The 130,549-nt window shown below is 42.3% G+C and overlaps 3 protein-coding genes across 6 annotated transcripts; 2 read left to right on the forward strand and 1 right to left on the reverse strand.

The window, feature by feature from the left end:
• Positions 1–11,248: 11,248 nt before the first annotated feature.
• On the forward strand, positions 11,249–40,046 carry fam162b (family with sequence similarity 162 member B). Its single transcript, XM_033021108.1, has 4 exons — positions 11,249–11,488; positions 17,491–17,602; positions 34,663–34,771; positions 35,548–40,046. Exons 1-4 carry the CDS (start codon positions 11,323–11,325, stop codon positions 35,662–35,664), a joined length of 504 nt encoding a protein of 167 aa, XP_032876999.1. The 5' UTR covers positions 11,249–11,322; the 3' UTR covers positions 35,665–40,046.
• On the reverse strand, positions 36,714–80,227 carry kpna5 (karyopherin subunit alpha 5). The gene is made up of 14 exons (XM_033021107.1): positions 80,113–80,227; positions 67,906–68,036; positions 67,710–67,814; positions 67,531–67,630; positions 64,498–64,592; positions 63,258–63,389; positions 62,588–62,676; positions 61,161–61,260; positions 57,662–57,825; positions 55,259–55,337; positions 50,976–51,101; positions 49,688–49,815; positions 45,010–45,188; positions 36,714–40,340 (listed from the first exon to the last, which is right to left on the reverse strand). Exons 2-14 carry the CDS (start codon positions 68,032–68,034, stop codon positions 40,153–40,155), a joined length of 1,614 nt encoding a protein of 537 aa, XP_032876998.1. The 5' UTR covers positions 68,035–68,036; positions 80,113–80,227; the 3' UTR covers positions 36,714–40,152.
• A 475-nt stretch (positions 80,228–80,702) lies between these two features.
• zup1 (zinc finger containing ubiquitin peptidase 1) lies at positions 80,703–110,786 on the forward strand. Of its 4 annotated transcripts, none has more exons than XM_033021109.1 (11): positions 80,703–80,943; positions 81,643–81,718; positions 83,900–84,561; positions 85,938–86,048; positions 86,991–87,100; positions 90,583–90,751; positions 92,637–92,825; positions 95,928–96,093; positions 99,619–99,782; positions 106,536–106,750; positions 110,138–110,786. In XM_033021109.1, exons 1-11 carry the CDS (start codon positions 80,868–80,870, stop codon positions 110,183–110,185), a joined length of 1,986 nt encoding a protein of 661 aa, XP_032877000.1. In that variant the 5' UTR covers positions 80,703–80,867; the 3' UTR covers positions 110,186–110,786. The 4 variants fall into 4 exon arrangements, with proteins under 4 accessions (XP_032877000.1, XP_032877002.1, XP_032877003.1 ...); XM_033021111.1 differs by having other exon boundaries at positions 83,909–84,561; XM_033021112.1 differs by having other exon boundaries at positions 80,703–80,863.
• Positions 110,787–130,549: the final 19,763 nt, after the last annotated feature.

A 130,549-nucleotide genomic window follows, 5' to 3' on the forward strand; every position in this document is an offset into this window, starting at 1 on the left:
TCCTAAAGGATTTCCCCCTTATCCTTAAGCTGTGACCCCTTGTCCTGGACTTCCCCAACATCGGGAACAATCTTCCTGCATCTAGCCTGTCCAACCCCATAAGAATTTTGTACGTTTCTATAAGATCCCCTCTCAATCTCCTAAATTCTAGCGAGTATAAGCCAAGTCTATCCAGTCTTTCTTCATATGAAAGTCCTGACATCCCAGGAATCAGTCTGGTGAACCTTCTCTGCACTCCCTCTATGGCTATAATGTCCTTCCTCAGATTTGGAGACCAAAACTGTACGCAATACTCCAGGTGTGGTCTCACCAAGACCCTGTACAACTGCAGTAGAACCTCCCTGCTCCTATACTCAAATCCTTTTGCTATGAAAGCTAACATACCATTCGCTTTCTTCGCTGCCTGCTGCACCTGCATGCCTACTTTCAATGACTGGTGTACCATGACACCCAGGTCTCGCTGCATCTCCCCTTTTCCTAATCGGCCACCATTTAGATAATAGTCTTGGTCTGGTTCATCTGCTAGGAGGAATCGCATTTCTTCAAGATGTGCTGTGTCCAACATATTTATAATCCACATTTTAAGCGTTGGTATGGGTGTATTTTTCCAAAAATTGAGTATGAGTTTTTTTGCTATTATTAACCTATAATTAAAAAATGAATTTTGAAATGTGTTTAATTTATTCCAGTCTCCCGTTACTCCAAGTATAATCATTTCAGTGTTAGGCTCCATTTTTATCTTGAATAATTTTGTAAATATATCAAAAATATCACACCAGAATTTATGGAGTTTTATGCAGGAAACAAAATAATGTGTTATAGTGGCATTTTGAGATAGACATTTGTCGCAAATGGGAGAAGTATTTGGATAAAATTTATTCAGTCTAGTTTTTGAATAATATAATCTATGTAGAATTTTGAATTGAATTAAATTGTGTCTTACATTAATCAAACATTTATGTATATATATCAAATACTTTTCCCATGTTTCTTTCGTAATTTTTATCATTAGTTCTCGTTCCCAATCTTCTCTAAGTGCCTCTGTCGATGGTAGTTCTATATTTAAAATACTATTATATAGATATGATATTAATTTCTTCGAGTCAGCCTTAATAGTAAGATTAAATGAGAACTTACCAGTTTGAAGTTTGATCGTTATTTTATGAGGAGTAACGCTGAGGGATTACGTGAAGAACCCCGGCAGGACGCATGCGTGTCATTCTTCAAAGCAGCGGTGTGAAATCACAGATAACGACAATGACTAAACATAGTAGGATTAGAGAAGAGATACCAGTTGAGTATATGATCAAGGGTGGGAGCAGAGGGCACGTAATCCCTCAACGTTACTCCTCATAAAATAACGATCAAACTTCAAACTAGTAAGTTCTCGTTTAATCTTACTATTTTACTTCGGAGTCACGTGAGTGACTACGTGAAGATTTTAAAGCTCTGTGAATTCATGCCGTGGAAACGAGTCCATGCATCACATCTGCCTTGATTATGGGGAGAATAGTGTTAACATCATTAGACATCAATACGATATTGAAAACCCAACAATAAATATATTAACACCAAATTATAGTCCCTATTTATGAGGTAAATTATATTACAGAACTTAAAATTGTTTCTGCAAATGTTCCAGGTTTAATGACTGGTTTGTTATAAAATCATTGGAAAGTTTTCTCCGTTGACCATCCTGCTGTCTTGAGGATTTGGTCCATAGGAACATCCAACTTCATAGCTGGTGGAGTGAGATTTAAAATGCTAGTGTCTACTCCAGCCTTATTAGGACCTGTTTTAGTCATCTAGAGATGGTCTGGACTGTCACTGTTTTGAGTGGCTGTTTGTAGCTGATTAAAAGTGACATTTCTTTCCCTCTGACGATCTTAGTATACTGCATATATAATAGTAAGTGTGTTACAATACAGAGACGATCATCTGTCGGGTATGCCCTGAATTCTGTTTTTAGGCCTGCTGACCCCTGTCTGTTCTGTTTGACTAATTTATTGATGTGAAAAGCTAAATTTCCAGATGAAATAGTCATGTTGTCCAGCCTTAGGTTCTGTAGTGACTGGACCCTTTGTGCCGTGACCAAGGCCATCAGCATGACTGTTTCTGTAGGGACAGAGCTGTAGCTGGAGACCAGTTTCTTAACATGGTCAGTACAATGCTCATATCCCATATTTGGGAGTACCTGGTTCTTGGGGGATTAACATTAAAATGCCCCTCATGAGTTTGGTTACCAGGATGTGTCCCAACAGAATGCCGCTCTGTTCCTTGCCACAGGTATGTTGACAGAGCACTTCTGGCGCAGTTGATGGCACTATGACTGAGCCTCTCATCGTAATGGAGGCTTGCCAGGAATTCCAGAACAGACGGGATGTTCATAGATCTGTGGGTGATCTTTCCTTTGTTACCGGATGGACCAGTAAATTAGGTCTATGATGGATGGTGATGCATGGTTCTAATACCATGTCCAGTATCACCGGGAACCATGGTTGAGTAGGCCAATCGGGTACTATCAGAATACCAGACGCAGAGTCTTGCTGTATTTTCCTTAATACCCGACTGATGAGGCAGAAAGGAGGGAATGCATAAATAAACAATTTCCCCCAATGCAGCGAACATGCATCTGTTGCCGCTGCCCCAGGTCTGGTTCGCATGAAACATAATTTGATAACTGGTGATTGAGCCTGGATGCGAAAAGATCGATATCTGGTGTTCCATACTATGCTGTAATTTCAGCAAATACATTTTTATCCAACATCCATTCAGTGTTTTCATTGAATTTGCGTGACCTGGTGCCTGCCACTAAATTTAGTTTACCTGGTAAGTAGGTAGCTGATATCCAAATATCTCTCTGGATACACCATTGCCAAATTGTATTGGCCAGATTGTCACATGATGTCGATTTGTTTCCACCCATATGGTTGATATATGCTACCACGGTGGTGTTGTCAATTTGTAGTCTAACATGCTGGTGATTTAACCCAGAACAATATGACTTAAGGCCATGGAATGCATTTAACATAGCCAGGTAGTTTATGCCCAGTGTTTGTAATAATGATGCCTCCTGTGCATTCCATCTCCCTCCACAGGTGGAGATGGAATTGGTAGCACCCCAACCAAGTGCACTGGCATCAGTTTGTAGTACCATAGACGGGTTGCTGATAATTATTGGATTGGAACAATACCTGATGCTATGTTCCCACCATTTTAGTTCCATTATGGCCTCTGTTGGTAGCTTCATTGGTCTGTCAAAATGGCCACCATTAATTTTGAGTGCTCTTATTTTTGCTCTCTGTAAATTTCGATAGTGTAAAGGTCTGAATTGTGTGGCTGGAAATGCAGCCACTATCTTCCCAATTATTCTAGCTACCAGTCTAATGGATGGTTTGGTGATGTCAATGATTTCGCTACAAGCCTCTATTAAGGCTGTAACCTTTTCTTTCGGCAAAGTCACTGACATGAGAACTGAGTTAATGGTGAACCCCACATAATCCATTTTTGTTGAAGGCGTTAATTTAGACTTAACTGGATGGATGATAAACCCCAGTTTTTCAAACAATTGTTTTGTGGCTGTTACCGCTTGTTTTGCCAATTCCAAAGTTAGGTAGTGCCCTGTATTGCCAAAGCTGACCCATCCAGTTGAATTTTAAATAACATCTGTGGTCACCTCTTGTGGGTACTGTATAGTAAGCATCTTTTAAATCGATGTCATGTCATGTCATGTAGTAGCCTTTGGAAATCAATTGCTTAGCAGTAACAAAGGTTTCCATCTTGAAATGAATATATTGTACAAGGTATTCAAAGTAGTCAAATCGATGATGATGCGGCAACCACCATCTTTCTTGTTTTTTATAAAGATGTTGGACACGAATTCCTGTGATCCGTGTTGGGTTTTCGCAATTACTCCTTTTTTATATAGCCACTGTAATTCAGCATGTGCTTTAGATTTTTCTATGCCTGTGAGCACGAACATTCGGTTCGGTACATGCTGAACTGGAGGGTTATGTTTTTGTATAAATTCTATGGTATAACCCTGGATACTGCTTAGAATATAAGTGTCGGTAGTTAACTTATTCCATGCATCCAAATAATATCGTAATCTCCCACCAACTTCCATGCTCCCTTTAATTCTTAAGGAACCAGACCCACCTACCTGCATGGTTACCAGTGGTAGGTGTGTTACTACTTCGGCATCCTCCGTGGACGTTGAGGCGCCGTTGTCTGGGTCTGTAGTTGGGTTGGTGTTGAGGGCTTGCGCATTTTCCAGGAAGGTCAGTCTGGGCCATGGCCTAAAAAAGACCGATGTTGGGTGTTCCTGGTTTTTGCGCTTTTTTGCGTTTGTCTTGGCCGACTGGTGGGTGCGTAGGGGTGATGTTTTTGGCCGTAGTAGTGCAAATTTGGGTTCTAAAGCCGGTTGGATAGCACTTTCCCTAATATTGTTTAACTCGTATTGTGAGTTGCAGAGTAAAGCCAGTGCATCTTGGTGGTCGTGGGTCATGTTTTGCTCATTCAATGTGCGGGCAAAAGCCGTAATTCCTGCTGTTAGGACTTTTAGGACTTTCTGTATTTTTAAGTCCCTGGTTCTAATTGATGCCCCGACATGTTTCCAGATGCACTGGTTGACACTGGGAACATTTAACGACTTGCAGTTCCCTGGTGGTAAGTGTCATGCTGTGGTGTCCGATAATGCCTGTCCCTGTAGTTGGTTAAAAGACATATAGTCAATGCTTGCCGCTATTTTCGGCTCCAGGTTTAAGCCAGTTTGGTCGGGTTGGATAAACTGGGACACCATATCCAACATGTTTTCTTTCACCCTAGGCATACTAGGGGTATGTTGATCACTCTCCTCTTCAGGGTCAGCCCAGAATTGACCCTCCGTGCTCCCCTCTGATGAGGGAGAAACACTGTGCAGCCCCACAAGAGGTACTGCTGTGGGGCTTACTAACTGCCCACTGTGGCTAGCCTCCATCTCCCGGAGCCCGCCACTTTGGAGTATTTCCTCCAGCAGCCGCTCCAACCGGCTCCAATGCTCACGGGCACTGGCCGCTCGCGGCTGCTCCTGTTTCCCCAGCCGCTCCAACCGGCCCCAATGCTCACGGGCACTGGCCGCTCGCGGCTGTTCCTGATCCTGCAGCCACTCCAACAGGCTCCAATGCTCAAGGGCACTGGCCGCTCGCGGCTGCTCCTGTTCCCCCAGCCGCTCCAACCGGCCCCAATGTTCACGGGCACTGGCCGTCGCGGCTGCTCCTGATCCTGCAGCCACTCCAACCGGCTCCAATGCTCACGGGCACTGGCCGCTCGCGGCTATTCAGAGTCGGACTCATCGGAGTCAACGACTCTGTTAGTTTTTTGCTTCGCTCTACAGCCCGGCCGTGGCCGGTGCGGGAGCGAAGTCGGGCACAGCTGTTCCCATTTCGGGAGATTGGCGTGCCGTTGGCTGCTGCTGCCAGCTGCCTCACAACGCCGCGGTTCTCCCCCGCCAGCTTTTTCGCAGCCTTCGTGGATCTGGTCCATGTCTCCACCTGTAAGGTAAGTGGAAGGAACGCAGAGTCTCCTAACCTGCTGTTCCCGGCTTTCAAATTCTGCCGCTAAGGGAACGTCGTTCCCCCTGCTGTGACTCGTTGCAATGTGTGTAGCGATATGACACGCATGCGTCCTGGCGGGGTTCTTCACGTAGTCACTCACGTGACTCCGAAGCAAAATATTCATTGCTTCTTCCAGTGGGTCTAAAATTATAGTTTGATGTCTTTGTATATATTTCATCATAAAATCGCAGATCTGAAGATATTTAAAATATTGGTTGTCATTCAACTTAAATTTTATTTGTAATTGTTGGAATGATAACAGATTTCCCATTTCATACATATCGATCCTTTTAATTCCCATTCTTTCCCATTGGTTGTATGTTTTATCAATAAGAGATGGTTTAAATGAAAGATTATTCACTATTGGCGTTAACACAGATAGGTTACTTAATTTTAAAGTTAATTTTATTTGTTTCCAAATTCTTATTATATTATGGATAATTGGGTTATTCTTATATATTGTGTTATTCAGTTTTATCGGGGAGAAGAGGACCGCTCCTATATCGCAGGGAGAACAATCCTTTTTCTCCATTCTTATCCATTCTGTCTGTTGGGAAAAACTGTCCAACCAATAAATTATATTCTTAATATGCACTGCCCAATAATAATACAAAAAGTTCGGAAGTGAAAGTCCCCCAACATCTTTGGGTTTACACAGGTGTTTTCTTTGAATTCTATGTGATCTATAGTCCCAAATAAAGTTGGTAATATTAGTCTAGTTTTTTTTAATATTTTGGTATATATATTGGTATAGATGGAAATAGGTATAATATTTGTGGTAAAGAAAATCATTTTTATAGCGTTTATTCTGCCTATTAATGACAACGGGAGCGTTTTCCAGAATTTAATCAACGCGTTCAATTTATTTAATAACGGCATAAAATTAACATTAAATAATGATTTGTATCTTCTAGTAATTTGAATACCCAAATACTGAAACTTTTCTGTTGCAATTTTAAAGGGGAATTTTAATAAATGAGTCGCTTCTTGAGGCTTTAATGACATAATTTCATTTTTATTCCAATTTATTCTGTATCCTGAAAAAGAACCAAATTCCTCCATTAAATTTAATAAGGTTTGTGAGTTTGTAATATATAAAAGTTTATCGTCTGCGTATAATGAGATTTTATTATTTGAGCCCTTAGTATTATATCCCTGAATATTCGGATGAATTCTTATACTTTCAGCCAAAGGCTCTCTCATAAGGGCAAATAGCATGGGGTGATAACACACATCCCTGCCTATTGCCCCTCGATAATTGGAATTTTGGAGATAACATATTATTAGTTAATATTCTTGCCGTCGGTTTATCATATAATAATTTTACCCATACAATAAAATTCTCTCCCATATTAAATTTTTGGAGTACTTTGTATAAATACTGCCACTCTACCTGATCAATTGCCTTCTCTGCATCCAGAGAGACAATTGATATATCTTCTTTTTCGTTTTATGTGAGTACATTATATTAAACAGGCGTCTCAAATTATTAAATGATTGTCTTTTAGGTATAAACCCCGTTTGGTCTGGATTTATCAATTTATTAATATATTTACTCAACCTTCTTGCTAAGGTCTTTGCTAAGATTTTCTGATCTGTATTTAAAAGTGATATAGCACTGTATGAGCCCGGTTCTTCTAAATCTTTATCTTTTTTTGGAATAAGCGTAATAGTTGATTCAGCTAATATTTCTGGTAGTTTATTTTCCTTAAAAGCGTGAGTATATAATTTAAGTAAGCGTGGAGCCGTTGTGTGCAGGAGAATGGTCTCCTCCTGCACCTATTTTCTATGTTTCTATGTAAACTATGCCCCTTTCACCTTAAACCTATGCCCTCTAGTATTTGATTTTTCCATCCTAGGAAAAAAGTTCTGACTGCCTACCCTATTAATGCCTCCCATAGTTTTATATACTGAACTACTATCGGTATATAAAGTAGTATTAGTAGTATTTGTAGTACTGATTGTGGATGATCAGCCATGATCACATTGAATGGCGGTGCTGGCTCAAAGGGCCAAATAGCCTACTGCTGCACCTATTGTCTATTGTCGATTGCTTATTTTTATACTACTATACACTACTGTACTCCAGCCCACACAGCCTCCAGTGTTCCAAAGAAAACAATCCAAGTTTGTCTATCCTCTCCCTGTAGCTAATACCCTTTAATTTAGGCGTCAATCTTGTAAACCTCCTCTGCACCCTTTCCAAAGCCTCCACATCCTCTTGTAATAGGATGACCAAAACTGCACACAATTCTCCAAATGTGGCCTAATCAAAGACCTTCAGCTGTTCGGTTGAATGATAACAGCGGGTAACAAGCTTTTTTTCTAACTCTGGCGATGCATCAAGCTTTTGTATCTTCTACCTCACAGGAGAGGGGAGAAAGGGAATGACCAGTGTGTAAGTGATTTTTGATTATGTTGGCTGCTTTCCAGAGGCAGCGTGAAGCATAAATGGAGTGGGGTGGCTGGTTTGTGAGATGGACAGGGTAGCATCCTTTTGCAATTTCTTGTGATCTGGGACACACCTTTTACCAAACCAAGTTGTGATGCATTCCGAAGTATACTTTCTACAGTGTATATATCGAAACTGGTAGAAGTCATGGTAGTCTTGCCAAATGTCCTTAATAATCTGAGGAAGTAGAGGTATTGTTCGGCTTTCTTAGCCATAGCGGCAATATGATCAACAGGACAAATTACACTCAGGAACTTGAAGATCTCAACCATCTCCACCTCGGCACCATTGATGCTGGGACATGTACACCACCTCATTTTCTTAAGTCAATGACTCACTCCTTTGTCTTGCTGACATTGATGGAGGGGTCTTGGCCTGGGTTAAGATGAGAGAATGTACTGTACGTTTAAAGGACAAGTGCAAGACATTTTGTTCCACACAAAGATTCACAAGCTGCATTGTCATAGCAGACTCATGGAACTAGGCTGAGTTGAAATGTGCCTGCGCTGTAGTGCCTGCCGTTCAAGACCAAAGTTTTTTATTCTGCCCAAATGAAAGCCTCCTCAAAAATGCAATTTTTCACACAGAAGAAGCCAGTTTTTATCTTTTTTGTTCTGTTCATATGAGCAGCCTTACTCGAATGTGGCACCACAGTGAAAGTACAGTAGGTGCCAGGAACACCTGGACAGTGGAAGTGGTAAAAGCAGATACAATAGCAACATTTAAGAGTAATTTACATGGACACATGATCTGGTTGGGAAGAGAGAGGTATGGACAATGGGCAGGCAGATGGGATGAGCTAGTTTGGCATCTTGGCACATGTTGTATGTCAGGCTGAATGATCTGTTCGTGTGATGCACTGTTCCATGCTCTACCTTAGGATGATATTGATAACATGTTCAGTACAAAAAAAAGCGAAATCCTGCTAATCTTTGAACTTTGAGTAGATGATGAAAGATTACAGATCTGAAAGGTTAGCTCAATTCTCTTTGAGATACTATTTGCTAAATGTTTCTGCTTAGTTATTTATGTATATTGTATGCAGCCATTTTCTATACCATAGAAAACATTTTATCAGGATGCATCACAGCTTGGTTTGGGAACAGCTCCATCCAGGACAGTAGAAGTGTGGAAACGCACACTACCAGATTCTGGGACAGTTTCTTCCCAGCTGTTATCAGGCAACTGAATCATCCTACAACAACCGGAGAGCAGTGCTGAACTACTATCTACTTCATTGATGTCCCTCAGACTATCCTTGATCGGACTTTCCTGGCTTTACCTTGCACTAAACGTTATTCCCTTATCATCTATATTACTAAAAGTCTGATCTTGACCACTTCCTGTTGTTCTGTATATTGATTTTAGAAAATATGCTGTCACTTACGGCTGTGATTTTTGGCCATCTTACTCGGAGTCCGCCTCCGCTGCGCAGGACAAGAGGATTTATCCCATTGATTAAAAATAAAAGAGTTATTAGTGTTTAAAAAATGTTGAGATTCTCTCTCATGAAGGCCACGCCCCTTCTGGAGGGACCATAAAACCCGGAAGTGTTGAGTGCCTCAGTCAGTCTCTGCAAGATGGGGAGCAAGAGGGTCACGTCTCTCAGTCTGAGCTGTGAATAACACTGAACACATGTCTACTAAACTGTGAGTGTGGTTTTACTGACCTTGAGAGCCCTTAATGTGGTTTGAAAATGAAAATGAAAATGAAAATGTGGTTGGTTTGAAATAAAGCACAGCAAATGGTTGGTGGTGGTTGGTTTGAAATAAAGCACAGCAAATGGTGGTTGGTTTGAAATAAAGCACAGCAAATGGTTGGTGGTGGTTGGTTTGAAATAAAGCACAGCAAATGGTGGTTGGTGGTGGTTGGTTTGAAATGGCAAATGATTAAAAGTCTAAACTTGACAACTTCCTGTTTACATTGTATATTGATTTTAGATAAAATGCTACCACTTACGGCTGTGATTTTTGGCCATCTTACTCAGTCCCCCACCACTCATCAGGTACAGAGGATTCTTCCCATCAATGAAAAGTGTTATTGGTGTTTAAAAAATGTTGAAAATCTCTCTCCTGTCAATCATACCATGAAGGCCACACCCCTTCCGGTGAGAGGGGGAGGGATTATAAAAGCCGGAAGTGTGGGTGTGGCTCAGTGTCTGCAAGATGTGGGAGGGAGAGGTCACGACTGTCTGAACTGTGAATCAACTGAACACACTGAATGTTTACTGAACAGTTAGTGTGGTGTTTATGTGGTGTTTAGTGTGGTTTTATGGTGGTTTCACCCTGCTTGAAATGGTATGAAACTGCATTTGAATGTGGTGGCCTTGCACCCTGCTTGAAATGGTATGAAACTGCATTTGAATGTGGTGGCCTTGCACCCTGCTTGAAGTGCTATGAAACTGCACTTGAATTTGGTGGCCTTGCACCCTGCTTGAAGTGATACGGAACTGCACTTGAGTTTGGTGGACTTGGACCCTGCTTGAAGTGGTATGAAACTGCACTTGAATTTGGTGGCCTTGCACCCGGCTTGAAATTGAATTTCAAGGAATAGCCGTGAGTTAACTGCCAGCCCACCATCTGTAAGGCTTGAGTGACTGAGCTGCCACCCCAAGAATCCATTTGGGCCACAATGTCCATACTAGCCCTCTGGAAACCAGTCCCTTCAGCCCACCACCCATACTAGCGCTCCACCCCCCCCCCCCCCCCCCCCCCCCCCACTGGCCACCAATATTGGAATTGGTGGAGAGGTGGAATATTGCGTTGGGGGACCAGCCTTCCCGTGTGAACATGGGACCCAACGGGTCCCACTCAGTCTAGTGTATCTATACACAGTAAATAGCTCGTTTGTAATCAGATATTTTCTTTCTACTGACTGGTAGCACGCAACAAAAGCTTTTCCCTGTACCTCGGTACATGAGACATTAAACTAAATTGATCTGTACTGTTCAGTACATCTACTACTTCTATAACATGATTACTGATTGAGTGTAATTCTGCATAATATACTCGGAAACGATCTTAGGAAAAATATTTATCATTGCACATCCTTTGACCGGTTCTAAATTTGATTTGCACTGATAAACAGTGATTGATTACTTACTATCAGTACACGTTTTCCACTGAGTATAATCAGCAGCGGTGACATCTTGCAGATCTATTCTGGAGAGTAATAGTTTGAGAGCGGGCTGCGTGATTGGCAGTTTAAGATCTGTTTATATAAGTGAGTCCAATTGATCGGCGAAGGGAATATTGTACGAGCTGAGGAACAGTGAGGATGATTCTCGCCGCGTTAGGTCAGATGAAAACAAGTTTGGTACCGCGCAGGCTGTACGGGACTAAACCGATAGATAGGCGGTCTCCGCTCGCCAAAGCTACAGGCAGTCTAGTGAAGGCTTTCACTTCTGATTTACGGATCATGACCGAGAGAGGAGTTCGCACAGGTAAATATAGTTTCATTTCTACCCCTCTGAGAGTCTGCACACGATCCAATCTGTTTCACTCGCTTGAACCATTTCTTAAGGTTCGTTTGTTGCATAAATTTTCCACTTCGGTTCAAATGGTGCAACACTCCCCTCGACCACCCGAACAAATTTCAAACGTTTCAGGAAATTTCACTTGATATCTCCGATGTTCTCTTGTTTGTCAACTAATACAACCTGTTTTTATATGCATTCTTCCAATTTCCCCTGATTTGAAATTGGGTAAAAATTCAATTTTGGCGGAGATTTTACGCAGAGCAGTGAAGTTCGGAGTATGTGATATATATCTTGAATAAAGTACATAGAGAGTCATTTAAATACACACCCGAGACTTTTATAGACCGATCTGCAGTTAATTCAAAGATGTGGTTCCTTGGACGGTCCTAATTGCTTTTTTTTCTAAACATTAAATATTCACTGACAAATGAGCTTTTTCGTCCACTAACCACAAATAAACGCAGTACAATCATTTGTTTTAGATTTTCTCATCTTGCTTCCCTTCATAGTTACACAGTATGAAATAACTTTAACTAATTAAGGCATTTTATAACATAAATTGCAGCTTTAACTTTAAAATACTTAACAATAGACAATGCTGCATTTGGCAAATTACAACGTTACAACATCTATTCCAAGATGAGGCTTTTCACTCTCGGACATCCAATATATCCTCTTTATAACCATATAACAATTACAGCACGGAAACAGGCCACCTCGGCCCTTCTAGTCCGTGCCGAACACTTACTCTCACCTAGTCCCATCTACCTGCACTCAGACCATAACCCTCCATTCCTTTCCCGTCCATATACCTATGCAATTTATTTTTAAATGGATAAAATCGAACCTGCCTCCACCACTTCCACTGGGAGCTCATTCCACACAGCTACCACTCTCTGAGTAAAGAAGTTCTCCCTCATGTTACCCCTAAACTTCTGTCCCTTAATTCTCAAATCATGTCCTCTTGTTTGAATCTTCCCTACTCTCAATGGAAAAGCTTATCCACCTCAACTCTGTCTATCCCTCTCATAATTTTAAAGACCTCTATCAAGTCCCTCCTTAACCTTCTACGCTCCAAAGAATAAAGACCTATCTTGCTCAACCTTTCTCTGTAACTTAGGTGCTGAAACCCAGACAACATTCTAGTAAATCTCCTCTGTACTCTCTTTATTTTGTTGACATCTTTCCTATAATTTGGCGACCAAAATTGTACACCATATTCCAGAATTGGCCTCACCTCATTCTCCACCATTTCCTCCACCATCAACGTGATTCCACAACCAGTCACATCTTCCTGTTCCCACCACTTTCTGTAGAGACCGCTCCCTCCACAACAAAACTAAAGCAATTGGTACAAACAAATGAACATTCCAACTGCAAGTAATAACCCCACCAACCTCTTTCTTTCTTTTCTGGGCCCTCCGCCCTGGTGCGTTACCATTTCTCCCACCATCTCCCAAACTCCCCGTCCACCCACAGTCGTACTGTTCATTTTCTCTCCTTTATACAGCCATCTCCCATCCCCCATTTCAATTTTATTCCCCTCTTTCTCCTCCCTGTCCCTTCCACCCACATCCCCCTTTCATTCCTTCTCCAATACCCTTTGTCTCCTTTTAACCACATCTTTATTGCTTATTCCACTCATCTGTCAATCAAATACCCCTTCATCTCTATCCACCTCTATCCTTGCCTGGCTTTGTCCTGCCCCCATCTCTTTTCTAACATCTCCCCTTACTCCAATCAGTCTGAAGAACGGACCCTACCTGAAACGTTGTTTGTCCATTCCCTCTCCAGATGCTGGCTGACCCCTTAAACTCCTTGAGCACTTTGTGCTTTGCTCAAGATTCCAGCCATTTGCAGTTTCTTATGTCACCAAAATTACTACATTCTCTTATTCATTCATTCATCATCGTTGAAAACATTAGCGATGCAATGGTGTTGGTTTCCAACGGGAATGGTGACAGACGCACCACACATCTCTGTCCTCCAGTTCCTGCAGATTTCTGCTGCTGGAAGTATAGGATTTTGATGTGTGTGCTTTATCATTATTCATTACAATGCCATGTATGACAGTGATCGCAACTTGTACTGAAGTGTGGATGGCCGTTGGCTCGCTAGAAGCTCATCCGCCCTTTGACAGGTCTTGTTTTTGGTCCTGCTGGGGGTCCACAGCCCCCTCCTCACCTGGCAAACCAGGTGGGGGAGATGGTTTAGTCGCCGACTATCTGACCATGGAGCAGATAGCACAGGATTACATGGTACCTGTGGTGGGGGGAATCTCTCCCACCTGACTCTTATAGAGTGCTGTCAACAGTGAAATATTCCAAAGTGCATCACAAGACTTAATCAGAGTAACTGGTGCTGGGTCTAACAAGAATACATTAGCACAGTGAGTAAAACCATGGACAAAAGATGGGCATAAGAAATGGTAAATGGTAGAAAAGATGGGGAAGCTCAAGGAGAGAATTCCTGAGCTTCTTTTCAGAGCTTTTGTGGGTGGCACAGTGGCACAGCAGAGTTGCTGCTTTACAACGGCAGAGACCCGGGTTAGATCCTGACTACGGGTGCTGTCTGTACGGAGCTTGTATGTTCTCCCTGTGACCGCATGGGTTTTCTCCGGGTGCTCCGGTTTGTAGGTTAATTGACTTTGGTAAACATTGTAAATCATCCCTAGTGTGTAGGGTAATGCTAGTGTATGGGGTGATCGCTGGTCGGTGCAGACTCAGTGGGCCGAAGGGCCTGTTTCTACACTGTATCTCTAAAGTCTAAAGCTTAAGGACTAAAAACTATTAAGAATCATTTGTAATTCTCAGAAAACAAACAAAGAACAAAAAACAAAAATAAATTACAAAGAACATTACAGTACAGAAACAGGCCCTTCTGCCCACCATGTCAGTCAACCATGATGACAATTTAAACTACTCCCATCTGCCTGCATCCCTCTATCCCTTTCAGTTCAACTGCCTGTTTAAATGGCTCTTAAGCATTGTTGTCACATCTGCTTCTACCACGTCCCCTGCGCGTTCCAAGTACCTACCACACATATCTTTGTTTAACATTTTTCCTCTGACTTCAAACCTACACCACCTAGTATTTGACATTTCCACCTTTGAAGAAAGATTCTGAGCATCAACCCTACCTATAATTTTATAAACTTCTATCAGGTCTTTGCCTTGAAGTGGGGGGCATTGGCAGACTCGGGCTTATCTTGACGGCTCAGTCTTTACCATGAAGAAAAGGCACTGGCTGTCTCGGCCTTGCCCTAGCAGCTCAGTCTTGACTTTGAAGAGGAGCCACTGGTAATTTTGGGTTTGTCCCGAAGACTCAGTCTTTGCCTCTATGTGTGGGCACAGTCCCTTGTTGTCTGTGGGCAGGTGTGGAGGCCTTGGGCATGCCCTGGCCTTGGCCTCAAGGGAGGAGCTGGCTGATCAGGGCTTGTCCCAGCAACTTAGTCTTCCTCCAAGACTGCTAAGAGGTACACAGCTAGTAGGGAGACATCCCAATTTCTCAGGAAGCAAAGAGGAGTAAACGGGTCCTTTTCACAATGGCAGGCAGTGACTAGTGGGGTACCGCAAGGCTCAGTGCTTGACCCCAGCTATTTACGATATATATTAATGATTTGGACGAGGGAATTGAATGCAACATCTCCAAGTTTGCGGATGACATGAAGCTGGGGGGCAGTGTTAGCTGTGAGGAGTTGCTAGGAGGCTGCAAGGTGACTTGGATAGGCTGGGTGAGTGGGCAAATGCATGGCAGATGCAGTATAATGTGGATAAATGTGAGGTTATCCACTTTGGTGGCAAAAACAGGAAAGTAGACTATTATCTAAATGGTGGCCGATTAGTGAAAGGGGAGATGCAACGAGACCTGGGTGTCATGGTACACCAGTCATTGAAAGTAGGCATGCAGGTGCAGCAGGCAGTGAAGAAAGCGAATGGTATGTTAGCATTCATAGCAAAAGGATTTGAGTATAGGAGCAGGGAGGTTCTACTGCAGTTGTACAGGGTCTTGGTGAGACCACACCTGGAGTATTGCGTACAGTTTTGGTCTCCTAATCTGAGGAAAGACATTCTTGTCATAGAGGGAGTACTGAGAAGGTTCACCAGACTGATTCCTGGGATGTCAGGACTTTCATATGAAGAAAGACTGGATAGACTCGGATTATACTCGCTAGAATTTAGAAGATTCAGGGGGATCTTATAGAAACTTACAAAATTCTTAAGGGGTTGGACAGGCTAGATGCAGGAAGATTGTTCCCGATGTTGGGGAAGTCCAGAACAAGGGGTCACAGTTTAAGGATAAGGGGAAAATCTTTTAGGACTGAGATGAGAAAAACATTTTTCACACAGAGAGTGGTGAATCTCTGGAATTCTCTGCCACAGAAGGTAGTTGAGGCCAGTTCATTGGCTATATTTAAGAGGGAGTTAGATGTGGCCCTTGTGGCTAAATGGATCAGAGGGTATGGAGCGAAGGCAGGTACAGGATACTGAGTTGGATGATCAGCCATGATCATATTGAATGGCGGTGCAGGCTCAAAGGGCCGAATGGCCTACTCTTGAACCTATTTTCTATGTTTCTCGCCCTTCCTTCTTTTCCTTTATCTTCCTTTCTCCCCTTCTCTTTCTCTCTTGCTTTCTTGCCCTTTTGTTCCCCCTTCTCCTCCTCTGGCTGGAATTGCCTTGGTTTTAAGCAGGAGTCTGTTGAGGTGCTGCTGGGCCAATCTAATGACAGCTAATGGCAGCCAGATGTGCTTCCTTTCCCTGTGGCCTCAGCTCACTTCAGGACGCAGGGTGCTGATGCTTTCCGCCAACCAAGGTCCTATAAAGTAGCTTCCTGACCCTTATATTCAATGCCCCGACCAATGAAGGCAAGTATACCATATGCCTTCTTTACCACTCTAACTACTTCTATTGTCACTTTCAGGGAAGTCATATTGACTACATGACTTCAAATCTTTCCTTTGCAGGATAGAATTTTACATTTACCATTTAAAAACCCTGAGATGCTTGGATGGTGCCCCGAAGCTTACATTTCACGGCATTAAATAGTTGGTTCCATAGTTTTCCTTTAACTTAGATCTTACCTCAGATTGTGAGTCTACAGCAACAGATGTGACTGTTAATATTGCCCCCTGTAAATACTGTAACCTGCTGCGAGAACTCCAGACCAGAGGGTCAATAACTTTTCATCGAGACAGTCGTCAAGTTGAGTTTATTTTTATGTGCACAAGCATAGAGAGGTACAGATACAATGAAAACTTGCAGCAGCAACACAGGAACATTGACTCAGCTAATTCACAGAACATAAAATATACAACAGTGAATAGAAAAACTATGCAAAGCAAGACATACATGTAACAACTGCATTTGAAATGAGCCCAAGCAGTGCAAGAGTGTTCCCTTGCTGAGGCAGGATTAGGATTTTCAAGTGTCTGATGGCTGTAGGAAAGTATATTTTCCTGAACTTGGCAGTGTAGCAGGTTTCTATACCTACTGCCCGGCAATAGCAGCAATAAGAGGGCATAGGTGGGATGATGAGGATCCTTGATGAAAAATGCCACCTCCTTGAAGTACTTCCATAGATACTTTTGATGGTGGGGAGTACTGTGTCTATGATGGGTTGGGTCCACCAAAGTCTGCAGTCTTTAGCATTCTTGTGCATTGGAATTGCCATGCTGGGCCATGATGCAACTAGTCAGGAATTTTCTACAGTGCATTGTAGAAAGGCAGGAAGAAAATATACAGCTGTCCACAATGGAGGTGCAGTAAGGACCACAAGCCTACACAAGTCTAACAAACCTTTACAGAGGCATTGAAGTGACATACAATACATTTTGATTATGCCACACATATAAGGACAGTCTCTATTGTATACATCGTATAATGCAATTGTATTTATTGCTTGAGTTATTTTATTTTCACAATGCAAAATATCACATTTATAACTTTTTTTCTGTTCTAATCCAGAAGTTCGTGGAACCCAGAAAGTTCCAGGATACAAACCCACAAAATTTGACAGAACGATTTTTCTGTGGTCTGGGCGTTTCAAGAATGAGAAAGACATTCCTGCTATAGTTTCGTATGTTCTATTTCAATGGTTATTCAATGGTTATAGTTTTGAATGTTGAAACTGAATTGCTACCAATATTTTTTAACAATTAACAATGCCACAAAAGAAACATAACTGAAATATGGTAGACACAAATGCTGGAGTAACTCAGCAGGACAGGCAGCATCTCTGGAGAGAAGGAATGGGTGATGTTTCGGGTCGAGACCCTTCTTCAGACTAGTCAGGGGAAAGATAAATGAGAGATATAGACAGTGATGCAGAGAGATATAGAACAAATGAATGAAGGAAACAGGACATTGTTAGTTGTGGGCTAGGTCACTGAGGGGGTGTTGTGAAATTCTCGTCGGAGAAAGGAGGAGATCTTCTTCAAAGCAAGCATATCTTGAGACGATTTCGCAGTGAAACAGGCGAAATGTGTAGGAAGGAACTGCAGATGCCTACTTTGAAGAAGTTCTCCTCTCCCTCCAACGAGTTCTGGAAAACTCCTCATGGAATGCCTAATTTGAAGAAGTTCTCTTCTTGCCGACGAGAAAGCAGCACGGTGGCGAAGTGGTAGAACTACTGCTTTACAGCATCAGAGACCCAGGTTCGATCTTGACTATGGGTGCTTGTCTGTACAGAGTTTGTACATTCTCCTTGTGACCTGCCTGTGTTTTCTCCAAGATCTTCAGCTCCAAAGGCGTACAGGTTTGTAGATTAAATGGCTTGGTATAAATGTAATAAATGTGTAAATAATGATCCCAGTGTGTAGGACAGTGTAAGTGCGTGGATTGCTGGTCGGTGTGGTCTCTGTGAGGGCTTGTTTCCACACTGTAGCTCTAAACTAAACTTTATTTGGTAAGTGACCATTTAAGTGATCATGGGTTGTTGTGGGACAGAGAGGGCAGTCATTGGCTCTCAGTACATCCATCTTTTTATATAAAATGTTCTTAATGAATTTATAATTTAAATGTGTATGTAACTGACCAATGTAATCGCAATCTTCTGGGCTGACTGAGCAGGAAAGATATGTTACCAATTACAGTCCAAAGTGTGGTATTTCTGCCATTTGGTGAAGTGCTGCAACAAAATATTTTCCCCTTCCATTAGAGTTCTGCTTAGTTATTAAGTTGCACACATCTGTACCCAAGGAGCCACAACCAGTCTAAACCCAGCCTGAACCCTGCGGCTTATGTTTTTAATCCTTTGAGACCCAACCAATTTGGTATCTGAAGCTCATCCCAGCAAGACATAGCGCACACCCACTTAGTGGTGTATGGGGGTCCCTGATAGATAGATTCAACTACAATATAGTAGTGCATTTACCTTTTAAGTGGTGCATTAAAAAAAAAAACGTTTAAAGCTTTAGCACATTTATTTATAAAGACCCTGAACAAAACACAAAGTGCTGGAGGAAGTTAGCGGAACAGTCTGAATGGACAGTCTGATGCTGCCTCACCCACTGACCCTCCAGCACTTTGTGTTTTGCTCAAAATTCCAGCATCTTGAATTTTATGTGTTACCTCTGTATAAAGACTCCTTGTCTGGCTTGATCTGACCCAATGTTAAGGTAATTATTTTCAAAGGTCATCTGTCCTGAAAACCATTTGACTCCAGTCGGGCACTCGGCTCCTCACTGCACCCACCTGGGGTCAATAGTCTATAAGTAAGAAGGATTCTCTTCTGGAGTATGGTAATACTATCAATCTAAGAATACACAAATTATTAAGGTGCATCTGTCAGGAGGGCAGAAATGTTACTCAAATCCGATATGTTCCATCCAATTTCTGAGCCAATAACATTTTGTACTGTGAGATCACTATCCAAATAGACCAGACAATTTTATTATTTCACATCAGCGGTATCTTACATCAAAATTATTTTTTATTTATGTTTTTAGTAAATAAGTAAAATGACTGGAACATTGAACTTTGTGGCTGGCAAGTAAACCAAATGTTTAGATTGGAATGGAAGTAGATATATTAGTTACACTGGGTTAAAAGTTTACTCAAATCACAGTAGTACATGGTTGTGGTCTTGATTTGTTGGCTGCATGACCCTGTACAGAAATTGTATTTATGCAACAGATGTTGCAATGGTATCACGCTGTACTTTCTATCAGTGTACCACTGTTGATATTTTCCACTGGACATGAGCTGTCAGTGCCAAAACTAAGAACTTTTAATTGTATAATGCATGTTTCCATTTCCCAGGGCAATGATGAGAGTGAGCAGAGCAGTGGGATTAGTTTTTGATTGCTTTATCGAAGATCCGGCTGAGACACAATGAATCCCATGTCCTCTTTCTGCTGTTTAGAAGTCCACAACTCTAGATTTTAAACCATTTGTTTGGGTATTACCAATGTCTTTTAAAAATACTTCAAAGCTTTTCTCACGCTTTAGTTTGTATGCTGCAACGAGCCGCAACGAGCATGGATGTTATTATAGGCTGTGGGCCGAGCATCAAAAATGTGTCTAGAAATGGGATTTTGTGACCCAAGTCACCAAACTACATGAAATTTTCACATATTGTGTAAAAAAAAATTATATAAATCACCCCTGAAACTCGATATGAAGAAGACTTGCACATTTTTATTAAATTAGAGAAAAACCGGAAAAACTTCGGGTAATTTTTAATCCAATCAAAGCACGTTTAACATTGAGTTGTCTGCCAGTTGGCCAATCACGCGCTTTGTTTCAGGCTAGCACACAAAATGGCTGAGGGGGCTTCACAGATGCCTGTTTTACTGGAGATTCCGATTTGTTGTTCTGTGGAATAAATGTCGTGGAAACTTGCAGCAGGTAATTGTATTTAGTGGGAAAAGCATTAAAAATGCTGAAGAAAGTGCTGCGAAGTGGATTAAAGTGCAAGAAAGCCTTGAAAGCAAAGTCCCTGCTGAGGTCCTGGAACACAAAGATTTAGACAGCCAGCGACCAAAAAAACGGTGGGATATCGATCGCTATTTATAGGCTTCCATTGCAGTGAGAAATGGTCAGATATCCCTCCATTTTTTCCCCGTTGTCGGGGTCTGATAACGGCCGCTATAGACGGCACTATGTACAGCCTCCCCCCTGCCCGCCCGCGGAGATGGTCCGCGGCTCCGCGTTCGCGAATCGGCCGCTTATTAATTGAGACCGCGGCTTCACTTTACCGCAAGTACCTATGTCCCACAATCGGAGCACTTTTTCCCGGTAAGTTTTCGCAGGCAGCTCCGAGATTAGCTGTTAAAGACTTATTACTCTACAACAGGCTGGCATTAGTGACAACGTTTAATTGACTGTCTTATGGATACATATAGTTTAGGCCCTCAACTTCATGAATGAATGAATGAAGTAAGTGAATGAATGAAGTAAGTGAATGAATGAATGAATTTATTCACATTATAAAAGGGTGCAATTAAATTAATTAAACTCCATACAGATAGATTTTCATAAATTCAGACTTTAGATCTTACCTTTTAGTTAGAGTTGGTCCCTGGCTGTCTAAATCTTTGTGTTCCAGGACCTCAGCAGGGACTTTGCTTTCAAGGCTTTCTTGCACTTTAATCCACTTCGCAGCACTTTCTCCAGCCTTTTTAATGCTTTTCCCACTAAATACAATTAACCTGCTGCAAGTTTCCACAACATTTATTCCACAGAACAACAAATCGGAATCTCCAGTGAAACAGGCATCTGTGAAGCCCCCTCAGCCATTTTGTGTGCTAGCCTGAAACAAAGCGCGTGATTGGCCAACTGGCAGACAACTCAATGTTAAACGTGCTTTGATTGGACTAAAAAATTCCCAATTTTTTTCCAGTTTTTCTCTAATTTAATAAAAATGTGCAAGTCTTCTTCATATCGAGTTTCAGGGGTGATTTATATAATTTTTTTTACACAATATGTGAAAATTTCATGTAGTTTGGTGACTTGGGTCACGAAACTGCAGAATAAAGCTCCTCGGCCCACAGCCTATTAACTAGCCACTCGTTTCTTTCAGTAGCTGAGAAAAAAATGAGATTCAGAATAGATTTTCTTCAATCCATATATTCAGTAGGAATTGGAAATGTTTTAAATGTTAATTATTTATGTTTACTTCACAATTTGTAACATGATAAACCTACTCTAACATTTAAAAAAATGAAATCCATTGCAACACAAAATGCCCTAAAAAGGCATAATTTTATTTTTATGTACTGTACCTCCCATGATAAAATCTTTTATTTTAAGATATTTTAGTGTGGATATTCAAAATGTTGTTTAGATGTGGATTTGATTCATATTTGTAAAGATTTGTGAATGGATTCAGATGAGCTGTCTGAACTGTAAATTAGTAAGGGCATTCAATTCTAAATATCTAAAGTCTAAAGTAAAGTCTAGAGTAAAATTGAAGATTCACACATCGAGATGGGTTGATTTCAGTACACAGTGAGACTAGATTCCAGAAATTTTCAATGAGATTTAAAACTTGGAATCAGAATGAACAAGTGGGGAAAATACATTCTGTACAAAATTCTGTAGTGTCCAACAAAGATTATGGAAAGACAGACACAAAATGCTGTAGTAACTCAGCGGGACAGGCAGCATCTCTGGAGAGAAGGAATGCGTGACGTTTCGGGCCGAGACCCTTCTTCAGACTCCACTTCAGGCTCTGAAGAAAGGTCTCGACCTGAAACATCACCCAGAAGCTGACTTCTGACTTGTCTGCCAATGACCGGGATCAGTGTGGCACATGACGGATGAAGCGTTGTCACAAGGGATACACCTTGAATGTTTGGTCAGGTGGGTCAAGGGATCAAGAGAGAGCAATATAGGGTGTTAGTAGAACGGTGCCTTGGTGATCAGTGAATTCACAGAAGAGCAATGGTTGTTGATACACTGGGGGACTTGGAGAAGAAATGGCGAGCTGAACAAACAGGATGGAAAACAGCTTGGAGACCCTATTCCCAAGTGATCTACTGGGTGAGAGGATTGGTGGAAAAAGAGAATAAGTCTGTTTAGGTTGCTGCTCACAAGGAGATGGAAAGCTGTCTTGATGTCTCCTCTGGAGCCTACAGGATATGGGCAGTTCATTGCGAGATACGCTAAAAGGATTGATTTAGTACCCTCATGGATGTATTATTCTTGTCCAGGTGTATTGTGGAGTCTCTCTTTAGGGTCTTCATAAATCTTGTGCCAACTCTCCTCTGGAAGCAAAATAAGAAGAGCTTTTAGAGTAACTTGGGTGATTTCCAAGTCTTGTTTTCAAGACATAGGAGAGGAATGTGTCTCTTCTGTTGCATCAGAAAATGGAAAATGTGAAAAAATGGCATAGGATCCTGACAGGACTAAGTCTTCCTATTTTCTACTTTCCTTATCACAAATCTTCTGGTTTCAGTTGATATTTCAGTTTCCCCGCGTCCTTTTCTGCGGCGGTTAGATAGAGCTCTAGGGGCTAGTGGAGTCAAGGGATATGGGGAGAAGGCAGGCACGGGTTATTGATAGGGGACGTTCATCAGCCATGATCACAATGAATGGCGGTGCTGGCTCAAAGGGCCGAATGGCCTCCTCCTGCACCTATTTTCTATGTTTACTTTGGTAGCTGATAAGGTTGTTGGAATAAAAAGGGAGATAAAACTAGGATAGGAAGCATGGCATCAGTTATGATCCCCACCCCTAATGTTGTTTTATTCAATACAATGGGAGCACTTCTGTAATAGTAGCATTATGGCATTAGTGGGGTATTTTTAAGATGCAGATTGACAGATTCTTGATTAGTAAGGGTGTCGGGGATTATGGAAAGAAGGCAGGAGAAGGGGGTTGAAAGGGAAAGATAGATGAGCTATGATTGCATGGCGGAGTAGACTCAGCGGAGTAGAATTGCTTAATTCTGCACCTATAACAAATAAAAATTGGACTCCCTATAATCAGGACAGAGAGCAGAGGAAAATGTCTGTGTCCCTTCTTCAACAGCTCCTCCCCTTCTGTAGTTCTACTGGAAAGAACCTGTAAGTTTGTGCTGTGAGGTCTGAGAACAACGCAGCGAATATCCATTGGTGCTTTGTGCAATTGTACACTAGCATCAAAATACTTGTAGTGATAATTCTCCTTCCTTGCATTCACCTCTGACATACTGATTCCAAAACAAATCATATGGAAAGTATATTTTAAAGATGGATATATAACTTACATTTGTGTTAAAAATCTCTTCTGGGAACAATCTATTTCTGATTATCTTGGCATCCTTTCATAATTCTAAATACCTCTAACAAATCTTTCTGTATTCTTGTCAGTTTATGAAAAGCTGATACAAATGACATAGCTCTGCAGGAATTATCTGAAGAGGATAAACTGTCCAAAATGAGAATAGAAACATAGAAACATAGAAAATAGGTGCAGGAGTAGGCCATTCGGCCCTTCGAGCCTGCACCGCCATTCAATATGATCATGGCTGATCATCCAACTCAGTATCCTGTACCTGCCTTCTCTCCATACCCCCTGATCCCTTTAGCCACAAGGGCCACATCTAACTCCCTCTTAAATATAGCCAATGAACTGGCCTCAACTAGAAGAATTAGAATTAGAATTAGAATTACCTTTATTGTCATTCAGACCTTACGGTCTGAACGAAATTTCTTGCCTGCAGTCATACATACAATAATACAATAATAAACAACAACAAACACAAATTAACATCCACCACAGTGAGTCCTCCAAGCACCTCCTCACTGTGGTGGAGGCAAAAATCTTAGGGCTGCAGTCTCTGCCCTCCTCTTCTCCCTCTGCGCTGAGGCGATACCCCACCGGGCGATGGTACAAACCGTCCCGCGGCTCACCGAACCCCGCAAGCGGGCCGGCTCAAACACCGCGGCCCGGGGTGGTCGAAGCTGCCGCCCTCCAGTCCAGCGGACGCAGCAGCTGGCCCGCGGCTGAACCCCGGACTCAGGTCGCCGCCGCCAGAACGCCGTCCCAGCCCCTAGCCGGATCGCCCTCACGTGAGTGCCGTTCCTCCCTCGAGCTGGGCCGCTCCGACGGGAGCGCCATTCCACCCACGAGCTGGGCCGCTCTGATGGGAGCGCCATTCCACCCTCGGGCTGGGCCGCCCCGACGGGAACGCCACAGCCCCTCACGGGAGTCTCAGCCCCGCGCCAGGCCGCCCTCACGGGAGCCTCACAGCCCCTCACGGGAGCGCCGTTCCAGCCCCGAGCCGGACCGCCCTCACGGGAGCGAGCCCAGGGCAAGTCCTGACTGGCTCTGCCTCCGGAGTCTCGAGGTCGCCAGCTCCGCCATTAGGCCTCAGCGCAGACGGAGGCAGAGAAGGGGGATACGACAAAAAAGTCGCATTCCCCCGAAGGGAGAGACAGCAAGCCCCGTTTCAACCCCCCCCCCACATAAACACAACCTAAAAACCAAAAACTTAACTAGACAAAACGAAAAAAAACAACACAAAAAAGTAAAAACAAACGGACTGCAGGCGAGCCGCTGCTGCCAGGGCAGCGCTGCCACTTCCGGAACTACCTTCTGTGGCAGAGAATTCCAGAGATTCACCACTCTCTGTGTGAAAAATGTTTTCCTCATCTCGGTCCTAAAAGATTTCCCCCTTATCCTTAAACTGTGACCTCTTGTTCTGAACTTCCCCAACATCGGGAACAATCTTCCTGCATCTAGCCTGTCCAACCACTTAAGAATTTTGTAAGTTTCTATAAGATCCCCCTCAATCTTCTAAATTCTAGCGAGTACAAACCGAGTCTATCCAGTCTTTCTTCATATGAAAGTCCTGACATCCCAGGAATCAGTCTGGTGAACCTTCTCTGTACTCCCTCTATGGCAAGAATGACTCCATAGTTCTCTAATGTCAAATATTTCTTTCCCACATTTAGTCTCTGTGATCAATGACGAAAACTGCTGACTGCCAATTATTTCTGAGTCGTGGAATTATTTTCTTGGTGCTGTCTTTTGTGCCCATGGGAAACAGTTCTCACTTCCCTTGTTCTCTTCAGACAAACAAACACTGGGAAAGAAGTAAAAGCAGAAAATACTGGAAATACTTAGAGAATACTAAGTTAAACATTTCAAGTTTAAGGATTTTTCATTAGAAACTGATACTGAGCCAATACTGAGTGGTTCTATTTTGGATTTTTGTACTTCCAGTGTTTTAATTAACCAAGTATTGGGAATAATTCAATTTTTCCATTAAAGATTAATCCAGCTCTCGTATAGCAAAATCCAGACTTTGGAATGCTGGGATACAGCTTCAGTGCTGCAGGTGAGAGCCTGAACAATTAGGAAGGTTGGGTTTCATTTACATTTTATTAGCAAGTTGCCAGTGTAGCGATTCCTGGGAAGTAGGCTACTCCCTGGTTCACCCCCCTCGGCACTTAATGGACTGGTCCGGGGATGGGGCCCAGCCGTGAGTAGAAGAGCAGGGGCTAGGAGTGGCAGTTGGTCCTCAGTCTCCCACTGAAGCAGAGAGTAGTGTGCTGTACTAATTCAAGCCTTTACAGAATTCATCTGGCTCCTCGCCTTCATTCTGGGCTTTGCACGCACCCGCTACACTGGTGACCCTCGACATTTCGCCGCGTCGCGATGGACCTGAATATGCTTCAGGACGCACAACCCGGTCAACCTCCCTTGGACCACGCCGGCCCCGCCGATCTCCATGCCGTCGCGCTGAAGTTGCCTACCCTGTGGACCGACGAGCCTGAAATATGGTTTGACCAGGCCGAGGCACAGTTTGCACTACGGGGCGTGACGGCAGATACCACTAAGTACTATTATATTATCAGCGCCCTCGACCAGGCCTCTGCACGACGGGTTAAGCCTTTTCTCCGCGACCCCCCCCCCTGGTGGCTAACAAGTATGAGGCCCTGAAGGCCCTACTCATTCATAAGTTTGGCCTCAGTGAGGACGATCAGGTGACCCAAATCCTGCGGATGACTGGCCTGGGTGACCGCAGGCCCTCGGCCCTGCTGGGCGATATGCTAGTCCTTATGGGCGTCCACGAGCCGTTTTCTTTTTAAGCATGCCTACCTGCAGCAGCTCCCGTCGGACATCCGCCTGCAGTTTACCAGCGATCCCTTCACTGGCATGCAGTCGGTGGGCGAGCGTGCCGCACAGCACAGCAGGTCGGGGCTTCAATCGACCGCGTCTCCGCCACGCCTGAATGCCCTCTGCGGCGGGATCCGGCAGCCATTGCGCACGCCGGTAAATGCGGGCCCCTCCTTACCGCGGCAAATGGGAGCTCAAACATATGGGGTGCGCACGCTCTCCCTCAACTTCGGGCATGGCCGCTTTTAATGGCCATTCGTCATTGCTGACGTTTCCCAGCCGTTGCTTGGGGCGGACTTCCTACACGCACATTCCCTGCTGGTGGATGTCAAGCAGCAGTGTAACATTGGAGCCTGTTTCCCTCTGCCTGGGCGATCCGGTGGTGCGGCCTGATGGGCCCGTCGTCCGTGGATGCTACATTCTCGCGGGTACTGGCCGACTTTCCTGAAATCCTCGTCCGGCAGTTCTGCTCCACCGCCCCGAAACACGGGGTGGAGCATCACATTCCCACTACTGGCCCGCCCCTGCACGCCCAGGTGTGGCGTCTTCCACCGGACAAATTCCGTCTAGCTCGGGAGGAGTTCCACCTTATGGAGTTACTGGGTATCGTGCACCGCTCAGACAGCCTGTGGGCGTCCCCGCTCCATATGGTCCCCAAGGCGGACGGTGGCTGGCGCCCCTGGGGAGACTATCGTCGGCTTAATGATGCCACTATCGCTGAGAGGTACCTGGTCCCACACATTCAAGATTTCAGTGCACACCTTGCCGGGGCTGCGGTGTTCTCCAAGGTCGACCTGGTACGTGGAAACAATCAAATTCCCGTCCACCATGACGACATGCTTAAGACAGCCATCATAACACCATTCGGCCTTTTCGAGTTCCTGCGCATGCCCTTCAGGCTTAAGAACGGTGCGCAAGCGTTTCAGCAGCTTATGGACTGCGTGTGCCGTGGCGCGAGGTGTGAGGCTGCTGTGCGACGTCTCGACTGGTCAGCTGCGGCCCATTGTCCCTGTCGCCTGGCGGCGCAGAGGGCTCGGGATGCTCCGCGGGCTGGCCCACCCTTTCATTCGGGCGACGACAGCCCTCCTGGCTTCCCGTTTCATGTGGCATGGGTTGCACAAGCAGGTTGAACATTGGGTGCATACCTGCAACCTGTGCCAAACTGCCAAGGTACAGCAGCATGTGCGGGCACCTGTCCAGGAGTTCCGCGTCCCTCACCAGCGGTTTGACCATATCCACGTGGACATCGTGGGGCCGCTACCGCCTTCTCGGGGCTTCACACACCTCCTAACCGTGGTCGACCATTTCGCCTGACAATGGATGTTTCATGAAGAAAGTCCATTCTTGTCCAGCCAGAAAGTTTTATTAAAGTAATATAATTATGTGACATGGTTAAAAATAATTCACAACTACTGAAATATGATGATTCAGGCTGAAATAGCTGTATTTACAAATAGAATGATTGGACAATCAAAGTACAGGGGGAAAAAACTCATAATACAATTTACTTTTTGAACCAGTCCACAAAGTGGGGGTGAGTTCAAAATTCATTTCTCTCTTTAATAACCTGAAATCATTTTTGAGCAATTATTTAGACTTTCCTACAAACTATGTTAAAGTCAAACCAATATTCATGTGAAGAGCTGTAATGTTTGAGAAATGTTCAGTTTTAAAGGGGAATTTTAATTTTTTACTGCTAAAGTGTTGAAATGATCACATTAGTACTGAATAAGAACAAAAACTAACTTGCCCTTCATGTTGATGGCTTATGAGTCAGCTGGTTCTCAGAAAAGAAGCGTTGCTGTTATGACCTCAAGACATGAATGACTTGCTAGTGATTGCAGTCTACAACAAAACATAAAGAATGATCAAATTGCGAGGAAGACTGCTGGATGCCTGGAATCACTTATGGGACTTTGAGACTTTATGAACGAGCTGTGTCGAACAGCTAAAAAAACGTAAAAGCATAAACAAACAGAAGATCCTGGGAAAGCTACTTAAATGTTATATAGCTGGACTGTTCTTAAAATATGAATGACATTTTAAACTCAATTGTTAAGGTTACTTGTGTATATCAGGTCAGTTAAAGATCAGTATGTTCAAAACATATTGTCTATAATGTTCTTCACAATATAAATTAATAATATTGGCTCCAGCTCATTGAGTTTATTGATATAAGGAAGTTTCTATATCCACGATCTATGTTACATAAGTAATCCCTGCCATAGGCAAGTAGTTGTTTTCTGGACTAGTTTCCATGCATTATAAATACATTTTTTTTTTGCTAATGAGCCAGTAAATTGACATAATTATCTTTATTAAACAAAGCCTGCCTTTTTAAAAAGCACTAATATCCCTTCAGTAAATCAACTTCTCTAAACTAAATCCTTCCTGCCAAAGCTATCTACTACAAAATACAATTTCAAATGTTATTGCTTTGATGTAATTTTTCTTAAAAGCATTTTGAGGTGATAATTGGTGGATCCTGCAGTACGCCAGAATTGCTGGCAGGTTAATAGAAAATTGTTTATTCATTTCAATTGAATTGAAAAAAGAGAAATTAAATTAGTTATACAAAAAGATAGAAATTGCTGTCTGGTACTTTCCTAGCAATAAGTAATACAAAGCCACCTGTCAAAACAAATTGTGTACAAATTAAACATATAAGGTATTCTCAATAGTGTAATGTTTATTCTCATGGAGTTGGCCACCACTTAATGTTCTGATCTGTAGAAGATTAGTGGAGGGCCAAAACTGAGAACATTAATACTAGTGGCAATATATCGTGGCAAGGGGAGGGTTTGAATACATTGCTCCAAAAATTAATTTGATTTGAGGGTAATTGCAAGAAAGCTTTCATTTGAAACCTCTGCCTCTAACTTTAGTTTAGTTTATAGGTACAGCGCGGAAACAGGCCCTTCGGCCCACTGGGTCCGCGCCGACCAGCGACCTTCACACATTAACACCCACTAGGGACAATTTTTACATTTATCAAGCCATTTTACATTTACCTGTACGTATTTGGAGTGTGGGAGAAAACGGAAGAACTCGGAGAAAAAAATCACGGGGAGAACGTACAAACTCCGTAGCAGACAGACCCATAGTCGGGATCGAACCCGGTTCTCCGGCGCTGCATTCGCTGTAAGGCAGCAAGTCTACCGCTGCGCTACCGTTGAGAGCCTGTCTGTGGGAGGTTCTCTCTTTAGTAGTTTCCTGCTGAGAGCAAGCACTATTCTGTCTACCAGAAATATACAGTATGCAGACAAAAGAGTCGGTGTGTAGGAAGGAACTGCAGATGCTGGTTTAAACCTAAGACAGACACAAAATGCCGGAGTAACTCAGCGGGACAGGCATCATCTCTGGAGAGCTGGAATGGATGACATTTCGGGTCGAGACCCTTCTTCAAACTTGGGTTTGTTTGGTAATTCTAATTAGATATGTTCCTGAAGGTTTGATTTTCTATTTCTTATTAACCTCTATTAATATCACGGATGGATAGTTATATGGATGGGAAAGGAATGGAGGGTTATGGTCTGAGCGCAGGTATATGGGACTAGGGGAGACTATGTGTTCGGCACGGACTAGAGGGGTCGAGATGGCCTGTTTCCGTGCTGTAATTGTTATATGGTTATATGGTTAATATCAAGGTTTGATATTAATCATACAAGATTAGATCAGGAGGTGTTACATCATGTGCCACATGTTAAGTTTGAAAATGTGAGTGTAATTGCCTTGAAATTGCCATTTGGGATTAAGTTTGCATGGAGGCAAAGGAAGTGTGCAGGCACAAAATCCTCATGAAGAATGAAGAAGGGTTTCGGCCCGAAACGTCGCCTATTTCCTTCGCTCCATAGATGCTGCTGCACCCGCTGAGTTCCTCCAGCAATTTTGTGTACCTAGGATCTTTACTATAGTGATTTACCTTCCATGCTGGAAGACGAGCAATTCCAGGAATATAAAGGGTACGAGAGATGTTGCACAAGGCCAACTATTCAAATTGACTCAAAGGCATTGTATGAATAGGATAGAAAGTTGTGAAAGTACGTTTGGTGTCCAGGTCTTAGTTACAATTGCCTACATTCTGCCATAATCCCTGTTTACAAATGACATGTGTGTGCTATGATGCCTACCCATGGATGCTCAGAGGTGGCAGATGTGATAAGTGAAATGACTCTCTTTGAATAGGATTTGGGCCATATGCAAACCAATCTGTGATGTCTTTGCTTAGATTTGCTGAAAGATTACAAGGGAAACAGGACTTCACGTGTGGAGAGATTGGGGAAAGTTGGAATTGTTCTTGCAGCAAAATGTGTTAAGGATTCATGATTGCCTTTGATAGTGTTAGTAAATAGAAACTTTCCGGTAGGGAGAAGGGCAATGTACTCGGAGAAAGAATTACAGAATTTGGTCAAAAAATCAGAAACAAGACGAGGAGAAATATTTTTGCCTGGTAAGTTGAGTGCATTGCCAGAAATCGAAGTGGAAAGAGATGGTTCAATGTAGCTGGAGGATTTCCAGGGAATACCTCTATTGTTAGGAAATTGTTGATATTTCAATGCATTAGGGCACAAATCTGGGATTTCCATGCGAATCATTGAGTCATAGTCATACAGCGTGGAAACAGGCCCTTCGGCCCAACCTGCCTCCACCGACTAACATATCCCACCTACACTTGTCCAACCTGCCTGCGTTTAGCCCATATCCCTCCAAGTGAGTGATTTAGACCGTTTTTCGCTATTGAAATAAATGGCTGCAAGAAACTGAACAAGTGTTATAGGTTTTGCAAATGATTCGATTAATCGTACCCTGCTTTTAATCATTTTAACATTCTTTAATTATTTTAATAATTCACTTATATTAATAGTCCATGAATATATCTATCATAAATATTCAAAGCTTTCAACCAGTGGCCAGGCTAGGAAGCCTATCAGATTTTATGCTACTTGTCTCAGGTGCTGTGTTCCACCCAATTCTCCTTTTCCTTGCCATCACTTCCCATATAATAAAGTTTATATTGCACAAGATCTTACTGTCATGCAAGGTTTTCCTTTCAGCATGTTCCCTGTTCATTTATTTAAATGGAGAAAAACTCTGTACAAGTCTAAAGCACGTGCATGAAAATCACAGACTTGTTGACCTAATGCATTGAAATATCAACAATTTCATTATGTGCCTTTGATTATACATGTTGGTACAAGGAAGCAGTGAGTACAGAAGGTGCAACTGATTGCAAATTCTGGGCAAATTTATTTAAAAAACAAATTAGATAAAAGCTTGCAATACTATTGGGGGAAAAGAACAAATTAGATGTATCTTTCAAACAGCCTAGAAAAACTAGACCAAACTGTTTCCTTCGGTGCTGTATTTTATGATTCCAATATGAATAGGTTCGGAAGAACATTTTAAAATAAGATTTCATATTTTTCCACCACTGTAAAACTCAAGTTCAGAGATTTCCATAAACTAAATAGAATCTCATGTAGCCTTATCACTGTCATTTTTCTGTGTCAAAACATTCAGTACTTTAATCAAACCAGTCAAGATCGTCCCATTTCAACTCAGGTCCATGCTCTGTGTGTTTTTGTTTCCATTAGATCACTATATCTGTTGAACTAAGATAGAAGTAAGGGAATTGGAAGCCCCGGGTCATGACTTTGGGTTCACATCTGTGTTTATAATAAAAATTTCCTTTGAGAGTTTTTGCAAAATTCACGTTGTTTACTAAAACTTTTCATGTGCAGTAACTTTTGGAGGCCACTATGGTCATTAGAATTTATGTCAATTTCCAAACAGCCCTATGATTTTCATATAGGCTTGTTCATTCAGACATATTTCAGTCTTAATGGAACCATTGAGCAATAGAGATTAACAAGACTGGCAGTGATGATGGTACAGAGAATTTGAATTGATGCATCAATGACATGCTTATATTTCAACTCAAGTCTCGTCATACAATTACTTTGGAGAATCCCGAGATGCGCATACCAAAGAAGGCACTGTAATAACAAATACATAAATTGGGAGTTTCTTCCCTGCTGTTATCAGGCAATTGAATCATCCTACCAAAACTAGAGAACTGCTATTTACCTCATTGGTGACCCTCCATTCTATCTCTGATCGGACTTTATGGCTTTACCTTGCACCAAACGTTATTCCCTTATCATGTACCTATACAATTGCTCGATTGCAATCATGTATTGCTTTTCACTGTACCTCGGCACATATGACAATAAACTAAACTGAACTGAATTGCATTTAAATGAAGTATAGAAAGCAAAATTAAGATAGCAAAACATGGAATTAAGGGAGAACATTTAAAAAACGGAGTTATCTTTCAAACAGAAAGATAGGTGCAGGTGTAGGCCATTTGGCCCTTTGAGCCCGCACCACCATTCAATATTATCATGGCTGATCATCTAAAATCAACCATTACAAACTTTTTTTGGACAGTAAATTTGGTTTGCGGGAATTATTACATTTTACACTTAAAAACTGTATAAACCCCAATGTATTCAGTCATTCTAAATTGGAACTAGTAGGCATGCAGCAAATGTATTTAAACACATTCCCAACAAAACCATTATTCTCAGCAAGAACTGTGATACCATGAAGGAATGCATCTCTAATTGCAAGTTGATTTCATTTGCACAGTCCAAAAACTCTGCTAAACATACAACATGGAGTAACTCAGTGGGTCAGACAGCATCTCTAGAGAACATGGATATGTGATGTTTTGAGTCGGGACATGTCATCAGACTGATCAGAGATCGTGCCTGACTCCAGCACTTTGTGTCCTTTTTTGTAAGCCTGTTCATTGTTTCTTCAAAAACACTGCTGTTGGGTTTCTTATTGCAGACACAAAGCTAAATTACTCAGTGCTATACCCTTCATAGTCTTTTCACAAATTGCTAAGAGCATGAAAGGAGGGCATTCAGTCTATCATACTGGCTTTATGCAAGGACACCTACTAGTCCACTCCCTATGCTCTCTCCCCAGTGTTCTGAAAATATTTTCCTTTTAGATGGTTTAAGCTCTTTTAGTAAAACTAAACTGACCTTATCTGCATTATTACCAAGAAGTCAACATTTAACATGCCAAATCATAACTGCTCATTGTGTGAACAATGGCATTCCAAAAGCACTTTTGATTCATCTTAATTACTTTCTTATTCAAATGCCAAAAGACATTTTAATTCTATCTCCTGGCTCTGATTCAACAAGGGTTATACAGTTAAATTCCTGTCGTCCCCTTGCATTTATGTCAGTTCCACCAAAACAACCCCAATCTAACTGCAAGAATGATTTCCCATCTCTACAATTATTTTAATGAATATCTTCTGTGCCATCCCCAAGAATATCTTCTTCCCAAGAACCCTTTCTGGCTTAAGTCCTCCCTCCACCACCTCCAGTTTAAATTCCATTTGGAATATTTTGGAGGACCAGGAAACCAAGAAGAATCTCAAGCTTCCTCAAGTGTGGTGCTCTGGAGTGGATGCATTCCTTGAGTTGTGAATGCACCAATATTTGACAAAGGTAATGCAAATAGCCACTCAAACAACCTGGAATAAGAAGTGGTTAACTTGGTACTTTTGAATAAATTAAAACATATACACTGCTCCATTATCAACTCTGGGCAGACTTTGAACCATGCTTAGAATCCATTTGGGCTGAATAGCTCAACTGTATGGTGTATGCTACCTGTTGGCCTCACAGGAAACTACATATGCCACCAATGCATGACAATGACTGACAGCTCATTGTTTTGCAATTGTTAAAATCCAACTCTTATCAATGACATAGGAAGGTAATTATGATTTATTTGTTCTTGCAGTATGAGAAAGTTTACATGTTGTCACACTATGACAGGACCTGCATTTTCTCATTGGATTATTGAGCGTTTGTGACTATAGTGCTTCCAGTTAGATTGAGGAGAGGTTCAGACTTCTGGTCAAACAGTGAAGGGAGGATAATGATTATGATCCTCAGGAAGGTATTACCAGAGGAAGGAAAGCCATTAAAATTATTGCAAGACGATGCAGCGTAATTCCATTGAGTGTACAGTGACATTAACATTTACGTTTCTTTTAAGATTTGAAATGCTGAATGCATCAAGAAATAGGGCTCGAGTAAAGACTTGCTACATCATGATTGGTTTGACCATTTTGGCCTCTTTTGCTATGATTGCATCTGGAAAACAGGTATGAGAATCTTTGCACAGGCACACCAAATTATGCATTGTTGAAAACTCTGTTTGCTATGAAAATGTAGTGCAATGCCAAATTTCCCCATGTTATCCTCCCACCATTTGAACTAATTCTTACATTTAATGTTTTAATTCATCATGCATCCTTCAATTAAGTTGGGTCATATTCCTGTATTTTAACAGTATATTAAACACATCCTTAATCAGAATTCATCCTTGTATCTACTCTCTCCTATCCAACACAGAGTTCCTTCCTCAGCACTACTTCTTGTAAGGAAGCTTTTAGTCTCCACTGCATTCATTCTGGCACTGGCAGCTCCATAAGCAGTGATACAGTGCATTTTCCTCTCAAAGGATATTGTGTTGACTCCCAACATTCTTCTGATTTCCTCCTGCTCTATTTGAGGAACCGCCTCCTCTCAGGAAGAATTCCCCACCACCTACCTCTCTAGCCTCTTGAGCTTCTCGTACATTTTCAACTATAAGAGTCACAACTATAAGATGATAGAAGATAGCAGCCCCCAATAAGGATGTCATCAGGTGGTGGCCAAGACAGGGTAGTTTCAATTTACATATACACTACATTATGCAGAGATGAAAAGGACAAAGTTATGGAATAATTCAGCATCTCAGGCGAACGTGGCTAGGTGACATTTCGGCTCGAAACCCTTCTTCTGACCCCTGTGTTAATCTAACCAGCATCTGTAATTTTTTTTGCTCCTATGAACAAAATTGTTGGTTTGCTCATCTGATATTCTTTGCACTTCCCAGGCTGCTGAACGGCATGAATCACTTGCCAGCTGGAATAGAGCCAAAAAGGCAAGATGGAAAGAAGAGGCTATGCGTGAGCAGGAAGCTGCAGTGGCTATCCCCGTTGTTAAATCCTGATAACCTTGTCAAAATAAACCGTACAACTAAATACAGGTTGAAGTTCTCTCTCAATTGCACAGAAGGTAGAAGCTTGTAGCAAAAATGATTAACATGCCTTTTAACTTTATAACCCAGATCTACATACTTCACTTAAATTACATGTCCCTCGTCCACAATTCCTAATCCACAGCAGACCATTATTTTTAATTTGATATTTTGTCATTTTTTCCTTCCACACATGGCATTAATTATTTTCATTTATCTACACTCAACATTTGTACAGCTTCAAGAACTCCATAAACATAACTGTCTGTAAACATGGGAATAGAACAGCAATTTCTACTATTTGAAATTACATTAATCATGTTTTAATTTAGAATTTAAATGGATTATAAATAGTAATATCAAATGCAAAGGAAAATGTTTCATTGTATGGGAATGAATTGATTATTTTACAACTAGAGCACAACCAATGAGGAAAACGTATCACCATTTGCATTAATGAGCAATCAGCTCATCAGTAGGAGACTGCTATACAATGAGTCTTGAGATGTTACATTTGATGCTTCATCTGATGAAATAAGACCCCCTGGTTCCACTTAAAGAGCAAGGATTTCCCCATGTTCTAATTAACATTCCTTCCCAAACCATCAAAACAGATTAGTCATTTCTTTGTTTGGGAAACAATGAAAAAAATATGGTGATCCAGTTGTATTGAGTCAGCATTAAATTTAATTTGGTGTATAGTCAAAGTGATTGATATCCCAAGAATTTGATGAAAGGTATATCTATTGAGACAAGATAGGCATACTGCACAAATGCAAATTCTTATAGGATCAGAACCAATTTCATTTTGTCTAAAAAATGGATTAGGAGAAATATTGCCTCAACGTCAGAAAATAAGTAACCTTTCTAGTGCAATAAAGCTTTTGGCTTTTCCGAGCCAACAAAAAAAAGTTCAGTTCCTTCCCTTTGGTCACATTGTTTAAAAGATTAAACCACAGACACACAAAAGCAGACACACTTAACAATTACTACTCAAAATATGAAGTTAAACAGCATATCAGTCATGTGAATGGATTTTATTTTCACTTTCCAGATATTTTCAAATTCAATACACTTCAATGCAACTGAATAATCAATTAGCTTGAGTATGCTTGCAAGATATTCACTAGAAAACTATTCCCCAGTCCAAAAGTGGAAGGAAAAAATGCAACATTCTTTGCACATATACAAAATGCACAAAACAGATCGGAGATCTTTTGCATGGTATTAATTCTTGCCAATTTGACAGTATTTTAATTTAATTTTGTTCCAACACAAATTCAAATTAAAGGAGAATATGGAGCATGGAACAAGAGGAAAGGGAATTCAGGACTGTTGATTCCTAGGCTGTTGCCAGCAACAGGAGTGATAGTAATTCCAAATGAAAGAAAATAGATCCAAAAAGATGAATATACTCATGTCAAATTGTACAAGCTCTGGTCATTGTAAAAAAATATATACACACACACAAAAACATTTGCTTTAATGAAGATATGTCAATTTAGAGCACAGATTTTTCAAATCTTTAGAAACTTATGATTTATGCAACTATTGCTGGTAAAGATGTATTGTAATTATTGTTTAATAAATGAAGCTCTTAAATATTTCTGCTGATACATCTAGCACAGTATTAGTTTTCAGGTTCACATTATTTTGTATATAACACAACATACACACTGCAAAATGCAGCAAGGTAGCTAATACAAAGTTTAACTCAAAATGAGGCATTCAGTTGGACATGTGGCTAATGTAGCAAACAAAAGCAACAACACAATGCCAAAATTTATTTTGGCTTTTTGCCAAATCAGCACTTGTATTGTGACTTCTCAATTCTATAGCAGGGATACCGACTGGGAAACCAAGCAAAACACTAAATTTGCATGGGAACTTGAGGCAAGAGGAGAATATTTCAGTTAAGACAAAATAGAAAGTATCCCTTTATAGAATTTTTATATACAGTTTTATCCCAGTCAGATTAGTTTCTCGTGAGGTTTATCGTAAAATATCAACTTAACGGGACATTTTTTTCAACATAATACTGTTAGAGATTTTAAGCTAATATTTGGTCATGTTAAATACTGTGCAAATGAAATAGAGTAATCTTTCAAAAGTAGTGACGACTGTAATCAATTTTATGATGGAGCACTGGTGATCTGTTATGAAACTGAAATAACCATGCATAAAACAGTATGTGGAAATGTTTCCTACACTGCAATTTTGTATTACTGTTCCATAGGTTTTTAGAGTTGTAGCCAAATTCAAGCTTTCAGCCATAACTACTATTTAAAACAAAAATCCCCATAACCTATGAATGGCATGCAGCACAGATGACACTTTTCATTGAAAGGCATCATCAGCTGTAGTGAAAAAAAAGAAATAGCTAATTATAACTATGTATTTTAGTAACAGAGCAAGGAGTATTTTAAAGTTTTTCCAAATATCTCTTTATATACACACTTGCCACTGTACATCAGTTACATTTAATTATAATGCAAATTTGGCATGTTTTATACTTTCAACCAACACAGATTAGCAATCTGTTCCCTTTCACTTTAGAATTACTGTTGGCAACATTTGTGAATGATCAGTAACACATGGGTTCCGTTAAAATAGCAAAAGAAGGTGTTGAACATCATGTTAACCCATTCAGTTGATATCACCAATAATTTTTAGCCATTACTTCCCATTTTCATTTCAACATTGTAGAACAGTAAAATTAACTAAATTATGACACGCTGTAAAAATACACGAGAATTACTAAATCAAATTCAGAGTACAGGATAGAACTAAGTTATGAACCTCAAGATTTAACCAAAATTTATTATGTCGAATTTTTAAACGACAGTCGCCCATTTTAAACAATGGCTTTTAGGAGAGAAGTAACATGAAAGTAGTGATGTTTGCATATTTACACTGAACCTGCAAGAGCAAAATTCAAAACTTTCTTTACAAAATAAATCAAAATCACTGTACAACATTCTTATCACCAAAGGTTGTCCTTTGCAGGCCCTAATGATCTGATAGAAAGAAAATTTTAATGCTGCTGCAACACCCAAGAAATAGTATCTGAAACTGTGGCTGTGATTTTAAATTGCAGAATACAAATGAAAGATTCAAGGATCACTTTTGCCACCATTTTTCATTCTTTAATGTCAATGTGGTGACATGACCTTAGATTTCTAATCAGCATTTTAAAACTTATTAGGTACCTATTAACCATTTTAACGATGAAAGTTACTCTACTATTTTTTACATGTTCATTAAATGAACTATGGCATTTACAGAAATATCACCCCAAGGGACCATCAGTAGTAGTGCTAGTGAAGAAGAAAAATAAAAAAGGTAATATACAAGACCAAACAGATTAGTTGTGAAATCCCTCTTATGCATTATTAAATCAGTAATCAGCACTTATTTGGTTTTTCAAAATTCTTCTGTCAATGCCTAATTAATAAACACATTTTACAAGAGGAAAATGATTACACCTCCCTTCAGTTTAATCTATTGTTTTCCTGGGAGGAAAGAGGATAGAAGATGCAAAAGAGTGGATGGGAGGGAGAAGAGGAACAAATTTAGCTTTTAATCAGGTATTCCTCATTGGATGAACCTACTAGGGAATTCTAAACACACCTAATGAAATTATCAACATGATGTATAGTCAGCAGTGCTACAATTTCACGTCTCCTGTTCAGAGTGCAATTTTTTTTTAGAAAGTTATAAATAAATTTACAGGTTTTCATATTGAAATATAGACTAACAAATGCTGATAATTACTGTTTTCATTCACATTAACTTGTATTGTTAACAAATATTTTAAGTCAATAACTTTTAAACAATTGTGTCCTAATTTAAAGAGGTAGATATATCAGCAGGGGTGTACCTTTAAACTCATTAGAGACACTAGTGTTGAAAGTTGCCACGATAGGTTAAATTTGCTCAACCAGGTATTTTTTTTAATGTAAATGAGAGCATAAACTTTTTGGACTTTAGAAATAATTTTGGTCAAATAGATTTAGACTTAAATTCCATTATTCAACACAAAGGAAACCACACCCTGTAACAGTATTTTGAGGCTCTAGAAACAAAGAATAAATAAGTATACTGCTTAAATTAGGGCTGTAAACAGTTAAATGAAATAGTACTATTTGATGGCTGTAATTTCAGCTTAAATATTGATGTATCTGCTAGGCCAAACCTTTTCTTTTGAGCAATTCAGATACATAATTCAGATCTATGACTCAAGATACCTAAATGAACATTAAATATGCAACATAAAAATCAACAGCCGCAGTTTAAATTACATATTAAACTGCAAATAGAAAAGTGCATAAGCTGTCTCACATTTTTGCTCTTTCTAATTTTAAATTCATCTACAACAGCTTTTTAATTTTGGCTCTGAGGATTTGTAGTTATGAATATGGTGCAATGGTGGTATCATAGACAATTTCACCAATCATGCATTTACAACTGGAAACCTTCCATTGGGGCCTCTTGTTGCTGGAAGATGAATTGTTGTTGATTCTCATCCACCTGTGGTGCAATGCTTGAGTCCTCCTCCTCTATCCCAAAATAATGTTCAATCAAGTCAAAGGCCTTCTGATAAATCTCCTGATTTTCATGACTTTGAAGAAATTCAATTTTGTCCAGACCTGCAGTTAAAGAATGCAATGTGATATACAAATGGCACAATGTTTCAAATTAATCTACACAATATTCATAGGCCAGATCTCAATGGCTACCGCCAGTGGCTTTAAACAGTGCGTACTGAGACTCAGAAGACCATATATTTGCCTGGATAACTCTCAGCATTATTTAAAAATAAATTCTTAGATCCTCTCCCAGGTTAGATTTCAAGGTTAAGGTCAGTTTATTGTCACATGTACCAATTAAGGTACAGTGAAATTCGAATTACCATACAGCCATACTAAAAAAAATCAACAAGAAACACAACTACATAAAAGTCAACATTAATATCCACCACGACAGATTCCCCACGTTTCTCACTGTGATGGAAGGCAATAAAGTGGGGGCAGTCAAACCATCCGCAGTCGGGGCGATCGAAGCTCCTGCAGCTTGCAGTTCCCGAAGTCGGTCTCTAACCAGAGACCGTAATGTTAAAGTAGACAGGCTCCCGCGGTTGGAGGCCCAGTCAATTCCCGACAGGGATTGCAGGCTCCGTGATGTTAAGTCTGCAGGCTCCAGCGGCAGAGCTCGAAGTTGGTCTCCAGAAAGTTTCCAAGGCCCCCCCCCAACATAAAACAAGCTAAAGAACACTAAAAACATACATTTAACACATACATACAAACAACAAAGAAGGCAGGGACAGACTGGCGCCCCCTGGTGGATGTTAGACAATGTATCTGATTTGATTTGATTAGATAATAAGATTTGATGCAGGATTCGAAATTGCACCAATTTCAAAATGTAAAGAGAAAAGGATTGGGAGACAAAAGAGAAAGCAAGTTTTTGTAGGTTCTTTCACTTCATATCATTCACAGGTATTTAGAGTAAATAATTGAAACATTTGTAAAAAAAAAGGACTTCAAATTTAATAGCCTTTAAAGTATCTGAATATCAGATATTTAGAATTATAAAATCAGGTACAGAGCTTTGCCAATAGTTAACTGTTAAAGAACCTAAAGAATGCGTGGCTGAGGGACTGGTGCAGTGGGCATGGATTCAAGTTTCTGGATCATTGGGACCTCTTTTGGGGAAGGTGTGACCTGTACAGAAAGGACGGGTTGCACTTGAACCCAAGGGGGACCAATATCCTGGCGGGGAGATTTGCAAAAGCTACTGGAGAGACTTTAAACTAGAACGGTTGGGGGGAGGGACTCAAATAGGGAAAGCTAGCAGTCAGTGTGTGAGGCAGGAGGCAGAGAAGGGTAGCACTCGGACCCAAAATGTAGGGGAGAAAGAAGAAAAATATAATAAACAGAGAATAAGAGGGGGTGGGTTTCTTAAATGTGTATATTTTAATTCTAGGAGCATTGTAAGAAAGGTGGATGAGCTTCGAGCCTGGATTGACACCTGGAAGTATGATGTTGTGGCGATCAGTGAAACATGGTTGCAGGAAACTAAATATTCCAGGATTCTGTTGCTTCAGGTGTGATAGAATTGGAGGGGCAAGAGGTGGAGGTGTTGCATTGCTTGTCAGGGAAGATATTACAGCAGTGCTTTGGCAGGATAGATTAGAGGGCTCGTCTAGGGAGGCTATTTGGGTGGAACTGAGAAATGGGAAAGGGGTAGCAACACTTATAGGGGTGTATTATAGACCACCAAATGGGGAGCGAGAAATGGAAGAGCAAATATGTAAGGAGATGCAGATGTTAGTAGTAAGCACAAGGTAGTGATTGTGGGAGATTTCAATTTTCCACACAGACTGGGAAACACATTCTGTAAATGGGCTGGATGGTTTGGAGTTTGTAAAATGTGTGCAGGATAGTTTTTTGCAGCAATACATAGAGGTACCTACTAGAGAAGGGGCGGTGCTAGACCTCCTGTTAGGAAATGAGACAGGTCAGGTGGCAGAGGTATGTGTTGGGGAACAGTTCGGGTCCAGTGATCGCAATACCATTAGTTTCAATATAATTTATGGAGAGGGTCAGAACTGGACCTAGGGTTGAGATTTTTGATAGGAGAAAGGCTAACTTTGAGGTGATGCGAAAGGATTTAAAAGGAGTGAATTGGGACATTTTGTTTTATGGGAAAGATGTGGAAGAGAAATGGAGGACATTTAAAGGTGACATTTTAAGAGTACAGAATCTTTATGTCCCTGTTCGGTTGAAAGGAAATAGTAAAAATTGGAAAGAGCCATGGTTTTCAAGGGAAATTGGACACTTGGTTCGGAAAAAGAGAGAGATCTACAATAATTATAGGCAGCATGGAGTAAATGAGGTGCTTGAGGAGTATAAAGAATGTAAAAATAATCTTAAGAAAGAAATTAGAAAAGCTAAACGATACGAGGTTGCTTTGGCAAGTAAGGTGAAAGTAAATCCAAAGGGTTTCTACAGCTATATTAATAGCAAAAGGATAACGAGGGATAAAATTGGTCCATTAGAGAGTCAGAGTGGACAGCTATCTGCAGAGCCAAAAGAGATGGGGGAGATATTGAACAATTTCTTTTCTTCGGTATTCACCAAGGAGAAGGATATTGAATTATGTGAGGTAAGGGAAACAAGTAGAGTAGCTATAGAAACTATGAGATTCAAAGAAGAGGAAGTACTGACACTTTTGAAAAATATAAAAGTGGATAAGTCTCCAGGTCCAGACATGATATTCCCTATGACATTGAGGGAAGTTAGTGTAGAAATAGCAGGGGCTATGACAGAAATATTTCAAATGTCATTAGAAACGGGAATAGTGCCGGAGGATTGGCGTACTGTGCATGTTGTTCCATTGTTTAAAAAGGGTTCTAAGAGTAAACCTAGCAATTATAGACCTGTTAGTTTGACATCAGTGGTGGGCAAATTAATGGAAAGGATACTTAGAGATAATATATATAAACATCTGGATAAACAGGGTCTGATTAGGAACAGTCAACATGGATTTGTGCCTGGAAGGTCATGTTTGACTAATCTTCTTGAATTTTTTGAAGAGGTTACTCGGGAAATTGATGAGGGTAGAGCAGTGGATGTTGTATATATTGACTTCAGTAAGGCCTTTGACAAGGTTCCTCATGGAGGGTTGGTTAAGAAGGTTCAATTGTTGGGTATTAATGGTAGAGTAGCAAGATGGATTCAACAGTGGCTGAATGGGAGATGCCAGAGAGTAATGGTGGATGGCTGTTTGTCAGGTTGGAGGCCAGTGACTAGTGGGGTGCCACAGGGATCTGTGTTGGGTCCACTGTTGTTTGTCATGTACATCAATGATCTGGATGATGGTGTGGTAAATTGGATTAGTAAGTATGCAGATGATACTAAGATAGGTGGTGTTGTGGATAATGAAGTAGATTTTCAAAGTCTACAGAGAGATTTAGGCCATGTAGAAGAGTGGGCTGAAAGATGGCAGATGGAGTTTAATGCTGATAAGTGTGAGGTGCTACATCTTGGCAGGACAAATCAAAATAGGACGTACATGGTGAATGGTAGTGAATTGAGGAATGCAGTTGAACAGAGGGATCTAGGAATAACTGTGCACAGTTCCCTGAAGGTGGAATCTCATGTAGATAGGGTGGTAAAGAAAGCTTTTGGTGTGCTAGCCTTTATAAATCAGAGCATTGAGTATAGAAGTTGGGATGTAATGTTAAAATTGTACAAGGCATTGGTGAGACCAATTCTGGAGTATGGTGTACAATTTTGGTTGCCTAATTATAGGAAGGATGTCAACAAAATAGAGAGAGTACAGAGGAGATTTACTAGAATGTTGCCTGGGTTTCAGCGACTAAGTTACAGAGAAAGGTTGAACAAGTTAGGGCTTTATTCTTTGGAGCGCATAAGGTTAAGGGGGGACTTGATAGAGGTCTTTAAAATGATGAGAGGGATAGACAGAGTTGACGTGGATAAGCTTCTCCCACTGAGAGTAGGGAAGATTCAAACAAGAGGACATGACTTGAGAATTAAGGGACAGAAGTTCAGGGGTAACATGAGGGGGAACTTCTTTACTCAGAGAGTGGTAGCTGTGTGGAATGAGCTTCCAGTGGAGGTGGTGGAGGCAGGTTCGATTTTATCATTTAAAAATAAATTGGATAGTTATATGGACGGGAAAGGAATGGAGGGTTATGGTCTGAGTGCAGATAGATGGGACTAGGGGAGAATAAGTGTTCGGCACGGACTAGAAGGGCCGAGATGGCCTGTTTCCGTGCTGTAATTGTTATATGGTTAACTCTGGACAGCTAGAACAGAGATTGCTCGACCGGATTCTGATGCACACCACAATGCAATTGGCCCATTAGATCTAAACCAGGAACATACCACACCGTAGTCAATTATTTGAGCATGAGCAGACTGGGCCAGCAAAATATTGGCCTTATGGAAAGCAAGAGACCTGGGTGATATTACATAATTATTTGCTGGGGTAAATCAAATACAGGACTTAGTTAATATACTCAATTCAGACACTAATATTTAAAAATATATCAAACTAGGAAAGACCACAGTAACACCCAAATCTGTTTGTGGTTTATATCCAACATTATTGAAGGACAAAAAATATTATCAGTCTGAAGAAGGGTCTCGACCCGAAACGTCACCCATTCCTTCTCTCCAGAGATGCTGCCTGTCCCGCTGAGTTACTCCAGCATTTTGTGTCTAATATCAAAAGACTATTTCGTTAAACAGAGCCAAAAGTTATTTACCCTCTTCAACAAACATTCCTTACCATAGGCTTCCTCAATAAGGGCACAATAAGGATTGAAACCAGTTCCATTCTGCTTGGCCTCTTGTTCTCCTAGCCGTAGAATATTTTCTAGTCCATTCAAAGCAACCTGGACAATTTTGGAGTCCATGACTGTAAGTAAGTCGCACAAAGGTTTGATACAGCCCAATTCTACCAAATACCTTTAAAGTAAAATAAAGATTCCAGTCAATAAACATTTCAGAAATCATGTAAATAAATCTGACTATTTTCAAACTGCTCATAGTGAGACATAGTAAGGGCCAGCAGAATTAGTTTTAGCAAATATCCTAGGACTTATTACCAGAACAACAATGATAATTATCTACTTTTACCGCCAAATCTATAAAAAAAGATACTGATCTATGTTTCATTCTATTTGTGCCACAAGAGTAGCTGCACTTCCAAGGTGCTTTATTGGCTGCAAAGTACTCTATTGGCACTAAAGAGCTTTGAGAGATGGCAACGTTGTGAGGCATGCTACATACAGTCAAATATCATTCCTTAAAATCCAATGCTGAGTAATTCAATTTTCTGTTAATGTAACATTGGGTCTCCTCCCCCTCCCCACAAAGTTCAACATTTATTAGGCTAATAAACATTTAACCACTCAAGACAAACATTCAACAATACTTTTTGGTAATGATTTGAAGTTCTGGCCTGAAAAACACTAAGAGGTTATCTATTTCATTCATTTTTTTGCCGAGAACATGGACAAAGACATTTTTCAATTAACAACAGATTAAGGAATGCTTAGTTTTTCAGCATTTTATTTGATGTAAAATTTGAACAGAATTAATTTCAAATGTTGCCGCCGTCAGTCCACCGGGTGACGCTGTACAGCGATGGCAGCCTCGCTAGTGGTCTGTCTGTCTTTTCGTCTTTTTTGGTATTTTTAGAGTATTTTAAAAGTTTGTGTTAATGTTCTCTGGCTTGTTTTATGTGGGGAGGGGGAAGGGTCAGGGAAACATTTCAATCTCTTACCTTGCCAGAGATGCGATTGTTTTCCGGATCGTATCTCTGGTCACTCTGCGGCCTAACACCATGGAGCTGGTGGCCTTGCTTGAGACTGACTTTGAGTCCCACGGTGGGGCCGTGAACTTGCAATCGGAGCCTGCGATCCCTTGCCTGGAATCGACGCCTGCGGATTTCAGCATCGAGGAGCTCCCAGTCTCGGGTAGAGACCGATGTCGGGAAGCTCCAAAGTCGCAAGAGATTCGACCACCCCGAACCCAGGGTCCAATCGCCCGGCACAGGGGAGCCGAGATCCCCCGATGCAGGAGTTTGATCGCCCCTGACACAGGTGGCTCGACCACTGTCTATGGGAGCGAAGATCGTCCCGTCAACGGAAGGCTCGAGGCCCCCAACCGTGGGAGGACAAAGAAGGGCAGAGATTGAACTTTTTCTCCGCCTTCTATCATAGTGAGGAATGTGGAGGGGTCTGTGGTGGATGTTTGTTAAAATGTATTTTGTATGTTTTGTTGCTTTTTATTGGTATGACAGTATGGCAAATCAAATTGCTCATATGCTACAAACTACAAAACATACTTGGTTAATAAAGTATGATTATGATTTCAGCTTGGTACCATGGATTTCAGCTTGATACATGTGGATTACAATATCAAAAATTACTGACTAGACAACAACTTGATATATTGATCTACATTTTGCAGTCAGTAACCAGTTGAAAACACAATGTACTCCCAAGATTAAAGTAGTATAAAACACTCTCCATTCTGAATGGTACGAGCAAATCCAACACTGTGGCACAAAAAGTTCCTAAATGTTGCCAACGAAAAAAAACTAAAGCGTGTGAAAATATAAAAATAAAATTCTAATTCATTCAGAAATATGTACATCACATAAAATCTACTTTGACCTGTTGTGGCAATTAGTTCTCACTCAAATCAATGCCATTACCCATGTAGTCAGATCCAACCTGCCACAGATTCAACAATACCTTTGGTTTAATTGCCAGGGTATGTAATAAGCTCAGGCTCTGCTATTGGTGTCAAGGAGGTCCCAACAGAAATATAAATATTGTAGGCAAAATTTAAGAATATACTCAAGATATTTTGGATTTCCGTATACAACGTAGTATTCTAACACATGGGGAAACATAAAATACTGGTGTTTCTCTGCCAAATGTGCCCACAATGTTCAAGGACCATTTATTTCACCTCTGAGAAAGTGAAGCAAGCACAAAAATCTCAGAGAAATCTTGTCTGATCTTTGTCTTAAGCGGGCAATGCTTTAATATTAAACAGCACCCCTTAAGATTTAGATTCACCCATAAGAGTAACTATCCTCAATGGCATCCTGTCACACAGGAACATGTGCTTCAATCAACTCCCTTCCTACTTCTAAATTCCACAAGTACAAACCAGTGCATTCCAAGAATATCAGGGCTCAAAATTCCAAGAATATCAGGGCTTAGGTTACCCAGTTGCCAATGGCCACCTAACGTCCCACTGGGCAATCTAAAAGCCGTGTCATTTTGCCCGGCTTGGCAAGCACCCGGGACACCTATCGTTCAATTCTGAGCGGGCCCCCCTCGATATCTGCCACTCTCAGTCTCCGTCGCCATCTGTGACGGGCCGCAGGGTCTCAGCTCAAGGGCCGCTTCTCATCCGCCGGCACGGCAGGCCGCCTTGCACATGCGCACTGCCACGATCTGCACAGCCTCCCCATGTACACGCGCACAACCACGACCAGCACATCATCGGCCGCCCTGCACATGCGCACTGCCACGGCAACTGGTCGGCGCCAGGCACTTTCTCCCTCCCTTTGCCTTGTGGGAGATATGACCACCATTACCGTCCAGTCGCCGCCACCGCTAAAACCCAATGCAGAATCACTGCCTGGAGCTGGAGTAATTCCCTGGGGTAACTCTTGCTTCTTGGTTTCCTGGTCCTCCAAAAATATTCCAAATGGAATTTAAACTGGAGGCGGTGGAGGGTCCATCACCAAACTCTGAACAATAACAGCCAATTGCACTTTATCTGTTTATTTATTGTGTATATAAATAGTCTATGGTATATAGACACACTGAACACCTGTTCTGTATTATGTTTACATATTCCGTTGTGCTGCAGCAAGCAAGAATGTCATTGTTCTATCTGGGACACATGACAATAAAACTCTCTTAACTCTTGACTTGGACTTAAGCAAAAAAGGGTTCTTGGGGAAAAAAGAGCCACCTTAGTTAGTTGCGTCTGGTTGGGTAACTATGGTAGGGTGAAGACAATTCCATGATTTAATTGTGCGGGGAAACTCCATGGAGCAGCCAGCATCTCTGGATAGAAGAAATTGGGCGACGTTTCAGGTAGAGACCCTTCTTTAGACTCCCTCTGGTTTTAGTGTTTTTAATTTAATTTAAAGATACAGCATGGAAACAGCCCCTTCGGCCCACCGAGTCCACGCTGACCACTAATCACCCGTACACTAGTTCTATCCCACACATTAGCAATGTAAGTCAAGAGTGCTTTATTCTCTCACGTCCCAGTTAGAACAATGAAATCCTTACTTGCAGCAGTGCAACAGAATATGTAAACATAGTACAGATAGACACAAAAAGCTGGAGTAACTCAACAGGTCAGACAGAATCGCTGGATAAAAGGAAAATATTATGTTTTGGGTTGGGTCCGAAAAAGGTTCCTGCACACCTTTGGAATGTGGAAGGAAACAAGAGCAGCTGGAGAAAACCCATGCGATCAAAGGGAAAAGGAGCAAACTCCATACAGACACCACCCATGTTCAGGATCAATTCCGGGTCTCTGGCACTTTTAGGCAGCAACTTTATAGCCAATGGACTGCCGCATAGTTTTGAACTGAAGTAAAACATACAGTAGCTGTAAAGGGGGACATAGAGTAACTTAAGAGATTTAATACTGAAAATTGATAGTCTCTTTTTTTTAGTAACCAAAGTTATCAACGTATATTTTTTTGTGTATGGGAAATATATTGGCACAGCTGGTAGACTTGCTGCCTCACATGCCAGAGATCTGTGTTCGATCCTGTCCTCGGGCACTGTCTGTGTTGAATTTGCACATTCTCTCTGCAAGCGTGTGGGTTTGCATCCCCCCCATCCCCCCTCTCCCCCTCCTACTACCCACTCCACTCCTTCCTTTGCCCCCCTCTCCACCACCTCACCCCCCTCCATCTCCCCTCCCCCACTCACCTCCCCCTCCCTCCCCACTCCCCTCTGTGTGTGAGGGAGTGGTTTGTGTATGTGCGATACTGCAGGCATCCCCCGCAACCGCGCTTTCAGGTGATGGGACCCAACGGGTCCCCCCTGGTCTAGTATTACACTATTTGGCAATCTAAGTCCACTTAAACTATTAGATACACGTTAGCCTCTTGTGTCTTTCAGAAGTTATTTTCCTTCTCATCTCAGCAGATTCAGCAACCAAACCGCTGTTCTCCTATCCACATTAATGTGAAATCTTCTACATCTTGAGCTTTTATTTTCTGCAATAACCTTTGACATGACACTTTATTCAATGTGTTTTGAAAATCCTGGCATTAGGTAGGCTCCAAGTTTGACTGCACAATTTAGTTTCCAGACATTGTACAATAGATAGTAAATTCAAAGTTTCCAATCAATTAAACTACAACCTCAAACGTTGGGAAATGAACATCCCATTTCTGGTTTATAATTTACCTGATCTGTTCCGGAGTCCCACCAGATGTTGCATTTGTGATAGCCCAAGCAGCCTCTTTCCTAGTGCGAAATTCAGCCTTTTGAAGAACATCAATTAACACTGGGAAAATATTTGCATCTATTACTGCCTGTTAAATATGGAACAAAATGCAAATATCAAAACAGGGCTTATCAACAAAATTCAGTTACAAAGTTGATCACTTCTTCAGGCTATACTGTATAAACACCAATAAATTTCATTCAAATCCAGGAGTTTCCAGGATACCTTCATGGATCATTTTCAGAATTATCTGGAAATAATTGTGCCACAAGTCTGTTGGGTACAGGCTGATAGACCTGCCAAGGCCCTTCAACCTAGCATTCATAAACTTAATTTTCTCAATTCCTTAATTGATTAGCAATGGGAACCAACTGGTATCCCGCAATTGTGTTTTTCCAACAATTTAATGAGCTTTATTTTAAGTAGCTGTATCTGAATTAGTTTCATACTTGTGAAATGTATTGGTTGTTTATCACTTATTTTGTAAAATTGGACAGTGCAATTTGTAAGATGCAGCCTCACAAATAGAGTTGCAGGCTGGCGTTAGCAGTGACTATGCTGGGAGTCAACTTGGCATTCGAAAAACTGAATACTGCACCCATAAGCATGAAAAATGTGGTTGTTAATTCAGAGCTGTAGTAAGTGCTGAACATCAACATTTTTCAAGGCATTAAACCAAGTGGTCCAAAAGATCACGTTGGAGTTCCCCACCTCTTCGGAACCCCATGTCCAGGCAAATACTTAGCTTTCAATCAACACTACAAAACAAATGTTGGCAATGTTATTGTTTGCTGGGTGGCCACACTTTCCAATGCCTCTTTCAAAATTAATGTACCACCTATAAGCACAGTGGGGCATTCTAAGCCCATAAAAAGCTGTTGTAATCCAAATCTTTCTTGGTCATCTTTCTGAACTTCCTTTAAAGTAACCATTTACCATGAAAAGCCAACTTAAAAAAAAATATGCATAATGCCACCATCCTTCATGGACACTACCGTGTGGATTGTATTCTGTTCCTATCATTAAACTAAAAGGAATGGATTGTATTACATTGGGGTAGAATAAACGGAGTTGGCCAATCTAACCCAAATCGGTTCCAGTCACAATATAGAACCCAACTCCTTTTATTCAACCCCAATGTAATACGATCCATTCCTTTTAGTTTTATTGTTGGGCTTTAAAAGAGCTCCAAATTAAGGAAACGTATGAGCAGATTTTACATTGTGCAATAACGTGGCAGTACAGTACCTGGATTTGTGCTCTGTTTCCTGCAGTAATGTTTGAAACTGTCCAACAAGCTTCCTTTCTTATTGATTCTTTAGGGCTGCTCAACAAATGAAGTAGGCAGGGTAAGGCAGAGCAGTTCAAAATGACCTAAGGAAAAGTTAAAATACCTGTAAAGCATGCAAATAAAACTATCCTGAACCAATCAACTCAGAAAGAAACAAATACAAAAATAGTTACTTGGTCTCCATGTATTAAGATCACTCAACAGACCGTTTCTCATTTGCATTTACCATTGAGGTCTTGGAAGCTGAATTATGGGAAATTAACATGATATCTTGGTAAATATCCACATTACAAGAGGTGCGGTGGTTAAATTTCCTGGGCCCAATTCTAGGATACAGTGGGAGGCCACGGAACAAATGGTAGGGTCCATGGCATGTATACTTTCCTCGTTAGCCGGAAGCAAGGTACCAGGAGATTAGAAGATGGCTGGGAACTACAGACTGGTGAGCACATCAGTGGTGGTAAAGTTGGTGGAGGAGATTCTGAGGGACAGGATTTGGAAAAGCAAGGACTGACTAGGGATAGCTACATGAATAGAAACTATTTAGCGGGTTGTCGGCAAACACAGCCAAAAATGGTACAAGCTCCGATAGACGTCTTGGCCAACATGGACGAGTTGGAGCAAATTGCATTTTCATGCTATATATAACATTAAACATCACTTATTTGTTATTCTTTGCTATCTTGTGCTACCTCTCTCAATTAGCTTTAAAAAAAAACTGCGATAAAACTATGCTCAATATATCTGATCCTCAACTGCAATTAATTATAACATCGATAATGATTTGTATCAACCAAGTATCTTTCAGAATGCGAATTGAATTAGTAGCACATTTCAAGAATTGTAAATGTGGCACAATTTCTCTAAAAGCATTATTTTTTTATTTTCAGCAACAAACATTACAGAATTAACTGCAGGAGGCTGTCCTTGCAGGACCTATATTTACCTTTTGTTACCAGCAGCAAATAAATTTGCTATTAAAACAAGATTAACATAGTTTTTTTGATGATATACAGAAATAGTTAATCCTCTCCATAAAAAAGCCACATTCCTATGAATAGTGCATTACGCCTCTTGCTCATCGCAATCCGTGCAATTATTTAAGTATGAAAACATTGCAACCATTTCACACCAACTTCAATTGAGCAATGATATGAATGACAACCTTCTTTTAAATGACCTTGGGTAAGAATATGAACTACTACCGTATTTCCCGGCAATGAAGACACAATTTCTTAACCAGAAATATGGCACGGGAATTTACCTGCGTCTTGACGGCTGAAGGTTAGGTTGTTAGCCAAGAAAGACTTGGCCATCCCTCAGTACAGCAATATCAAGAACGATGTTGATGTACTGAGGGAGAGCCAAGACTATCCCTCATTGCTAGCAGCTGATGGGAAGCGGCTGTAAAGTGGGAAGCGGCTGTAAAAGGACAGCGCTGCAGGGGGGGGGGGGGGGGGGTAAAGAGTTCCTGTCACAGTGCGTGGGGAGTCTGGCCCGGGTCAGCATGGCCTGGGCTGCACAAAATTGGCTAGGCCACCAGGAGCAAAGTTGCGGGGAGGGCAGGAACATTGAGAAGGAGGGGGTCGGGGATCAAGCCACCGCATTGTGGCCGGGGATGGAAGTAGCTTGGGCGGCTGTGAGTGGCCGCCGGGACCGAACAGCGGAACCGGCCACCATCTCAGCGCCTTCTGCCGGCCCGTCCGCCAGCCAGCCACGGTGTCCTTCGGCACAGGCGCAACCGGTGGAGGTGGAGGTTGACGGAAGGCAGGTTGCTCCGCCCTGAGCTCCCTCTCCCTCTCTACTAGTCCCGGGGCAGGCGACCTGGGCAATCCAGCCAGTCCCGGGGCAGGCGACTTGGGAACTGCAGCTAGAACTGGGGCAGCGAGCCGACCTGGGATCTGCAGCCATTTGCGGGCCATGCAGCCGACCTGGGTGTCATAGCCAGACCTGGGGCAAGCGAGCCGACCTGGGAACTGCAGCCAGTCCCAGGCCAGGCGACTTGGGAACTGCAGCTAGTCCCGGTGCTTGCAGGCAACCTGGGAACTGCAGCTAGACCCGGGGTTCGCAGGCGACCTGAGCGCAACAGCCAGTCAGGTGACCTGAGTGCGGCAGGCAGTACCGGGGCTTGCAGGTGACCTGGGATGTTTTTTTTCCTGTCAGCAAGAATTTAATTACAGAATTAATTAATAACATTTCCATAATTGCCACGTTGTCCTTACTGAGATGTATAAAACCATGAACAAAATCTGTTTCCCAAGGTAGAGGATTCTAAAACAAGAGGAGAATGGATCAAGGTGAGAGGGAAGAGGTTTAAGAGGGACCTTTGGGCAATTTTTCCCCACTCAGAAGGTATCTGGAAAAGAGCTGTCAGATGTAGGCATAGAGGCGGATATAATTACTGTCAAAGTACCTGTGGATATATATATATATTTTTTTTTTTAAAAGAGAGATATATATATATCCCAATTCCATGCTGTATGACTAATCTCTCATTAACATGCCCTGCCACTTTAATGCATTTATGTAATGTGTATCCAGATGTTTCTCAACATGCTTTAAAAAGTTTTAACTTTCACTGTTGCTCTTTGAACAACTGGCATAAAGATTTAAAAAAATAACAATCTAATACAGAGCCCTCCATAATGTTTGGGACAAAGACCGGTCATTTATTTATTTGCCTTTGTACTCCACAATTTGAGATTTGTAAAAGAAAAAAAAAAATCACATGTGGTTAAAGTGCACATTGTCAGATTTTAATAAAGGCCATTTTTATACATTTTGGTTTCACCATGTAGAAATTACAGCAGTGTTTATACATAGTTCCCCCCATTTCAGGGCACCATAATGTTTGGGACACAGCGATGTCATGTAAATGTAAGTAGTCATGTTTAGTCTTTTGTTGCATATCCTTTACATGCAATGACTACTTGAAGTCTGCGATTCATGGACATCACCAGTTACTGGGTGTCTTCTCTGGTGATGATCTGCCAGGCCTGTATTGTAGCCATCTTTAGCTAATGCTTGTTTTGGGGACTAGTCCCCTTCAGTTTTCTCTTCAGCATATAAAAGGCATGCTCAATTGGGTTCAGATCGAGTGATTGACTTGGCCACTCAAGAATTGAACATTTTTTTAGCTTTGAAAAACTACTTTGTTGCTTTAGCAGTATGTTTGGGATCATTGTCTTGCTGTAGAATGAACATCCGGCCAATGAGTTTTGAGGCATTTGTTTGAACTTGAGCAGATAGGATGTGCCTATACACTTCAGAATTCATTATGCTATTACCATCAGCAGTTGTATCATCAATGAAGACAAGTGAGCCAGTACCTTCAGCAGCCATACATGCCCAGGGCATAACACCCCCACTACCATGTTTCACAGATAAGGTGGTATGCTTTGGATCTTGGGCCTTCTCTCCTTCATAAGTTGCTCTTGCCATCACTCTGATATGTTAATCTTCGTCTCATTTGTCCAGAAGACCTTTTTTCCAGAACTGTGGTTGCTCTTTTAAGTACTTCTTGGCAAACTGTAACCCGGCCATCCTATTTATGCAACTAACCAGTGGTTTGCATCTTGCAGTGTGGCATCTGTATTTCTGTTCATGAAGTATTCTGCTGACAGTGGTCATTGACAAACCCACACCCGACTCCTGAAGAGTGTTTCTGATCTGTTGGACAGGTGTTTTCCTTTATTGTCAGTCCCTTTGCGATTAGTGAGCTCACCAGTGCTCTCTTTCTTCTTAATGATGATCCAAACAGTTGATTTTGGTAAGCTTAAGGTTTGGCTGATGTTCCTAACAGTTTTATTTTTTTTCTCAGTCTCATATTGGCTTCTTTGACTTTCATTGGCACAACATAAACAGCAATAAACGTTTCCAAAGGTGATGGAAAGACTGGAGGAAAGACTAGGTGCTGGGAGCTCTCATACCTGCATTAAGGAGGCAATTAAACACACCAGAACAATTAAACACGTGAAGCCATGCGTCCCAATCATTATGGTGCCCTGAAATGGGGGGGGGAGTCTATGTATAAACACAGCTGTAATTTCTGTATGGTGAAACCAAAATGTATAAAAATACCCTTTAATAAAATCTGACAATGTGCACTTTAACCACATGTGATTTTTTTAAAATTATAGATCTCAAATTGTGGAGTACAGAGGCAAATAAATTATGGGTCTTTGTCCCAAACATTATGGAGGGCAGTGTACATACAACGGCCAAAGGATCACGTACTCACCTGTGTCTGGATATCATCTCCAGTAACTATGTTTCCTACAGCTCTCAGTGCAGGTGACACCACCTTATAATCATTATGCCTATTAAAGAACAGCACAAATTTGCACAACATTCATCTCCACACATAAAAGCAAAGTGTCAAAAATTGTTCAGCATGAGTATTTGCGTAAATAAATGTGACTATTGTGATCAAGACTAAATAAAATAATCTGGATAACAAAAACTTTGAGGATCAAGGACATAGGTTTAAGGTAAAGGAGAAAAGATTTAACAGGAATCTGAGGGGTAACTATTTCACACAAAGGGTGGTGGGTGTATGGAACAAGCTGCCAGAAGAGGTAAACCTAGAAACATAGAAAATAGTTGTAGGAGAATGCCCTTCGAGCAAGTCACCCTGCAGCCTCAGCATCCTCCTCACAGCTCACCCTGCCATCCAGCTTTGTGTCATCCACAAACCTGGAGATGTTACATTTAATTCCTGTCTAAATTGTTAATATATATATTGTAAATAACTGGGGTCCCAGCACTGAGCCTTGCGGCACCCCACTAGTCATTTCCGGTGGGCGGCGCGACTTTCGTCAGCAGCGGCCTCTGCAGTCCGTCTGCGTTTTTATTATTTTATGTCTATGTTTTTATGTAGTTTTTGTTATTTTTTGTTGGGGTATGTGTGTGGGGGGGTGGGGGTGGTGTGGGGGGGAGGGGGTAACTTTTAAATCTCTCCCTGCACGGGAGACCCGACCTTTTCTTTGTCGGGTCTCCGTTGTCGTTGGGGCTGCAACGAGGAGCGGCCTCCAACAGGAAGACCGGGGGCTGTGGTGCCGACTACTCACCTCACCGTCGCGGAGCTGGCCGAGTCCAGAGCGGGTGGAGCTGTGGTGGACGCTGCTGCGGCCCGACCCCCGGAGATTCGGTGGCTGCAACTGCGGGTTTGGCGGACAGTGACACCGGGAGCCCGCGGGTCCCTGGAGGGAGACCGCTTTTCGGGGCTTCCGCAACGGCGACTTCTCCCGCCCGAGTTGCGGGGTTGAAGAGCTCCTGGAGCGGGGCCTTACACCATCGCCCCGCGCGGCTTGGAATGGCCGCGGGACTGCGAGCGCACGCCGGGGGCTCTAACACCAAGACCCGGTGTGCGACCTTGCATCACCCGGCGTGGCTTTAATGGCCGCGGGACAATCGCCATCGCCCGCCGGGGGCTTTGACTTTGACATCGGGGGGGGGGGGGGGGGGGGGGGAGTGCAGTGGAGAGATAAGTTTTTTTGGCCTTCCATCACAGCAATGTGATGGATGTTTATGTAAATTATGTTGCGTCTTGGGTCTATTTGTTTGTAATGTATGGCTGCAGAAACGGCATTTCGTTTGGACCTCAAGGGGTCCAAATGACAATAAATTGAATTGTATTGTATTGTATTGTATTGTATTGTATTGCCTGCCATTGTGAAGACCCATTAATTCCTACTCTTTGCTTCCCGTCTGCCAACCAGCTCTCTATCCATTTCAATACCCTACCCCCAATACCATGGGCTTTAATTTTGCACACTAATCTCACGTGGGACCATGTCAAAGGTTTTTTGAAAGTCCAGATACACCATATCCACTGGCTCTCCTTTATCCATTCTACTTGTTACATCCTCAAAAAATTCCAAATGGTTAGTCAAGCATGATTTCCCCCATCATAAATCCATGATGACTTTGACCGATCCTGTCACTGCTTTCCAAATGCAGTGTTATTACATCTTTAATAATTGACAAGCATCTTCCTCACTCCCAATGTCAGGGTAACTGGTCTATAATTCAATTTTCTCGCTTCTTTCGTAAAAAGTGAGGTTACATTGGCTATCCTCCCGTCCACAGAAACTGATACAGAGTCTATAGAACTTTGAGAAATGATCACCAATGCGTCCACACTTTCTAGGGCCACCTTTGAGGTAGTTGAGACAGGGACTTCCGAACATTTAAGAAACAGTTAATACAGGTACATGGATAGGACAGGTTTGAAGGGATTATGGACCAAATGTGGGCAGGTGGGACTAGTGTAGCTGGGACATGTTGGCCAGTGTAGGCAAGTTGGGCCGAAGGTCCTGTTTCCACACTGTATCACTCTATGACTCTATAACTTATCAAACAATATGATCAATGGTACTTTAGGCTTAGGTTAATAGTATTTATGACAGAAAGCAGTTTCATGTGATTACAAATTCAATTAACTATAATTCAAGAATTCAATTTGACAAGTTTGAGATTAAATGTAGGGAATGGGATGGAGCACATTCTACAATTCAATTGTCAGTGGAACCCACAAGTCTTTGATAAGAATACAATTTTTGCTGGAAAAAAATGCAATGAGAAAGTAAAGGCAGCATCAACTGAGCAAAGGTGGTTCGATAAAGAAAATCCAGTTGCTTACATCAAAAGTTCCACTAATCGCCTACAAACTCCCGAATCAATTACTATTTGTATTTTCTCATTGGGTCCATCAGAAAGATAAGAAAGGGCCCAGCAGGCATCAGCCAAAACATCAGGATCACTGCTAAACAACAGTCTTGATAATACGTTTAAACAGGGCGATACCTAAAGAGGGAAATACAAATCGTCAGAGAGAAATATACTAATTAATCCACACAAAAAAACAGAATAGTTTTACGCGCTTTAAGACTGTTGTGGAAATTGAGATTCTTTTGACAAATTTGGATCCGAGTCCCGTTAATAGAATGGACAATAGGATGAAGATCTATGATCGATTTGTTACTAACACCTATGAGAGAGAAGCGAGTGTCACCAAACTTCTGAATTCTCTGGGGTGGAACCCTCTCCAAGTCAGACGTGAAGCTCACCGTTTGACCTGTTTTTACAAAATGTTAAATGGTCAGCTCGACATAGACTACAAGACCTACACCAAACCCAAACCAATGAGCAGACGAGGGCATTCGATCCAATTTATGATCCCAGCTACAAAGACAGATGTATACAGCAATTCGTTCTTCCCCCGCACAATTAAAGCATGGAATAATCTCCACCCAACTATAGTTACCCAACCAGATGCAACTAAATTTAAAGTAGCTCTTTCCTCCCAATAACCATTTCTGGATTAAGCCCTCCCTTCACCACCTCCAGTTTAAATTCCATTTGGAATATTTTGGAGGACCAAGAAACCAAGAAACGTCCAGGAAAGATTAATTTTGGCAAATGTGCCACCTTTGTACCGAGGCAGTCCTCGGGTTATTCCAAAGCTCAATTCTCAAAATCTGATTCCTCTGCAATTTAGGAAGTCTTTAGCTGCCCCAAACTTCGCCTTACACACACACATGCTATAATTCATCCATTCCAATGACTACTCAGCCAAACTATCAATTAAACTAATGGCATACTCATATCTGCCAACATTTGAAAATGAAAAATCTTACTCTGTGTTGACGGAGTGCAAGCGCCTGCCCTTACAGGTGGGGTCCAGGGGCCCGCCTTAGCTCATGGATTTTAAGGGATTTTTTAGTAGTTTGCAGATATCGCGATATATTCAGAGCTGCCAAGTCTTGTCAGAGCAGAGCATTTCAGTATTCTAGTACCTGAAAATCAGTATTTTGCTGAGGAACTCAGTATTTTTACGCGGTGCAATATTGCAGAATTTTTTTTAATGTGCGGTCATACCCATGTAAGAGTACGTATGCATAACTTGTTTATTGTGTATTTGCAATACAGTTTATTGTGTATTATATGTCATAGCTGCTTTCTTGCATTTGTCCAGAAGTTTATCATTGAAAGTCATTTGGTAGTAACGCTTCCCCATGGCCTGTGGAAATGTTAAGAGGCGGGAATCTCTCTATATCTTGTTCTTTCTTTCTTTCTCTCTCCCCATCTCTTTCTCTCCCCTCCCCATCTTTTTTTCCCTCCCCCTCTTCCCCACTCCCCCTTTCTATTTTTCCCCTCTCTCTCCTTCCCTCCCTCTTTTTTCTCTCTCTTTTTCTCTCCCTCCCCTTCTCTCTCCCTTTCCCCCTCTTCCTCTCTCTCTCGCCCTCTTCCTCTCTCTCTTTCCCCCTCTCCCCTCTCTATTTTTTGATAATTGTACCTTTTTATTTATTTATTTTATTATTTATTTCGAACAGAATAAATTAAATTAAATTAACATTTCTTTATTTATATAGCACATTTTTAGTCAACTTGCATTGACCCCAAAGTGCTTCACATAATTACATCCACACACACAGGCAAAGGTGGGTGAAGTGTCTTGCCCAAGGACACACACAGGCAAAGGTGGGTGAAGTGTCTTGCCCAAGGACACAACGACAGTATGCACTCCAAGCGGGATTCGAACCAGCTACCTTCCGGTTGCCAGCCGAACACTTAGCCCATTGTGCCATCTGTCGTTTATAAAAGAATAAAAAAGTGTGAAACAGCATACAAAAAACAAAACAAGATTTATAAAGTGTCATAAACAATATCTATAAATAAATGAAATCGTATGTGTCCAAAAAGGAGCAGGAAGAAGCCAAAGCTTATTAATTCCCACCCCTTATTCAACTGCTTGTAATTATCTTATACAAATTTAGCAGCTATATGTACACCAAATTATTTACATTGATACTCTAATCAAATATTTACAAAGCCATACAAAAAATAAAAAAATAAAAAGAAAAGAAAAAACCCTCATATACTATACAGTATCTTAGTCATATATACAATCTATCACCCTATAATCACCCTTCCCAATACAATCAGTATAACAAAATGACAGTTTTTACCTTGAAATTACAGTTTTATACCTTGAAATGACAGTTTTCTTGCCAGATTACCATAATTTATACTAATTTTTTTAATTATACCTTAAAATAACACATTTTACTTGCTTGGCACTTCTTAATTTACACAGAAAATGTGTGATAATCATACCTTAAAAGGACACCAACTCCTTGCTTGTTTACACTTGTCATATTGAAAATATTTTATAACACACCTACTTGTAACATGATACCTGTTCCTTGCTTGTTTACTCTAATTAGAGAGAAGTATCCTTCACCATTGTACTTAAACGCCAAATAAATTTCAAATCCAACTCTTAACAATTAGGATGAAAATGTTCTTCAAAGATGATCATAATGTACTTCAAAGATGATCATATTGTGCTACATAGCTACTCAGTCAAATTAAGTACAGTTGACAAAATATTAACATCTCAACCTGGAATTTAAGACATTATTTGAAAATAACACTTCCCAAAATTTAAAATTAAAGATTTCATTTCTTTAAATCTATGGACAAGTTATTTAAAAAAAAGAAAGAACAATAAGCAAATAATCATTTATCTTCTTTTGATTGCTGGACATTTTCTGATTGCCAGAATTTGCAAAGCCAGTGGCTATTAAGGAATGCTAATTGCTGACTCAATGGCGACTACATGTTGGAAATGCAACAATACATTGTATTGCGCAGCCAGAAGGCACCCCGACGGCCCGCGGCTGTGAACCTGGCCAGAGGCCTTTATCGAAGCGCAGTGGTCTCGATGCCACCCGGATCATCACGTAGAAGCACGGGTCGGGGCCTCGCAGGTAGAAGCCCGGGTCGGACGAAGCGGCTGACGGCGCCCGCGACTGGTGCCTGGGTCGGCACCATGGAGGCATGAAGTGGGGCGTCGACAGCGGTGAGGCCTCGGCAGCGGTGAAGCCTCACGAGGATGGGGCCACAGCGGCGAAGCCTCGCAGCGGCGGCAATGGCTTACCAAATTTCAAAATCCACGGAGAAATCTCATGCCTGAAATGCTTTGTACGCCTGACAGTGATTATGGGACATCTGCAATAGCATGGAAATCTAAAAGTTGTTGTCAGTTATGTGGGAACACACTAGTATATCTATGGATAAATTCTAGGCCATTGTTTACTTGAATATATTAATAAAGATAAAGACACAAACTATACCTTTTCAAAATCTGGAGGTGGATTCTTGCCCCTGCACAAGTTTGACAAAGCCCACACAGCATTTCTTGTTGTAGTAAGTCGATTGGACTTGGTTAACAACCTGTAAAGAAAAAAATAAAATTTGCATAAAGAGAAAAACGAAATTCAATTTTGTTTGACCCACAGGAATAACTATACTTTGCACAAAATGGCTTCAATATGAACCATTTGAGAACAGTTTTAATCAGTAAGTTACGTTGAATATCAAATTAAATCATGTACTGCGATACAGATTTATAAATAATTGAATGTTTATGCATAACTATGCTGTGATGAAAACTAAAATTCAAGCCTCGTTCCACACAAATCTACAGGAAGGTTGCTCTATTAATATGTCAGCATCAATGTGGTTCTGTGGAATCTCAAGTAAAGGAAGAAAAGGAAACTATGATCAATTCAGCCTTGCATGTTCCTTTTTTCCTGCAACCGCAGGAGATGCAACACCTGTCCCTTTATCTCCCCCCTCAACTCCATCCAAGTACCCTAACGGTCTTTCCAGGTGAGGCAGAGGTTCACTTGCACCTCCTCCAATCTCATCTACTGTATCCGCTGTTCCAGGTGTCAACTTCTATACATGGGCGAGACCAAGCGCAGGCTCTGCCATCGTTTCACTGAACACCTCCGCTCAGTCCGCACCTCATATTTTGCTTGGATAGCTGTATAAACATTGGCTTCTCTAACCAGTGGTATAAACATTGGCTTCTCTAACTTCAAATAGCCCTTGCTTTCACTCTCTCCATCCCCTCCCCCTTCTAAGTTCTCCCACTAGTCTTATTGTCTCCGACTACATTCTATCTGTCCCGCCAACTTCCCTGAAGAAGGGTCTCGACCCGAAACGTAACCCATTCCTTCTCTCCAGAGATGCTGCCTGTCCCGCTGAGTTACTCCAGCATTGTGTCTGCTTTGCATGCTCCTCATTGTGTTAGGCAGCCTATTCTCACTTCCTCATACTAAAAAAAACTACTGCAAATGGCTTGCTTCTTAATACTCCAAATTTATAAAATGTGAGGTAGACAAAAATGCTGGAGAAACTCAGCGGGTGGGGCAGCATCTATGGAGCGAAGGAAATAGGCCGAAACCCTTCTTCAGACTGTGACATTTGTCACAACTGGTAGAGCTATAATATTCAATAAAAAGTAACACTATGCATGAGAAAGTGTTTACTATATCATTGCCAATGTGTATTCACTCAATTTCATTCCTCTGGATGCATTGCAACAATTCAGGACTATATTATCAACACTATCGCCCATCTCCATTTTAAGCTCCACTAAGAAACAACAAAAGCAGTAACAGAACTTCAGTACCCTGTTTCTTCACAAATCACCTTAAGCAACATGAACAAATAACTCGTGTATACTTTTGATGGTCAATTGCTATAAACTTACTGTAAAAGGGGTGGAAGAATGCCACAGTTCAACACAAAATTTCGGCATTCAGCATTGTCACCAGCAATGTTACCCAATGCCCAGACTGCCTATGAGACAATACAAAAATACATGAACGGTATGCCCACATAAGTTACATTTTGAGCGATTAAAATGTTACAAGTTATGATTATCTCTAATTAAATTGCTTCGTGACTTTCTTTTTAAATATGCTAGATTAAAATCATAGACATGCAATGAAGGTTTTTTTTGGAACAATCTTTAAGTTTGTGCATGGTGTTATTATCGTGGGCACTATTAGAAAGATTAATAGACATGACAGTTTGTTATCCATGTCTTTTTCAGTACATTTTCTGCTATAAAGAAAAATACAAATCCTAATTTAAAAACAAAATATGAATGTAAAAAAAACAACAAAATGTAATCAATATCCACAAGATATTATTTTCCAACAAAATATTTCAATGCTTTAATTCTGAACATCAGAAAATGTCCAAACCTTCAATTTCCTATCTACACTTGTTCAAGTTAAGGTAACCAAAAACATTTTAATTCTCTGTTTAACATTTTAGTATAAACTTGAGTTCTCTCCATAGGACAATCGGTATTAAAAAAATAAATAAAATAGAAACTGAAAAAAGATGCACGTCTTTAAAACAAAAAGGAATACCTGCTCCTGCACATCCTCATATTCGGAGCTAAACAGCTGAATGAAGATCGGTACAGCATCAGCTTGTATAACAACTTTAGTATGGAGAAACGTTCCAGAGGCTATGTTTGTTAAAGCCCATGCAGCCTCAAACTGGGAATGTAGAATAGCACAGGTTAATAATTCATAGAAAGTGTCTTTTTTTCTATTAAATGAATATTAAGGTACAAGCTTTAGTTCGCTTTTCTTTCATATTACATTTTATGGTGTTCAGGACAAGATAAACATTTCCTTTGAATACACTAAGGCAATTTTTCAATGCAAATGTTAGAATATGAAATAACCGGTTGAGTGAAAACTCAATACATTTCTAAAGAGTACTAAGAATACTGGAATTTAAAAAATCTAATTCTATGTTTTGGGTTGAACAACTCACATGAAATTTAAAAACTAGAGAGAAAAAATTCAGGTCAGTGCAAAGCACAAAGAGATGCAGCCAAATACAGGAATGGAAATGCATGCATTTTATGACAACATTTATGATAATCCTTGTAAAATAAATGCACTCTTGCAACAAACCTAGTAATTCCATGGGACATGTCAAGACGGACTAGTAGACAATAGACAATAGGTGCAGGAGCAGGCCATTTGGCCCTTCGAACCAGCACCGCCATTCAATGTGATCATGGCTGATCATCCCTAATAAGTACCCCGTTCCTACCTTCTCCCCATATCCCGACTCCGCTATTTTTAAGAGCCTTATCTAGCTCTCTCTGGAAAGCATCCAGAGAACCTGCCTCCACCGCCCTCTGAGGCAGAGAATTCCACAGACTCACCACTCTCCGTGAGAAAAAGTGTTTCATCGTCTCCGTTCTAAATGGCTTACTCCTTATTCTTAAACTGTGGCCCCTGGTTCTGGGAACATGTTTCCTGCCTCGAGTGTGTCCAAGCTCTTAACAATCTTATATGTTTCAATGAGATCCCCTCTCATCCTTCTAAACTCCACAGAGTATACAAGCCCAGCTGCTCCATTCTTTCAGCATATGACAGTCCCGCCATTCCAGGAATTAACCTTGTAAACCTACGCTGCACTCCCTCAATAGTAAGAATGTCCTTCCTCAAATTAGGGGACCAAAACTGCACACAATACTCCAGGTGTGGTCTCACTAGGGCTCTGTACTACTGCAGAAGGACCTATTTGCTCCTATATTCGATTCCTCTTGTTGTAAAGGTAATATTTTACATTTCAATATATACTCACTTGTAAGGTAAAATTCTCATTCCGTTTCAAAAACTCCACAAGTCTTGGCACAATACCAGGTGTATTTATAACTTCATCTATGGGAGGATTGGGTTCTAAAAGGCAAAAATGTAAAATCTCAAAAATCTTGAAAGATGTAAAAACATTAAACAAACAATCCAGTCAAAAATTAGTTAGGATTCCATTGCTACATTCAGGGTTAGAATTTAACTTTGCATAATGCTTTTAACATGTAAATATTAAAACACAAATGGACATGCATTTGAAAAAAAATCCGAATGTAGAGTTGTGAGAGGAAGGAACTAGAAAAAATAAATAAACTGGCTTTCCTTGTCAAAGAGCAAACTTCATCAGAATAAACCTGTGCTGAGGGTCTATCCCTACTGATTGCTTTCCAGTATCATCTAGTGGCTAGAATATGATCCTGTACTCTAAATGGAGAATAGTACCGAGGCAGGTAATGTCATCAGCATTGTCAATAACACTCATCCCAGATTGCATAACAATGAATCATCTGTTGATACTCCCTATGCAAATAACCAGGATTCCCATAGTATGTGTATCAATCAAGAAAAAAAAATAGGCAGAGCAAGCATGCCGCCCACCAAACTAAAAAGCCTGAAATACTTCAATTTTTTTCCTGAAAATATTGAACACATTAAAACATAACTATCAGAGATTACATGATTTATTTACCCTAAAAATAACCTTTCCCTTCCATTCACTCCTTCAATACCATAATCATAATGACGCTCATCTCCACACTCCTGGACAAAGGTGTCAACAAGCAAGCAACCACACCCCCCCCCCCCCCCCCCAACTGAATCCGCGTTCTTGACACAAGACTTCAACCAGCAAGGATAAGCTTCAAATCACACCCTCCACAAAAAATCTCAACACAAGTGTTCTACAAGAATGTGTTCTCAACCCTGACTACACTCACGACCTTAACACCAAATTCTGCTCTACTCCTTTTATAAGTTTGCAGATGACATTGTAGTGGGATGGATCTTGGACCAAAAGATGGAGTCCAGGAAGGAGATGGAGCTTAGTAACCTGGCGTCATGAATCTGAAGGGTCTCGACCCGAAACGTCACCCATTCCTTCTCTCCAGAGATGCTGCCTGGCCTGCTGAGTTAATCCAGCTTTTTGTGTCTATCTTTGGTGTCATGAAAACCACCTCTCCTATAGTCAGCAAGATAAAGGAGCTAGCAATTGCCTTCACACAGGTGATGTGCATGCCTCATTCAGTAGGCATAAATATCCAGTTCAGGTATTGAAGTGGACATGATCGAAAGCTGCGAGTTCCTCTGCACAAATATCACCAACAATTTCTAATTTACCTGAAAATGCTAAGAATGCGCACCAGGCCTTTCTCAGACAATTAAATGTTTGGCCCGTCTCCAATGATTATTACCAACTTCTACAGTAGAAAGCATCACAGCTTGGTTGGATAACGGACCTGCCCGAGACATCAAGAAATTCAGAGTTTTGGGTGTAGCCTAGTCCATGACACCAACAGGCTGCTTCTTCCGTGCCATTATCAGATTACTGATCAGCTCTCTCATGAACTCGAGTGCAGTCCAGATTTCCCAATTTACCGCATTGCAGATGCCATTTAAAAAAAATTCTCCTTTCTCTGTAATTGCAATGGCATAATGCTGTAAGATTCTGCTCTGCACTCTGATATTATCTCTTTGCACCACTTGTTGTACTTTCGAATGGCTTGTTTCCAACTACCACTTGCCTATCATATGATTTGGTACAGAATCCTGTGGCAAGTGGATAATGTGTACAACACTGTTCAATTTCATCTCCAAAAAAGCACACTGTTGTCTAGCTGTCAGTAAATATTTCTGAATTGTACATCCACTTCTCAGTTTCTGATGTATATCCTTCAGGAAATCCTTGTTGCCATCACATACTCAAACATGCCCAGAAAATTGATAATTATGTACTGTAATGTGAACACTGAATTTGCTATAATGACTTCAAAATTTGATATTTCACAGTTGAATCAAGTCCTCTCTCACTTTTTGTTTTTAAATGCACACACCAGCATATACAAAGCACAACCTGCCAACCTTAACTCATGAGATTTCCATTCCAGATTATACTCCAATAATCTTCTCTAAATGTCTTCCAACACATTAAGATCATTAACCTACCTGATCTCTCAGTTGCTGAACACTTTAACTCCCTCTCCCATTCCCACACTGACCTTTCTGTCCTGGGCCTCCTCCAATGTCAGTGTGAGGTCCAGCACAAATTGGAGGAACAGCACCTCATATTTAGCTTGGGCAGCTTACACCCCAGCGGTATGAACATTGACTTCTCTAACTTCAAGTAACCCTTGCTTACCCTCTTCTCCATCCCTCCCCCTTCCCAGTTCTCGGACCAGTCTTACTGTCGCCGACTATATTTTATCTCTGTTTGCTTTGTGTTACCTTCTCCCAGCTACATTTTCCTTGATCTGCATTCCCTCAGCCCAGTCTTCACACAATCACACTTTATCTATCTATCTCCCCCCTGACGTCATTCTGAAGAAGGGTCTCAACGCAAAATGTCACCCGGTCCTTCTCTCCAGGGATGCTGTCTGTCCCACTAAGTTATTGTGTCTACCTTTGGTTTAAACCAGCATCTGCAGTTCCTTAGTACACATTAAGATCAATTCTATATACAAGTATTCAAGATATTGTTTATTTAGCAACCACATCCAAATGATTTACATGAATTTTAACGTTGATGCCCCCAGCATTGATCCCTGTGGCACAACACTCATATCTTGCCAAACAGAAAAAGATAAATATCGATATCAATGTTATCATCTACACTATAAAAGTTTATGGTGGATTTGGCTCATTCTAATCAATTAGTACTTTGTCAATCAGGCATGCCAGGGGGCCTACTGAGCTGGGAGGTCTGTAATAGTTTAGCAGACATTTCCATAGGCTAGTATCAATTACATGTGCCTCACCACAAAATCCAAACTATATACAGATTTTCCCACAACCCAATACAACAGATTCTTACCCTTTGAAAGCAATTTCCGAAACTTCTGCGTGGCAGCAAGCTGCTGATCAGGATCATCTGAAAATATCATCTGTACCATTTCAGCTGTGATTACACCTTCCTATGAGAGCATAGGAGGATTAATACTTTTCTTGCAAAATTCTGTCAGACATCAAATCATTCTAATTCCTTCCACTTACCCCTGGCATTGATACCACAGTTGAACTTATATCAGGATCCTGAATGGGGCTTTCAAACATGACTTCATCATCTCCAGGAACAGCCACATTTCTGCGTTTGAACAACTAGAATATTAACAGGAAAACCAAATTATTAGATGAAAAAAGAAGCTGAGCATCTGCATTAAGTATTTTCAAAGTTTTCTTCCTTGCACACCTGCTCTTCCCTTTTCTGTTTTCGTAACTGAATTCCCTCTTCCTCTCGTCGTCTTCGCATTTCTTGAGTGTTTAATGCTTTGTTCTTGTAGCTTTTCATTCTGCAATTGTCTTTTACTGGGCTTGCCATGTCTGTAATGAAATATCCCAATTAACAAATAACATTCAACAAAGAAAACCAGACCCCCCACCCACACAGACAAATCTACTTTGAGTTTAGCTTAACAATGTCTATTGAAATACAAAAATCAAATTCATGTGTTCATGACCTGAAGCTTCATTGCACATTTTGGGTATTTAAAAAAAAGATTTTGTACCTTTGCAATAATTTCCGTTATGCTTAATAAACAGAATCCACACAAGGTAGATTTAATTGTTTGCCTAACATTTTTCATGCAACTGAACTTTTTTTTGCGTAGTGGTTTAGTAATACTCAAGCATACAATGAGTTTGTTGGACACATTCAGGAAGTAAGATTTCCCTCTAGACTCATACAGCTCTCAAATGTTTTAACATTAGTTAGACTTAGTTCTGGGGAGCCGCTCATGTAGCTTGATTTTCCCGGGGAGCCGTGTGTGCGGCGGTTGTTTCCCGTGGAGCCTCGCGGGCCAAACAACGGCCACCGACCAAAGACCAGAACGCGCCCGTTAGGCCCGACTCGACTCACAGGCCTCCTAGGGGACTGTGATGAAGCCGGGAGGCGAGGTCTCCCTGGGCCGAAGGAGCCTCAGCGGTGGCAGCGATGGGAGTCTCGGCAGCAGGTGCCTCAGTGGCAGTGGGAACCTCAGCGGCAGCCTCGCGGTCGATAAGCATGAGGGGGGAAGGGAAGACAATGGTGACCCGGCTTGGGTAACCGCCCGAAGAACAATGGGGACCTGGCGTGGGGGACACTATACAATCCTCTGCCCAGGGGATAAGTCTGTGTTTGTTTGTTCATTTGTTCCAGTGAAGGTGTTGTGCACATTAGATTAGATTCAACTTTATTGTCATTTCACATAGTACAAGTACAAGTACAGCGAAATCCAGTTTAGCATCTAACCAGAGTGCAAAGTAGTAAAATGCTGATTAAGACAATATATACAAATGAGGATATATTGGCGTATGTACATAGGCATATACATATATACAGATAGTTGTTACGGTGCAAGAGATTGACGTGCTATATTCTGGTGAATTGAGCTTAACTATAAATTATATAAACTATAAATAATACTGATGAGAAGGGGGGGGGGGGGGGGGGGCTAGCACCGGGCCTGTGAGTTCAGCAGGGTAATGGTGTTTTGGAAGAAGCAGTTTCTTAGCCTGCTGGTGTGAGACCTGAGGCTCCTGTATCGCCTCCCTGATGGGAGGAGGGCAAACAGTCCATGGTTGGGGGTATGAGGGGTCCTTAATGATTTTGCCAGCCCGTCTCAGACACCGTGTGCGGTGAAGGACAGCCATGGCAGGGAGGGGGGCACCGATGATGTGATGGGCGGTTTTCACCACCCGTTGCAGTGCCACAGCACATGGCAGCCAGTCAAGTCGCATGTCTTTTTCTTGTTGTTTTCACTTTTAATTTCACGTTTTTGTGTACCTTGTGTGTTGTGACTGTCGGCAGACCAGTTTCCCTCTGGGGATGAGTAAAGTTTTAAAATTAAAAATTAATTTTGTTAAAATTAGTTCAGCGAACAGGGTTTTAACTGTGAGAATTTGGGAAAAGACTAATTTATTTCAAATTCTTTTGTAAAAACTAAGTGTTATTTTGAGAAGCATAATTATTTACCCAAACCTTGTTTTTAAATAAAAATTGTGAAAAGTGAAAACCATCTTAAATAAGGAACTGTGTGTGAGTTGATGCAACTTTTGTTTACATAAATCACATTTTATGATGGAGAGGATAACACATACACTGAAAATGCACCAAATTTTCTGGTACAAGCAAAGAATGAAACACAAAAAGGAGCATTACTGCCCACTTACTCTCAAGACAAAGTTACAAAATTGTTAGAAAGCAGGAGGGCTGATTAGAAAGCAAAACAGATGGCAAGTCCATGGTACTATTCAAGTACTTCTTCACCATGGATGAGTGGAAGAGATACTTCAGATGATCTCATTTTTTTTTTAAAGCACAAGCTTCAGGAAAGGCTTTTTGTACAAAGGACATAAGTTACCAGGTCCAGATAGCCTGCAGCCTACCAGGTTGAAGAGAGCAGAAGTTTAAACTGGAGGCATGAGCTTTCATCTGAAATGTTTTGTTGTGAGCATGTGCCAGCGGATCATATATCTATATTCATAATAATGCAAAGGCACGAATAAACCAAGCTCCTAAAAAGTTTAATAGCTGAGGGAGCATTTAGAGATAAACATTTGTATAACAATCAGATGTATTAATTAATGGAAACTGACAAAGATTCATTAAAGGCAAATTTGAACTCAACTGAAGTTTTTTTCTGATGTCAGTTTTAATAAGACCTTTGCCGATGAATGATACTCAAGTACTTAATCTTTTGATAAAGTGTCACAAAATAGACCAAACAAAATTGAAGGTCATGGAATAGAGGCAGTAGCAGCATGGACAAAAAAAATCCATAAGACAAAATGGACTAGATAAAAGGCATCCCAATGATCTTGCATTTTATCTGTCATCTCACTGGTCACACAACTTCACTATACAGAGCACAAGATCCCTTTATAATGTCCACATTAAGGAAACCTCTTCAAAATCATCAAAGACACTATTTTAATATTGCCAGTACCCACTTTCCCTAATTTATCAATAACAAGATTGAATATAATGAGATCTGTGCATACATTTCTATGTGAGAGCTCTGCTTCAAATTTGCCACTTATCTGCTTCATCCCAAATAGCAATAGCATGCAGTGTCCAGAGTGTGAACTTTAAGACAAGACAATGGTTAAGAATTAAATATATTAACACAAGTCCAGCAGGACATACATGTGTTGCAGCGAGCTTCACTTTTATCAAGCTGGAATGATATCTAAAAAATTAAATGGAGCTCCAAATATAACTTTAGTGAAGGTTAATTTAGAAACTTTAGAACTTTTGAAAAGTAAAAAATTCAAAAATAGATCCATCAGCCCTTTAAGCCTGCTACATCATTCAATATCATTGATATTGCACACAGTATTGAGGGTAATATTCCATTGTGGAAATATCAAGAATAAATGGGAACATGCACCACCAGCAGTGTCCAGGATTCAGCTGTTCACAAAATACTTCAATGAATTTGATGAGGACATCAAGCATAATCCATTTGCTGATGGTGCAAAGATGGAAGTCAGTGCTTGATTTGTGTAGGATGCAGAGATGTTTTGTGCAAAAAGCAAGTTAACGTGCATGGTTGATAAAATGGCATGCAAAAACCTTGAGATCATCCAATGTTGGTAGGAAAAAAAGACAAAAGTTTAATATAGTGACGTGCTGATAGCATACATTTTTCACCCGGAGGTATAAAACTTGAAATTTTCTATCCAAATGGATTGTGGTGGGTTGCAGCCAAGGAGTCTATTTTTATGGCATAGGTTTAAGGTAAGGGGCAAGATTTTAAAAGGGGGCCCCAAGAGACAATTTCTACCCCAACACAGAGGGTCTTGTGCATATGGAACGAGCTTCAAGAGGAAGTGGTAGAGGTAGGTAGCATTATGTATTTTAAATGGCACTTGGACAGGTAAATGGATAGAAAAGGATTGTTAGAGTGGTGAATTTTTCTTTAAAAAAAGACAAGTGAACCAGAGTTACAGAGGGAGCGATCTCCAGAGAAGGTGGAATGGGAAGACATGACTGATGGTGGGATCACGTTGGAGGTGGCGGAAATGTTGAATTATCAGAGCTGCCAAGTTTTGTCAGTGCATTATTTTGTCAGTGCAGTATTCCAGTACCTGAAAATCAGTATTTTGCTGAGGAAATCAGTGTTTTTACGCGGTGCCATTATGCTGATTTTTTTTTAATGTGCGGTCATAACCATGTAAGAGTACAAGAATACATATGTATGCTACCAATTGACATGTCTTCTATACACCTTACTTGACAGTGCATTCATTGCCATCTCTTTGTATACTGGTGTTTGAACGGCTGCTTCCTGCTTTTAGCACCAGATGATGATGTAGAAGCCATTTTGGAAGCCTCCCTCTCCCTCCCTCCTTCCTCTCTCCCTCGCTCTCATTCCCTCCCTCCCTCCTTCTCCCTCCCCCTCGCCCCATCCCTCCCTCGCTCTCCCTTGAGCCCACCCACCGTTCTGTAAAATAAAGGTCAATCTCAATATAACTACAATCCCACTGGTAGCCTTTCACCGCTAGGCTTATCCAGAATTCTACCACTGCCTGAAAAATAATCAAAGGCTCAAAAAGAATTCCAAAGACTCATTGTTATACGAGAATTTTCCTGAAGTCTGCGACATATGTGTGACCCATGCGATGTGTAAAGCCCATAACACTCCAGCCAGTAGCGCTATATTTAGATCCCACAGCGCTCCAGCCGACAGCTCTTCGTTTAAATTCCCATGCGTTAAACTGACAGAGCTCTGTTTAAACCTGGAGCGGGACAGGCAGCGACTCTGGAGAGAAGGAATGGGTGACGTTTCTGGTCGAGACCCTTCTTTAGACTGAACTGAACTCCGTATTTAAAATCCGTATTTAACAACACAAAATCGTACATCAGTATTCTTATCTCATTTCCGTACAAAATACGGAAAATCCGTACTACTTGGCAGCTCTGAATTACGCTTTGAATGCAGAGACAGGAGGTGTGGAAGGCGAGCTCTATCCTTGTTCGGTCAGGCGGGTGGGGAAGGACCCCATTATGACAGCAAGAGGGGGGGGGGGGAAGGGAGGAGGGGGAAACACCTTTACCACAGAAAGAGGCTTGAAAGGAAAGTCCCATCTTCAGAACATCTCAGATATAGGTCGGAAGGAACTTGCAGTTGATGAGATGGGAAGAGGGGTCAGTACATGTTGAATTGGGGGACCAGTGTAGGATGGATGGGGGGGCGGCAGGAGAATCAATGTGAGGTGGGTAGGGTGATGACTAAATGGGGGGTGGGGTAGATGGGGAGGGGAACACAGGGAATGTCAGTGAGGACTGAATAGAGGTGGGAATGGGGATCAATGCAGGATGGAGAGGAGGGGTCCCAGGATAAGAGGGGTGGAGGGGGGCGTACAAGAGAGAGAGAGGGGGGGGGGGAGGAAGGAAGGTCAGCGCTCCTCGGAACAACATCGCCCCGCTGCCTTGATCGTCCCTGTCTACCGCCGCCAAAGGGGGAGGCAGTGGGATCTCCTCGCCACCGCTTCCCCTCCTCCGCCAGCCAGCAGCAAGGAGTGGGGCTGAGCAGTGCAGCTCAAAGATCCTATAGCTATAGGATCTTTGGTGCAGCTGCTTTAGACGGTGGAAGGAGGCCTCCCCCTCCCTCCCTCCTCCCGGCCTCGGCGTGCGGGAGGGTTTGTTTTGAAAGCGCCGTTAGCGGAGTGGCAAGCAGCGGCTGCTATCAGGGCGGGCGGGGTGCGGGAGGAGGAGGAGGAGATGGAGCCTCTGTCACGGCCGCTGCTGTGCGGGGTCTTCGTCACCCCGCACCTAGCATATTTGCCCCTGCAATACAGCCGCCGCCGACACGAAACGTTATGTTCCTATTCTCCAGAGATGCTGCCTGGCCTGCTGAGTTACTTCAGTTTTTTGTGTCCATCGGTATAAACCAGTATCTGCAATGCCAAGCCGGGCAAAATGAGTCGCCGTTTAGGTTGCCCGGCGGCACTTTGGGTGGTCAATGGCACCCGGCAACTGTTAATTTCGAGCCCTGCTGATGAACAGGGACCCCCAGATCCTGTTGTACTTCCCCTTTTCTCAACTTGAGCAACATTCACAACCATGCTGCACCCGCTGAGTTTCCCCAGCAATTTTGTGTACATTCACAACCATACGTTGGATTTATCCAGGTTTTACTTCCAGTCCGTCATATACATCACGAATTTGGTCAGGAGATATTTCAGTTGAAATTTTAACGTTATTTCTGAAGTGGGTATGATGGAAACAGCGTTTATCAATAATTTATCTTCATTGCTGCTCACAACACGTTCCTCTAATCTGAATGTCCGGTAATGTGGCGTTTTGACATCTTTAAACATATTACCAAAAGAACATTTGCTGCAGTTATGTCCTTTGGCCATCTCTTGGCAGTTAGTGTGATGTTTAACCTGTCAGATGGGTGTAGTCGGTTTTAACAGCTATTATCATAAAATGCCTTTAGAAATTTCCTTGCAACCTGTATATTTTGTTATGGATAAATTATCTGGGAAGCCAGAATGTTTCTGTGCCAATAGCAATAACGACCCATGCTGTGGCCATGTCATGGTAATTTTCGGTCCTTCACTGAAAACATGTTTGCATCCATCTGTAGTGTGCATGGTTAAGTATATATGTTACCATGGTCCAGGATTTATTGACACAGGTTGATCATACGCTGAATAATCCAACCACATTTTTGTTTGGAAGTGGAAAGAACAAATAGAAATTGCATTAATTGCAATGTGTAAAAAGAGTTTGAGATATTGTATTATAATTTTGCTGCATGTCATTGTGATATACATCATGTCTTGATTGGTGAATATGTTTAGTTTGTGAGTTATTTGAAGCAGAAATAATATGTGAATGTAGACAAAAGTGCTGGAGAAACTCAGCGGATGCGGCAGCATCTATGGAGCGAAGGAAATAGGCAACATTTCGCGCCGAAACCCTTCTTCAGACTGATGGCTGGGCTCGAAATTAGCGGTTGCCACTGACCACTCAAAGTGCCGCCGGGCAACCTAAACGGCGAGTCATTTTGCCCGGCTTGGCAACTTTGTTTATACCGTAGACACAAAAAACTGGAGTAACTCCGCGGGTCCGGCAGCATCTCTGGAGAAAAGGAACGTGACGTTTTGTGTCGTCGACGGATGTGGGAAAGATGCCAAGTGTGGCGTGATGGCGGGTCAGAGCGAATGACGGCTCCATCTCCTCCCGCACCCCGCCCGGCCTGATAACGGCCGCTGCTGCCACTCCGCCAACGGCGCTTTCAAAACAGACCCTTGGAGGAGGGAGGTGTCGGTCAGAGGCAGAAGTAGAGTGTGGGGGGTGCTGAGGATAGAGCGCGGTGATTGGAGGAGGGAGACGTGCCAAAACACTCTCGGCAGCCCTGCACCGCAGCCAGGATCGATCCCGGTCTCCGGCGCTGCAATCGCCGCCGAACCGCCACTGGACCATCCCCGTCCCCACCCGAGAGCCCCCCCCCCCCCACGCCCGGGGGTGGTCAGAGACGTCGGGAGTCAGACGGGCACGGTGCCCTCAGGCCCACAGCCAGCGCAGACAAGCAGCGCTGCTCAACTCTGCCTGTCCCTGTCTGGATTGAGACAGGGCTGCAGGCGAGACCACAGATTATAGAGGAGCTCCTCTCGTATCTTTGGGCGACAGGCAGTTGAGCTGCATTTAGCGCTGGATTAAGCCTCCAAAGCCTCGTGTGTGTGAGTGTGCGCATGCGCGCGCGGCTGCCAAGATATTCTGTCCGCGGTCCCCTCCATATTTTGTTTGCGATTTCTGTGCCTGACAGGTGTTGTCCGAGGAGCGCTGGCCTTCCTTCCCACCTCCTCTGCCCCTTCCTCTCTGTCTCTCTCTCTCTCTTGTACGCCCCCCCTCCACTCCCCTTATCCCCTCATCTACTCCCAACCCCCCCATCTATTCATCCTGCACTGATCATCCGAGCACGCATCATGCAAGCCGTCTTAAATGACCACCTAAACTGTAAATTGGCAACCTAAAAAGCTGCCAAGGTTGCCCGGCTGGCAACAGGGAAAAAAAGTTAAGCGAGAGCCCTGGATGGGTTTCGGCCTGAAACGTTGCCTATTTCCTTTGCTCCATCGATGCTGCCGCACCTACTGAGTTTCTCCAGCACTTTTGTCTACCTTCGATTTTCCAGCATCTGCAGTTCCTTCTTAAACATAATATGTGAATGCTTCATTGAGAATAATTCCAACTGGTAACTAGGCACTTCGTCCAAGCACATTATCGCACGTATCATGCAAACCGTCTTAAATGACCACCTAAACTGTCATTTGGCAACCTAAAAAGCTGTCACGGTTGCCCGGCTGGCAACAGGGAAAAAAGGTAAATGAGAGCCTTGATAGTTATTTAATGAGCAACATTCACAACTATATGTTGGATTTATCCAGGTTTTACTTTTAGTCGTTCATATACATCACAAATTTGGTCAGGAGATATTTCAGTTGAAATGTTAATGTTAATTCTGAAGTGGGAATGATGGAAACAGCGTTTATCAATAAAAAAATTTAATCTGGTGCCTACAAACTGGGTATCTTCATTGCTGTTCACAACACATACACCTTTAAACATATTACCAAAAGAACATTGGCTGCAGTTATGTCCTTTGGACATCTCTTGTCAGTTGGTGTAATGTTTAACCTGTCAGATGGGTATAGTCGGTTTTAACAGCTATTATCATAAAATGTCTTTAGAAATTTCCTTGCAACCTGTATATTTTGTTGTGGATAAATTATGTGGGAAGCAAGAGTGTTTCTGTACCAATAGCAATAACAACCCATGCTATGGCCATGTCATAATTTTCGGTCCTTCACAGAAAACATGCTTGAATCAATCTGTAGTGTGCATGGTTAAGCATACATGTTACCATGGGCCAGGATATTTTGACATAGGTTGATCATACGCTGAATAATCCAACCACATTTTTGTTGGGAAGTGGAAAGAAATAATAGAAATTGCATTAATTGCAATGTGTAAAAAGAGTTGAGATACTGTATTGTAACTTTGCTGCATGTCATTGTGGTGTATATCATGTCTTGATTGGTGAATATGTTTAGTTTGTGACTTTATTTGAAGCAGAAATAATATGTGAATGCTTCATTGAGCATAATTCCCACTGGCAACTACGCACTTCATTTGAGGACATTAAAGCACGCGTCATGCAAGCCGTCTTAAATTGACCACCTAAACTGTCATTTGGCAACCTAAAAAGCTGCCTAAGTTGCCCGGCTGGCAACAGAGAGAAAAAAGAGTTAAGTGAGAGCCCTGAATTCAGTCAATGAAAGTAAGCATGCAGGTACAGCAGGCATTGATGAAAGCGAATGGCATGTTTGCCTTCATAACAAGAGCCGAGTATAGGAGCAAAGAGGTCCTTCTGCAGTTGTACAAGGCCCAAGTGAGACCTGGAGTATTGTGTGCAGTTTTGGTCCCCTAATTTGAGGAAGGACATTCTTGCTATTGAGGGAGTGCAGCGTAGGTTTACAAGGTTAATTCCCGGGATGGCAGGACTGTCATATGCTGAGAGAATGGTGCGGCTGGGTTTGTATACTCTTGAATTTAGAAGGATGAACGGAGATCTTATTGAAACATATATAAGACTTTGGGCACGCTAGAGGCAGGAAACAAGTTCCCGATGTTCAGGGATTCCAGAAACAGGGGCCACAGTTTAAGAATAAGTGGTAAGCCATTTAGAACAGAGATGAGGAAACACTTTTTCCATAGAGAGTTGTGAGTCTGTGGAATTCTCTGCTTCAGAGGGCGGTGGAGGCTAGTTCTCTGGATACTTTCAAGAGAGAGCTACATAGGGGTATTAAAGATAGCAGAGTCAGGGGATATGGGGAGAAGGCAGGAACTGGGTACTGATTGGGGATGATCAGCCAAGATCATAGAAAATAGGTACAGGAGTAGGCCATTCGGCCCTTCGAGCCTGCACCGCCATTCAATATGATCATGGCTGATCATCCAACTCAGTATCCTGTACCTGCCTTCTCTCCATACCCCCTGATCCCTTTAGCCACAAGGGCCACATCTAACTCCCTCTTAAATATAGCAAATATATCACATTGAATCAAAGGGCTGAATGGCCTACACCTGCACCTATTCTCTATTAAAAAACAACTTTTTTTCCCCATGAGTAGCTCTACTCAATAACCAAAAATCTGTAGCCTCCTTTTGCTCTGATATTTTATTTAATTCACATGTTTAATCAATAATGTTTTATTATTAATGTTTTATGTGTCATTTGTAACTGTCACTGCATGTCATGTTGTCACTTGTGTGGGGAGCACCAAGGCAAATTACTTGTACGTGAATACTTGGCCAATAAACTTATTCATTCATATGGGGTAAATGCAGGAAAGTGCCAAGGCAAAAGATCAGCCAAAATCTTAATGAACGGCAAAGCAGGCACAATGGGATGAAAGTTTCTTTAGTTTATCTTAATGCTGTTTGTGTTAAACAACATCTGTTCTTAAAACCATAAATCAAACGGTAAAAATGGGGAGTAGCGGTAAAAATACGGTAGCGTAAAAATAATCTTCAGTCAATCATTCATTAGCCGACCTTCTGTTCCCCATGGTCAGTGTTTCATCGCTACTTTTCACATTATTATATTTTAATGATCTTGATGATGGAATTGATGGCTTTGTGACCACGTTTGCGGATGATACGAAGATTGGTGGAAGGGCAGGAAGTATTGGAGCTGTGGAAAGCCTTGGAGTGGGTAAAGTGGCAGATAGAATACAGTGCAGAAAAGTGTACAGTCATGCACTTTGGTAAAGGAATAAAGGCGTAGACCATTTTCTAGCTAGGAAGGGGATTCAGAAACCGCAGGTACAAAGGGACCTGGTGCATGATTACCAAAAGTTAATATGCAGGTTAAGTCATTAGTAACGGCGACAAATGTTTGTATTCATTTCGAGATGACTAGAATATAAAATATGGATGTAATGTTGAAACTTTAAGCCACTGGTCAAGCAACATTTGGAATATTGTGAGCAGTTTTGTGCCCCATATCCAAGGATGAATATGCTGGCATTGGAGTGGATCCAGAGGAGGTTTACAAGAATGATTTCAGGGATGATTGGATTAACGTATGAGCATTTGATAGCTCGGGGCCAAAACTAGCTTGAGTTTAGAAGGATGATGGAGGGATCTCATTGAAAGCTATTGCATAATGAAAGGTCTGGACTGGATGTGGAGAGGATGTTTCCAGTAGTGGGAGAATCTAGGACCAGAGAACCAGATATACCTTTAGAATGGAGATGAAGAGGAATTTCTTTAACCAGAGGGCGGTGTATCATTGTCACACATGGCTGTGGAGGCCAAGTCATTGGGTATTTTTAAAGTAGATGGACAGTTTCTTGATTAATTGAGGGCATCAAAGGTTACAGCAGAAAGGCAAGAGCATGGGGCAGGGAGGGAAAAATACATCAGCCTGGATCGAATGGTGGAGCAGACTCCACCAGTCGAATGGGTCTAATTCTGCTTCGATGTATTATTTTTTATTTGTATGCATATTCCTTTAACAATTACGATCCTAGCCACTTTAACAGGTTTACACAGATTTCCAGTTCTTTTCATTATCAGCATTTCCACTCTTTAGTTGATGACAAGTTTTAACACGCTCCTAATCAAAACACTTTCTAGTCTTAATTCTATCAAAAATAACGACTTAGCATCACCCAGACGATATTTCTAATTTACAGATGCATTTTAGAACTTTACCTGTAGGCCATGAAAGATGACAACTGAATAACATAGACGACAATCTGTACAAAATAAAACTTGGGACTACTCGACCTCGGAAGGGAAGAAGAAAACGATGGACATTGAAAAAGGGCGCAACACATCGCTGCCAAGACAATTCCAAGCCCAGGGTTGCGAGTTATCAGAGCTGACAGGAGGCCTCAGCAGCGACCACACCGATAGCTCCTACTCCAGCCTTCCACCTCGAACAACCATTTATTTACCCGCCGCTTGTTCACCTTCGTCTCTCCCCGCGCAACAAACTCAAAACCGGAGCAGGAAAGTCATAGATGGTCCACTACACACACACACGAAGTCACCCAAGTCTGCGTAGGTCCAGCACCGACCAGAGCCCACCACCAAAGCCGGGGAGAGGGTCCCCCATCCCCACCCCCGACACGGCGGCCCACATACATTCCCCGAGAAAGAGACAAAATGCTGTAGTAACTCAGCGGGACAGGCAGCATCGCCAGAGAATCATTCTCTCCAGAGATGCTGCCTGGTCCCGCTGAGTTACTCCAGCATTTCGAGGCCTACCGCACTCGGCCGCTCCCCCCACCCCCAGCACCGCGCTCCTTCACGCTTTTCGATGCAGGGACGGGAGACGCGAGTGGAGTGTAATGGAGCGGGCTGCGGTAAAAGCAGCAGAGAGCGGTGCCCCACCTGAAGTGAGCAGCGCTGGCTGGATGGCTGTCGGCGACCACGGGCGGTGGCGGCGACGGACAAAATGGCGACCACGGCCGGCAGCGGCGGTTATCCTAACTCTCCCACCAGGCACCTCGCAGCCACCCACTCCACGCCTGCGCACCCTCCTCTCTGCAATTTCCTCCTCTCTGCAATTTCCTCCTCTCTGCAATTTCCTCCTCTCTGCAATTTCCTCCCCCTTAATAAGTAAATAAAACTATTCCCCTCTGCTTAAATACCACTGGGAACAGCGCACCTACAACTAACCCAATCTGAGTTATCATATACTGCATTGTCCCGATCGTTATAATGAAATAATTCAGATTTAAAAGGAAATATCTGAAGGGTTTCGGCCCGAAACGTCGCCTATTTCCTTCGCTCCATAGATGCTGCTGCACCCGCTGAGTTTCCCCAGCAATTTTGTGTACCTATCTGAAGCTATTGTTGTTTTTTGGGGGGGATTTTTTTGGTTGTGACACCTCTGTGAATATGGTCTATCTCCAGACAGAGTGCCGACTGTGCGCATGCGTATTGTGGAAGGGTCGGGGTATCCGGACGGGATTAAACAGAACACCGGAAGCGATGGGTCATTGAGATTGGACAGACCAAAGATCTTGGAGCTTTGGGACAGACTGTGTTGATCAAGGCTTAGTGTGGCATTCCTGGTCCTCGTAGTCATTAACAAAGATACTAGAGCAAGAGCAGTGATATTTGGTCATTAATTCTGGAGGTAAATGGTGAAGCAAAGCTGCAGGTCAAAATCACCGAGCTCACGAATCTTCTGTTGTAGTGAGGTGGCCGTTACTAGTTGTGAGTTCTTTCTCTTTTGATTTTTCCCTTCCACCTCGCCCCACTTCCTGTGACAAACTTTCCAATGTTATCTTTCATCTTAAAATTGTAAATTCGGAGGAGAAACAATAAGAGCTGTAACGAAATGGCAATCCAACTTTTGTAAATTAAAAAAAACAAGAATGATGGGAACAAGCAGTTAGTTTCAAGTTGCAGAGAGGATGGATCAGGTGGAAAGAAGAAAAAAAAGCAAAGTGAGAGTTTGGATAGATTGTTCTTGTTTTGCCTCGAGTGAAGGAGGCTGAAAGATGACCTGTTCTTCACTTCTTTCCTTAAACGTTTTGGACCCACTTCATATTCAGTAATCTTGAGCATGAAATAGTTAAGCTTTCATTCCAAACTTAGATTGATGCTGTTGCTCGTAGTTTTCATCAGGAATTAGAATCGTAATTGCATTTCCTGTTATTGTTAACGTTCATAGGATGGGATGAACAATAAGAAATGCCAATGCTCCTGAAAACAGATTCAGATTCAGATTATAAAATGAGATTGTTCAGCAGTTAATGCCATGCCACATTCTTAACAGTTATTTAACAACACGACAGTAATGTTTTGTCGGTTTTTCTGACAGTCAAATGCCTTTGAGTGTTATGTGAATGGCTTGTTAATTTCTTGATATGCATTGTGTTATATCAACAAGATTATGTGTTTTACCATTAGCTTCAAGCAATCCTGGAGAAAAAACACATTGTTCTTGTTTCTCAAGACTCCACCAAAAGTCAGACTACACCAAAAGGTAAATTGTTTATCAATGTTTACTGAAGATAGATACAAAATGCTGGAGTTACTCAGCGGGTCAGGCAGCATCTGAAGAAAGGAATAGGCAACATTTTGGGTCTGAAGAATTCTGACCTGAAATGTTGCCTATTACATGTTTCCAGTAATGCTCCCTGACCCGCTGAGTTATTCCAGCATTTTTTCATAAGGAATAGGAGTAGAATTAGGCCATTCAGCCCATCAAGTCTACTCCACCATTCAATTATGGCTGATCTTTCTCACCTTCCTAATCTCATTCTCCTGCCTTCTCCCCATAACCTCTGACACCTGTACTAAGGCCTCCACAGCCTTCTGTGGCAAAGAATTGCACAGATTCACCACCCTCTGACTAAAGAAATTTCTCCTCATCTCCTTCCTGAAAGAACGTCATTTAATTCTGAGGAAACACCCTCTCCACATCCACTCTATCCAAGCCTTTCACTATTCTGTATGTTACAATGAGGTCCCCCTCATTCTTTTAAACTCCAGCGAGTACAGACTGTGCCCAGTGCTGACAAAGGCTCATCATAGGTTAACCTACTCATTCCTGGGATCATTCTTGTAAACCTCCTCTGGACTCACTTCAGAGCCAGCACATCCTTCCTCAGATATGGTGCCCAAAATTGCTCGCAATATTCCAAATGTGGCCTTACCAGCGCCTCAACATTATGTCCCTGGTTATACAAGCACTGAGTTGTATATTTGTATATATAGCACTTTCTTTACTACCAATTAAATTTGGAGATTAACTTTTTGGAAATCCTGCACCAGCACTCCCAAGTCCCTTTGCACCTCTGATTTCTGGATTTTAACTCCATTTAGAAAATAGTCTATGCCTTTATTCCTACTACCAAAATGCATGACCACACATTGCTACACTACATTCCATCTGCCACTTATCTGCCCACTCTTCCAACCTGTCCAAGTCCTTGTGCAGAATCCCTGTTTTCTCTACACTACCTGGCCCTCCACCTCTTTTCGTATAATCATCCACAAACTTTGCTACACAGCATTCAATCTTAGATATTTATTCATGTTACTTACTGTGAATGTTTAATAAGAAACAGGAATGGCCCTCAGCAAAAATTCTGCCTTAAAAACAAAACAATCTTGTCCTCAATTCTACATTCTTACCTACTCCCCTACCCTATGATTGTCCACTTAGCTTGCAGGCATTAGGCACAGGGAATTCCAACATGTTAAACCTTTGGGGAGAATAATTTCTCCTTGGCTCTATTTTAAATGGCTTCACTGCCTTCAATGCAAGTATATAATTCCTTAAAGATGGGGATCAAAACTGTATACAATATTTCAGGTGTAGCCTCACCAGCGCCCTATAATAATGCATCAAAACATCCTACTTTTATACTCCACATCCCATGCTGTAAAAGCTAATATTCCATAGGTCTTCTAAATTAGTTGCTGTATCTATAGGCCAACCATTTATTTTGCGCACTAGGACCCGAGATCTCCTTGTATTACAACATTTTGTAGTCTCCATAACATATTTTATGTTATACAAATGCTGGTCAGGGTATTGTTGTTTGGCATGCTGTAGCCAGGCATTCGCATCACACGTAGGCTGCTGTTTTCTTCTTTGTGGGGAGTCCCTCTGGTTCGAGGATGGGATACTGGCACTCTTTTGTGGATTTTAAGATTGATAAAGAGGTCTAAATGGGAACTACAGACTCTTCCACAAATGGAGCAGGTGTTAGTTGACAGAGCAACTGTGTGGGTAGTTTATAGATTAGTCTGTTCCTTACTCAGCTCGTTTAGAACATACGTGTGCATGGCCTCGGCATGTACACGTATCCTAAATGGTACTTTTCCACTTTGTGTGGAGAAGGGCCAAAGATTCCCAAGAGTCAGCGGAGATGTAGCTTTTCTTCTTTAAACACATCCTAGAACCTTCTCTGTCTACCTGGTAATTCCTTCTCTTGACAGAGCTCATACAAGAGTGTCTGTTGTCTTGCATGTAAACCACAGTATATAGATACTGCAAATATTGTTATTGTTGCAGGGTTTAGCTTTATTATTTTCATTATGTAAATTTTGGGGGTTTTGCACCATTATTATCACAGGGTATAGTAATATTAACAAACTAATAGTTTTAGGCGCTTTACAGATATGCCAATGTCATGATTTATTTTTTTCCATTTAGTTGTGAAAGGACAGATCAAAGATCCCACATGTTCACCTGTGACATTTGTGGACAAAGTGGCCTATCAGAACCAGACATGAGGACACACATTTTTTATGTACATGAAGAAAATGAAAATAATTGTCCAATTTGCACTTTGTCTGGATTCAGCTACGATGAATTGATGTTCCATATAGAGACTACACATGGTGAGGTGGAAGCACTAGATGATGGAAAGATGATCTCTTCTATTGACAAAGAAAAGGATCCTGATTCTGGTTCTTTACTTCGATGTAATGAGTCTCCTGAACAGAGCGAGTTTGAGGTGAATAAGAGTGAAGTAGAAAAACCAGAAGAGTTTCACAAGTCTTGTTCTGCATCACCTTCTGACGATGAGAGACTCTTTAAACAACACAATAGGAAGCATGAATCTAGAAGATTAATACCATCTGAAAATGTCAATGGGGAATTTTCAGGAGCAGTTTGGGTTCAACCTGTACCAAAACCATCTAATAAGAACAATGAAGAATCAAAAGACAGCAAACATTGTGGCAATTCTGAAGAATCTGTAAACTTTGGTGCCCCTGAATGTCCTTTTTGTGGCCTAATAGGAAACTCGGGAGGAGATCTAAATGAACATGTTAAAATCAAGCATATAGCAATGTTGGAAACACCTCAAAAAGGTATCATCTATTTGTGTGGTAAAATTAATAATCTGTCATGAGCAAATAAAGAGCCAAATTATTCCCAAAATTAACACACCAGGGTGGTTATCCAAACCCTTAATATTCTGACCTATTTCTTAATTTTAAAATGCAATAAATTGATTTCAAATTGGGTAATTTTTATCTATTTGAGATAGCTCACTGCATATCCAAGTCTAATAAGCGAGTTCGGTATTCCGACTGTGCATGCCCAGGTCAAAGGTCATTTGGCATAAACATTGCTGGAAGAAGTGGAGCTGTGAACATATTTCATCCGTTTTTTCCAGCTTTCATTTTTCTAGTAAGAAAATACTGCTTTCAAACCATGAATTAGTTGTATTTATTGTTCCTTTGTTGAAAGCTAAGATTATTTTGTCGTCTTTATTGCTTTATTGGGAGGGGGGGGTAGACGGGGACGATCCAATGGCGGATCGTCAGCACTTGTGGCACCGGGGACCCGGGTTCAATCTTGGCTGCGGATGAGGCGCGGATCTGTGTGCGTGCAGCAGGTCCAGTCTCTCCCCCTGTTTCTCACTTGCATCTGCCCCCTCTCTCCCACTACATGGAACCCCAGTTCCTCAGATTATATATATTTTTATGAATAAATTATGAATAAAGATAAGAATTTATACACAGTTTATTCAGGCAGCGCTTTGTTCGTTTTTTCTTAATGGCGAATGACCTTTGACAAATCCCATGATTCTTTGCGTTCTAGAAATACTCAGCAAGTCAGTAGGAACTAGGAAATGGTTTATCAGTATGTTTTTCTATGTATTCTGCAATGTTCTTTTTCATGGAGAGAATTGGAAATGAATTGATGAAACTCACGAGATGATGTTCATAAGTAATAGGAGCAGAATTAGGCCATTAGGCCCATCAGGTCTACTCTGCCATTCAATCATGGCTGCTATCTTTCCCTCTCAACCCCATTCTCCTGCCTTTTCCGCATAACTCCTGACACACTTACCAATCAAGAATGTGTCAATCCATGCCTTAAAAATGCCCAATGATGGGTCTACAGCCGTCTGTGCCGATAGGTAGCAAAAACAATGTGAAATTAATGTAAAAACCAATGCAAAACAAAACTTCAGATGCTGGAAATCTGAAATAAAAGAAAATGCAGGGATATTAAGCAAGTCAGTTGGCCTCTGGTAAAAAATAGTTGACATTTTAGGCATTGCTCTACCTCAGATCTGATGAAGATGTACTGTTGTAAAACATTACCTTTGTTTCTATTTTCAAGATGTTGATTGATCTGCTCAACAACCGTGAACAACGAATGTGAAAGCACATCTGAAAATTCTGTTTTTTTTTTAATGAATTGAACTATATATTTTTTACCTTGTATTTGACAGGATATGCAAAGCAGAGACTATATGTGTGTCCCATGTGCAAACTGGTATTTGAAAACTGGCATATACTGCAGGAACATGTTGAGCTGCACTTAACTGAGAGCAGAGCTGAAGGTAACGCTTTGCGAAAAGTTGTTACTTGATGGGTTTTCTTTAATAATGGCTTCTGTTATGCTCCAGCACTGTCACCCCTGGAGCCTGTAATGGACTTAATTTTGAGCTCTCTCTACCTGGCCTATTGTTCCCTTCTATCTATTTTAATGTGGTGTGCATGGGTTGGTTTCCACTTGTATGAAGGTGAAACCTATCTCCAGATTTATTTTAAAATTTATTTTGACTCAGCAGTGATTTCTGTGATGTCAGGCATCCTGGCCTCAATTTGGAACGTGCCAATGTTTTCTTCAACTAACCTAAGGTCGAAGGGCACCTTTTCTTTGCCCTTTGCCATAAACTCTTTCCTTTGTCAGCAAATCTTCCCAGAGCTACCAAGTGTTTTCTCAGTCACCGAGGCAGCATCATATCCTGGAGAGCTGGTGCCTTGATTAACCCAGGGCTGAACTTCCACACATCTCAAATACAGCTCTTTTCAATTTCTGCTTCATTGTACCTACCTCACTCCCTTGGGGCGAACTACTATATCTTCTCATCATTTATTCAATAAGACAACTTTCTGGTGTTTGGCAGCAGAAAGGTCAGGAACCATAACTGATTTGATTAGTGACTTATTTTAACCGTTTGAATAATTGCTGATGTTTAGATGTTTTTCAAACTTCCATCCTTTCAGATCAGTCGCTTGGCCTTTTGTCAAGGAACATGTCAAGGAAAATTTAATTGGAATAGAAATGTAGGTTATGGTAAGATGTGAGATCAGGATAAAGCATCATGAATAACTTTAAATAATGGAATCTATAATAAGCAATTAATAATTATCCAATAGAATGGATGTTAAAACAAATTCTAGAATGTGAAAGCACATCTGAAAACTGCTGTATGCATATTATTGTATTTTCCTTTTGTGCTGCTGGTTGTGTGTCTCATCCATTGATTTATCTCTAGAATGTGTGTTGGCTGATCATCAGTTTGCCCAACAACTACAGGAAAAGGAGAATAGACAAAGCAGGTCACATGAAACACAGACAGAGCAGGAGGAGTTTCAAAAACTTCAGGTATTTACAGAAAACCCCTTTTTATCAATGTTCAGTTTGTTGACCACATCTGAAATTCTTCAGCAATATATGATGGAACTGTCCAAGTATAATTATTTCAATGTTTCTAAAATCTACTCGCTTACAGTCAATATTGCAGCATTTTACAAAGCCCCCACCCATTTGAATTTTGTTTTAGTACATAAGAATTATATATCGCAACATTTCTTTATTGTTTCTCTCAAGCACCAGGTCCTCTGTAAATTGATGGAGCTGGTAGCACATGGCATCTTTAAAAGCATGACTGTCATAATGATTCAATGTTCAAAATATTTTTTTTAAAACATGGACAGAGATATGTCAACCATTTTGGGTATTATTTACTTTAGTTCCACCTAATATCCTCTTGAGAAACTATTCATTACCAGCTATTCAATCTCATTCCATAGATCAATCTCATTCAGAAAAAAATAATATCATAGAAATAATTGAATGACACTTCCAGCTTTCCCTTTTTTAAATAGGTTGCAGTTAGCTGTATCTAGTCCAATAACATCTAGCATTTCATCTAACGTATGCCCTAAGCACCCTTTCTAGTTATAGATTTTTGAATTGGATGTTCTGTATACGCATTTCTAACAAGAGAACTGAATACATGTAGTTTTTATGGCTTAAATGTCTTATTTCAGTATTACGTAATTGTTCCTCTGTACATTTTCACCAGCAGTGTGGTGTCCCCTTAACAAATTAGAATCTGCCGTAATTGTCCTTCTGAGTACATTTCTATTCTGAAAGTAACTTTCCTTACATTTAGTGTGTAGGAAAGAACTGCAGATGCTGATTTCAACTGAAGATAGACACAAAATGCTGGAGTAATTCAGCGGGACAGGCAGAATCTCTGGAGAGAAGGAATGGGTGCTGTTTTGGGTCGAGACCCTTCTTGGTCTGAAGAAGGGTCTCGACCCAAAACCTGGGTGATGTTTCTGGTCAAGACCATTGTTCTGAAGAAGGGTCTCGACCCAAAAAGTCACCCATTCCTTCTCTCCAGAGATGCTGCCTGTCCTGCTGAGTTGCTCCAGCATTTTGTGTCTGTTTACCATACATTTATTTCGCAATGTCGAGACATTTTTCCCCTTGTTATAATTTATTATGTTTTTAGGTTGGTGGGGGAAATACAAGTTCAAGTTCAAGTTCAAGTTAGTTTATTGTCATGTGTCCCTGTGTAGGACAATGAAATTCTTGCTTTGCTTAAGCACACAGAAAATAGTAGGCATTTACTACAAAACAGATAAATGTGTCCATATACCATGATATAAATATATACACACATGAATAAATAAACTGATAGTGCAAATAACAGAAAGTGGTTGGTAATAATCAGAGTTTTGTCCGAGCCAGGTTTAATAGCCTGATGGCTGAGGGGAAGTAACTATTCCTGAACCTGGTTGTTGCAGTCTTCAGGCTCCTGTACCTTCTACCTGAAGGTAGCAGGGAGATGAGTGTGTGGCCAGGATGGTGCGGGTCTTTGATGATACTGCCAGCCTTTTTGAGGCAGCGACTGCGATAAATCCCCTCGATGGAAGGAAGGTCAGAGCCGATGATGGACTGGGCAGTGTTTACAACTTTTTGTAGTCTTTTCCTTTCCAGGGCGCTCAAATTGCCGAACCAAGCCACGATGCAACCGGTCAGCATGCTCTCGACTGTGCACCTGTAGAAGTTAGAGAGAGTCTTCCTTGACAATCCGACTCTCCGTAATCTTCTCAGGAAGTAGAGGCGCTGATGTGCTTTTTTGATGATTGCATTAGTGTTCTCGGACCAGGAAAGATCTTCAGAGATGTGCACGCCCAGGAATTTGAAGCTCTTGACCCTTTCAACCATCGACCCGTTGATATAAATGGGGCTGTGAGTCCCCCTCCTACTCCTTCCAAAGTCCACAATCAGTTCCTTGGTTTTGCTGGTGTTGAGGGCCAGGTTATTGCGCTGGCACCATATGGACAGTCGCTCGATCTCTCTTCTGTACTCTGACTCATCCCCATCAGTGATACGCCCCACAATAGTGGTGTCGTCAGCGAACTTGATGATGGAGTTCGCACTGTGGTTCGCTACGCAGTCATGGGTATAGAGTGAGTACAGCAGGGGGCTGAGCACGCAGCCTTGAGGTGCTCCCGTGCTGATTGTTATTGAGGCTGACACATTTCCACCAATACGAACAGACTGTGGTCTGTGGACGAGGAAGTCAAGGATCCAGTTGCAGAGGGATGCGCAGAGACCCAGTTCTGCGAGTTTGGTAACCAGTTTGGAGGGGATGATTGTGTTAAATGCCGAGCTGTAATCAATGAATAACAGCCTGACATATGAGTTTTTGTTGTCCAAGTGGTCCAGTGCGGAGTGGAGGGCCAGCGAGATCGCATCCACCGTTGATCTGTTGTGGCGGTACGCGAACTGCAGTGGGTCCAGGTTTTTGTCGATGTAGGAGTTGATTTGCTCCATGATCAACCTCTCAAAGCACTTCATCACCACCGGCGTTAGTGCTACTGGTCGATAGTCATTGAGGCACGTCACCTTACTCTTCTTGGGCACCGGTATAATTGATGCCCTTTTAAAGCAGGTGGGGACCTCAGACCTCAGAAGTGAGAGGTTGAAAATGTCCGTAAAAACTCCTGCCAGTTGGTCCGCACAGGTTTTTAGAACACGGCCGGGTATACCATCAGGTCCAGGTGCTTTTCGGGGGTTCACCCCTCTGAAGGATTTCCTGACATCGGCCTCTGTAACTGAGACTGAAATGCCATCACAGCGAATGGGGGATCGGGAAGGCACATCGGTATTCTCCCTGTCAAAGCGTGCGTAAAACGCATTGAGCTCGTCAGGGAGTGATGTTACACCGGCATTCGAGCTGCCTCCTGGTTTTGCCTTGTAGGAGGTGATTGCATTCAGACCCTGCCACAGCTGCCGAACATCTGTCTCGTCCTCCAGTTTGGAGCAGAAGTCCCTTTTGGCCTTTTTGATGGCCTTACCAAGGTCGTATCTGGTCTTCATGTAGGCCACTGTATCGTTGGAAGTGAATGCCCTGTGCCTGGACTTCAGGAGAGTGCGGATCTCAAAGTTCATCCAAGGTTTCTGATTGGGAAACACTCGGAAGGTTTTTGTAGGGATGCAGTCCTCCACACATTTCTTTAATTCTTTAATACCTCTTCAATTGCCAATTTGCAACATCATGTGGGATGAGTTTGGTACTGAACAGGTAACTTTGGCATTGTATGGTCTTCCTGACTTTAGTCCCTCAGAAAAAAGTATGGAAGGAAACTTCTAAGACACAGTGTTACATCGTAATATAATGACAACAGAACAATGAAGTTCTTGTTTATGGCATTATTTGACGTAGAAGGGGGCCATTCAGCCAATTAAGTTTATGCAAGTTCACAGAACCCCTTGGCCACACTGGATTTTATAAGTTATTTAAAAATTAATTGAAATTTAAATTGGATTTTTTCCCTTCCCTCTAGAAACAGTATGGATTAGATAATTGCGGAGGATATAAAAATCAGGCACTGCAAAATATGGATAGAGCTGTTTGCCGAGGTCAAATGAATCCTGCGGAGTACCATCGAAAAAAAGCAGAAGTCATGGAATCATTAGCAAAGGGAGAAGATGATGGCAGAACTAAGACATTAGGTATGAATGGTTCAGCTTTTTGTTTTAAAACCTAAGCAGGATTTTTGTGATAACTTTATAAATCTGCCCCCATAATAAAGTATGTAGGAAGAGCTACCTTTGATTTTAACCAGCATCTGCAGTTCTTTCCTGCACAAGGAACTGCAGATGCTGGTTTAAACCCAAGAGAGACACAAAATGCTGGAGGAACTCAGCGGGCCAGGCAGCCTCTCTGTAAAGAATGAATGTGTGACGTTTCGGGTCGAGACTTCGTCAGACTCATTGGGTGATGTTTCCCATTCCTTCTCTCCAGAGATGCCTGACCCGCCGAGTTATTCCAGCTTTTTGCATCTATCTTCGCCAAAATATAGTAGGTTAGTTTCTAAAGCACCACTTGACTTCTCGGAATAAGGAGAAAGTTTTTTTTTGTCCTAGTGCAGATATCTATATTGGGACTGACTCTGGTATCTCTATGGCATGACAGTCCCAGTTCCCAGACTTAGATTGTGGCAGCATATTCTACCCTGCAAACTGAGCTGAGAGATTTCTCTGCTCTACTGCAGTCAACTTTTCATGGAATTCCTGTGTGGGATGTCTTCCCACTAAGACTGCACCAGCTAAATGCCGCTGTTCTGTGCAAATGTGGTGGAAGTCAGCTGGTGGGAGAAAAATATGTAGTCAGTATTTTATCATTTAAGTTAATTCAATTTTAGTGTGAGAATGTTTCTCACTTTCAACGTTAAATTAGTATTTTCAATTCTTTTAAATGTTGATCTTTTATTGTGACTGAATATTTGCGAATCGTAGCTGTCATTGGCCCATTGATAGGTTTGATAACTTTTGTCAGTTTGCGGATGAGGATGAAGTGTTTGAGGTGGAGACTCGTAGTTATCAAAATGGTTCTGTGACCAATGGGCGACTTGTGTTGCAATAGTGTCTGCCACCAATGGCCTGTCTGCTGAGACAGTCTGTCACCAGTGGCACTGAGACTGTGATCACCAATGGCACTGAGACGGTCTGTTCACCAGAGGGCCGTCTGTGGTGAGACGGTGTCTGCCACCAGTGGGCCGTCTGTGGTGAGATGGTCTCTGTGCCGCACTCCAGCACACCGAATTGCAAGGAACTGGATACTCAGTGGAAGATGACATTGGAGTTGCATCAAAACAAAATGGGCAGGTAGCCTACAATTTACTTGCAATGGAACTTTTGCCCCAAGATATTTCAAAGTTTCCATGCTTATTAAAACCAAAACATATTAATTTTGACTACATCAAGGCAAAGATAAAGTGTTGCCTGATGGAAGCGGCACATTACTATGGGGTTGTGTATTGATAACAGGGCAGATAGTTTTCCATCAATGCCCTCATACCTTATTATGGTGAAAGAAAATAGACATTGGACAGTAAACCAATGATTATTCTTGTTTAAAATGGTCCCAAGAATTCCTTTACACCATGTGTGAAATCATACGGGATCTCTGTTTAACACAGTCATTCTGAAGGATGATGCATCCTAAGAGTATGGCACACTTTAAACATAATAGTGGAGTATCAACACCGTGCTTAGTTCTGTGCTTAAGTTTCTGTAGAGACAATTCAACCCACAAGCATCTCATTCAGAGTCAAGAGTACCACTTGAACCTCAGTTAAAACCTATTAGAATCAGGATGAGGATTTCCATCGCTTTAACTGCATATATTATATTTATTTTATCGTTAGTCTGAATTTGCTTAATTTCCAATAATTGCAACCAAAATTTGTTTTACAAGGTGCTTTACTGAATTTGCTGGAGTTCAAAATCTCGTTAAAAATCATATGAACTTGTATTTTAAAAAGAATAATCTTGTCCAGTATTGCAATTGAACTCCATTCCTTTGTATTTACTGAAATGTATTCATGTTTTACAGGTCTAATGAGGGCACTAAATGAGTATTATCAGAGAAGTGGCACAGATATGAAGCATGTATATTTGTGTGCAGAAACAGATCACTATCATGCCTCTGTAGGGGACAACGGCTGGGGATGTGGATACCGAAACTTTCAAATGCTTCTGTCCTCACTGATGAAGATGGAACAGTATAAGGATGTTTTACAAGGTACAGATTTTAATACATAAAAGCATTAATGTTCGTAACGTGTTGTGAGCAAGAAATAATTTTTTTTGCGAAGCAGGCTCCTGGATTTGCTTTTATTTTGGCAATCAACGCTTATATAGCATATATTTTGCATTTTTTTCACACTATGAATAGGTTGCTTTAATATATAGTGACTGGTGCATTTTGCACAAATCTATCATGAGATGAATGACTACGGAATAATATGATGGAATACAGGAAGGACAGAGAGCTTTGCAGCATGGTGTCAAGACGACAACCTTTCCTTCAATGTCAACAATATAGAGCTAGTTAATGACTTCAGGAATCGAGGTGGTGTACATGCCCCAATCAGCATCAATGGTGCAAATTAGAGATGGTCAAGAACTTCATATCACTAAGCATTAATATCACCAATGATTTTCCTGGACATATCACATTGAAACCACGGACAAGAAAACACACCAATGCCTCTGCTTCCTGAGAAGACTAAAAGTAAATTCAGCATGTTTCCAACCAACAACTCTTACCACCTCTACACTCACCACAGAGTCCATCCTTGTACTGAGTTGGATGATCAGCCATGATCATATTGAATGGCGGTGAAGGGCCGAATGGCCTACCCCTGCACCTATTTTCTATGTTTCTATGTACTTGGTTTGGCAAATGCTCTGCCCAGGTCTGCAAGAAATTTCACAGTTGTGGTTGCAACCCACAACTGTTACACAAAACAGCTCGCCCCACATAACATCAATTCCATCTACGCTTCACACTGCCTCAGAAAAAGCTACCAACATAATCAAGAATCGTTTAAACTCTGATTATTCTCACTTATCTCCTCTCCCATTGGGCAAAAGATTCAAGAACTGCTTTTTCCCTGTGGGCTGTGGGCCGAGCATCAAAAATGTGTCTAGAAATCGGTTTTCGTGACCCAAGTCACCAAACCACATGCAATTTTCCACAGATTTAGAGGAAATATAATTGAGAAGGAAGTCATAACTCGTCATTGCCAAAAGTTGCACATTAATTAATTAAACTAATTAGAAAATGAAATCGGGAAAGTAAGCGCCATCTACTGGCCAATGCCCATATTACACCATGGGCAGCCTATTTCCGTGTTGCAGTCCATTAAACTATATATTATTATACCAAATTAACATCCGCCACAGTGAGTTCACCAGGCACCTCCTCACTGTGATGGAAGGTAAAAGTCTTAAGTTTTTGTCTCATCCCTTCTTATTCTCCCTCTGCGCCGAGGCGATCCAGGCTTCAGGTGTTGTGACCCCGCCGGGCGATGGTAAGTAATGTCAGTCCCGCGGCTGAATCCGGTTCAACTCCGCGGCCCGGGGTAGTCGAAGCTGCCGAAGCTGCGGACGCAGCTGTTGTTGTGGGAGCTCCAGAGAACAGGTCACCAACCTGTGACTGTGAGCTCCCGAAGATGTCGTCCACTGGGCCTGCGGTCGGGTCGGGTGGCCACTGCCGCCGATACACTGCCCCAGCTCTGAGGCCGGGTCGCCGCTGCCTCTGCCGCTGCCCCAGCTCCGAGGCCGGGTGGCCGCTGCCGCTGCCCCAGCTCCGAGGCCGGGTCGCCGCTGCCTCTGCCGCTGCCCCAGCTCCGAGGCCGGGTCGCCGCTGCCTCTGCCCCAGCTCCGAGGTCGGGTGGCCGCTTCCGCTGCCCCAGCTCCGAGGTCGGGTGGCCGCTTCCGCTGCCCCAGCTCCGAGGCCGGGTGGCCACTGCCGCTGCCCCAGCTCCGAGGCCGGGTTGTGTGCTAGCCTGAATGAATGAATGAGTGAATGTACAGCTTCCAAATCTCATGTTTTCACATCATAAAAGGGTGCAATTAAATTAATTAAAGTCCATACAGATAGATTTTCATAAATTCAGACTTTAGATCTTACCTTTCAGTTCCAGTTGATTCACAAAGTTTGACTGCAGCACCTCAGCAGCGACTTTGCTTTCAAGACTTTCTTCCTCTTCTATCCACTTAGCAGCACATTCTTCAGCCTTCTTAATGCTTTTCTCACTAAATTCAATTACCCTGCTGCAAGTTTCCACGACATGTATTCCACAGAACTAGAAAGAACCTTCATGGGGATCTCCAGTAAAACAGGCATCAGTGAAGTCCTCTCAGCCATGTTGTGTGCTAGCCTGAAGCAAAGTGCGTGATTGGCCAACTGGCATACAACTCAATGTTAAACGTGCTTTGATTGGACTAAAAATACCCGAAATTATTCCGTTTTTTCTCTAATTTAATAAAAAATGTGCAAGTCTTGTTCATGACGAGTTTCAGGGGTGATTTATATAATACTTTTACACAATATGTTAAAATTTCATGTAGTTCTGTGACTTGGGTCACGAAACACTGGAATAAAGCTCCTCGGCCCACAGCCTACTGCTGTTGTTAGACTGAATGGTATCCCAATGTGCTAAAGGTTAAGTGCCGATCTCACAATCAACTCCATTGTGGCCTTTACTTGTTTTTTTTAATATATCTGCACTTTCTCTGTTGCTGTCACACTATAATACTGTAACACGATAGTCAAGTGTGTTTAATTGCTATATGTATTGGCAACAACAAAAAAAATTGTTATTCTATATTCAGCACTCTTGTATTTTTCTCGGCTCCACCTGTTGTATTTGTGTATGGCTTGATTGCACTCGCGTACAGTATGATTTGACTAGGTAGCTTTTCACTGTTACAGTTTTTCACTGTGTCTTGGTAGAGGTGACACAAAAAAAAACCCAATCCTAAAACCAAACACCAATATATTTTAATGTCAATGCCTTGGGGAATACTGCTTGGCAAGTCACCAGGGAAATATGAATGGACGTCGAAGAAACTCAATTAACATCAAAGTAGACTATGAGCTCAAGTTCTGGAATGGTTTCTAAACTTGTCTTTGGGGTCTGGAATCTAAGTTTATCTTTGAAGGATTCATACCAATGCAAAAAATAATAGTAATTTTTGCTGTAACCTTTGGATATCAAAATTTTGACCACTATATACTCCGTATATAGTGATTGAAATATAATTTGTGTGTTTTACATACATTTATTTTTTGGATGGATAATTGCAATTACTTTATGGTTCTTTTTTCCTTCAGATCTTGTAATACCTTGCATTCCAAAAATCCAGATCATGATCGAGGAAGCATGGAAGACTGGCTTTGATCCTCAAGGTGCTGCCTCTTTTGAAAACAAATTAAAGGGCACTCGCGCTTGGATTGGGGCAACGGAAATCTATTGTTTATTGACCTTTCTAAGAATAAAGTAAGTATGTTGACCAACAAAACAAAATCAGTTGTTTGCCGTTTGGAGATCAAAATATAAATGATGCTGTTATTTTCTGGTATGTATTATAATAGAACAATTAACAAAGAACATTGAATCCCCAAATGAATTAAGCTGCGTATAAGTTCTCATAGATTTCACTGATGTTTTTGAAACTTGTTGAAGAAGTTGATGATTACAGCTAATAAATAATAATTGATAAATGCTCAATTTTGGGGACAAGAATATTTTTTTGGATCCAGAGCCCCTATTATGTAATCCTAATACCTTAAATAGACATGGATCAGGTGCAAAGTAAAGTTATTTCTGTTCTGCTTGATATTTTGACACTTTTATGGATGAAGATCTGTTGCAACAGGCTGAATTTGTCATAATGAATCATAAATATATTGACAAATTAGGTAGTTTTGGATTTGCACAATGGAACTTGGGTTTGAGAACTGAAAGTTGTATAGGCTTCTGGGAGCCAACATTCTTAAAGGCAAAATCTATGCCTATGTTATTCTCTCTTCCCCTTCTGCGGGACAGGAAAACACTATTAAAGACAATGCATTTCACTTATTAACACCATGTCCAGCAACCTATTTATTCATTCACTCCACTACCAGTTTACAGCGGCTTGTGTTCTTCTTCAACACTGCTTCAAATAACACCTCCTAAAATCTACAAAATCTAACACCTACAACAGAAACGGACAGTGCAGCAAAGGCATAGGCACATATTAGCTGTTTCCTCCTCTCCAAGTCAGGTACCATCCCCCCCCCCCCCCCCCCACCACCAAGTCAGGAATGTAACACCGCACCATCATATTGTCTTGCTATCATTGTTAGCAGTACCTTTGCCAGAAGGACCTCTGCTCTTCAAGAAGTTCACTCACCACCACCTTTTCTAGGTCAAATTAGGATGAGGAATGCTATCTCAAATGCAAGTAAATCCTTTTCTTAAGAACCTCCAGTAATTTGGATAGGATAGGTTTTGACGGATATGGGCCAGACACAGGCAGGTGGGACTAGCGTAAATGGGATATGCGAGCAAGTTGGGCCAAAGGGCCTGTTTCCAGTCTGTAAGACTCAGAATCAGAATTGTTTATTGTCATTTGAACATAAGTTCAAACAAAATTAGGTTTCTGCAGTCATAACACCAAACAAAAAAAAAACACACAATTCCACACAAACATCCATCGCAATGAATCCCCAAACACCTCCTCACTGTGATGGAAGGCAAAAATCTTATCTCTTCCCTGTTCTCTGTGCCCATTCCTAGCAATGTTACAAAATTGTGAGATTTTAAAAATCAAGTCTTTAATTTATCCCATCAGATAAAGCATAAAAAGAAGTTTAATTTGACACCTAATTCACTTTCATATCTTCAGTATTAAAAAAGTTATGGCCATTTTCATACTCGGAATTTAGCATCTTGTTCCCTATTGCTTTTCCATTGACTTAACACAAAAGCTGTGATCGAAGACAGTCAGAAACCCATAACTTTCTTAAAAATTAAGAGAACTGAAATACATTTTCAGTTATTATAGATTGAAGCATTCTGAAACAAATATGAAACAATCTTACTTGGATGACCTGAAATTAAAGCATATAATTAGTTAGTTACCTAATTGTAGCTAATTACAAAATTCAATTACTAGATCTAAACATCTATCCATTTCTTAAGAAAAGATTTTTAAATAGCCTAAGTGTCCAAATAACATTCACACAAGAATTCACAATATAACATGATTTTTAAATCTCATGTCATGAATTTATTAGCCAAATGGAAGGAATTTGATGTTTAATTCCCGTAAATTAATGGCCATTTAAATCATCTTGCGAGTGGGTTTTTGTGGAACACGATCGAGTGGAACGTTGCGGTTGCAGTAAATTTGAACCCCATATCGGCAGGAAAAACACTGCCGGTTCGTATGGGGCCAAGATCACATTTTCGCCAATGAAATTTGGATTCCTAAGAAGCAAGTTTGTATGTAAAATAAACGACTTACCTTATGTTTTGTCCCCTACGCGAGATCCGTCCCGTTGTCCGGTTAAGAAGTAGTTTTTTTTATTTTACTCCAGCGATTAAATTGTCCCGCGATTTTTTTTTTTAAACTTCCGAGAACGGAAGTCGGAATGATTTTTCTGCATCAGGTAGTAGCCCGAGAAAATATATCTCGGACAGGCAGGAGAAAACGGCATTTTAATCCCACCCCCCCCCCCCCCCTCAAAGGCGCCAAAGTCGTGCACACGGCCAGTGGCAGAACTGCAGCGCCGCTGAAGGTAAGTATTGTAACATACCTACCATTCCTCTCCTGCAGTCAAGCAGCCAAACTGCTGCATCGAGCCGATCGAGGCTCCTGATGTTAGATGTTAGATCCCCCCGGCGGGCGATGGTAAGTCCCGTGGCCATTTAGACTTAGACTTAGATTAGATTTAGATCCTTTATTTGTCATTCAGACCTTTCGGTCTGAACGAAATGTCGTTGCCTGCAGCCATACGTTCAATAATAAACAACAAAACACACAATAAACACAAATTAACATCCACCACAGTGAGTTCACCAGGCACCTCCTCACTGTGATGGAGGCAAAAATCTTAGGGTTACTGTCTCTTCCCTCCTCTTCTCCCTCTGCGCTGAGGCGATACCCCACCGGGCAATGGTAATCAGTCCCGCGGCTCACCGAGCTCCGCGAGCGGGCCGATTCTCCGCGGCCCGGGGTGGTCGTAGCTGCCGCCCTCCAGTCCAGTGGACGCAGCGGTTGCCGCGGGAGCTCCGGAAAACAGGCACCAGCCTGTGACCCGCGAGCTCCCGATGATGTCGTCCACTGGCCCGCGGCCGAGCCCCGGATTTAAGGCGTGCCGGGCGATGTAAGGCCCCGCTCCGGGTCGATTTAAACCCCTCGATTCGGGCTGGCGAAGTTTGCCGTTGTGGGAGCTCCGAAAAGCGGTCTCCCACCAGGGACCCGCGAGCTCCCGATGTTACCCTCCACAGGGTAACATCCGAGGGTAACGCCGAAGCCGGGTCGCACCCGCACGCCACCACAACGCTCCGCTTTCCGAAGTCGGCCAGCTACGCGATGGTGAGTCTGCAGGCTCCGCGACTGGAGCTCCAGGTCGATTCCGGTTGGAGGCCGCCGGCTCCATGATGTTAGGCCCAACGACAACGGAGACTCGACAAGGAAAAAGACAGATTATAAAGTCCCCCCCATCCCCCTACATACACACAGCTAAAATTAATATAAAAGCTTAATCCAGGAAATCCACTTAACAGGACAAAAAGAAAAAAAAGACAAACGGATTGCAAAGGCCGCAGCCGTGAGACGCCGCCATCTTGTAACCAGATTCTATGACTCTGATATCTCTTCCACTGATATAAATGAAATTTGAATAGAAAAATCCATGCCAATAGAGAACATAAAAGACTGTTGTTTGCTGCTTTATATCTGTATCTACGTAACAAATCGCTACTCCTAATTATGTTTGGATAAATTTAAATGTATAATTTTGGTTTCTGTAGATGTCAAATTGTTGATTTTCGCCAGCCCACTGGACCATCCGGCACACATCCTCGTTTGTTTGAGCGTATAAGACAATATTATTCCTCAGGCAGTAATGCTGCGTTACGATTACAACCCAAGGTAATTTGGACAAACAAACCACCAATCTATCTTCAGCACCAAGGTAAATAAAAGAAAGCTTGCTATACCTTATTTCCGTCATGATTCTCGCATCTGAAATGACAAAGTCATTGCTTTGTCATCTTGTGCAAATGTTTGTGGATTTGAGCTTAAAATAATAACAGGTAAATAGGCACCAGAATTGAACATTGATATGAAGAAAAATTGTGCATGTAGAATTGTAGCACTAGAGAAAGAATAAGAAGGTTTTTATAGTGCACTAGTCTATAAGGAAGTGTAAATTATCTTTCTAGAGCGTGTCCATCTAAGCGTACGTTGGAAATTGCAGCTAGCCATGTGGGATAATTACATTGTGGCAATAACAAAGATCTGACTAAACATAGAGCAGGATTCGGTACTAAGTATCTATGGGTACAAAGCGTTTGGGAAAAATTAGTAAGGGGAAATAACGGATAGAGATTGGGTGGGAGAAGGAATGGTGAGGGGTGAGTTGCATAAAACAGACGGCTGAAGAAACTCACCAGGTCAGACAGAATCTGTGGAGGACAATGGGCAGTAAATGTTTCAGGTTGAGATCCTTAATCTGGACTGAATTGAGGAAATATTATATAAATAGAACCGCTTGGATAGTGACTTTTATATAAGCTAGGTAATTTGCAAAAGAAAAGCTTAAGGTTTTATAGCACTGGAGGAAATTGTATTTGATATGACTTTGTGTTGGAGAATGGATAGCTGAATAGGGGCCTCTTCTTAGGCCAGAGGTCAATTGCTCTTTTCTTTATGGACATTCTTAAGCTGTGAGGTTTGTGCTGAGTTTGAGATATAGTTCAGGGCTGAGAGATAATAGGCCCTGTAGTTAGCCTTGGCTATGTTAAATTAGGATGTATGTGAAGGGGAGTAGTTGCTTTGAGAAGAAAATAATTAGATTGATGGAGTTGTTTATAGAAAGTCGAAGCAGATGGAATTCTGACGTAATGGTCTGAGTTGTACCTTGTACCTTGTAAGAACCTTGTGTTCTGCCTGGTACATGAGATTGGAAATCCTGCTTCCCGATAACAGGAAAGGCACCAAACACTTATTAAGTAAGTTGACAGATTTACGACCCATGGATGCTTGGTTGGGATGGGTATGGGTTTTGAACTTAGAAACTAATTCAGCAAACTTATATAATTAATGTTTTAAAGACATAGGTAAAAGTATTTCAAACTGTGAAATTGTAGTAAAACAAATTATGAAATGTATTGTCTTAGTAGGAAGGTAAACATTAGACTTATAGAAATTGTTTAGATTTATAGAAATATATTTTTTCTTGGTATAGAAAGTGTGTATGACTTGTGTGATCATTGTATGTATCCTATATTTTGAGGAGTGGTCTTTGATAAGTGAGCCTACTGGGGTTTTGCTGTGTTGAAATAAAATAATTCTAAGATAAAGTTATACCACAGACAAACTAAGGTTGTAAAGAGGCCAGGGAAGGGGGATCATGTGACTGATGTTGTAAATCACCAGAAGGACTCAGATGATTGGTTACTAGCTTGTCATACCCTCTGTATCTAATACCTATATAAATGCCATGAGTTTGTATCAAAGTTACTCCTCTCTGGACCCATCCCAGAGCATCAGCTCTGTGTTGGAAGGTTCAAGAGACTAGTCTCAGCTGAATAACAAATTGATTTTAACAGCAACAAATGTTTGAGTCAAGTTGACCTTAGATTGACAGAAGAACTCAGTTTAACAGAATGAGGTGAGGGAGTGGCCTAGATTTGGCAAGTGATGGGTGGATCCAGGTGAGAAGGGATGCAATGGTGGATGAAGACAGAGGGAGGGGACAGTGGTGCAGACAGCAACAGAGTCTGGGACGTGATTTGTGGAGGTAACTGGATGGCCAAATCTAATGGGAAAGGAAGGTGGAGTATGGGACCAAAGTTGAAAGGTGGGGTGGGTAGATGAGAGCAATGGGGAGAGGAGACCTGATGGGAGGAGTGCGTGGGTGAAGGATGGAGATAGGGACTGAAGGGAGAACGGTGTACCTGACAGAGTAGGATGGAGTCCTGATAAGAGGACAGTCCATATTATGGCCGAGGAGATGCTGGAGCTGTGGGAGTCGGTAGGTTTGTAGTAAATGTCATTTGATAGTTTGTGTGCTGAGATGGAAACAGATTTTTTTTTTTAAGTACAGAAGCGTCATGGATGGTCCAAGTGAGGGCAGGGTGGAAATTAGTGGCAAAGTTAATTAAATTGGCCACATTTGCATGGGTGCAGGAGGCCACACCAATACAGTTGTCAATGTAGCAGAGTAGGAGGCATAGTCTTGCTGTGGGAGTTGGTGGGTGTATAGTAAATGTCAGTGGATAATTTATCTTGAGATGAAGACAAACCTCGTGAGTGGTGTGGAGAGCTGCCGGTACAGATTGAAGGCATTTGCAATATTGCTGAGACAAGATATCCTTCAGCAATCATGAACAAAATGTATTTGATTACACTTAAACTTTCAAGGTTCCTTTACTCCACGGAATATTCTATGGACTACCCCCTAGTGGAAAGGATATGGAGGAGTAACTTTATGGAGATATTGCAGAGAAATACAAAAGCCACAGAACTGTAACAATGAAGGACTTGAACTATCTTAATACAGAATGGGAGAGGAATACAAGGTGAAAGACAGGGAGGAGCAGTTGAAATATGTTTGGAGAACTTTGTCAGCTAATGAATTTCTTGCTGAATAAGAATAGAAGCGGTTGACTTGGTTAAAGCACTTGGGAAAGGAACATTTGGGGAACAATGATCAAATTATCAAAAGGTTTTGGAATAACTATGGAAAAGGGAAAGATCACTGATAGAAAGGATTAATTTGATAAGTATCACATTCGGCAGGATGTGAACAGATCTAGCTCAGTTAAAATGAAATTGAAGATTGGCAGGCAAAACTATTTGTTGTTCCCTTCGGGAAGAGAATTTGTTGTATAAATCTGGTACATTCCTACGAGGGGGAGGCAGCTAATGCAATTTTAAACTAGAATTACCTGGATGACTGGAGAGAGAGGTGTAGGTAATACAATTGCATGTGACAGGTATTATACTGTTAACAACTGAGCAGCCAGGAATATAAAAGATGGGGGGGGTCAAGAGTGTCCAATTGCCATATTTGCAATGGAACAATAAAGAAATATGAGAAAAGACTGGCAGCAAATATTAAAAAATAATCCAGAAGTCTTCTGTGGGCAAATTAGCAAGTAGTAAAATGAAAGGTCAATTAGTGATGGTAAACATATCTACTCATTAAGGCAGTGGGCATGGTTGAGGTAGCAATTGAATACTTGTTATTGTTCTTTACTGAGGAAGTTGATGATGTTGGTGTCTCAGCAAAGGAAAATAAAGTTGAAATATGGATGGACTGAAAATGACATGGGAATTATTGGAAAGGCTGACTTTTCCAGAGGTTAATAAACTACTCAAAGCCACAAAGTGCTGGAATAACTCAGCAGCTCAAGCCCGGATATTTAATCTACCTTAATACGACTTAGAAAGCCTAGCACTCCTCGGCCATAATATGGACTGTCCTCAAGACATCTCCATTAACTGTCCCAAGTTCCCCAGTCTTCATGTCTATCTTCACGGTAGAAACAGAGGCAAAGGCCACCTGGAGGACCATGCCCATTTCCTGCGCCTCCACACAGATCTGACTGCTTTGTTTCTGAGGTGCTCTATTCTCTCTTTAGTTACCCATTTTCCCTTAATGCATTCTTGAATTAAGACAGCAGGACCTATGTGTGCTGAATGGCTCCCATCATGCTGTAATGTTTTGATGATGTAGTGACGTTTAAGTGGTGCACTGAAGGAGTCAAGGAAACCTCTTCTTTCAAGTACAAAGAATAGTTATCTGGCACTGCTGGAAGGTGGCGCTGTTGCTCTGTTCAAGGAGGAAGGAAGGCAGAGACATAGAAATATAGGTGCAGGAGTAGGCCATTCGGCCCTTCGAGCCAGCGCCGCCATTTAATATGATCAAGGCTGATCATCAATAATCAGTACCCCATATTCCTTGATTCCTTTAGCCTTAAGAGCTAAATCTAAATCTCTCTTGAAAACAAGGTAGAGACAGGAAGAATTTAAATAAACAAGTTAAACAATTTTATAAGGTGTCTTGTTTAAGAAGGAACTGCAGATGCTGGAAAATCAAAGGTAGACAAAAATGCTGGAGAAACTCAGCGGGTGAGGCAGCATCTATGGAGCGAAGGAAATAGGCAAAGTTTCGGGTCGAGACCCTTCTTCAGACTGATGTGGGGGTTGGGGGGGGAAGAAGAAAGGAAGATGCGGAGACAGTGGGCTGAGGGAGAGTTGGGAAGGGGAGGAGAAAGAAGGAGAAAGCAGGGACTACCTAAAATTGGAGAAGTCAATGTTCATACCACTGGGGTGTAAACTGATCTTTGTGGTTGCAGTTGACTAATGAGTAATCTAGAGGTAAGCCAAGTGTTACAGTGCGTTAATTGTTGTGTATTTATCTAAAAGTTGTGAAGATTCAATTATCTCTTTTCATTGCTACTTATATGGGTCTTAGAGATAAAGGAGAATGAATGAAAGATATGCAAAAAAGTTTCCATAATAAAGGAAACTGGCCATTGTTAGCTCTTTGGTAGGTGAAAACAAGCTGGTGGGGAGAGGGAGAGAGAGATGATCGCCCATTTGGTCTCACCAATGTATAACAGTCCACATCTGTTTTGCTGAACACCTTTGCTGCAGTTGGCCAAGACATTGGTAAAATGCCACAACAAGAAGATTGTGAGCAGTTTTTGATTAGATTACTTAAGTGCAGCTACACTTGCCTTGGCAATGAAGGATCACAGTTGAATCATGCAACTAAGGCGTTGTGCTTAGATTGAGTTTGCAAGTTGGATGGCCGTAAACTCACTGGTGTTGACAAAAGTGAGAGATGAACTTAATAAAACAAACTGAAAGAAGCGTTGACTGTAAAAACTGAAGACTACTTCCCCTGGCTGGAGAATCAAGAGCTTGGGGTGACAGGTCAAGGCGGTGGTACATAACCTCTGGGCAATGACTTAACTCATTTGGACTGAGATTAAATAAAATTTATTCACTGAAATTTGTTAAACTTAGAAATTCTCCATTCCAGTCATCTGTAAAATGTATACAAAACTGTATTTTTTTTTTAATGTGGTTTTGATTCTAAATGATGTGGGGATAGTACAGGAGAGAGGTAGAGAATAATCCATGATCTTAAAAGAAAATGTGTTAAATGGCCATTTGTGCACTTATTTCTTGAAGTAGAGAAAATTACCATTTATTTATTTTGGTCAACTCTTCCATGAGGTTTGGACTTCCAGATATTATAGATTGTTCATAGCTTTAGTTCAATGAGTTGTGTCAATGATATGTTTTCAGTATAGACTTCTCAATTGCAATTATTGCTAATCCTATAAAAGCATTTGACAATGAGTACAATTTGTAAGATAATTCATATTTTCAGAGAATAGTTTCATAACATTTATTTGGATATTGTGACACCTAGAGCCTGCTATATTTTTGGCTGCATTTGGACACTGCTGCATTATGTCATAAAATATGGATAATATTGAAGCTTCCTATGTATGATGCGAGGCTTGGGAGTAATTGGGAAATATTCCCATTGGATTTTCTAATGAAAGTTGAACCAAGAGGCCAAATGGGCAATTTTTTGCACATTTTTAAAACAATTTAACTAGTTTTTAATGTCTTCAAAAAGGTAAATTTTACACTCATAAGTACTTTGTTCATAAATTCTAGGAGCATAATAAGGCCACTTGGCCCATCATGTCTACTCCACCATTTAATCATGGCTGATCTATCTTTCCCTCTAAACCCCATCCTCTGTCTTCGCACCTTAACCCCTGACACCCTTACGAATCAAAAATCCGTCAATCTCCACATTAAATATGTCCATTGACTTGGCTTCCACAGCCGTCTGCGGCAATGAATTCCACTGACTCACCACCCTCTGACTAAACTCTAACACCACTCATTGGAAGTGTTTGTTTATTCATAATTATAATCATCATATTCATACTTTATTAGCCCAGTATGTTTGCAACATACAAGGAATTTTATTTGCCATACAGTCATACCAATAAAAAGCAACAAAACACACAAAATGCATTTTAACATAAACATTCATCACAGTGACTCCTCCACATTCCTCATTGTGATGGAAGGCAGAAAGAAAAGTTCAATCTCTTTCCTTCGAGGGCCTCGAACCTTCCATTGACAGGGCGATCAAGCTCCCACATCACGGGGGATCTCAGCTCCCTTCCACCGGGCGATCGGACCCTGGTCAAACCTCCTGCGACTTTGGATTTTCCCGACATCAGTCTCTACCCGAGACTGCAAACTCCTTGATGTTGAAATCCGCAGTTGGAGCATCGATCCCAGGCAAGGGATCACAGGCTCTGATGGTAAGTCCACGGCCCAGCGGTGAGGCTCAAAGTCAGTCTTGAGCAAGGTCTCCAGCTCCATGATGTTTGGCCACAGAGTGACCGGAGATATGATCCGGAAAACAATCGCATCTCCAGCAAGGTAAGTTATTGTGAAAAAGAAGTTTCCCCCTAACCCCCCTCCCCTCCCCCCATAAAACAAACCAGAGAACATTAACACATACTTTTAAAACACATTAAAAATAACAAAAAAGACGAAAAGACAGAGACCGTTGGCGAGGCTGCCATCGCTGACGGCACAACCCGTTATTGTTTGACTTGTCGGGAGAACACGTCTTATTTTTTAAATAATTTATTAATTTTTGCAATATTAGGTCACAGTCGGACTATTGTTGGCGTTGAGGAAAGGAATAATGGAACACTTTGCCTTTTGATTTTTGATCCTGGCAATCAAGAAATGCAGAAACTTTTACGCAGTGATATAACGGGGATGAATCTTAAAATGATTCGTCGATTTATTGGAAGTATGAAGCATAGGCAATATCAAATCGTGGCAATTAATGGTATTCTATCGTCAGAAGAGAAAAATGTAAGTTACCTTTTAATAATCTTTGAATGTTGTGTGTTCTATGCAGCAAGTCAAAATTTTATTAGAACTATTTTTGTCGCATAGCTTTCTAATTTACTTTAGTTAACTGGTTAGTGTTGAAATCTTGGTCTAAACTTCAAAACCTTCAAAGAACACTGCCTACATAATCCTTGTGCCATGGTCTCCTTCTTTCCAATGTTGATTGCTGTCAGGCATCCAATCTGGACAGTGAAGCATCAAGCTGGTTGTGTGGACAGTCATTTTGAAGAATTTGCACATGCAAAATGAAAATTGCATATGTTATTTAAAGTTTGAATCATTTTACAGAGTAGGAAATTATAATCGAAACATATGTGGACCAAAGTTGGATATATTGCAATATGGTATTCTGAAAGGACAAATCTCAGACCACAGCTCTCAATATGGGGCTCAGTTTGTGACTATGTAATGCGTATAATTTATGTATTAGAATATGAAATCGTATACTCTACTATAAAAATTATGTATATTTTCCTTTTATATACTGCGATCATAAAGACATAGTCTAAATCTGATTAGAATTATTTGAACATCATTATGATATAATCATATGAGATAATCTTAGATTACTACACTCTGGGGTGGTAGCAGTCCCTATTAGCACAATATTAAGCACAAAAAAAATTAAGTACACAGTAACAAAAAAAAAGTGCAAAGAAGTATACAGATCTTTTAGGTGGGGTAAAAATGCTATTTATGTTTTGTGCCTGGTAATGAAGGCAAAAGCATCTGTGCATGAAGCAGTTCTAAAAGTTCAAAGATTGAAAGTGAAAGGTGAAACTGACCTGTTTTCTAACATAAAAAAGACCCTTCAAATTGCCCCCTCAAGCGTTGAATCCAACATTACCAAACTAGTGTCTCTGAGAAATATCCATGCATCGGAATGAGACCCAGGTAATGAATTGCAAGTGAAAAATAAGTTGGCTCAATATAGTAGCAATGTTACAAAATTTTGAGATTTTAAAAATCAAGTCTGCAATTTATCCCATCAGATAAAGCATAAAAATAAGTTTAATTTGACACCTAATTCACTTTCATATCTCAAGTATTTAAAAAATTATGGCCATTTTCATACTCGGAAATTAGCAGCTTGTTCCCTATTGATTTTCTATGGACATAACAAAAAAGCTGTGATCGTGAACAGTCAAAAGCCCATAACTTTCTTAAAAATTAAGAGAACTGAATGAAATTTTCAGTTATCATAGATTGAAGCATTCTGAAACAAATATAAAATAATCTTACTTGGATGACCTGAAATTAAAGCATATAATTAGTTAGTTACCTAATTGTAGCTAATTTCAGACTTCAATTACTAGATCTAAACATCTATCCATTTCTTAATAAATGATTAACATTTTTAAATAGCCTAAATGTCCAAATAATATTCACAAATAATTCACAATAAAACATGATTTTAAATCTCATTTACATTAATTTATAGGCCAAATGGAAGGAATTCAGTGTTCAATTGCTGTAAATAAATGCCCATTTTAAATCAGCTTTCCAAGTGGGTCCCTGTGGAACGCGCTGGTTTAGAACGTTCACATTGCGGTAGATTTGTGCCCCCAAATGCCCAGAAAAATACTGCGGGATATAATGGGCCCAAAATGAGCTACTCGCAATATTAAACTTTGTATAAAGGGATCTTAAGAAGCCCTTTTTAATGTAAAAATATACAGCCTACCTTCAGTTGTCTGCTTTATGAGACCCTGCGGTTGCTGGTGGTCGCGGGTTTAGAGATTGATTTTTAAACTACTATAACTATTATACGAGGCCTTTAAAACTAATAATAGCTTTTGCGACGGGGTCTTCCAGCGATTTTTCGTTAATAATTAACTAGGCTGAACATCTTCGATTTGAACAGCCTAGAGAAAATCGCGTTTTAAACCCGCCCCCTACCACCCATCGCATCACATATTCTCCATCCTGCCATCTGGGAAGAGGTACAGGAGCATTAGCTGCAAAACCAGCAGGATGCTTCTCAGCTTCTTCCCGCAGGCTATAAGACTGTTAAACGGACTTTGCCCCCTGCCAAAGTATCGCGCACCAACCACCAACCTGGACAGAGCCACTGTCGTGCTGAACATCAACACTGCCGATCGGAACGCCTGTTGATGTTTAGTTGAGAGTAGTGTTAAACTTGTTCATGATTTATGTATTTTTATTCCTATTTATTTTTTACTGCACACTGAATGGACACTGGTTTGAGTAACGTTTTTTTGTTTCCTCTGGGTATGTGAGTACTCAGGAAAATAACAATAAAGATATACAATACAATACAATACAATTACCAACTTCTATAGATTCACCACAGAATTCATCCTGTTGAAATACATCACTGCTTGGTTTGGCAAAAGACCTGCCCAAGACCACAAGAAATTCCAGATTGGTTGTAGTCCAGCACACAAGCCACCCTCCTGTCCCTGCTCCCTCTTCAACCCTCATCGACCCCATTTATACCACATTGCCTCGGGAAAGCAGCCAACATAATCAAAGACCATTCCTACCCTGTTCATTCCTTCTCCCTGCACACATTGGGGAGAAGCTTGAAGTGCGCACCACCAGACTCTGGAACTGCTTCTTCCCCTCTGTTATCAGGCTCGTGAATGGATCTTTCATATGCTACAGATTAATTCCCGATCTTTTGCCCATCTACCTTTTACAATCTGAACTATCTATGCTGCTGTAACACTGCATTCGCTCTCTGATTTTTCTCTTTGTGCTATCTGCTGTGCTTGTGCATGGCTTGATTACACTCGGGTATAGCATGACTTGAATGGAGAGCATGAAAACAAAACTTTTCACTGTTTCTCAGTAAATGTTGCAATAATAAATCAATAAACCAATATTATTTAATGATTTTACAGGTTACAGGGTTACAGGGTTTCCTTTATTGTCATTCAGGCCGAAGTCTGAACGAAGTTTCGTGCCTGCAGTCATACATACATACAATACAATAAAAAAACAACAATAAACACATATTAACATCCACCACAGTGAGTCCACATAGCACCTTCTCACTGTGATGGAGGCAAAAGTCTTAGGGCTGCAGTCTCTTCCCTCCTCTTCTCTCTCTAAAAGCATTGAACAATGCGCCTACGTGCTGGGTCTCCCCTTTGGATTCGCTGACTCACCATTTTGCTTTCAGTTCTCTTCATAAACTGTTCTCTGCAACACCCATCTTAAATGAACCTGTCTTGCCTTCCAGGCTTCCTGCATGCTGCCTAACAGGAGCTGCTTTACCGAAGCTTCATGTAAAACATGGAAAATAGATGTTCAACAGTTTATAAATTGATAAATATTTAATGTTTGCTATATCTATTTGCTCAAAATGTGTTTCCTTTACAGGCTCGTAAGTATGCATCTTCAATATTGACAGCAGAAAATGTGCCATAGTGGAACTCTCTGCACCTGAATTCAAGATGAAGGATATACAGTATTTCAGGTCGAAGTTGATTACATATCCTTTTAATTGAATTATGTCCATGAATCTTTCTTTTATCTCTGAACTGCATAATGATGCTTTTAATGAGAAATAACATACTTATTAATTTTTTTATTTCGTTTAGCTTTGGGAATGCTAGATGGGAAAATGGGTTACAACTGCCTTTAACTGGTATCTCATATGCTGATGAACATGTATGGACATTAATAATAATTTCAAGTGTGGTTCCACATTCTACCTATTTATTGTTCTGGTCTTGGTCCTGGTCCTGCCTTGTTCCCAAATAGAAATGCAAACAGTGTTCCCGTGTGTAGATACAAGTAACAAATTAGGCGAGAGAATATTGTGTTTCAAATAAATGAGTAAACGGCCAATATCCCTATTTCCCGGATGGCTTTGATGCATGATTTTCTCTCTCCTTCCCCCCCACACCCCCATTTTCCAGTGCAGATTATTGCTAATAAACACATTTGAACGTAATATTTCAAAAGTTGAATGTTGATTTTAATTATTGGTTGCACCTGTATAAATAAACATTTTGGATTCATTCAACTTGAGATTACTATGCTTTTCATGTTCTGCTAGTCATGCTTGTTTTTCACCTTCCTTCTAAATTCCAGCAATATCTTTCTTGGGCAAATCCTTCAGATCAAGGAGAAAAAGGTATACCCACAGCTTTGCTGATGATCTCCTGCCCAATTAGCATTGTGGTATTTTTTGTTGTGTTTTATTGCATTGGATAGGTAACCAGAAAGTTTCCATTATGTTGCTGGGTGTCATTTGCTTGACATCACTGACATTAAAAGAAGTTCAAGCCATTCACTGGATCATGTTAGGAATTCTACATTTAACCTCCTGGGACTTCAGAGAAATTTGCAGCAATTTTGTAGTGCCTTCCTTCCCTTCGAGCATAAAATCTCATATCCATCCAACCATTCCCTTCCAATCAATCAATCAGTTTTATTCGTCACATTGCACATAAAGTGCAAGTGAAATGAATTTGTCAGCAGCGGTACAATGATAAAGAACACACAAACACAATAAAAATTTAACACAAACATCCACCACAGCATTCATCACTGTTGGTGGAAGGCACAGAATTTGGCCAGTCCTCCTCCATTTCCCCCCCGTGGTCGGGACCTCAACCCTCCGCAGCCGTCGCTGCGTGCGTCCAGATGATAAAAGGACAAGGTAAAAGTCAAGGTAAGTCCAGGATCGGCTCTTCCCCATCGGAGACCGCGGTTTCAGGCTGGTGTAGGCTGCAGGCCGGCGGTCGAAGATTTAAAGTTTGCGCCGCAGCCAGAAGCACTGCAGACTGCAGGGCCGACAGACGAAGCTCCCCTCCAGGGGCGATGGTAAGACCACGCCGGGCCCGCGGTAGAAGTTGGCAGCGGGCCGGCATTCGGAGCGTCATCTTCCCCCGGGTCCCCGCACGAGAGATCCCGGGCTGCGGACGCCGCGCCAGCTGGAGCTCTGCAGACCGCGGTTTCAAGCTGCCTGCGAAACGGAGCGCTCCCCTCCGGCGAGCGAAACGGAGCGCTCCCCTCCGGCGAGCCCCAGCGAGGGCTCACCCGCTCCACGCCAAGAGTCCACGCTCGGCGTTCCAATTGGTCCAACAAATCCTCCTGGTCTGTCATAAGGACCTGGAACAAGTTTGAACAGGGATAGTGTAGCGTATGGAGCACATGATCTTATTCTAGTATATAATGTTCATGATCTTTACTGGAAAGTAAATGTAAGACAGACTAGTAGATTTTGTTACTTTAATTATAAAGTAACAAATCTTGATGGGTGCAGAATTAGGTCGTTCGGTCCATCGAGTCTACTCCGCCATTCAATCATGGCTGATCTAACTATCCATCCTAACCCCATTCTCCTGCGTTCGCCCCATAACCCCTGACACCCGTACCAATTAGTGTTTGGACAGCTCGTATAGAGTATTTGCTGGACACTGATTGCCGAGGGCAGGGCAGTAAACATCATCTATACAGACTTAAGCGAGGCCTTTGACAGGGTCCCACATGTTAGTGTACTCTGGAAGATTAGAACGCATAGAATCCAAGGTGAGCTACCCGATTGGGTTCAGAAGTGGTTTGAAGGATGGAGTCGAAGGGTAGTTGTGGTGGATGTCTTTTTGATAGGAGGCTGTGACCATGTTGGAGTCGGCGGACCTGTGCCACAATAGCTTTGGAGGACAATGCAGTGAAATTTGTTCGAATATTTTCAGATTACACCGTATCTGGTGGTAGGACAAAGGACACAGGACATTTATTGTATTCAAATTTAAATTGTATTCAAACTTATTGTCATTGTCTCAGTTAGAGACAACAAAATGAATTTCCCTTACAGGCAGTATCATAAAAATAAAAATAAATAAATAATAATAAATAATAAAACATATTAAAAATAAAATAGAATTTAAAAAAAAGCACAAACACTGAAAGTCCACGACACAACATAACACAGTGGCACCAAGGTGAGGAAGGCACCATAGTCCAGCCAGCCTCTCCTCCGTTCTTCCCAGATGTTCACTCGTGGCCGAGGCCTCCCTAGCACCCGCAGTCACCGCCCCGGGTGGCCCGATGTTCAGGCCCTCACGCCGGGCTGGTGGAACGCCGACGCCGAACCCCGACGGTGAACATCCTCCTCAGCAGCCCAGACCTCCCGATCAGCCGCCTCCCGCAGCCGGAGTCTGCAGCTCCCGTGTCCGCAGGCCGAGCCGGGCAGAGTCGCAGGACCCCGCGCTGTCCATCAGCGCCGCCTGCGTTGGGAGCTCCGCAAACCGCAGCTCCATGATGTCGGTGCAGCAGGTCCAGCACTCCGGGCTCCAGAAGGCGATCCCCGGTAAGGCATCGCCAGCCCCGCGATGTATCAGCGCTGTCCCGCCGCTGCTGATGCTCTGTTCGATCCCGGCAGGAATGGTCGTGCCAATCCAGTAGGTAGGCCACTGGGGGGGGGGGGCGAGGACGCGAGTCGAATAATATTCGCGTCTTCACCAGGAAGCGGCTGAAGGACGGTATCCCCCACACCGTACCCTCTTCCCCCACATAAAAACACCAAAAAAACACACAAAAAAACACTTTTACATAACTAAATAAACAAAAAAACAAAAAGGGCCGTAGGTGGAGGCTGCTGGCACCAGCGCCACCGGAAGTACAAAAAAATTTTTTTTTATTGATATTGATATTGTCACATTTCTGGTGTAGTGAAATTTGAGTTGCCATTTGCAGCACACCAATAAAAGTAAGACACCACATTAAAGAAGAATTTAACATAAAACAAAAACATCCCCCCACAATGGTTCCCACTGTGAGGGAAGGCAACAAAGTCCAGTCCTTTCCTCTTGTTCACCCCGTAGTCGAGGCCTATATGAGGCCTCCGCAGTCACCACAACGGCGGCCTGATGTTTCAGGCCCTCTCGCCGGATGATGGAGCTCCGGCATCGGGAGAACACTCTTCAACGGCTTGGAGTGTCTGGAACGGGCACTTGCTGCCAGAAGTCCATAGGTCGTGCTGGTCGGAGCTCCGATGCGATCTCGGCGAGAGATCCCAGACTCCGCGGTGTTTAAAAGTCAGCGCCGCAGACCCCACAACTCCGCAATGTTGGAGTCGGCGGACTCAGCACTACCACACAGCGACCGCTGCGCCGCCGCCGATGCTGAAGTTCTGGCCAGTCCCGGCAGGAAACACCGCTCCAGTCACGTTGGTAGGCCGCGAGGAAGCGGCGAAGATACGGCTCGGAGAAAATCCGCACCTCCGACCAGGTAGGGACTGAGAAATACAGTTTCCCCCACCCCCCACCCCCCACATAGATTAGATTAGACCTCCGAAACAAAACTTTTTAACATACTAAAAAAAATTTTAAAGGGTGAAAGGACGGACAGTTGCAGGCTGGGCAGCCATACTCGTCGGTGCCCATAATGAGGAGGGATATCTAAGTTTACAACAGGATCTAAATCTAAAGTTGGGAAGGTGGGCCGAGGAATTTAATGCTAACAAATATGAGTTATGCCAAACCAAAGAAGGACGGTAAATAATAGAAGGTACACAAAAATGCTGGAGAAACTCAGCGGGTGCAGCAGCATCTATGGAGCGAAGGAAATAGGTGACGTTTCGGGCCGAAACCCTTCTTCAGACTGGTAAATAATAGAGCATTGGGGATTGTTGTGTTATAGAGAGATCTAGGAGTAAAGGTGCATTGTTCTCTGAAATTGGCAAGTCAGTTGGACTTGGTGGTGAAGATGATGTTTGGCATGCTAACCTTCATTGGGAAGGAACATGTGATGCAACTATACAAATGACCACATTTGGAGTTCCATGTGCAGTTCTGTTCGCCCAGCCGCATGAAGGATAATAATAATAATAATTAATTTTATTTGCGGGCACCTTTCAAAGTCTCTAGGACACCTTACAGAAATTAACAAGAGAGAAAAAACATATAGTCGGAGTAAAATAAATAATAAGGACATCACCAATACACAAATTAAAGACAAAATTCGCTCCAAAGACCAAAAAAAAAACAAAATCACAAGTTGAAAAGGATGCAGAAGAGATTCACCAGAATGTTACCTAGAATTGTAGGCTTGAGTTGCAGGGAGTGGCTGGATAGGCTGGGACTCTTTTCCTTGGAGTGTTGGAAGCTGAACCTAATTAAGATATAGAAACTTATGAAGAGTGTGGCTGAAGTGCAGACTCAATCTTTCTGCGGAGTAAAGAATTCTAAAACTAGAGGGAATAGGCTTAAAGTGAGGTGAGAAATTTAAGATGGACCTCCCAAGATGCGAGCCAACATGTAAAATAACAGATTAGGGACATTTTCATGTGCATGGAAGGAAGGCTGATTGGAGATTTGAAACACATATATAACATATATGTTATATATGTGCTGTGAGTTTGCTCAGAGTGGATATTGGGAAGCTGGTTTATTTTGGTGGAATGCCACGAATGAAATGTCAGCAGCAGAAAATTAAGTGAAAGAGAATCAAGAGTGACATAAAGAGAGGTTTTTTTATGCAGCACATGATTAAAATTTGGTAAACATTTGTTGCAAATGTCGGAAAGACGGGATTAATTCAGAGGGAATTGGAGAAAAATTTACAAAAGTATGGAGAAGGGGCCGTGGGTGGAACTAGAAAGCTGGTGCAGATATGGGGGGCTGAATAGCTATTTGTGCTGCAACCATTCTACAGTTCTTCATTACCTAGATCTCTCGCATAATGTAGGGTTCAAGATTCAAGAAAAATTCAGTGGAAGAGGGGCATTGCTTCCTGCAAGCTATCTATTCCTGAAAAGTGCTTACCCGAAAAGGTGGCATTGTCAGTTGACAACGTGGTAACGGTTGTGGCAAAGAACGCACTTCCTCTGCGGTCAATCTCATGGTAACAATTATCAAGAATTTAAACTGTGTTGTTATACAGCTGTGGTTTCCTTCTGTAACTGCAAGTCCTTGCATAAAATTGTGTTTAATCCTAATTTTAGCCAGGTATTTAAGTTGGTTATGAATTCCTTCACTTGAAAATTATTATAACCGGCTTTCCTCAGTGCAATATTGCAAGGATTCCATGGGTCAGATGTTGTGTATTTTTATCTCGAGAGCAGACAAGATTTTCCTTTGATTTGTGTGTGATATCTAATTGCCAGATTCTTGATTTGACAGGTTTTTTGTACAGCCGTTTTTTCTTTGAATGATTACTGAAGAAATATTACTTTAAATGAATATTTCTTCAAGTAATATTTTTGGCTAGTATTTGGAAAATTAGTATTCTTGGATCTAGTTGCGTCCTTTGTCACAGTTGGCCATGTTATGACTGTGAATGAGTCACGTGGAGACTGATGCTGTGGATGTAAAGGACTTTATTCAGCACAATCTGACAATTGAAGAGAAGACCTACATCAGACCATTCCAGCTCTCTGTTCTTCAATACTTTGATCCAACGGATTCAATCCATTCAATCTTTTCAAACTATTGATCCAAACAGATTGATTGCAGATGCTAAACTTTAAAAAATGCTTCCCCCCTTGGACTTCTGGAGTTGCTGACGACACAATGGGTCATTAGATTAGATTAGATTAGATTAGATTAGATTAGATAGCCTTTATTGTCATTCAGACCGAAGTCTGAACGAAATTGAAGCAGTCATACATACAATACAATACAATAAAAAACAACAATAAACACATATTAACATCCACCACAGTGAGTCCACCCAACATCTCCTCACTGTGATGGAGGCAAAAGTCTTAGGTCTCCAGTCTTTTCCCTCCTCTTCTCCCTCTGCGCTGAGGCGATACCCCCCGGGCGATGTTACAACTGTCCCGCGGCTCAAACAACCGCGGCCCGGGGTGGTCGAAGCTGCCGCCCACCAGTCCTGCTGATGCAGCCGCTGGCCCGCGGCCGAACCCTGGACTCAGGCCACCGCCGCCAGAACACCGTCCCAGCCACCGGAGCACCGTTCCACCCCGAGCCGGATCGCCCTCACGTGAGTGCCGTTACCGCTCAGCCTCGCGCCAGGCCGCCCGAATGGGCACCGCTCCTCCCTCGGCTGGGCCGCCCCGACTGGGCGCCGCTCCTCCCTCGGGCTGGGCCGCCCCGACTGGGCGCCGCTCCTCCCTCGGCTGGGCCGCCCCGACTGGTCGCCGCTTCTCTCCCCTCGGAGCTGGGCCGCCCCGACTTGGCGCCGCTCCTCCCTCGGGCTGGGCCGCCCCGACTGGGCACCGCTTCTCCCTCGGGCTGGGCCGCCCCGACTGGGCACCGCTTCTCCCTCGGGCTGGGCCGCCCCGACCGGGCGCCGCTCCTCCCTCGCGCTGGGCCGCCCCGACTGGGCGCCGCTCCTCCCTCGGGCTGGGCCGCCCCGACTGGGCGCCGCTCCTCCCTCGGGCTGGGAACGCCGTACCTCCCCGAGCTCGGCCACTCCGACGGGAGCACCGTTCCTTCCTCGGGCCGGCCGTCCTCACGGGAGCGTCACAGCCCCTCACGGAAGCCCTGTTCCAGCCCCAAGCCGGGCCGTCCTCACGGGAGCGAGCTCAGTGCGAGTCCTGGCGGGCTCTGCCTCCTGAGCCTCGAGGTCGCCAGCTCCGCCATTAGGCCTCAGCGCAGACAGAGGCAGAGAAGGGGAATACGACAAAAAAGTCGCATTCCCCCGCAGGGAGAGACAGCAAGCCCCGTTTCAACCCCCCCCCCCCCAAAACAGAAACTAAAAACCAAAACTAGACTAACCAAAACGAAAATAAACAACCCAAAAAACACAAAACAAACAGGACTGCCGGAGAGCCGCTGCAGCCAGAGCCGCGCCGCCACACATGAATGTATCCTGGAAGAGCCTCCGAATGTCGTGACTGTAAATAAATCATGTGGAGATTGGAGCTGGAGCTGTAAAAGGTCTTTATTCAGCACAAGCATTCAAATGTCGACCTGATGGAAGATCCTCTTTGGAGAATGTCTGAAATCAAAACACATAATAGTCACAAACATGTGCAGCACAGATAAAGGCCCTTTGGCCAAATACATCCATGCCAACCAAGATGCCAACTTAGTCTCATCTGCCTGTGTTTTGTCCATGTCCCTCGTAACCTTTAATATTGTGCCTATCCAAATGTCTTTTAAACATTGTAATTGTACCATCTCTACATCTTCCTCTACATTGTTTTTATACTCATTAGAACAAAGATAACAGCGGTCGTTAAAATTACATTGTTTATTTAAATATTTTTAATGCAGACAAATAGTTCCATTGAATTACATAGTGACAATGAGAGCACATTATGCAAGAAAACAGCTCTAAATATTTACCAACCAAGACAGTAATGCACATGGATAATTTAAAAACTTCTGAGGACAGTGACCAAGTGCTGTGGGGTCTGTGCTGCCTGATACATCTATACCTCCAATTATTGGTTGTGAAGCTGAAGATGTTTGATGCCTGGTTTGAAGTAAGTCAATTAACATGTCCCTATAGTTTTACATTTGGCCAATGCAAACAGGAATGCCTCATGGTCCATGTCTTTACAATTGTTTACAATACATGTCTCGAGCAACCCTGGCCTGTGACCCACCAGCCAGCCCTTTTCAGACAGTGGTGCTGATTCTTGCAACAATGCTTTTCATTTCACAACTGATAACCGCTTGTAGTTTACTATTTGGAGTTTAGTTTAGTTTAGAGGTACAGCGCGGAAACAGGCCCTTCGGCCCACTGGGTCTGAGCCGACCAGCGATCCCAGCACATTAACACTATCCTACACCCACCAGGGACAATTTTTAAATTAACCAAGCCAATTAACCTACAAAACCCATACTACTTTGGAGTGTGGGAGGAAACCGAAGGTCTCGGAGAAAACCCACGCAGGTCACGGGGAGAACGTACAAACTCCGTGCAGACAGCATCCGCACCCGTAGTCGGGATCGAACCTGGGTGTCCTGGTGGAGGATAGGGATCGGGTGTGTGATTAAATAGGATTTTAAAAGCCCATTATTAAGCATTCCCTGTTCCACCCCCCCCCCCCCCCCCTCCCCCACCGCCAAATCCAAGGCTACTGCAAAAACACTATCCTATATGTGTCTCCAATTGCACCCACCGGGTAGTATGTCTATGGACTGAATTACTATCTGAAGTGATTGAGACAAGTACAATAATAGTATTTGAAAGATGTTTGGACAGGTACCTGGAGAAGACACATTTAGTGGGATATGGGCCAAATGGGATTACTTAGATGAGCGTCTTGGTCAGTGTGGATGAGTTGGGCCAGTACTGTACTGTATGAGTCTATGACTATGACTATTTCTCATCTATATCAATGATTTAATCTTGCCATGTACATGTACATGGCAAGATTAGCAAGTTTGCAGATGATACAAAAGGGGGTGGTATTGCAGATAGTGAAGATAGTTGTCAAATATTTCAGCAAGATCTTTATTGGTTGGCCTCTTGGCCAGGTAAGCTGGGGAGTGGTTGATATAATTTAATGCAGAGAAATGTGAAGTGTTGCATTTTGGAAATCTAACATGGGCATGACCTACACAGTGAATGGTATGGCTCTGAGAAGTGTTATAGACCAGGGGATCTAGGAGTGCAGGTAAATAGTTCCCTGAAGGTGGTATCACAGTTAGAGTTATAGGGAGAGGTTGAGCAGGCTGCTACTATTCCCTGGAGTGTAGGAGGATGAGGAATGTTCTTACTGAGGCGTATAAAATCATGACAAGAATAGATCAGGTAGAAACACAGAGTCTCTTGACCAGAGTTGAGGAATCGAGAACCAGAGGGCATAGGTTTAAAGTGAAGGGGAAAGACTTTACCGAAATCTGAGGGGTAACTTTTTCACACAAAGAGTGGTGGTTGCATGGAACGAGCTGCCTGAGGAGGTAGTTGAGGCAAGAACTATTGCAATGTTTTAGAAGCAATTAGACAAGTACATGGTTCGGACAGGTTTGGACGGATATGGACCAAATGCAGGCAAGTAGGACTAGTCTATATGGGACATATTGGATGGTGTGGGCAAATTGGGCCAAGGGGCCTGTTTCCACATTATATGACTCCACGACTGCATAACCGTTTTGCTCCAGGTGTTTAACCATATCCTCCTGAAAGAGATCTTCCTGGATAAGTTGCATACATTGTTGCATTCCTGGATAAGTTGCATACAAGTTGCGTTCCATCCACCTTGTTGTGGGTATACTTTCAGGCATGGTCCATTCTTGCCATGTCCATGTTGTTGAAGGGGCCTATGCAGAAGACATGGCATTTAACTATCTCCTTCCCTGTTTAAACATACAATGTGCTTCCCTGCTGGCACATACACACTATACACTGCATTGCTATCTCACACTCTTCCCTCCAGAGTGAGGGCAGTGGAAAAATAAAGGCAGTCTGTGTCACCTTGGCAGATAGAAAAACTGCAAGGGATAAGAGGCTGAACTGAGGGATCTAGAGGAATCAGGATGCAGAAGAAAGGGTCTGCAGTCGTAAGATGAAGAAGACTATTGATCATCTATAAATGAAAATGAATAAAAACGATTGTAACTGCTAGAACTTTGAAATAAAAACAAAAGAGAGTTAGATAGTGCTCTTGGGGCTAGCGGAAACAAGGGATATGGGGAGAAGGTAGGAACAGGGTACTGATTGTGGATGATCAGCCATGATCACATTGAATGGCGGTGCTGGCTTGAAGGGCCGAATGGCCTTCCCCTGCACCTATTGTCAATGTATCTGTATAAGATGTGGAAAAATTCAGTAGGCAGCATCTGTGGAAGGAGAATAGGTTAAGTTCAGTTCTGCGGTCCTCCATCTGATTGGAAGGAACACCTCTTTGTTGAAGGCTGCATCTAGCAACTTGCGAAATAACTCATTTGAAGCCATAGTCACTTGGCAAATAACTAGAGATTGCAAAGACAATCTATGCATCACTGCAGCTCATTGGGTGACATTATCATAAATGCGTGTATTTTCAAATCGGTCTTTAAATTACTGACAAACAGGCAACCCGTCTATACAGATCAAGGTCAATGTACTGGAAATTGGCAAATTGTCGTAAGATCAGAAAGCACACACACACACACACACACTCACATCGCTTCCTTCACCAGCCCGTTATGCAGGCAGGGGACATGGCAAGCGGGGGGAGCGCTAACTGAGCGAAATTCAAAGCCAATGTGATACAGACACACTCCGCGATGAACAGGAAGGTTGGCGCTGTAATTTGTTTTAAAGGGGGGGAGAAGGAGTGGAGTTTAGATACACGGCTGTGAAGCTTGGCGAACATTAACATTACCGGTTGGTTTTGAACTGCTTACGTTTTTTTTTTTCCCCAATGAGCCAATGAAATTCACCGGTCAGTACCGGCTACAACCTACGAGAACCTTCGACCTCCTGGCGACCCACCTACGGCACGAGAATTCTCACTACTCTCCATGGCGGCTTCATTCTGGTCGCCGCTATTTTTTCAACATGTTGAAAAATTCATGGCGACCATAATGAGGCCGCGACTAGTTCCCAGAATGTGGGAACTCCTCACGACCATGAAGGCGACTCCCCGGCAACCACCCGTGAACATGTGGTGACCATGTGGCGACTGCATAGTCACCTGCAGTCTTTTTTTAAAGTAGCCTAGGTGGGACAGGCCCATTTGCTGCAGGGTTAACTGTTCCTCTTGAAGACTGGTCCAGCTAACTTTGTTACATAGTAGTAATTGTTTCTTTCCCTATTAGCTTAACGCTCACTGACCTTGATCTCAGTCAACTTGTAATTGTACACATGACATGCTCATCTCTGCTGGCCAATTTGACCGCTTAACTCAGTTTCCATTATCAGCAAGATAAAATAGAGAAAACAAAAAGTACATGCACAAAGAAAATAATATTCTCAGTTAAAGCAAAATCTAAGGCACTGACAAAATCAGCTGAGAGACTTACTTAGCGTTCTTTACTTTCTCCTTTGCCTGCATATTCTTTTGTAAAAAAATTGTTTGCCTGACTTAGCAAGTCATATTGATGAAATGATTAAAAACAAGGAAGCATAGAATAGAGGAGATTGGCAAAAGAACCAGAAGTGTTATGGGGAAAAAAGTTTTATTTCTAGCAAACATTTAGGGTCTGGAATGCACAGCCAAGGGTGTTAATGGAAGTTGATTTAAATATAGCATTAAGAAGAGAGCTGGATAAAAAAGGGAAGGAATTTACAGGACTGTATGAAAAGGACAGGAGAGTGCAAATACTTTGATTGGACTTGTACATCTTGAGTAGGGCGTGCACAGCCTAAAGTTGCAACCTTTTTGTAATTCTCTCAGCAGTTTGCAATACTAATGGGTGAAAAGCATTCTTTAATAGCAAATGTTCAAGGTTACACCGAAGAAGTGAATAGAAAATTATTACTGAATAGTTAAACAGGATCAAAAGTTTCAAGCAGAAATTGGCACTGTATGTGGTATTCATTCTATTGGCCTGCAAAAATGCCCTCAGACAAGTTTGTCCTTTTCTGCATTACTGCCTCATTTACTTTATTGTACACCTAATTTTATTTACAATGTTGCTATCTTTGGAATGTTGTTGTCTCTCTTTTAAAGCTTAAGATGGTTGTGGGTTGTCTTGTGGGTCTGCCTTTTAGGCTGCAGAATGAGAAGGACAATGAAAAGCGCTGGAGGAAGAAGGAGACATTAGTTGGCAGCCGCATGATATTGCATAGCTGACAACAACAGTGAACTTGAGCTCACACTTCTATCTCAACCCTTATGAAGTACAATGTATCAGGAACATTTTGCTTCACTAAGATAGGGATCACCAAGTTACATCAACAGCTCACGAACATGGTATGATCAGCAAAGACTGAAGCTATCAAGACTGCAATTTTTAAATGAGAGGGGAAGCAGATGGTATAAAATGCACTGCAGTGACTGGATATTTTGAAGAGAAACAGAGGAGGGAGATAATTAGTGTGCTGGGGGTGTAGGTAGGGGGTTACGGGGAGAAGGCAGAAGAATAAGGTTAAGAAGGAAAGATAGATCAGCCGTGATTGAACGGCGGAGTAGACTTGATGGGCCGGCCTGGTGGATTTTCTCCACACCCCCACCAATGAATTAGCAATTTCTCTCCAGTATACATCTTGTACAATTGCTTTCAGAGGTTCCCTAAGAATCTGGGCATTCTCCCATTATCCCCTGCACCCATTTTAAATATTCAGGATATCTGCACAGTTTGCAGCCAGAGTGCCTCGTCTCTTTGAAAAGCATGAGCTACCTTCAGTGGCAATGATGAAGATTAACTTCTGTTTAAGAAAGAACTACAGATGCTGGAAAAATCAAACGTAGACAAAAATCCCGGGTGAGACAGCATCTATGGAGAGAAGGAATAGGCGACGTTTTGGGTTGAGGCCCTTCTTCAGACTAATGTTGGGGGGGGATGGGAGGGGGGGTGGGGGCAGTGGCAGGAAAAAGAAAGGAAGAGGCTGAGACAGTAGGCTTGTGGGTGAGCGTGAGAATCACTCATTTGAACAAATTCTCACGCTGATCACAAATTTCTCACGCTCTGTCGTGAGAAATTCTGTGATCAACGAAAATTTCAAAACTCAGATAAACTGAATAGGCCGCGGGTGTTGGAGAGCCGGGGCTGGTGAGTGTTTGCCAGGGCTGGCGAGTGTTTGCGGGGCTGGCAAGTTGCTTGCTGCAGCTCCGGCCATGGAGCAGTGCAAGAGTCCCGGGCCGTCAGAGGCATCGGAAGCGTTGCGCCGCTGCCATGAGAGTCTCTGTGCCGAAGGGACAGACAATCTGAAAGGGAGGCGGAGAGAGAGAGGGGAAGGAGACGGAAGAGAGGGAGGGAGAGGGGAGAGACAGAGGGGGAGAGAATGGGGAGAGAGAAGAGGGGGGGGAGGGAGGGAGAGAGAGGGGGGAGGGAGGGAGAGGGGGCAGGAGAGGAGGGAGAGAGAGAGGAAAGGGAGAGGAGAGTGAGGTGGGAGAGGGGGGGAGAAAGAGGGGGAAAGAGGAAGAGAGAGAGAGAAGGGGGCGAGGGGGTGGGGAGGGAGGAGAGAGGGTAGGAGAGAATGGGAGAGAGAGAGGGGGAAGAGGGAGAGAGAGAGGGGGAAGAGGGAGAGAGGGGGGAGAGAGAGGGGGGGGCAAAGAGAAAGAGGAGATAGAAACAGAGGAGAAAGAGAGAGGGGTGAGAGAGCAAGGGGGAGAGTGAGGTGGGAGGGAGAAATGGGGGAGAGAGAGTGAGAGGGGGAGAGAATGTGTGGAGAGAGCGAGAGGGGGAGATGGAGAGGGAGTGAGAGAAGGGGAGAGGGGGATGAGAGGAGGGGGAGCGAGAAGAGGGGGAGAGAGTTAGGGGAAAGAGAGGGGTAGAGGGGATGATAGAGGGGGAGAGTGAGGTGGGAGAGGGAGGGGGGAGAGAGGGGAAGAGAGGGGGGAGAGAGAAGAGAGAGAGATGGGGAGAGGGGAGAGATAGAGAGGGGAGAGAGAGAGGGGGGGGTGAGAGGAGGGAGAGAGAGGGAGGAGAGCGAGGTGGGAGGGAGAGAGAGGGGAGAGAAAGAGGGGGATAGAGAGAGGGGGATAGAGAGAGGGGGTGAGAGGAGAGAGCGAGAGAGAGGGAGGAGAGTGAGGTGGGAGGGATAGAGGGGAGAGAAAGAGAGAGGGGGAGAGAGAGAGAGAGGTGGGAGAAAGAGAGGGAGAAAGGGGGATAGAGAGGCAGGGCTGATAACTCCCATGCATTGCGTGAGAATCACGCATTTCGCCAAATGCTTGAGTATATGGCAATAAAACTCGATCACTTGATTTTGAAGCATTCATGCATGGTGGAGGTATAATGTAGTCATAGAGTGATACAGTGTGAAAACAGGCCCTTCGGTGCAACTTGCCCACACACGCCAACATGTCCCAGCTACGCCACCTGCTTTTGGTCCATACCTCCAAACCTGTCCTATCCATGTATCAGTCTAACTGTTTCTTAAATGTTGGGATGGTCCCTGTCTCAACTACGTCCTCTGGCAGCTTGTTCCATACACCCATCACCCTTTGTGTGGAAAAAGTTACCCCTTGAAAAGTTATCTCTTAAAAATACTTCATACAAAAAATATTGAATTCATACTTCTACAATGCACTAAAACATGATTTTAATACATCAAATTTCCCTACCCTGGGAGGGGGGGGACACCCTACTTCCACAGCCTCTCCCCACTCGGTTGATCCACTCCCTCACCGGGTACCCCAAGGCCAGAGATCAGTGATCGCTCAGTCTCCCCACTTTCAAAAATGCTCCGCAGCCCCTGGTTCAGACAGAGAACACTGCCAGATGTGAGCGGGGAACTGAGGCCAGTTGTCCGTGATGTCTGGATCCCAATGCTGAGCGCTTCATTCAATTCAACTTTAATGTCATTGCACAAATACTGAGTATGGGTACAACGAAATGCAGTTTTGCGTCAGTCCGTAGTAGTAGTAGTAGTGCATATAGAAATTTAAAAATTCATGTTTCGGAGTTGGCTAATGTTATTGATTTGTAATTAGCCTGATTGGTAATTAGTTGACAAAACCTTTTAATTCATTAATCCGGAATATCCAGGGGGATGGGATAAGTGTAATATTAAAATGACATGCAAGATGTCAGGCTGTCTGTCACAACATACAGCCCCGATAACCCATTCAGTTAAATATTGGGAAGGTAGCACTATTGTCATTTGCCACTCAATTATTATGTTTGTTTACCTCACTATTTCTAACCCCCCCCCCGCCCCCAATTCCTTTGACAGGTTGAATAGGAATGTCCCCAATCTCGTTGTTTTATTAATTGAACACGTAGATGAACATCCTCAAGGAGTGTAATCAGGTGGAAACTGATTCAGATGCGATATTTAAGAGCTTGTTCAAAGAAGGGGCATATTTTAAAGGAGTGACAGAGATACTTGCAGGGGAATGTGTCAGGAGATTATTATTTGTCTTTAGTTTTAACTTGAACCAGGACATCTGAAGATTCAAAGTTTAATATAGTAATTGTGCTGATACTGACCCCAACCAACCACGTAATGAATATCATCCATTCCGGAGATTTTACTTTTATGATGCCATTCAAACTTCACTTGGATTTCAATCACTTCAATGTAAAAGTAATTGGGAATGGGGAGCATTGGAACAAAAACTTGCCCTCGGTACATATTAACTGTAATGTAATAATGTATGCATGTTGGTAGGTGCAATCAAAACAAAGATCGTTTTATCATTGTTGTGTTATGAATACCACAGAAAATATTATGTACTCTCAAGATCACATTTAATAGAATAATATTGCTTAAATATATAGTTATTGGACTTTGCATTTCTGAAAAGTCCCAGCTGACAGGAAGACAGCAAAATACTTAAAATATTGGGAGTGAAAATAACTTCAGGACAGTTTGTTACGAAAATGAAAGAAATGGTAACAGAATACTTATACAGCTGAGTGAGTATAATTTTATGGATGAGAAATGGTGTTCAACCAATTGATGACTTTTTGACAAAGTAACTGGCATGTTAGATAACAAGGAAGCCATGAATGTAGCAAATTTTGGTATCCATAATTTGAAGTGCCCCATAAAGGATTAATGCATTAGATAAGCACCTGTGGACTTGAGCGTAATAGGTTAAGTCCAGGGGGTCAGATATGGGGCTTTATGTGTGGGCCAGATATATTGTCAGTGCAAAGGGGCTAGGAGCAAGGCCAAGTGTGCATCCAGAGTCAAGGTCTGGAATAGTAATAGGTGTGCAGTTAAAACTGGGACCAGGGAGTGTTCAGCACTGGGAACATAAGCAGGTAAGCAGGTATGATCAGGGTAGAATAGGGGGCCAGGTACAGGAATGAGAGAAGGTATGCGACTGGAGTTGGGGCCAGGAGTAGTACCAGGTTGGTCAACATGGGCCAATTGTTTGATTATAACCTGATTTCCTTACACGAATGCACTAAGATCATTCATGTGCTGCACGTGTTGATCAGAGCCTGGGTTCTACTGTGGAATATAATTAGGAATGTAATTTAGTCTCACCTTATTCAAAGCTAATCCATTTTAAAGCATATATATTGCGTTCAAGTGTAAGTTAAAAGACTCGCTACATTATGCACCATATTGCACAATTTCAAGCTGAAAAATGCAAAAGTTCCGTACCAATGGGAGGGAACACACCCTCCTCCCACACCCTCCCCACCCCCCCCCCCCCCCCCCAGTCGCTACACTCCCTCGGGCTTGGTCTCTCGCAATTTCTCACTCCCAACTCTCACCCAATGTTGGCAGCCATTGGTATGAACATTGACTTCTCTAATTTCATACAGTCCTTGCTTTTTCCCTCCTTCCCCTCCTCCTTCCCAGCTCTCCCATAAGCCTACTGTCTCCGTCTCTTCCTTTCTTTATCCCGTTCCCTCCCCCCCCCCCCCCCCCCGACATCAGTCTCAAGAAGGGTCTCGACCCGAAACGCTGCCTATTCCTTCTCTCCATAGATGCTGCCTCACCCGCTGAATTCCTCCAGCATCTTTGTCTACCTAAGATTCACCACCATATACCAACCAATCTCCACCTTCTCCAACTCGGACCACTCCTACTGGAGGCCTGGGTTTGTATCCCACTTCTGACACTTCTGCTGTTGGAATAACCAAAGTCACACACCGTGATTAAGATCCGAAGACTTTATTAACGTTACAGCATAGGTAACTTCATCTTAGCACATTACTCTAAAAGTGAGAGAGAAAGGCAAGGAGGCTTTCTGTTAAACTAGTGGGCGAGGCATCAAAGTATGACTCGTAACATGAGTCACTGATCTACACTCATCCACCATTCTTCTCCATCCCAAGCCCAAGTGAATTTGTTAAAAGGTTGACAGAATTGATTGATTTAAAAAAAAAAAATTTTACAGCATGGAAACAGACCCTTTGGCCCACCATGTCCACACTGACCAGCGATCCCTGCCCATTCACACTATCCTGCTCACACTAGGGACAATTTTACATTTTTATACCAAGCCAATTAACCTACAAACCAGTACGTGTTTGGATTGTGGGAGGAAACCGAAGATCTCGGAAAAAAGCCACACAGGTCATTGGGGAGAACGTATAAACTCCGTATAGACAGCACCTGTAGTCAGGATCGAACCCGGGTCTCTGGCGCTGTAAAGCAGTAGTAATACCACTACTCCATCGTGCCACCCATAAATATCTTAGAAGAAAATTATATAAATAGACCAATTTATGGGCTCCTGAGGTGCCTATTGTACAGATATCATTGGCTGGAGCCAGTACCAGCCACCAATTATGTTGGACTTCTTACATTTAAATGAAGTTAAAAGGGTGATTGAGAAAATGCTAGATTGCCAGAGCTGTTGTATCAATACACTGAATAATATTTGTGAAAGTATGATCATTTATGTCCAGGTACCCACTGTTATTATTTACTAGACTAAGTGCAGACCTGTTGGGTCTGCTCCCCCAACGCAATATTCCACCACTCACCCATTCCCCCAATGCAGTCTGTTTCCCCCATGCAATATTTCACCACTCATGCATAGCCCCCAACTGCGCAGGCACTGCTCATTTCCCCTCATCCCCCAACACTCCCTCCCCCTCCTCTTCACCCTCCCTCTTCTTTCCCCTCTCCTCCTCCCCTCCCCTAATCCCTCCTTCACCTCTCCCTTGCTCTCCTTTCTCCTACCGTCAGTCACTCCCTCCCTCCTTCCATAACTCCTCTCCCCTCCCTACCCCCCTCCTATCCCTCCATCCCCCACTCCTCACCTCCCCTATCCCCCCCACTATCCCTCCTGACCTCCCCCACTGCTCTCCTCTCCCTCTATTCACCCTCCTCCCCACTCCACTCACCTCCTCCACTCCCCCCCCCTCACTCTCCTTACCCTCCTCTCACTCAATCCCCCTCCCCAATATCCCTCCTCACCTCCCCCACTAACCCCCTCTCTCCCTACCCCCTCCTCTCCCTCTATCCCTCCTCACCACCAGTGTGTGTGTGTGTGTGTGTGTGTGTGTGTGTGTGTGTGTGTGTGTGTGTGTGTGTGTGTGTGTGTGTGTGTGTGTGTGTGTGTGTGTGTGTGTGTGTGTGTGTGTGTGTGCGCGCGTGTGTCTCAAACTCCACGCCGTCTGCTCGTCCACCCTGCAACCTGACTTCCCTCCTTCTCTCTGCCCACTCCGGCTCAGCCGCCGCTCGGCCCATCCCCGCCCGCCCGCTGCTGCTGCTCGGCCCGTCCCCTCCCAGCCCAACTCCCTGCCTGCTCGCTGCCACTGCCGGGCTGGGCCGGGCCGCAGGGAGGAGGATGGAGTCTGTGTTCGTCACGGTGGGCACCATGAGTTTCGACGAACTGGTGAAGATCTCCTCCGAGAGGATCGTGAGGGTGTGTTACTGCAGTGGCGGCAGCAGAGGAGACGGTCGCAGTCATTCACCCGGGTGGACGGGTAAACGGGACCGCCATTGCCACAGTGGGGGGGGCGGGGGAGAAGGATGAGTGAGGGAGAGAGAGACAGGACTAAGGGCCTCCACTGACCCACCCCCCCCCCCCCCCCCCGCAGCCACCGGTGGTGTGGGAGACAGTAGACAAGTTACTGTGATCAAGATCAAGATACATTTATTTGTCACATGTGCCACATGGCACAGTGAATGTGATCACCATACAGCCATACACTAAAATAAAGAACACAACACACGATAGATTTAGACATAAAACATCCCCACACAGCAGAATCAAGAGTTTTCCACTGTGAGGGAAGGCACCAAAGTCAGTCCGATCAATGGTATATTTTAAACGTTATTAAGGTTTAAAAATCTTAAAAACCACGCATGCGCAGATTGGTCTCTCTTCCTGTCAGTCAGCGCTAAGCAGATTGGTCTCCTCTCCTGTCAGTCAATGCCACGGCTGGGACGGTGACGCCCCTGAGGAGGGGAGAGAGGAGTTTGTGAGGCGGGAGAGGCCGCGGTGCAGGAAGGGGCATCACCGTCCCGGCCGTGGCATTGACTGACAGGAGAGGAGACCAATCTGCGAGGCGCTGACTGACAGGAAGAGAGACCAATCTGCGCATGCGTGGTTTTTAAGATTTATAAACCTTAATAACCTTTAAAATATAGCATTGATCAGAACAAAACTTGTTGCACTTGCAGCGCAGCAGAATGCTGAGTAAGGTGGCGAAAAATCATAGTGTTATCGTGTGCCGTTTTGCACAATAAGAAAAACCACGCAAACCGGAAGAGCACAAGATCAGTTTTAGTTATGTTTTTGATAGATAGATAGATAGATAGATAGATAGATAGATAGATAGATAGATAGATAGATAGATAGATAGATAGATAGATAGATAGATAGATAGATAGATAGATAGATAGATAGATAGATAGACACACAAACAAACGCACACGCACATCCAAACGCAAGATCAGAGGAAGGAAGGAAGGGAAAGGAAAGAGAAAAAAAAAAGCACTGGCCGCCATTGAGAGCACAATGATGATTGTTATTTTCTCATTCTCTGGGAAGGGGCATGTTTTTCCATGCTGCATGACTCTATGTCTATGACTATAACTACATGGTATACAAATTCAGAGTAGTTAGTTGGAGGGTTGTGCCCATACTGAAATGGACGATAGCCAGGTTGGTGTTGTATATTTCATAACATTCGCTTTTCCAGTGACCTTGATTTGTAAATTCTGATGCAACATTGTTGCAAGTAAGAAACTGCTTTTCCCCTGCATTGATTGACCAGCCCATCCTCCTCAAATAAAAACAAGGCCATTCCCTTAGAAAGCCTAATGTGCCCTCGTTCAAATTCATGAACTGTAAAGATTATTGGGTGGAGATCAGAGAGTAAACTTGCAGCAAGAATTAGCAGATTACTG

This window comes from Amblyraja radiata, chromosome 5, assembly GCF_010909765.2.
Source record: "Amblyraja radiata isolate CabotCenter1 chromosome 5, sAmbRad1.1.pri, whole genome shotgun sequence".
NCBI classification, from domain to species: domain Eukaryota; kingdom Metazoa; phylum Chordata; class Chondrichthyes; order Rajiformes; family Rajidae; genus Amblyraja; species Amblyraja radiata.

Bases quoted from the DNA above. Each gene is read 5' to 3' on its own strand.
- fam162b (XM_033021108.1), top strand. From the start codon at position 11,323: ATGATTCTCGCCGCGTTAGGTCAGATGAAAACAAGTTTGGTACCGCGC. The intron at 17,603-34,662 runs GTATGTTCTATT...GTTTCTTTTAAG, and splicing joins GACATTCCTGCTATAGTTTC to ATTTGAAATGCTGAATGCAT. The intron at 34,772-35,547 runs GTATGAGAATCT...TGCACTTCCCAG, and splicing joins TGATTGCATCTGGAAAACAG to GCTGCTGAACGGCATGAATC.
- kpna5 (XM_033021107.1), bottom strand. From the start codon at position 68,034: ATGGCAAGCCCAGTAAAAGACAATTGCAGAATGAAAAGCTACAAGAAC. The intron at 67,815-67,905 runs GTGTGCAAGGAA...TTAATATTCTAG, and splicing joins AACAGAAAAGGGAAGAGCAG to TTGTTCAAACGCAGAAATGT. The intron at 67,631-67,709 runs GTAAGTGGAAGG...ATGCTCTCATAG, and splicing joins CTGTGGTATCAATGCCAGGG to GAAGGTGTAATCACAGCTGA.
- zup1 (XM_033021109.1), top strand. From the start codon at position 80,868: ATGGTGAAGCAAAGCTGCAGGTCAAAATCACCGAGCTCACGAATCTTC. The intron at 86,049-86,990 runs GTAACGCTTTGC...ATTTATCTCTAG, and splicing joins AACTGAGAGCAGAGCTGAAG to AATGTGTGTTGGCTGATCAT. The intron at 106,751-110,137 runs GTAAGTTACCTT...TTTCCTTTACAG, and splicing joins TATCGTCAGAAGAGAAAAAT to GCTCGTAAGTATGCATCTTC.